General features: G+C 40.6%; 1 pseudogene; it reads left to right on the forward strand.

The window, feature by feature from the left end:
- Positions 1-126,050: 126,050 nt before the first annotated feature.
- Positions 126,051-126,864, forward strand: LOC147457787 (uncharacterized; annotated as a pseudogene).
- The last annotated feature ends 17,315 nt before the right edge of the window (positions 126,865-144,179 follow it).

Raw genomic sequence — 144,179 nt, forward strand, 5'->3', positions numbered from 1 at the left:
AGGATGGTGTTTCTTGTATGGTGCACGCAAAGCAAGAAATCTTAAAAAAACACGGATTTAGCTCTAGCAAAAAATGAAGGGTGTGTGCATAAGAATTAGTGAATCCCAAGTAACCTCTGTTTATGAGATTTGTAATCTTTTTCTATAATATAATGACTCTAATTTCTACCATTTGGTGCAATTGCTACAATTGATTATATACATTGTGCTCTTTAATTATTTGAATTTCTCAAATTTTTATTACGTACATTGTGTAATTTTAGTATTTTAATTTCTCAAGTTGTTAAATTTAAACTCACCTCCACCAATCAAGCACCCGATGGCTGAGGGGATACCACCGGTAGTTTTTTGATGAAATTGGGCAACGGGAAGAGCGTGCACATATGGCGTGATGCCCATGTTGCATGCGGTGCCAAGCGGGGTCCCGTGGCTAAAAAAAAATCCATGTGCACCACGGTATATATGGGCAAGTTTTGACCAAGCTGGCGGGTCCCACGATGCCAAAAAATCCCCTATGTGCCACAGCATGCAGGGGCTAGTTTTGACTAGGGCTGGCGAGGTCCCAAAGTGCAAAAAAACCAATGTGTGCCATGACGTGCAGGGTCCAGTTCAGCCCTTGTGCATGACGTGCAAAGGACAGTTTTGAATTTTCCCCCCTATGCATCACAGTGTGCAGGGGCTAGTTTTGACCTGGTCAAAATTGGCCTCTACCAACGTGGCACACAGGGGGGAAACTAGCCCGTACACATCATCGTGCATAGGGTTTTCTTTTCACCATGGGACCCCGCAAATCATCTTTGTGCAACATGGGCATCCCGCCACCTCCGTACGCTCTTCCCATTGCCCGGTTTTGTCAAAAAAAACTTTGACGGTGTTCCTTGGCCATCGGGTACTAGATTGGTGGAGGTTTTGTGCATGTGTTGCGGCAATGAAATTTTTTGGACAACATGAACCAAAACAAGTACAAAATATTGACAAAAGAAAGAAGAAAAACCAAATTATTATCTATTGCTTTGGATATTACATCATGGTTGATTAGTTTTTTTGTGAATGATACGTGTGCGTATGGGGCAAATGGTTGACCTGACGCCAAGGGTTTTTATAAATTTTTTGGATTTGTCATTCCTTAACCTAAGCTTAAGGAAAAATGGGAGAGCATTGACTCAAGGTGCTTCCCTGTAGTGTGTAAGGTCCCTCCCTAAACCCTAAAGCCATTCAGAACTTTTTCAAAACTTTTTCAGCCTAGAAAATAATTTAGAAAAAGCAAGACCAACAAAGATGTCATGCGGACAACGAGACTTTACTTCAGAATGAAAAGACAAGATATTCCGGATAAGAAATTACATCATTTTTCCAAAAAGATTAAGATTATTTTTATACTTCTTCGTCAAAAGCCGCGTGGGAACTGATCTAGATCGAGAACTTGCAGAAAAAGGGACTAACTTGATTAGAAGATAAAGTTAAGAGAAGGACTTAATGAAAGCTCAACAAGTCTTTTCAGACCTCTACTATGATGCAACAAATGAGTGAGAAGAAAATGAACATATGAGAGAGAGAAAGAAGGTGTTCAAGGGCGTTGGAAAAAGAACATGTGAGAACTAAACTACTCATGAAAGGAAGGGAGGAAAAAAATTTTGACTTTCCAAATCAGAAAACCAAGAAGACAGAAATAATATAGAAGAAAAAGAGACACCAAAAACCTGAAATCTAAACCTATGTCATCAATTTCTAGTAGAGCATAGTTTTTGATACAGATAGATGCACATGATTGTGTCAAAGACAAAATCACGGGTAGATATCCTTGAGACAAAAATCAAGAAATATCAAAAACATTGAGACAAACAAGAAAGGGAACTCAAGAAAAACCTAAATACCAGGACAAGGATTCAACCATGACACGAGTTGAACGAAAAAAGAAATATCGAGTTGAAGAAAGCTCTAAAGAAGATGTATACAACGAATATGAAAACCACTGAGGAGGAAGGTAAAGATGTAATGAGTGTTCCATCCCATTACAATAAATATACTCTCCAAGACCGATCATAGCCAAACAACCCATCAGGGAACTAAGAAAACAGAGTGAGTCCTACGAAGGACCCGAAAACGCAAAAAAGATAGATCTGGCCGAAACAGAAGAAGAGCCTAAACCTACCTACATTGTAAACGACTTGACAAAAGAAGAAGATCTTTTATTAAGCTTACTGAAAGAATACCGAGATGTCTTTTTTTGGTCTTATAAGGATCTCAAGGGTGTTTGTTAGCAGCAACCTAACACGGATACCATTTTCCAGAGTTCTCATTGTAAAAACACTTATTATTTTGATAAATTAGGAATATTGTAACTCCTATTTTCTCAGATAAACTTTGTAATTGATGAGCCAAGGCTACAAGCTTCCAGATTGAATCAACCTATAAGACCAATTTAGGAAAAATGGGAATTATTCAAGTCTCATTTTTTGAAATGAGATTGTAAATTGAATCTTTTTCAAGGGAATTCGTGAGTCTTATTGAAATTGAGAACCATGAATTAAGTTGTTCACATTGGCTTCTTTGATACCACCTGAAAGAGCAAACAAGTGGACTATATAGAGACAACCACTATGATATTGAAATAAGCATTCAAAAAATTTAGCACATATTCAAGTGTCAATATTGTTGTCAGCTATCATTAAATGAGGAGGATTCTCTTTTGATACATATTGTTTATTCTTGATTTTTTGAAATGTTATGACTTATAAATGTAGGATGTACTTTGTGGTTTTGGCAAACTAAATTTCATGTTCTAAACAGTAAGCATTGGTGAGAAATTAGAAATTTGATACTAATTGTTCACTTGATTTCTTTCGATTTTTGCGATTTGTAAATATAGGATATATTCTTTGGATTTGGTGATCTAAATTTTCATGTTTTAAACAATGATTGGTGGTGGAAAGATTGCAAATTTGATACATATTATTTATTCTTAATTTCTTTAAATTGCTCAAACTTGTAAATATAGGATTTACTTTGTGGTTTTGATGGTCTAAATTCCATTGTTTAAATAATAAGCATTGGTGGAAAGATTAAAAAACTAAGAGAATAGATTATTATGCTAAAGAAAATTTGTAAAATGCAAGTTTCTTATGTCATTTATGACATATCTAGGATGACGCCTTATATTTTGGCTATAGAAGTTTGAGTCTCCTCCAAATGATGATTATGAACTTACAAATACCTTTGATAAGTATTTATCTAAGTGTTGGTTGTTTTTTGGTTGAGGCTATGTTATTCTAGCTATAGTGATAGACTCAGAACTCTATGGCAATGGAAAGCATTATGACCTAACTAACAATTCATAGAATAAAGTAGAGCTTAATGTTGGAGTGTGACCCATACTAATGATAAAACCCTTACCTTTAAAACAACTTAAATGAAAGTTAGAGACCCCATCTACTCCACTTGGAGGCTAAAATATTCCCAAATAGGAAGAGTCTCATGTTGTGCTACCTAGGAATTATAGCATCAAAGGAGTGGAGTCCCAAACACTCATGGTATTGCCCATGTAGGGTGGTTGGAGGCTTGAAATCAAGCTCAAGCATTATGATGGTTTCTTATCTAGTGTGGTTGGAACTTTGAGCCTTCACCCACCTTACATCACTAGGAGATTACACTATAAGAGTTTGAGCCTCCATGCCTCCACCTATGAGGACAGAGGTTTGAACTTAAGTTGGAGGATCAATCCTTATAAGTGACTTCGTGGCTTAAGTCGATCCCCCATCTGTAACTTACTTTCCTAGTGTGGCCAAAGGCTTAAACTTCAAGTCAATCCCCCAAGCATCCTTATAGGTTGTCTCTTTCCTACTGTCCTTATAAAGGATGGTTTGCATCGTGTGGCTAGAGGGTTCAAGCCATTATCCTTAAAAATAGTTTCTTGGCAAAGGTCCTTACAGGTGGTTCTCTTGTCTTCTGGAGGCTCGAACTTAAGTTTGAGCCTCCATCCTTGCAAACGGTTTCTTGCCCACTAGTATCCTTACAAGTGGTTTCTTGCCTAGTTTATTTGGAGGCTCGAACTTAAGTTCGAGCCTCTATTCTTATAGGTGGTTTTTTGTTTAGTATAGTTTGAGGCTCGAACTTATATTCGAGCCTCTACTCTTATAGGTGGTCTCTTGGCTAGTATAGTTAGAGGCTCGAACTTAAGTTCAAGCCTCTATTCTTATAGGTGGTCTCTTGGCTAGTATAGTCAGAGCTAACCGTTTTCCCCACCTTGGAGGCTCAAAATTAGGTGTAAGCTCCATGGTGATCTCCCCATGAATAGACTCCCCAACTAGAGTATGTTCCCCATTAATAGGTTCTCTCCACTAATAGGCTCCCCAACTAGAGGATGATTTAGACATTTAGAGCGACTTACTTCAAATACTCATGAAATTCTACCCTAATTAATGTCGCTTACACACCTCATTCTTGCCTATTGACAACCAAAAGCACTCAGCTCGCAACCTTTGATGAGCTTGCAGTTACATGCAACATGCTCAGTTGTAGCTACCATACAACTCCTACTCTATCCTTCTTCCACGGAATACAAATGCCTTCCACCCAACAAGGCATAGCCGATTAGTAGCGTCTATAAATTCTAGCCTTATCCAAACTTCAAAGGGCTAGACCCTCATAACACCAAAGCTTGTCTTTATATGCAGAGAATCAATTAGCCACTCCCAAGCTAGATCCCAAACCCATTTAGGAAAGACAAAAATATAGTGTGGTTGCCATACTCATAGACTTGGCAGTGATAAAGAGATCCCACCAAGATTCCAAGAAAGAAGACGACAGCGTGTTGGCAAAATCAAATTGTGTGGTTGAAGCTGAGAGATGCACTAGCAAATAGGAAATGCAAACCTAGCATACTGCTACTTTGCAAGATTGTGTTCAAGGTATGCTGCAGTCCGGTTCATGTTGCAAGATATAGGAATCTCTTGCTTGTGCAAATCCTATAGACATCTACAATACCTTCCTAGGTTATTACGAGCTTCACAAGTATCTTGAGCCTGCAAACCCACAGTTATCAGCAATATGGACATATCGGCCTGCAACCGCGTTCATACCTAGCTACGTTGCGAGCTTCAAAAATATCTCTAGAGAAAATGCCGACTCAAGGGGTTGAGGTCGTCTTTGAGATACTATTGCACCAACAGAAGCCCGAGGTTCAGAAATCTCTCGAGCTTGCAGACCCACGGACATCAGCAGTATTGAGATTCGGCCTCCTGCAGTCGGATTCATACCTAGCTAGGTTGCTAGCTTCAGAAATCTCCCTGGATCAAATGCTGACTCAAGGTGTCGAGCTGGTCTTCGAGATACTGCTGCACCAACAAAATCTAAGAATATGTCGAGTCTGCAGATATTTGAACAGACAATGAGTCAAAATCGACTTTTAACTTACCTCCGTCAGGACACCTGCGCCTTCTCCACCAATCCACCCTTAGTCTCCCTCAAGCCATGGAACCTGAGAAAGCTCGCTTCTTATTAAAAAATGATCTTGCTCCAAACCCCTGTGTGTAATAGTCATGCCATAACAACAGGGTCATAGGACCAAAGCAAGGTCATCAGGGCCCATTCCTCGTTGCAGATTCCTCCTCCTGTCTACATGGTACAGTTGACAATGACGTGCCATCAGTTTTGAATTTTTCTGTCAAATTCAAAATTCAAATTTTGCTTCTGCCCTCATGGCGGCGTGAAGTTTTGGATTTATCTAATCTAACAATTGTTTTTGGGTTTCTTTTTGGTGCCCTCATGGAGTTCTTTCTAGAGTCAGCTCTCAAGCTCACTCTTAAGTTCGAGGCAGCCTAGCTCAAGTAATACTCAATTACTTGGGCTAGGATCATGGAGTTCTTTCTAGAGTCAGCTCTCAAGCTCGCTCTTAAGTTCGAGGCAGCCTAGCCCAAGTAATACTCAATTACTTAAATGTCTTGCTCCAAATAAATAGTCTCAAATAATTTTGTAATGTCTTGCTCCAAATACATAGTCTCATACTCTTGTAATGTATTTGCGGCATGCTTAAACCCTTGCAATTCCCTTTGGCTTTCTTTTTCTAGAGTCCTCGTGACCAAACATGCACGTGCCACTCTACAAGACGAGAGCTTGGGTGCTCAATGTTCACTTTTAGCTAGCCTATTTGAAGCAAGACCAAGGCTACATTGTTTCTCAAGTCTCCCTTTCAAGTCAAGCCGATCCTTTTGTGTGGACATAGTGATTATGTGGTGCCTGTTTTTTTCTAGTAACCTTTAAACCATTGCAATTGGCTACTTGCTTCTACAACTAGAGCATGCCCTTGCAACTCTAGAGAAACTAGAGAGCTTGGGTGGTTAAGATTGATTTTGGGTTAGCCTTGCTCAAGGTTTAAAAACTTTTCTCAATATTTCCATTAGTGAAGGCCCCTGTCTGTGTCAAAGCACTTGTCATGTGCTAACAACCTTCTTCTTGTAGGTTGTCCTTTATTGAAATGGACTAGCTAGCTTGCTTTTAGAGCTCCAGCTTAGCATGAGGAGAGTATCAAAATCTATCAAGTTTGAGAGTCTCTTATGTTTTAGGTATGCTTGTGAGCTTCAATATCAGAATCACCTTCCAAATTTGTACGTTGTGACAATGGATTATCTTGCTTGCTTCTATAACTCAAGCTTAACATGAGGAGAGCATCAAACTCTATCAATTTGGAGTTTCTCTTAGATTTTGTAGGTGTTCTTGTGAGCTTCAATATCAAAACCACCTTCCAAATTTGTATGAAGCAAACACTTGACTTTTAACTCTTATTCATTTTGTAACATGTCCACACAAGCTCCAAGTTTGAGTTTCATAAGTTTGATCTCTTTGTTTACAAAAAGGTTCTAATCACATTAACAAGCCCACATAGTAAGTACTCTAAGAAGGATACCAGCATATCACTTCCTTTCAAGAATCCCCCACATTTTCTCTTCCCCTTTCTTTCTTCATTAGACTTTAAAACACCGCCATTATCCCGAAGAAAATTCATGTAGTGTGCTACTTGATAAAGTCATTTGTTGCTACATGAAGTAGCTTCAAGTTTGGTTGGTCTATCATCCACAATGTACATATTATGTGCATCGCAAATTTTGCTATCTTATGTGTCTTCTTCTATTGTAGAATGTAATCTTGACCCCTTAGCATACTTCATGATTAGAAGTTATATTTTGGTTTGACATGGAAGCACTTCTAGGGGATCTAGGATCAAATATGTCCCATAATTACACCATTTTCCCAAAACCTAAATAGGCATTCTGTCATTTTCTATCTTTGGTAGAACTCCCAGATTATTAGTTTTGACCACAAAACAACCTTGGCTAAGGTATAAAAGCCAATTTTTGTAAGTTATTATTAAGTTTTTGGTAAATGAAATACACAACCTGAGCTAACCGCGCTCACCTCTCTCCTTCTTGCACTTCCTATTCCCTCCTCGGCTGTCACATTGCAGTCACGTTTGTTGCATTGCAACCGCAAGTAAGAGCTCTACGCATCGACATAAGCACATCACAGTAATTCGTAGCTTTGGGCGTCGCTGACTTGTGGCCTAATTTCATCATAACTAGGAATTACACTTCAAAATAAAAAACTAAGCATAGGCGGGATATTGGGGCATCATTGCTAAGCATTTAGATGCATTCTAGGTCAAAAATGACTAGGTCAAAAATGCACAACTGTTAATAATCGCGATTTTGGTACTTGAACTAAAGTGGGTTTGAGACCATAAGCATGCCTACTTAGGTCTTATAAACATATCTTAGAAGTTTCATTATGTTTGGATGTCATTTGATGCTACAAGGGATGTGATTTATTTCCCGATGAGCGATTGGCTTTTAGTGATTTCAGTCGCTTGAGTGTAGCTTGAGTTACATGCGAGTTGTTAGTTGTTTTCCAAGAGATTGACAACCTCTTGTAGTCTCTTTGCAGTAGTCGAGCCAGCTTCATCCCATTGATTGACAATTTAATCGTGGTTCTTGCGAATACTGCAATAAGATAGGGTAGTGAGGTTAGACACATGTCCCACATTTGGCACCGTTTTTGGGGATCAAAGAGACCTAAACTAAGGGAAAAGACGAGCGTCTCCTTTAACTTCCACTAGCATCACCTAGAGTTCAGAACTTTCTTTTAGAAATCGCATAGCCTAAGATTGTCGTCTTTTACTGTGTAGAGGTAGCTTGGAAGTAATCGTACTTGTCAAGTACCTTTAGGACCGTAGGATTGTAGGATTAGAGTAGGATTTTGAGAATGATTGATAGAAAAGACAAGTCTTAAGATCAATGCTCAAAAAACCATAAAAAACAAGAAAACGAGTGTTTGTGGACACTTTCCACAACCCCATTGCATGAGAATCTAGGAGTAGGGTAAGTAGGATCGGAGGTGGATTTCAAAACATTGCTCTCTCTGAAAGAATCATTGTGAGTTGTTATTGGAAGTTGCAGAATTCAGGTCTATGGCTAGAAATAGCACAAAAAGACTCCAAACCACTCAATCCGATTGGACAGTAAGCCTAAAAGTTGTATGAACCAGTGGGTGGGTAAGCTCAAGAACACGTTGAGGTAAAAATTTCAAGAATTGGCCAAAACTCGGATTATTTACTTTTTCTTGACATTTTAGGCCAAAGTAAGTTTTGACTCGATTCATAGGCTTAAAATAGCTCATGAAAAGACTGTCCATTGAAAAATTGCAAAAAAGTGTTCATTTCACACCTCAAGTTAATAATCCTAGTTAATAACTTTCAGCTCAGATTTGACCAAGGTTCATATCATTGACTCATTGCATGTGTACAAACAACTTTTGTAAAGGCACAGAATATTTGGATCACCAAACTGGCAAAAAATTGGGTAAAAACTAAAGTTTGTACTGACTTTCTAAATCTTGAGTGTAAATTGGAAAACATTTTGACCAAACTTGATGAAATTTGATTTATAGGCTTATATTGATGTGATAAACATGTGTACATGCTCAGTTGACCAAAAAGATGCAAAAACGCCAGAAGTAAATAATCGTGATTAATCACATCTACCCCATTTTTAAACCTTTTGTACCAAGTTGGCATACCACTAGTTTTACCATGTTGTAATAAGCTCACAAACCAAATTTGGTAAGATTTGGATCATTGGATTGAAAATTGTGACCAAATTTGCAAAGTTAGTCTACGGCCAGAAAACTGGTGACCATTTGACCAAAACTTATCCAAATTTGTTCAAACTTGGCTAGGGACCTTAAGTTGAAGTGCTTAACAGATCTGTGTCAAAGTTGTGACATAAATTTACAAAAATATAGTTGGAGTAAATAATTGTGATTATTTACATCTGCTTCAAAACTTGCAAATTTTGCAAATTTGAGTATACCACAAGGTCAAGCATATCAGGTAGACCCCACAAATCAATTTTGGTGAAATTTGGATCACAAAAGTGAGACTTAAGCAAGATTCTTGAAATCAGAGTCTCTGGACACAAAACAATTGATAAACTTGAACAGAATTTGTCCAAACTTGTTGAAACTTGTCCAGAGACTTTAACAGGTTGTATACTTGGAAAACCAAGGCGCAAAGTACAAAAAACTGACAAAAGTAAATAATTGCAATTATTTACATCTGCTACATAGGGACACCAAATTTGAGTTTTGAACTTGTAGAGTGTTAGACCAACATAATACAAAGCCACTAGGCAATTTAGTGTTCAATCGGATCCAAATTGGTACATGTTCACTTAGTTTCCAAGTTGCAGATTAATCCTTTGATTTTTTACCAAAGTCAAATCTGAAAGTCATTTGCTAACTCCCATAGCTTGATTTGAAGTGATACACACAGACCAATCACAATAGTTAGCAAAATTTATACAGTCTTTGTGAAAGAATAGCTAACTTTATCAGATTTATACAGGAATCAGGTTGCAGAAAAGGAATCGGTAGCTTGACAGAAAGTTGCAATCGAATCAAGTAGAAATTGATGACAAGTCAATCCAAAGCTAAGTACTCTATCCAGGGCTTCATAACTATATATGAACCTTAGATCTGGTTGTGTACTAGGAAATCAGGGCATACTCGGAGAAACCTCTAGTAGAGTATCCACTGAAGAAAGTGTGAATCAAGGCGATTCCTTGCACACTATTCTTGAAGAAGTCTCAGACACTTTTTCAGATTCAACATCTCAAATTTCTTCTTACTCGACTCACTCGGAAGTCGAAACAACAATGTGCTATAAACATATACTCTGTTTTTATAAGATCAACCACCATGGAGCTCAAGTTTACCCGAATCCTAACGAAGAGTATGCTATTCGCGTTGATGACCATGGTATTGAGTTTGAAGAAGAGATTAGAGAAAACAAACATGGAAAAATGTACATGGATAGTAACGAAACTCAGTATTTACAAGTTGAAAACCCTGACGTGATAGACAAATGGGGTTAGAAGTAAACACCATATTCCTAGATATGTCAGCAAAAAAAGGACCACCAAGTTTAGATTTCGAGGGATACGATCAAGTAGATTTTAAGCCTTTGAAATGGCTTAGTACGGATACTCCTAGGATCGGAGTCTATTGCTGGGAGGATAGAAACGTAAAAGATATTCTGTGGACTTTGCATGCCAAATCAGGACAAATAACGGCCATGAAGATCATCTGTATCTTAAAGATCAAAGATAAGGGATCAACAGACCTACCAACCTACCTGTTTAGGGATTGTTATAACAACAACTTTGTTATGATGACTTCTGAGGAGGTAGAACAAAACAAATATCTTCGGGAGCTTAAAACGATAAGAATGTATCTTAGAAAGGGATTGCATAGACAAAGCCTATGTACCTGAACCCTTTCCAAGACATTTGTTTGAGCTATTTGAGTGAACTCGGGTTTTAGCGACAATGGATGTATGTGTGAATATATCTATGTCTACTCAATTTTGCAATGAGGACGGCTATAATATAATTCCCATCCAAATGATTTCAACCCTCAACATTGAAGATGAAAGTGAGGAGCACAAGGACTTGATGAAATCTTAACCAGTCTTTTCAGACCTCTACTACGATGCAATAGATGAGTTAGATGAACATTCAGCTACCTCAGAAGATTCGGGGTCAGCAAAAGAACATGTGAGAGAAAAGCTACTCTTGAAAAGAGGAGAAAAAAGTTTTTTAACTTTACTAACCAGAAACCTAGAAGACAAAAATGGTTTAGACGTAAAGGGACACCAGAAACGTGAAAACAAGACCTATGCCATCAGTCTCCAGTAGATCACAATTCCTGATACAGATAGATGCACATGATTGTGTCAAGAACAAAATCACTGGCAGATATCCTTCAAACAAAAATCCAGAAATGTCAAAAACGTTGAGAAAAACAAGAAAGAATACTCAAGAAAAACCAAAAAAACAGGACAAGGAGCCAATCATGACACGAGTTGAGCGGAAAAAGAAATATCAAGAGTTGAAAAAAGCTCTAAACGAGATATATACGACCAAAATGGAAACCACAGAAGAATGTGGTAAGGATGTAATGAGTGTTCCATCCCCTTACAACAAGTATACTCTCCAAGATCCAAAAATCATTGTCGAGCAACCTGTTAGAGAACTACGAAAACAGGGCGAGTCCTACGAAGGGCTCGAGAATGCAAAAAAGATAGGGTTGGCTAAACCAGGGGAAGAACTTAGGCCTCCCTAAATTGCAAATGACCTAACAGAGGAAGAAGAAGAGCTTTTTCTAAGCTTGCTAAAAGAATACCAAGATATCTTTGCTTGGTCTTACAAGGATCTCAAGGGTGTTGATCCATAAATTTGTCAACATACCATACCCATGAGAGATGATGCAAAACCAAGTAGACAAAGGCCATACACATATAATGAAACATTTTCCAGGAAAGTCAAAGAAGAGATTGAGAAACTAAAGGAAGCCGAATTCATTTATGAAATTGAACACACAGATTGGGTATCCCCAATTGTGGTAGTACCCAAGAAGAATGAAAAATTACGAGTGTGTGTCAATCGCAAAAAAGTGACTGCAGCTACCATTAGAGACAACTTTCCTCTTCTAAACACTAAGCATTTTTTAGAATGAGTTACAAGAAAAGAAGCATAAAGTTTCTTAGATGGATTTTCGGGATACAATCAACTTTTGGTTGACCCAAAAGATCAGCATAAAATTGCTTTTGCAACAAAATGGGGTATTTTTGCCTATTGGGTTATGCCTTTGGGTTAACTAATGCTCCTGTCACCTTTCAAAGATTGATGAGACATGCTTTTAAAGAATATCTGAGGAAATTCTTGAAATTATATATGGATGATCTATGCGTACATTCATCAATCGGGGCTGATCATTTTGAACACCTGAAAAAGGTATTCAAAAAATGTAGACTTTATAGGATTTTCTTAAATCCTGAAAAATGCACATTCATGGGTAGACAAGGAAAAATTCTTGGACATATAGTATCCAAAAATGGCATAGCTACTGATATGGAGAAAATTCACGTCATTGCTAATTTGCCTAGACTAACAACGGTCAACGGGGTACAAGCTTTCATGGGACATTGTAGATATTAAGACGGTTCATCTACATGTACGCAATAATTGCAAAACCCATGTATATCTTGATTACACACTTTAAATGGACCTAGGCATGTGAAGAATCCATCATGAAGCTTAAGCAAGCTCTCACCTCAGCTCCAATATTGAAAACACCAGATTGGAATAAGATATTTCACATACATGTAGATGCTTCCAGTTTTGCTATCGGTTGTATACTAGCTCAACCAGGAGACGAAAAAAATGATTTTTCTATTTCTTATGCTAGCCGACAATTGAACATGGCAGAAAATAATTACACTACCACGGAAAGGGAAGGATTAGGAATGATCTATGCCGTTAAAAAATATAGAAATTACCTATTAGCCAACAAGTTTGTGTTCTTTGTAGATCACCAAGCTTTGTTGTATTTGGTCAACAAGCCATGCAGCACAGGAAGAATAGTGAGATGATTCATCATTCTTCTAGAATTTGATTTCACTATGGTTGTAATAAAGAGAACTACATATCAAAGAGCGGATAATTTGTTAAGGATTGTCTTAGGAGAATCACCTAAAGAGGTAGACAACGATCTACCAGATGCCTATTTGTTCTCCGTGGAAATGATACCTCGATGGTCAGAAAACATGGTATCATTGATGACAATAGCTAAAGTGGATTCACAAATACCACTTCCTATTACAATTGGATTAATCGAGCAATAGGCTATGTATCAGTTAATAGCTGGTAGGCTATACAAAAGAAATCGAGATGGAATATTTCTCTTATACATTAATATACTGAAGAGAAAAACCAGTACCTAAGTCAAGCACATATTACCATAGTAGGACTTCACTTTGCGGAAGACCAAAGTATGTGATGAATTTTGAGACTTGGAGTATTTTGGCCAACTACGAGGAGTGATGTTTGATTTTTTGTAAAGTATTGTCCTCAATGTCAAAAACAAACACCCATACCTCATGTAACATTGTTTCAAATGTCACCTGTTCCTAATTGGAGTAATTATTTAGTCACTTACTTATCGAGGCGAACATTTCGTGAGGATATGAGTAAACGTCGTCCATGATCAATTGAAATTGAAGCAAGAGACTATGCTCTTATTGGGAACCAATTGTATTGGAGAGATAAAGATAACCATTTGCGTCTTTGTGCAAATGAAGACGAGTATATTCCGATTAGAGAACAAGCACATACTGGATTAGCTGGAGGTCACTTTTCTCGTGAGACCACCATAAGAGAAATCTTAATGGTAGGCATATGGTGGCCAACACTTTTTACAGATGCCAAAGAATATGTTCAAAGGTTTGATGCTTGTCCAACGAGCAAAAATGCCAACACGTGTAGATAGCATGTCCTTAAGGGGGCATTGATGGGGGCTAGAGCTTTCGCGAAATGGGGTATAGATTTTGTTGGGCCGATACAACCACCTGCTTATAGAACCCAAGCTCAATATATCATTGTAGCTATGGACTATTTGACCAAGTGGGCCAAGTCTAAAGCAAGTCAAAAGAATGATGCAAGAACCACTGCATTCTTATATGAGTATGTATTCAGGAGATATGGACTGCCAATAGAAATTGTCAGTGATCGGGGAACTCGTTTCCTCAATGAGGTAATCAAGTATTTGCTTAATGAGTTTATGGTCATCCACAACAAATCAGCTCCCTATCATGCACCCACGAAAAAACAGACAAGTTGAGCATACAAATAAAATTCTTAGCTCGGTATTGACTAAAGTGTCTAGTTCAGGAAGGACAGACTAGGAAATGAATCTCCATGCAACTCTATGGGCTTATCAAGCTTCATTTAAAACAGCTTTAAATGCTACACCCTTTAACCTTGTATATGGTCTTGATGTCATACTGCCAATAGAATTTCTATTGTCGACATTAAGGGTAGCTAAAAATCTTGAGTGGACTGGACATGAATTTTCAGAAAGACTTGAAGATTTAGAAAAGCTAGATGAGCAAAAGCTCACTGCCGTAGCTCACATCTATGCACAAAAGCGGAAACAAAAATAGTTTTTGGATTACCATCTCATCACAAAAATCTTCAAGAAAGGGGACTTAGTTTTAGTCTATTCCCTTAAGCAACATATTTCCAAGTTTAATAAAAAGGAAAACGGACCATTTATCATTGAAGATATATCTCCAAGTGGAGCAGTTAAGCTATCTACCCTAGATGGTGAACCAATGGCTAATTGGATTAGTGAATGCCGTTTAAAGAAATACAATTTGCCGCTAACCAATGAATTACTAGAAAGAATGCATGCAGCCAAGCAAATCTATCCTCTCAAAAAGCAAATCTACAAGTATCATGCAAGGAGTCAGGAAAATTTGGGTACCAAAAGCACAGCTTAAGGAAAAAGCGATTCAAATCTGCGTGCCCAAAACATCACCGACTAAACCAAAGAAGGTTCCAAGGGTCAAAACACAAAGACGAGCTTCTCCGAGCAAGGAACCTAACTTGAAATGGAATTGGAAAAAAAAGGAGCGCATATCTTATCCACAAACAGTAAAACCAATCAAGCAATGGAGAGTTAAGTCAGAGAAGACTCCACCACAGCATTCTGCACCAAGAAAACCAAGCTACCAATGGCGAGAAAAAGCTTGAAAACAACCATTACTCGTACCTAAAGCCCAGGCAATTAGCATGCTGACGCATCCTGATGGTACAATTAAACAGAGAGCACACAAGCTACAAGATTTGCTCTTTGGAAGACAACATCAGAAAACCTCGACATCAGACACCCTTGAGTTAATTACTCAAGACCCAGCTCTTGCACAGCATATTGGTTTGAATTGCATTGATCTTCAAAGCATGGTAGAGCCAACCACGACTATGCATAAGACACGATTGTTCAACCCATGCGCACAATCGTCCCCGAGTACGCTATCTAGGAGGGGTGGAAGGACACTAAGTAATTAAGGGCAATATTTGACGAGGGAGAAAAAATTTCGATGCTAACGTGTGATTTTTTGCAAAATTTCCTAGTAATGCCCTTATAATTCATCATCAAGGAAAAATTCACTGATAATATCTTCCCGATGAGTGTAAATAGTGTATATACTATCAGAAAATCATAAAAAAATAGTCCTTTTTAATTTGGTTATGTTTAATCATTTTTCTTGATAATGAGATTTAAAAATGGAGAAATCCAGCAGAAAAAAATAAAGTTGTGTTTTTCAATGGATTTTCTTAATTATTGGATTTTCACTTTGCTTTTATAGCGCATTTTGTTATTTTCTTTGATTTTTCAATAAACAGGTCAATTTTTTTTTCAATAAACAGGTCAAAAATTAATAATAAATAGCAAAGGAGCTCAGATGGAAAAATGGAAGACACACTGGTGATCAGAAAGACAAGGTGGACAAGTGCAAAAATTTTCAATGGAATTGGAAGATGGAAGCGGGAAGCTTAAATTAGGCAGCCAAATTTACTTTTGCAAAATTCTTGCAGAATTAGCTACAGGAATCCAATTGGGAAAATTTTTGAGTCTAACATAGATTTCACGGACTAGTACGACTAATAGGGGAATCTGGGGAAAAATGGTTCAAGAAGTCCGGGTATAGATATCCCAGGTAGGCTAATACAACCTCATTTCCACACTTGTTACCTTTGCAGAGAGAGCTTTTTGACCTCTTTCGCGCGTACTTTCCGGAGTCTACAATTGCCCGTTTTCAACGCCCTCTCACACGAGACATGAGGGGTAAGTTGTCTACTCATCAATGATCCATTTTGTACGGCCGGTAGCTTGTCTAAACCCCCTTGAAAAAACCCTAGAATCCGAGCAGTGCATGAAGACCTATGACCAAAAACTAACCATAGCGGCCTGTCAGCTTGACCAAATTGGATGAGATTTGAATTGTAGCATGCCCTAACATACACTACAAAAAATAAGGGACCTTCGATGCAGGTTTTGACGCATCCCGTTGAAAAAATCATCGATATACTCGTCCCTAAAAAAACGTGGCTATATGCGTCGATATACGCGTCGAAAGGTAATATTATCGACGCATATTTTGACGGGCTTAGCCACGCATATAGTGACGACTAGAATAGAATTTTTGCTTGTCCTCTTCCCAAGAAAGAAAGCAGCACCAAAATCAACCGTACTCTCGCAAAAATTTTGGCAGAGTTCCCTTCGTTTTTCCATAAACTTTAAAAAAAAAACCATATCATGTATACGCCTCCTACATGCTATCCATTTAGGATCTCACATGAGATTTAAGGCCAATGAAAGAAATGAAATGAACTTTGTGCAAAACCATAACCATACCAACTTAAAACCATAACCATAATGAACTTAATTTGTGCAAAACCATAACCAAATTAAAACCATAACCGGCCATAACCACTTTGATCAAAACCATAATGCAGATAACCATAACCATAAACAAAACAATAACCATAAGCATAACCAGAAAGTTAAACATAACCATAAACAAAACAAGAACCATAACCATGTCTATACAATGACAATGACAATAACCATAACCATAAGGAAAACAATAACTGTCTGAACAATAACCATAACCATATATGTCTATACAAAAAAGAGACACAGAAGCGTGTCTGTGTCTCACAAAGCATATATATGAAATCCACTGATGACTAGGCATCAAAAACCTGCACATAGGACAAGTCACAAAATTAGTATTGATATTACTTCACATATACTTATTTAATTAAATCAACTCACACATATTAACGTCTCACCTCAAGCGATCAGCGAAACTCTAAGGCCTCCTAGTCTACAGGCTCTCCTGAAGCATCAAGATCATTCAATACTTCATAGATATCTCTGTGATATCCATCTCTCTCCTCCTGGCGGGTCGAGGCTCGATGCATCACAACATTCTACGTTTATACAAAAATTAAAGTAATAAGAATACATGATCCATCACGTTTTAAAAATCACCATAGCTAGGATTGGATTAGAAACTCAAAAACTCATAGCAAAAGGTGTTGAAACCTCCGATACTCTATCCATGTCAACAGAACCATCTGCCCGTACAGTATAGAGATTGGAGGCACTAGGATCCTGTGTCCCCCAAGGTGTCCAAGATAGGACGGGGGTAATGAGCGAGGAGGGGTGGAAGCATCTGTGTACCCTCCTCCATAGCAACCACCACCTCCACCTCACGATCTCCGAGATCGGCGAGTGCGCATGTGCTGCAGAGATGAGGACGTACCCGCCTCTGCCGCACCCCTAGGTGTCGAAGAAGGCTGTGATGGGAGACCTCGCAGACGTCGTACTGGTAGGAGTCTCCCCCAATAGGCGTCCCCCCCATACGCGTCGGACCCTCGGGTGTGAAGCCCGGAGGCATAGTACCCGTGCCTCTGGCTACTCAGTACTGAGAAGCCTCTGCCATCTGACTAGGCGTCATCCGTGTGACGAAGCCCATAAATGCATTTGCACTCATAGAAGCGAGATCTGGAAACTGGTCTGCCATACTAAAATCCTGCACAAAGAAAGTAGAATAAAGCATCAAAACACCTTTGTTTAAATTAACTTTAAGCTTAATTTTAAATCAACGTCTTCACACAAACACTTACAGGCCTAGGCCTTGACGAGAGAGGCATCATCCGATAAGATCTTGCACCGTATCATCGTCTATCTCTAATTGCAGACATAACTCTTCCCCAACTTGTTCTGGCAGATTTTCTTCATCCATTGCATCTTCATCTACAAGTGTCAATTATGCCTCGTCTGCATTATCCGTCGTATATCTATCAGCTTCCTCTACCATACCTTCGTCCATCTCATCTAATGTCACAGTAGTATGGACGTCGTCTGACCGAATTTCCTCCAAGAGCTCTTGCCCTTCAAATACTTGTTTATTTCTCGGAGCAACCTGAACCACAAACCACCATTGTCGCTCTTGAGGGTCCGATACAAAGACCACTTGCTCGCAATGTTCGGGGAGAGAAAATGTGTCGCTCGCATCTGTCCAAACCTTTGTAGAATCTATTTGCACAAGCTTGTTTCCATCTTTACGTACCGTTGCATTGCGACCAGAAGTAATCACCTTGAACCACTTCACATCCAACAAAAACATCTCAAACCGCCTGAAGCTGACTTTCAGGATATATGACACTAGACCACAGTAATCCAGGTTGCTAGTGCTCTCATTCGTGTCTCTAGCACTAGCCCTGCTCTTTTGCATGAAACTAACCATTACCCCACTATGAAACGTGTTTCTTCTACTGTCAAATTGTTGTGTTCTAAAATGCTTTCCATGCGACCACAGTGCCATGTATGTATGATACTTCCAGTCACATCCAATAGCCATCTCTTCCTCTTCTAGAGACACGACAGACAATCTTCGAATTCATTGCGAAAAATAATGCAATCATTTGGACATGCATGAATCTTGTTGTAGTCCAAGCCAACTGAGGTCAATAGTTGCTTTGTGTCTAGCCTAGAGGGGGACGTTTCATTGCCAGCCGGGAGAAGTTGCTCCCGCAACAACCTGTTTAAGCCACATTAAACTAAAAAGCTCTCCAAGCATGTCACCGTTGCAATCGGAAAATCTCTTTTGTAAATTATGTACCTAAACAAAGCAGTGACGCTTGCATCTAACCACCCGTACATTGACTGAAGATTCAAAAACGCCAGACAAGTACGAAGCACAGATATTTTGGCACCTTTATAGATTGGTTGATGTGCCAACTTCCTCAACATGTCTTCAGGAGATAGGCGCACGGCTTCTGGTGCTGTTTCGTTAGCGTTCTCCTCCCTTGTCTGGAAGAAGGAATACACCATCTCCTCCATGCCCTCGTCTTCTGTCTGTAAGCCCTTTTCTGCTTCCATCCTTGGCTCTATATTGGTTGGACCTTCACGCATAATCCTTTTTCACTCTCTCTCTCTCAGATGTAGGTGCTATGTCGCGACAATCAATGCCCATTCCGTAGGAGTCGTATCGTAGATTCTGTACGGTTTCTCTAGCAAACTCTCCGTACTTGTGCACATGCTCATTACATATCCTACGCTTGCGTTGGATTTGATACTTGTAGAGCGTGCACGAGCATGCAATCTTTTCCTCCATGTTAGTTGATGAGGTTTCCATCTACAATGATTATGAATGTTGTTTTAATATATATACTCCTCACAATGTAAACTACCTCGCATTCTCTAGTCTTGGCCAATCTCCGTACACCTCAGTCCAGAGGTGTACGAAGATCAGGACCACTGGGTCAAAATCTCGTCTTTATTGGTCAAATCCTATATGGGTAGACACATACGTGTACTCCCAGGTGTACATGGCAATACATGTGGCGGGAAAAACCCCTTTGCCTCTTTTAGTTCCTCTGTAGCTCTCTCTACCTCTGTAGCGATCTCTAGCTAATTCTCTCTCTCTCTCTCTCTCTCTCTCTCTCTCTATATATATATATATATATATATATATATATATATATATATATATATATATCACTCTCTATCTCTTTATTTCTCTCTCTCTCTTTGTCTACGTACCCTATCTCTCGATCTCACTCTCGCTATATCCCTTTCTCTCTCTCTCTCTCTCTCTCTCTCTCTCTCTCAATCTCGCTATCTCTCTTTCTCTCTCTATTTCCCTATTTCCCTATCTCTCTCTTTGTCTAGCTCTCCACTTCCCCCCACCTCTCTCTCTCTCTCTCTCTCTACTTCCCTATCTCTCTACTGATTGAACGAGTGACTGAGCTAGGGAGATCTAGACGCCCACGACTGCGGAGGCCAGACTACACAACATCGACAGAGGCTGTATCAGAGGATCCAGGTCACTTTGGCTCGACATGCACAACGACTGGTTAGACTACTGACCATGGACGAGATTGATGAGGTTCGCCAGCGACAAATGCTCGATCTTATATGATCTACCTATCCCAGCTAGCTGTTTTAGCTGCTTAGTCCACACCCAACAATTTAGGATTCCATAATATTTTATTTTGTCATTCTGTCATCTTGTTATTCTGACTTTGTATTAGATCCACCACATTGCAACTTTCTAGTCTCATAGGTCACTTTGGCCTTTTGAAGACGTTAATATAACATTTCATTTCATTTCTCTCTTTAATTTCTCTTTCTTTAATTTTAATTTCCTACGCATACATTAATTCTCTCTCTCTCTCTCTCTCTAGTTTTAATTTCCTACGCATATATTTTTCTCTCTCTCTCTCTCTTTAATTTCCTACACACACACACACTTCTCTCTCTCTCTCTCTCTTTCCTACACACACACACACACACACACTTCTCTCTCTCTCTCTCCCCCTCTCCTACGCACACACACACCGCTCTCTCTCTCTCTCTCTTTCCTACACACACACACCTCTCTCTCTCTCTCTCTCTCTCTCTCTCTCTCTCTCTCTCTCTCTCTCTCTCTCTTTCCTACATACACACACACCACTCTCTCTCTCTCTCTCTCTTTCCTACACACACACACACACACTCCGCTCTCTCTCTCTCTTTCCTACACACACACACCGCTCTCTCTCTCTCTCTCTCTCTCTCTCTCTCTCTCTCTCTCTCTCTCTCTCTCTCTCTCTTTCCTACACACACACGCGGGGTTGGGGGGGGGAAGAGTTCCATCATAATACCTGCGCAGCAGGTTTCCTAGGATCTGAGCGCGTGCATTGAAGGAGAAAATGGCCCTTGCACGCGGGTTCCCCTTTTTTGTCCCAATTTTTTAGCGTCGAAATGTGCATTGATATAGGCGTGGTAATGTCCGTCCATATACGCGTGGAAAAGCATGCCTTGCCACACGTATTTCCACGTGCATATCGACAACTATTCCAACGCGTATATCGACGGGATAAAAGAACGTCGATATCCACGTGGAAAGGTACGGCGGTCGATATATAGTGCGTTGATAAATTTGGGTTATGTTGTAGTGATAATATAACTTTTCTATATCATCAGTTGACCATTCGATAGGGGCTAGGGGGTCCCCAGTAGAAAAGCTAGGTTTTTGGCAGACGCTAGAATTTGGTTCTGACTCCATAGACAGCTTTCCTACGAGGTTTATATACAATGTATATGATTTGTTTCATGAAATCAATCAAGCAAATCCCTCGAAAAGAAAAAAACGGCTCAAGGGCTACAAAGCGTCAAATTCGACATACGACATCCAACTGACTCCAAATGAGACAGAATTGGATGATTTGCTTCACAACTATGTTGTAAGATCCCCAAATTTTGGGTCTCTTTTAAACATAAGAAAAATAACTTTCAATATGTATTTCGTCGAATTTTGATTCACAATATTGGAAAGTCATAATTATGTCGGATGTTACGGTGTGGCGTAGTTTAGCTACGGTTTTAATTAGTTGGTTAGATACTATTTGGACGGTCAAATTTAATGTAAAAATTGAATGGTAAGTTGGAGAGTTGACCACCAAAAAGCAAATGCTTGTTTTTAGGAAAGAAAGAGTCTTTTTAGAAAAGAGAGGAGGAGCTTAGTTTAGAACTCTTTTCTTGGAAGCCAAGCTTCTTCTTAGAGTCTTTAAATCGTGCATCAAAATTTGTGTCCTCAAATTTTTTATTTTTTTATTTTATATATAATAATAGTAAGACACGAATGTGCGCGAACTTGTCTCTCCTTGCCTCACTCTATTCTTAGCTAGTGCTTTTGGCCTTGAGAGCCTATATAAAGACCTCTCTTCTTTCACTTTGAGAAGGATAGATACACTCTAAGAATGTGCGCAAACTTGTCTCTCCCTGCCTCACTCTATTCTTAGCTGGTGCTTTTGGTCTTGAGAGCCTATATAAAGACCTCTCTTCTTTCACTTTGAGAAGAATAGATACACTCTCAGACGTGGAAGCTCTCTTGCCTTGACGTCAAAATTACTTATCTATTATACGGAGTGGTGAAATCTCTTCATCACCATCTCCATAAACTCTTCTCTCTCGTGAAGAAGAAGAAGAAGGATACTCTCTCTCCATTTTCTTATTATCTTCTCTCTTGTTTCACGGTGTACGCGCTCTCCGGAAGTTTTTGTGGCGAATACCTCTACGTAGTTCTCATCACCACTCTCTTCCGGCAAACCAAAAAGCCTTTTGACAAACCCAAATCAATTCGAAATCACGGTGAGAAACCATAAACTCCATAGTCATCATCTCTCTCTCTCTATGCCGTTTTTCTACATAGTCACCCTCTCGGTGATTGTTCTTCGTGTACGAGTGCATGTATGGATTAACCAAGAATATATGAGTTTGACTCACGATTGTTTCATCATGTTTTACACGTTGATTTATGCACATGATGCGTTATGGTCACGCACATGCATAAAGAAGCGCTTTTCGTTTCACGTCATAAAAGTTGTATGAATAGTGTTTTGGTCATAAATCACAAACCGTTGTGACTCAGCCCAAACCCTTGATACCATAGATAAAAAAAATCATTTAGAACATTTTCTCTTTTATGTGTCATGTGAAAAACATGCAAGAGTTAAGTGATTGCTGCCCACTATACAGATTGAAATTTTTGACTTTAGGCTCCTTGGAGAACTACTATATAGATGCACCGGATGGACAAACCCACCCACTCAACCAATTGAAAATCTTGATAAAACTTGATGATAAATGAATTTAGGTCTCCGTTATCACTTTGGAAATCCGAGTTATTAATCACTCTATTAGCAGTTTTTACCTACACGCATAGGAGTGCTATGAAAGGGGGATACCATATGACATCGTGAGTTAACCGAGAAGTTTTGATATGTTATATGGTTTATTTTGATGATTTGATTTCAATTATTATATGGCCCTAAACTTACCTGAGAGTATATGGTTAAACATTCCAACCGCATAGGCAGATATGAATAAAGTGACTTTCTTTGGGGCTTATCGTTTGTTATGTGAGTATCATATGGTGAAAGTGACGCAATGGAGTGATAGTCTATATTATGGAGCTGAACTTGATGCATTTGTTTGAGGTCAACTAGTTTCGTTTGCATGTTTTGCATGCTCCCGAGAATGTCAGAAAATTATTTTTGCATATGTGTAAAGTTATGGTTTATGGTTGACCAAAAGGTCGGAGTTGTTTGGCATCATGTTTATGGTGTTGGAATGTTATCATATGATGTATGGGAACTCATGGATTGATTTGGATGCCTCATATGCATGGTTATGATTGCTTTCCACCTTTCTAAGTCAAAACTAGCTCTATGTGCTAGAGCGGTGAAGTGCAGATGTGATGCATCAACTTTGCATGGTTGGATGTTGCAAAAAATTGGATTTTTGTATTATTATTAGTCACTGGTTGGACTCTTTTTATGCATGAAAGAAACACATCTTAAGCATCACATGTGTGTAGACTCCGATTGATTGCAGGGGATATGTCAAACTCCAAGTGTGGGAGTTGGTTTAGTGTGATTATAATTTATGGTTAAGGCCTGACATTCCCTCATGGATTATGGTTCATATTTTATGGTGGAATCCGTTGTTGCTTATGGGTTTTTCTGAGTTATGCTGCTGAAATTTTTGCAACAATGTTATGTTCTAAGGTGGTTATGTAGGACTGGTCGTGCCTCACCCAAGTAGGGTGGCGAGCTCACACGTGTGATGTGATTGGATTATGGTTTATGGTTTATGGTTTTTGGATTGGATCATGAAGTGATCAAGATGGGTTATGGTAGACATGTAAGGGTAGAGACCCTGTACAGTCTAATTGTAGACATGTAAGGGTAGAGACCCTGTACAGTCTAATTGTTTGGGAAAGAAACTCTTTGTGCATTTGGGAACTGCTATTGTGATTGGACTCATGTGTTATGTTTCTCATTGCAGTGTTGCTACAAGACTAGGATCACCTACATTGCTTAGCCTTAGACTAAAGGGTCGTTGACCTGTGGCTTTGCTGGATCGGGGGTGTTGCCTAGGTCTTCTTCTTTTTGTTAGGCTCATCTACACGGTTAGTGCATCGGGGATTGAATGACCGACACGACTAACGCATCGGGGATCTTTCCTTGTCTTGGCCTAAACACTCAATGCTGGGCATCGAAGATGCGTGGTGCCTAAACTTGTATAGTTGGTGTTGATACCCTACCACTTGCTGGTATTTGGGATCCGTTGATAGCTCGGGTTCATGAAGGGAGGTGAAGCGGCCTCACCTATGTCTGGCTTAGGGAGGATGGAGGTATTCTAGCTTGCTCCCGGTGAAGTGAAATTCTCTCTGTATGTAGTAGAGCAGAAGTGGATGGGTGGACTGATGGATCCCTACACAGGGTCCGGTGCTCTGCTAGTTGTTTTGTCATAAACGTTTTTTTGATGTTATGGTATACCGAGATTTTGTCATTGCATTAATACATGGTTACCTGTTCAATTTAGATGGGCATTTAAAGATTCTCTGTTGTCAATTTCTCATGTCTCTGTGCACTCTATTTCACCCTCCACTATATTCTCTCTCTCTCTCTCTCTCTCTCTCTCTCTCTCTCTCTCTCTCTCTCTCTCTCTCTTCCCGCAACGCGGTGTACACATATATTCACCCTCCACAATGTTATATTTTTTCTTCAGTATGCTTTCATTCATAACACCCATTCAAGGGTAACACTAGTTGTTAGGTACCTCTGGATGCAGTCTGGCTCATGGCTTAAACTCTATGCTTGGTCGGGTTTGAGAACTCCTCTTGTATACAAATGCTTTCGCAACTCTGGTGTATATTGAAAATTATGTAAATGTGTAAATTGTATATTCTATGCATAGACCCCTAGGGAGGGGTATCTCTCATATGTTGCGGACAAGTCCAATGCCTCACAAGTGACAAACCAAATCAGCAAGCAATGTAATCACTAAAATCAGAGATTTCAGAGTCGACAAAGCACAAACTAATGCCGACAAGACCAAACTTGACAAAATTCAATTTAGGACTTGTTTTAGGTGTATAGAATGTGTTTAGGTCAAAATTGTAAGTTTTGCATGAAAATTGTGACTGCTGTAAATAATCGTGAGAGATACCCCTCCCAAGGGGTATAGGAGAGGAGTTGTGGAAGCATTTGTATAGGGGAGGAGTTCTCAGCGCCCGCCGACCAAGCATGGAGTTTAGGCCATGAGCCGGACTGCATCGAGAGGTACCTAGTGACTAGTGCTACCCTGAATGGGTGCTATGAATGAAAGCGTACCTAAGAAAAAATATAACACTGTGGAGGGTGAATATATGTGTACACCACATTGCAGGAAGAGAGAGAGAGAGAGTATAGTGGAGGGTGAAATAGAGTGCACAGAGACATGAGAAATTGACAACAAAGAATCTTTAAATGCTCATCTAAATGGAACAGGCAACCATGTATTAATGCAATGTCAAAATCTGGGTATACCATAACATCAAAAAGTTTATGACAAAATAACTAGCAGAGCACCAGACCCTGTGTAGCGATCGAGCGGTCCACCCATCCACTTTCACTCTACTACGGACAGAGATAATTTCTCTTCGTCGAGAGCGAGACAGAACACCTCCATCCTACCTGAGACATAAATAGGTGAGGCCGCTTCACCTCCCTCCATGAACCCGAGCTCTGAAAGGATCCCAAATACCAGCAGGTGGTAGGGTATAAACATCAACCATACCAACTTAGGCACCACACCTCTTTGATTCCCATCATCGGGTGTTTAGGCGAAGCCAAGGCAAGATCCCCGACGTGTTAGCCATGTAGGTCATTTAACCCCCGACGCACTAACTGTGTAGATGAGCCTAACAAAAAGAAGAAGACCTAGGGAACACCCCCGATCCAGCAAAGCCCCAGGTTAGCGACCCTTTAGTATAAGGCTAAGTGACGTAGGTGATCCTAGTCTTGTAGCGACGCTGTCATGAGAAACATAACACGTGAGTCCAATCACAATAGCACTTCCCAGATGCACAAACAATTCCTTTTCCAAACAGTTAGACTCTACAGGGTCTCTACCCTTACACGTCTATCATAAACCATCTTAACACTAGAATGGTAACCTAACAGGACATAAAAGTGTCCTTTCAGGGTTTTGGGAAAAAATTCCAAAACCATAGTAGATCCACTCATTTTGAAAAATCCTTTCATGAGCTTATAGTTCAATAACTACTACATATGGAAAAAATGAGAAACTTGTAATTTTTCTTATCCCTTGGTCACTACAAGCCTCCAAAGTTGATGGACCAGTGCATTTTGCCCAAAACAGTAATTTCTTACGATTGATTGCATATAAATAAGAGTGGATATTTTTGTAGGACATGAGATAAAATGCCCCGTTAACTTCAATGGGTTGGTGACCAAAACATATGCTTGCTTTTACCTCTCTAATTTTTTTTTGGGCAAAAAAAATAGGTACCAAAAGGTTGCATTTTTGCCATTCTATGGACCTATCATCAAAGTTTCTATAGTCACGCTCAATACAGATACTATATACATGTTTTCTTAGTTCCCTTTGGGCCTCTGGATTCAAAAGGATCCATAGAGCATGTCAAAAGGATAATGAATCTCTTACAATTGGAACCTTGGGGGAAATGATAAATTGCTAAATACAGCAAACATGAAAAAACTGGGTTTAGCATTATGACCTCTAGAAACCCATAGAAACTACTCAATATCTAGCCAAGTTTGTAGTCTATGATTAGATATGGTCACTACCTACAAAATACACACAATTGGACTAAGAAACTAGCAATATTGAGAAAGTTATACTTGCTACTCTAAAATGTATCATATTCTTCAGCAATCAAAAAACTCAACCATCATCATATACTATGCTATATAGCATATTAGGTCCCCCAAAACTCAAGGAAGATTAGCTTTATGTTATACATTACACTTACACAATCAAAATTGAATTTGGATATCAAGAAAGCCACCAAAAAAATCATAAAAGTGCTAATTTTGGCCAAAAAAACAGGATTATGCAATTCTTATAAATTGGTCATAACTTTCAATTTTAACACTTAGGTCTCCCTACAAGCATCAAAACATGTTGAGAACTATGAAGGCCTAACCTCTGGCCATCTAAACCTCACAAACATGAAGTTTAGAGTGGTATAGTTGCCAAAAATTGAAAAAAAGCCAAAAACAGGACCCGTTTTTTCACACAGTTTAGGTTCAAAAATGTTGTGCAAGAGTAAGGTTAATGGTGAGATCGATACTCAAAAAGAAATGCTAAGTTTTTTTCAGCTCATAAGGCAACTTTGTGGATATATAGCACCTAGAAATTCATTTTCATACTCTTCAAATAATTCAAGCAAAATGGTCACTTAACAGGACACAAAAGTGTCCAAGGACATAAAAGTGTCTTGTTACCATTCTAGTGTTAATCACTTCATGATCCAATCCAAAAACCATAAACCATAAACCATAATACAATCACATCACATGGGTGAGCTCTCAACCCTAGTTGGGTGAGGCACGACCAATCCTGCATAACCACTTTAGAACATAACATGGTTGCAAAAATTTCGACAGCATAACTCAATCCCAAAAACAAATTATAATCCATAGCGGCTTCCACAGTAAAATATCAACCATAATCAATGAGGGAATCTCAGCCAGTAACCATAAATCATAATCACACTGAACCAACTCCCACACTTGGAGTTTGACATATTCCCTGCAATCAATCGGAGTCTACACACATGTAACCCTTAAGATGTGATTCTTTCATGCATAAGAAGAGTCCAACCAGTGACTAATCATGATATAAAAATCCAATTTTTGACAACATCAAACCATGCAAAGTTGATGCATCACATGTGCTCTTCACCACTCTAGCACATGGAGCTAGTTTTGACCTAGAAAGGTGGGACGCAATGATAACCATGCATATGAGGCATCCACATCAATCCATGAGTTCCCATAAATCATATGATAACATTCCAACACCATAATCATGATGAAACACAACTCCGACCTATAGGTCAACCATAAACCATACCTTCACACATATGCAAAACACAGTTTTCTCGCATTTTCGGGAGCATGCAAATGAAAGTGTTTGACCTCAACCCAATGAATCAAGTTCAGATCTATGATGTACTCCATCATGTCACTTTGACCATATGATACTCACACAACAAACGGTAACCCCCAAAGAAAGTCACTTTATTCATATCTGCCTATGCGGTTCGAAATGTTTAACCCTGTACTCTCATGTAAGTTTAGGGCCATCTAATAATTGAAATCAAATCACCAAAAAAAACCATAGAACATATGAAAACGGCTAGGTTAACTCATAACTTCATATGGTATCCCCCTTTGATAGCACTCCTACATGTGTAGGTAAAACTGATAATAGAGTGATTAATAACTCGCATTCCCGAAGTGATAACAGAGACCTAAATTAATTTACCATCAATTTTTATCAAGATTTTCAATTGGTTAAGTGGGTTTTTCCATCCGCTGAATCTATATAGTAGTTCTCCAAGGAGCATGGAGTCAAAAATTTTGGTTGTGTAGTGGGCAACAATTTGTTTTTTTTACCATATCTCTTAACTCGTACATGTTTTCCATATGACGCATAAAAAAGAAAAAGTTATAAATGATGTGTTTTATCTATGGTATAAAGGTTTCGGATTGATTCATAGAGGTTTCTGATTTATGACCAAAACCGTATTCCTACCGCTTCTATGACGTGAAACGAAAAGCGCTTTTTTATGCACGTGCGTGACTGTAACGCATCATGTGAATAAACCAACGTATAAAACATAATGAAACAATCATGAGGCAACCTTGTATGTACTTGGTTAATCCATACATGCACTCATATACGAAAAAACAATCACGGAGAGGGTGACTACGCAGAAAAAATGACATAGAGAGAGAGAGATGATGGCTATGGAGTTTATGGTTTCTCACCGTAACACCATTTTAGATAATTTGGGAAAATCCCGTTTCCCAAATTCTAAATGTGTATGCTAGGATTGTGTTATTTAATGATTTCTAAGCTCTAGTTGTCTTTAATTTAGATAAATTATCATGATTGTATGAGTCTATTTTAATTTCTCTACTATAAAATTTCAGAATAAACCTCCAATATAGTTTTTGGAAAGAGGATTTGTATGACATCAGTGCTTTTCAAAATTCAACAAATGTTTCTAGAAGTAGCTTCTCAAAAAATGAGGTGTCAAAAAAACCAATTGATATGATTTTAAAGCAGCATATAGATTGATTACAACAATTAAAAAAGATAATATGTAAAGGCAAATACTATTAAACGCTCTTGTCATAATTTGGTGACCTTAATCCATGTATAACAAAATACTTGGTCATGGTTTTGTAGCATGCTATCAAGTTTTAAATACACGATAATTTAAACAACATTCAAACTAATATTTCACACTTAAAAAGTCAAAACAATACTATATAGTATCCTATGGCTATAAGACCATGAGATGCCATCTATTGCATGTATGGCCTTAAGGCCATATGGTGCTCTTTGTAGACATGTCTATGACTTTAATATGTCTCTTTATGACCTCAAGGCCATAGGGTTAGGATTGTTAGTTGGTCCCAACGTACAAAGAGGTCCAGTCCTTCAAAGCCATATGGGACTTTATTTATGTTCCACCCTATGTCCCTAAGGATGTAGGTTGTCATAGGGCCACAAGATGTTGTTTATGCCAATAAGAAACCCTTATATGCTCTATGTTGGCACACTATGTCCCCAGGCGCACAAGGTGTGACTCGTATACTAGTTAGAAACCCTTTATTCTATATGTTGTCACCATATGGCCTTAGACCATAGGGTGCCCTCTGTGCTAGTAAGAAATCCTCTATACTCTGTGTTTGCACCCTATGGACCTAGGGCCACAAGGTACCCTCTATGCTAGTAAGAAATCCTCTATGCTCAATATTGAGACCATGTGGCCCCAAAGCCATAGGATATCATCTATGGTAGTGAGAAAAACCCTCTCTGATCTATGTTCACAAACAATTAAAAAATATAAACAATACTATAGAGTATCCTATGGCCCTAAGACCATAAGATGTCATCTATTGCACCTATAATTCCATTTGGTATTTTATTTAACTATACAAAGTTAGATGAGACACTTACTTAAATAAACTATCATAATTCTAACTTTGAAATTATTTCTTAACATAAAACTACAATATAAAAAATCCTAATATAATTTTGTGCCAAAGAATCAATGTTAAGATGAAGATTTTTTACATCAAGTACATGCTTTAAAACTTCACTCAAAGGTTTTAGAGATGGTGTCTCAAAAAAAGGAGGTGTTTAAAAACACCATTTGATGTGAATAATATGCATTGTATACATTGATTATGTCAAAATAGTATAAAGTATAAACATAAAGATTACCACCAACTTGACAGTTTCATAAAAATGATGGTCTTCATCGCATATACAATAAAAGACTAACTAGAAAGAGTATGATATCTCCAAGATTGAGGGTGTTCAAAAAACACCGTTTTGTAACACTACTAAATGTCAAGAAATTTTGATTGTTTGGATCACTTAATAAAGACAATTAATAAGAATAAAAAGTTAACAATACCATAGAAGCATCAAACAATGAAACCAAAGAACTTGAATGAGAGAAGTCTCCTGACAATAGGATGCACTTCATTAAAAAAATAGCTTAAAGATGTTTCAAGATATCCCACAACATTCCATCAAGTTTAAATTTTGAAAAGTACACATTGCCAAATACTTGGTAGATGCTATTTAGAATACTTAACTAGTACACTTAAAATGGCCTCCTTCTCTTGAGATTTTGAGTCTTTTGAGACATATAACATTGCATTACATAGTGAGTCTCAGGATCAGGATGTAACATTACAAAATTTCTTATGGTATAGTCTCTCTTGTCTTTAGCATACAACCATCCACATAACCATGGAACAATTTCATTTTTTAACACTAGAATGGTAACCTAACAGGACATAAAAGTGTCCTTTCAGGGTTTTGGAAAAAAATTCCAAAACCATAGTAGATCCACTCATTTTGGAAAATCATTTCATGAGCTTCTAGTTCAATAACTACTACATATGGAAAAAAAGAGAAACTTGTAATTTTTCTCATTCCTTGGTCACTACAAGCCTCCGAAGTTGATGGACCACTGCATTTTTCCCAAAACAGCAATTTCTTATGGTTGATTGCATATAAATAAGAGTGGGGATTTTTGTAGTACATGAGATAAAATGCCCTGTCAACTTCAATGGGTTGGTGACCAAAACATATGGTTGCTTTTACCTCACTAATTGTTTTTTGGGCAAAAAAAAGGTACAAAAAAGTTGCATTTTTGCCATTCTGCAGACCTGTCATCAAAGTTTCTATAGTCACGCTTAATACAGATACTATATACATGTTTTATTAGTTCCCTTTGGGCCTCTGGATTCAAAAGGAGCCATGGAGCATGTCAAAAGGATAATGGATCTCTTACAATTGGAACCTTGGGGGAAATGATAAATTGCTAAATACAGCAAACATGAAAAAACTGGGTTTAGCATTATGACCTCTAGAAACCTATAGAAACTACTCAATATCTAGCCAAGTTTGTAGTCTATGATTAGATATGGTTACTACCTAAAAAATACACACAATTGGCCTAAGAAACTAGCAATATTGAGAAAGTTATACTTGCTACTCTAAAATGTATCGTATTCTTGAGCAATCAAAAAACTCAACCATCATCATATACTATGCTATATAGCATATTAGGTCCCCCAAAACTCAAGGAAGATTAGCTTTATGTTATACATTACACTTACACAATTAAAATTGAATTTGGATATCAAGAAAGCCACCAAAAAAATCATAAAAGTGCTAATTTTGGCAAAAAAACAGGATTATGCAATTCTTGTAAATTGGTCATAACTTTCAATTTTAACACTTAGCTCTCCCTACAAGCATCAAAACATGTTGAGAACTATGAAGGCCTAACCTCTAGCCATCTAAACCTCACAAACATGAAGTTTAGAGTGGTATAGTTGCCAAAAATTGGAAAAAAACCAAAAACAGGACCCGTTTTTTCACACAGTTTAGGTTCTAAAATGTTGTGCAAGAGTAAGGGTAATGGTGAGATCGATACTCAAAAAAAAATGCTATGTTTTTTTCAGATCATAAGGCAAATTTGTGGATATATAGCACCTAGAAATTCATTTTCATACTCTTCAAATAATTCAAGCAAAATGGTCACTTAGCAGGACACAAAAGTGTCCAAGGACATAAAAGTGTCCTGTTACCATTCTAGTGTTAAAAAACTTTGAAGCAATTGAGTAGGTTGGTTCCAAAACTTTGGAAAAATCATATAAGTTCCTTGCATAGTCCACATCACTCGATATGGACTATCATCAAATATTATAGTTTTGCCCCCATCTAAATAATCAAATAGCTTCCATATGGTCGAAAGATTTTTGTGATAGGCTCTTTTGTAACCGATCATGAAATTTGAATTTTGGCATCGCCGGTTATCCATAATCATCTTGAATTTGTGACTTTGTGTAGGAAAACAGGTCGTGATTATGTGTTGAGCTTTTTGTAAACGATGGCAGCTCCAAATCCAAACCTCAAAGAACTCAAAGCAAAATCTTAAGAAAAACTCTGCATCTGGATGCACCGCATACATCTCATTGTTATCTTCTACAATGCACATGTACTTGGTCCAAGTTGGCCTTGATTGAAGCTCAAATGTTGCAAGAAGCACACCCTCTAAATCCAAGATAAGCGTTCTTTTGTCCTGTTTGAAAGATGTTGGTAGATAATGAAACCATTGCTCTTGGTTTGAATGTGATATTTGATGTAATATGAAAGGGAGCTCCTCTATTTTGTGATAATCTAATAGCAAAACATTTTTTCTTAGAAGCCCTGAAATGATAAAAAAAAAAGTTAATATAGAGATCTTAAGTGTGTTGAAGACCTTAGGGACATAGGGTGCTAATTTGTGGTTACACTTAGTAAGTCCTATGCAAGAACACATGCTAAACTATGACCCTATGGACTTAGATTCATAGGGTGTTGAGACCATAAAGTGAAATTCCCCCAAGGACATATAGGGTGAGATTTGACCTTATGAGCATGTAGATTGTCCTTGATGGCATAGTGAACTCAAATTTCAAAGCAAACAACTATAAAAGCTTTTAAAAAAAAGAGCATTTGGCACATGAAACTCAGAAGTTACTTATAGTATTGAAAGACAATTTAAAAAACTATTAATCATTTACCTCTTCATATATCTTGAAACCCTAAGCACTCTAACAAAGTCTGTGAGTATATCAAGATCTTTGTAAATGACAAAATGTTACAAAACATTGCTCCATCATTTCTTGATATAGGGCTATTTGAGATCATACTGAATTTTAAGATGCTTTATATAATTCCTGGCTTCATGTACTTTGATCACAGGCTCCTTGTATCCCAATTTTTGGGCAAGCATGATTGCTTCTGTACCTTTCAAGGCTGATAATGATTTGATATTCTTTAAGACCCTTACTTTTTCTCGATCACGTGCTGAAAGTTTCTTGTCTTGACTTCGAGTGGACATTCCACTAGTGCTAGATGTTGTAACTTTCTCATCGTGAAGAGGATGAGAAACTTCTCGTAGTCTTCCCGTGGAGTAGGTTTTTCCTAGAAAAATTAGATTTCTCTCCTCCCACTCTGCAACAACCTTGTGTATACGGTTATAAAGCTCATGACCTTGAGCAATGGGTGCTTGTCCATATAAATGAGACCCTGTAACTGTACGTGCGAATGCCATTAACATGATTGAGAGCTTTGATATACGGTAGCAGCTCCCCAAGGAGGATATTATCCTCCTCATCATCAACATTAAATGATGGTGGAAAAATACAATTCAATGCAGGATTCACACATCCCTTTAATGGTTCATCATCTACAAGAAGCAGTCTTCTTGTATGAAGCCCAAATTTTGATGATGCAATAGCCAGCGGTTTGAAAAGTTCTTCTACTCCTGGATTATCTAAGCGAGTGATCCTTGATTCTACGCATGGTTGACATTGGCTTTGCCCCCAGATCATAAAGAATGGAAATTTTTCTTTAGCTTCCTTTTCTAAAATCTTGATGATGTCCACAACATGCATGTCATTAGCAGCTGACCATATCCCTACATTGAAATTGCTAAATAGAGCCTTGAAAAACTCAATGCATCCTGGACGAAGAAAAATATGCTCATGTCCAAACTTTAAGCTCTTCATTTTCTTGGACTTTTACCAGCATCTCCTCAGGAACAATCCACACAAGCTCACTATTATAGTCAGCATTGGTTTGTTGGTGGATGGAAGGTCTGACTCACTATGCACTTCGATTTCCAAATCCTGGGGTGCTAAAATATTTTTGTTGGATTCTCCTTCTGGTGTTGCACATGTTCTGGAACTTCCATTGCCTTCTACTTCCATTGTGGTGTCATGCAATCCAATTCCCAACTCTTGGGCTACTAGAATATTTTCATTGGATTCTTCTTCTTCCCTTGCACATGTTCTGGAACTTTCACTGTCTTCTTCCATTGGATTACTCTTTAAATTTATCTCCAGTTGTTGTAGCAGTTGACCTTCAAAGACTTGTAGATTGTTGTCATCTTCGTCAGAAACTCTTTGGTTGACATGGAGATTGATAGAATCTTTCTCAGTAGGGTCAATGGAATTAGCATCCTCTATACCAACAATCTCGAGTAAAACTTTGTCAGGCGCAATATCTTGTTGAAGGACTGCAAGTTTAAAGAACACCTAATTTTAGATTCCAAAGTATCTACATTTTGATAACTCTTTTTTGTCACACTCTTAGAAAAAACTAATCGCAAATAGCAAATTTACTAACTGACAACACATCTACAATGAATTTATTTTTATGCTCCTTATTGTCTAGAGATTCCTAATCTTTATCTAGCTACATTAGTTCTTTGTCCATGATGGTGGCGCCTATAAGTATACTTGGAGAAACATTTATGCCTTTAAGCTCTAGAGCAGAAGTCTCATTTTCTATTGCCATGATCTTATTGCATTGGATGATTTCCTTGACTAAGTTTCTTATGGCCTTCAGGCCATATGGTTCTCTTTGTAGATATCTCTATGACTTTAAGATAATCCAAAATATGTATGTTTATGGCCTCAAGGCCATAGGGTTAGGATTGTTGGGAGGTCTCAACATATAAATAGATATATGGCTTCAAATCAATATGATACTTTATTTATGTGTCACCCTATGGCCCTAAGGCCATGGGTTGTCATAGGGCCACAAGATGCCCTCTATGAGCACTAGTAAGAAACCATATATGCTTTATGTTGGCACCCTATGACCCGAGGGCCACAACGTCTTCCTCTTATCCTAGTAAGAAACCCTTTATGCTACATGTTGTCACTCTATGGCCTTTGGGCCAAAGGGTGCCCTCTGTGCTAGTAACAAATCCTCTATGCTCTATGTTTGCAGCCTATGGACCTAGGGCCACAAGGTACCTTGTATGATAGTAAGAAATCCTCTATTCTCTATGTTTGCACCCTATGGACTTAGGGCCACAAGGTACCCTCTATGCTAGTAAGAAATACTCTATGCTCAATATTGAAACACTATGACCCCAAGGCCATAGGATGTCCTCTATGCTAGTAAGAAAAACCCTCTACGCTCTATGTTGGCACCCTATGGAGATTTGAAACCCTACGGCCCCAAGGCCATAGGATGTCCTCTATGCTAGTAAGAAAAACCCTCTACGCTCTATGTTGGCACCCTATGGAGATTTGAGGGCCACAAGGTACCCTTTATAATGCTACTAAGAAACCTTGTCTACATTGGCAACCTACAGCCCTCGAGCCATAGGGTGCATCAAATGGCTCCTAGGCCACATGGTGCCCTCTATTCTAGAAAGGAAACCTCTGCGCTCTACATTGACACTCTATGGCCCCAAGGCCATAGGGTGCCCCTTACGCCTAGTATAAAACCATTGAAACTCTATATTAGAATCTAAAGACCGTAGGCCACAAGGTGAGCTCTATGTTAGTAAGAAACCATCTAAACTCTATGTTGGTAGCCTATGGCCCAAAGGCCATAGGATATCCAAGAAACCCTTTAGGAGCATTCCCCACAAAGACCACCTTATGGCCCCATGGTGATTTAGTGGCCTAGGTTCCCTTCTTAAGACTCTTTTATTTTTGTATCATATGGCCCCAGGTAAATAAGCTATCCTCTATGCTATCAAAAAACCGTTTATGCTCTTTTTTGGAATCATATGGACCCAAGGCCATAGGGTGCTCTCTATGCTAGCAAAAAACCCTCCATGCTATATGTTTACACCCTATGACACCAAGGACACAGGGTGTCCTCCATGATAGTAAGAAACCCTCTATGCTCTAAGTTTACACCCTATTTGACTATGTTGACACCCTATGGCCCTGGGGCCATAGGGTGCTCCCTAGGGCCACAAGGTGCCCTTCAACTTAGGAAGAGACCCTTTATGCCCTAAATTGGTACTCTTTGGCGTGAGGGTCATAGGGTGCCTTCTATGCTAGTAGGATACATTATATGGTCTAGGTTTCCACTTTATAGTGTAGGACTAAAAGGTTTGCTCTATGAAGAAACCATGTATACCATATGTTGGCAGTGTATGGCCCTGGGGATAGAAGGAAACCCTAGGGCTATAGGGTTTCCTCTATGCTACTATCATATGGTCCAAGGGATAGATAGTGACCAAGGTATCATGTGGGTGATAATTCTCTACTATATATAAAAAAACCACTTTATGGCACTATGGTGTCCCAAGGGCAATAAGGTGCTATAAAAAGCCCTCTATGCTCTATGTTGGCACCCTAGGTCCCAAGGCCATAGGGCGGTCTTTATGCTAGTAAAATTCCCTCTATGCACTGTGTTTACATGTATACTTATAAGAAGCCATTTATGCACTATGTTGGCGTCTTATGACCCTAGATCCATAAGATGTCCTCTATGATAAAAGAGAAATTGTACATGGGATATGATGGCATCCTATGGTCCTAGGGCCATAGGGTGTCCTCTATGCTAGCAAAATGTGTAAGCTAAAAAATGCGATAAATATGCAACACGATATACAAAATTGAATCATTATCATACATCATACATTTTTTGTTGGATCATTATTTGTGTTGGATTCTCCTTATGGCATTGCACATGTTTTGGAACTTGCATTTCCTTCTACTTCCAATTTACAAACGTAAACAATGGTTATACATTATACAATCATTTCTTTGCAATAAACCTTAATACAATGTTCCGATTGCTACATTCCTAAGGGGCAAAAGTATTTGTGCTGGATTCTCCTTATGGCATTGCACATGTTTTGGAACGTGCATTGCCTTCTACTTCCAATTTACAAACTTAAACAATGGTTATACATTATAAAATCATTTCTTTGCAATAAACCTTGATACAATGTTCTGATTGCTACATGACAAGCTAAAAAATTCTACTAGTCTTAGCTTCTCTCTATTGAAAAAAATTCAAGATATAAATTCCAATTCTCTGCATCATCTAGAAGAGAAACAAAATCATAGTTTGGAACAAAATACTCGCACTTTATATCTTTGAATAATATCTTGTTACAATCAAAGAACTAGATCTTCACATAATCCAAAGGACAAATGCTTCAATAACCATTTATACTCGATGTTTACTATCTAAGCAAATAATTGGCATTTACAACAAATGTTGAATATATGTTTAATCTAGTTAGTTGCAATGCAAAGATAATTATTTCAAACGCTTACACCATCAATTCACAATAGAAGAACTTACACCCAACAAAAAATGATCATACATCAATTGTTCAAACTCTCTCTGCATCATCTAGAAGAGAAACAAAATCAGAGTTTGGAACAAAATACTTGCACTTTATATCTTTGAATAAAATCTTGTTACAATCAAAGAACTAGATCTTCTCATTATCCAAAGGACAAATGCTTCAATAACCATTTATACTCGATGTTTACTATCTAAGAAAATAATTGGCATTTACAACAAATGTTGAATATATGTTTAATCTAGTTAGTTGCAATGCAAAGATAATTATTTCAAACGCTTACACCATCAATTCACAATAGAAGAACTTACACCCAACAAAAAATGATCATACATCAATTTTTCAAACTCTCATTTTGGAATTTTGAGGACTAAATACTTTTTAATTTTTTCTAGCTTATTTCATTCTCAATAGAATATTAAACCTTAATCACAAGATAAGAAATATATGTCCCTAATGTATATGGACACAAGATATAAGTCCATTGAAAAATGTTCTTGAAACACTTAAAGAGTCTTTAGGTGACCTAGAATAACCAACCTATGGTCTAAAGGCCATAGGGTGTCATGTGATGTTTTATAAGATGTGTCCATAAGAGCTAGGTGATTTGCATCCATGGGGTGATTTAAGTGTCCCTGTGGAGATTCTATGTCACCACCCTATGGCCCTAAGGCCTTAGGGTATCCCAAATGCTCTTGGATAACTTATGTTTCCTTCAAGAATAGCCCAAATACTCATTTCCCCGTTTAGAGACTTTATGTAATCTCTCTATATACATAAGATTGTAGGATAGCTGTGTTGACACCCTATGGCCTTAAAGCTGTAGACTAGCCCAAATGCTTATGTGACCTTTTAAAGACTCTATGTAATCACCCTATATCCGTAAGATTGTAGGGTAGTCAAATGCTTTTGGGGGATTCTATGTTGACACCCTATGGGCCTAAGGCTATTTTGTAACCCAGATGCTTATGTGCCCTTTTAGAGACTCGGTGTAATCACCCTACATCTGTAAAGCTGTTGGGTATGCCATTTTCTTTTGGGGGATTCTATGACCCTAGGGCCATAGGGTGTCATGTCTACAAAGAACTCTATGATCCTCAAGTCATAGTGTATTCTTCCCACACCTCATATGATCAATTAACTTTAAAGTATTACATAATATATATCTTATGACCATATATAAATGTAGAATTCTATTTACCAAAACATGTCCAGATAATATCATACACTTAAGTCTAATTCATTTATTGTGAAAAAACTGAAACTCACGAGTTCACATTTTTTCAAAGAAAATAAATTGAGAACAATAACGAGCCAAACATCAATGTTTTTAACATCATGGGCAGATTTGAGACGAAACAAATAAAATAAAATGACAACAATAATAATCTAAATATCAGTAATGTAATATCATGGGTGGCTAGCTTAACATGTTTCCTGTAGACTTTGTAGAATGGCCTCAGCACTTGCATCCAATGGTTCTTCAATTTCTTCTTCCTCTGAATCCTTGGCATTGACTTTGTCTGTGTTATCCACACCTGCCCACCTTCTAAGATCAAGGTCATCTTCCACTATGGAATGGCAAAGAGATTCCAATTGCGTCATTTGATCACTACTACATGCAACTGATATCACCTTTCTCTGTTGTTCTAGTGCCTCTTTAGTCCCATAGCCTAATGAGAAGATGTCTATCACTTGATCATATTCTTTGAGACAGATGCATTTGATTGCACGACGTACAAAAAAGGATTTGGCCGTGGTCACAGCATCATACTCGCCGTCATTGATGCAGAGAGTATGCATTGGCTCCAACAATGACTCTTTAACACTAGAGTAGTTGGTGTACTTCTCTCCTTGACTGAAAAATGTCCAAACCCCAAAAACTACTTTGCGAAGAGCACATGTTTGGATGGTCTCTGATCCCATTAAGGAGCTCAAAGGTAGAACGTGCATTTCATACCATTTAGCTTTTTCAGAAATTGCTTTCTCTAGGGAAGCAGCATGCTGATACTTGACTAAGCCGGCAATTAAAAACTCTGATGGTTGATGTGCTAGCCCACATACTTCATCAATTACTTTACCAAATTGGGCAGCACTCCAACCACTAGATGTAATACTTTTGTGTGTTGTGCCTATGATGCAAACACCAACACGAATTTTAGAGCTATTCTCACTGCAGAGAAACTCAATGCCTTCCAAATTCTTTCCAACACACTTGATTGTCCATGGTAAAATGAATTGCAAACTCGTGAAGAGCCATTGCGTACAACTCGTGAAGAGAGATTTGTAAATCTCATCTGTAATGTTATAATGAGACTTACATTTATCCCATTAAGTAACTGATATTGCTGATGGATCTATCTCTTTAAATGCCATCAACATTTGAGGCTCAAAAACCCTGGTCTTCTTTAAGACCGTTGTACGTGCAGTGAGGTCGAGCATGCCCGCTTGTTGACGTGGTTGCTTCACTAAGCAAATCTTCTCATCTGCCAGCTCTTGTTGTAGTAGCTTGACATCATTATCTTCTAAACCAGCTAGGCATCTAAAGGTTGTTATACTTGGTTGTCGCCCACGAGAAATTTTTGTCTGATGCTTCTCCAAGATGTGTATCCACTCATCATAGATTTCATCATCGTACATGACCATGTGTGCTTCTTTGTTGGCAAATGATTTATGGTTGAACACGATGTTCGCCACATTTACAAAGGACTTCAACATAAAGAAAAGAAAATTAACTTTATTTCAAGACATATTTCTAACAAAACCAAGCATAGGGAAGTGGAACTTACATCCCAACCTGCTCGGCTTGGATGACCGACAGGAACACCTTCCTTGGGTTTTGTTGGTTTAGAATATGCAAGCCATTGACTACGGCCATGCTTCAAGACCTCCATATAAGGTTGGTGTTTCATTGCTGTTATTCTCTCCATGTTCTCCATTCTGGAAATTTGAACAGCAACCTCTTTCGGAGCGTCTACCACTATCCTTGCAGTTCTAAACTTGTAGAACGCTTTTCTCAAAGCATACTTAGTGCTGTTGTTACACAAAAAATCTCTAGCCGCTATGATGGAATGCTGACCAGCTAGAATCCAGTAGTGGTATGTTGATAGCTTGTCTCCATACACTTCAGCTGTTTGTAAAGGCATTTTTGTAATTGGGTTATACGGCATCAAGTCTGCTGCACTGGAGACTGGCCTAGAGTGCCCTGCAAATTGCTTCAAGAGATATTTCACATATACATCTGACAATGGTCTGCATCTATAGCTTTCTGGTGAAAGGTTGCATTGCTCAACTGGGATCAATTGGGTAAATTGTACACCAAATTTAAAATAGTGGTCAATTCCGACGTATCCATCTAGACCACTCTTAGAAGTTTTGGCAACTTCTTTATCAAGATCTTTTTCTTTGGGGTGTATAATAGAGTCCAACACAGCTAAGGATGTTGAGTCCACAACCACTGTCACTAAGGGGGTTCCAACTGTTAGGGTTGCAAGTCCACTAGAATCTCTTGCTTCTTGAGTCTGTAAGGGTATAACTGAAAGATTTTCTTCGGCCACATTTCCACTATTTTCTCCAAGTGAGGGAGTCCGACTCTCCTTGAGCGTCTTAGATTGATTTGCTGTACTTGTGTCTTCATTCTTTTGCTTCTTATTCTTCTTTGTGCTGCTCAATTTACCTAAATATTGATTGAATTTCTTAAAGCCCTCAATATATAAGTCTATAAAGTTCTCACTTGGAGTGTCGTCTTGAAGCTCCACCCATCCATCTTTTGTCATTGTCACTCCTTCATAATCAACCTTCACCAATTTTTGAGCAAAGGCCACAGGCTCCAACAAGTAGGAGTCACCATTGAGTAGTTTTACTCCAAGGCATGGAGACATTTCAAGATCGGAACAATCTTTCTTTATCTCCTTGACAATACCACAGTCCTTGAAGGGAAATTTCTCTTTATCTTGAAAGAACAAGTGGACTTTCTCATCACTTTCACCATTTGGTAAGTGAAAATCTAGATACCAAGAACTTGGTGTTGAGCCTGTTGCATCAACTGACTTTGACTTTCTCTTCTGAGACATTTTTTGTTAAAAGAATGACATATATTTAGACAAGATGGATATTATTTAGACAAGATGGATATTACTACATCCATATGGACCTAGGGCCATAGAGTCACCTCTATGTTAAACCATGTGGTCCTAGGTCCAAAGGGTGCTAACAAAATGGTTCTACAAGTGTACCTAGGCCACTCTATGGTAGTGTGATCACATGTTCCCTTATGACATTAGAGGACCCTCAAAGAATTATCCATTGAATGGCCTAAATACCCCTTTAGAGCCTCTACACCAACACCATATGGAAATCCGTGGCTTGAAGGCCATAGGGTCCCGTGCATGCTAGTAAGAACCTCTCTATGCTCTACATTGGCATCCTATGGCCCCAAGGCCACAAGGTGGCCACAATGTTTTAAAGAAACACTTCATGAGGGTTTTCTGGTAGCCTATGACCCTAGGGCCATATGGTGCTCTCCATGCAATTAAAAACCACTATTTGCTCTATATTGAGGAGACCTTGTGGGATGAAGTCCATAGGGTTCCCTCTATGCTACTAAGAATCTCTTTGTGCTCTATGCTCTATCGTCTATTCTCTATGATATATAGTGACTTCCTATGGCCCCAAGACCACAAGGTGCCCTCATCGTTTCCAAAAACACCTCATTGTTTTGCTATGGCCCTAGGGCCATAGCTCTCTATGCCGATATAAAGCACCATGCTCTATATTAGCTCCCTAAGGCCTGAAGGTCATAGGGTTGGCCTCAAGCGCCCCAAGGGTGCTCTATATGCCATAGGAACCCTTCTATGATGGATTTTTGACAACCAATCCCCCTAGGTCAGGATGTTCTTTATGCTAGTAAAAACACTATTTTCTCTATATTGGCACCATGTGACTTGAAAGCCATATGGTCCCCTATATTCTAGTAAGAGTCTCTCCATGCTCTATGTTGGCACCCTTTGGCCTGAAGGCCATAGGGTCCGATATTTGCTAGTAAGAACCGATCTATGCTCTATATTGGCACCCTATGGCCTTCAGGCCATAGGGTCCCTTGTATGCTAGTAAGAACCTCTCTATGCTCTACACATCCGATGACCCCAAGGCCACAAGTTGCCATCTATGTTTTGAAGAAACCCTTCAAGAGGGTTTTTTGGCAACCTATGGACCCAGGGCCAAATGGTGCTCTCTATGCCATTGAACAACCCTCATTGTTTTGGTACCCTATTGCCCCAGGTATAAAGCACTATTTGGTCTCTCTATGCTAGTAAGAACTGATCTTTGTTCTATATTGGCACCCTTTGGCCTGAAGACCATAGGGTCCGCTCTGTGCTAGTAAGAACCGATCTATTCTCTATATTCTCTATATTCAAGCCATAGGGGCCCCTGTATGTTAGTAAGAACCTCTTTGTGCTCTACACATACTATGACCCCAAGGGCACAAGGTGCCCTCTATGTTTTGAAGAAACCCTTCATGATGGTTTTTTGGTAACCTATGGACCCAGGGCCATAGGGTTCTCTCTATGCTACTAAAAACACTATTTTCTCTATATCCTGGAGACTTTGTGGGCTGAAGGCCATAGGTTCCCCTCTATGCTAGTGAGAACCTCTATTTTCTCTACGTTGACACCCTGTGGCCTGAAGGAGATAGGGTTCGTTGTATGCTAGTAAGAAGCTCTTTATGCTCTATGCTCTATGCTCTATGCTCTATATTGACATCCTATGGCCCCATGTATAAAGCACTATTTGGTCTCTCTATGTTAGTAAGAACTAATCTATGCTCTATATTGGCACCCTATGGCCTTCAGGCCATAGGGTCCCCCCTATGCTAGTAAGTAACTCTCTATGTTATACACATCCTATATGTTTTGAAGAAACCCTTCATGAGGGTTTTTTGGCAACCCATAGACCCAAGGCCATAGGATTCTCTCTATGCCATTGAGGAGACGTTGTGGGCTGAAGGCCATAGGGTCCCCTCTATGCTAGTAAGAACCTCTGTTTTCTCTATGTTGACACCCTATGGCCTGAAGCCCATAGGGTTCCCTCTATGATAGTAAGAAGCTCTCTATGCTCTATGCTCTATATTGACATCCTATGGCCCCAAGGCCACAAGGTGCCCTCATCGTTTTGTAAAAACCCTCATTGTTTTGGCACATTATGCTCCCAAGTATAAAGCACTATTTGGTCTCTCTATGCTAGCAAGAACCAATCTATGCTCTATATTGGGACCCTATGGCATTCAGGCCATAGGGTTCTATGTATGCTAGTAAGAACCTCTCTATGATCTACACATCTTATGACCCTAAGGGCACAAGGTGCCTTGTATGTTTTAAAGAGACACTTCATGAGGGTTTTTTTGGCAACCTATGGACCCAGGGACATAGGGTGCTCTATATGCCAGTAAAAAACACTATTGCTCTATATTGATGAGACCTTGTGGGCTGAAGGCCATAGGGTCCCCTCTATGCTAGAACCTTTGTTTTCTCTATATTGAGACCCTGTGGCTTGAAGGCCAAGGGTTCCCTCTATGGGAGTAAGAAGCTCTCTATGCTCTATGCTCTATGCTCTATGCTCTAAATTGACATCCTATGGCCCCAAGGCCACAAGGTGCCCTCATTGTTTTGAAAAAACCCTCATTGTTTTGACACCTTAAGGCCCCATGTATAAAGCACTATTTAGTCTCTCTATGCTAGTAAGAACCGATCTATGCTCCATATTGGGAGCCTGTGGCCTTCAAGCCATAGAGTCCCCTGTATTCCTGTAAGAACCTCTCTATGCTCTACACATCTTAAAGAAACCATTCATGACAGTTTTTTGGCAACCTATGGACCCAGGTCCATAGGGTGCTCTCTATGCCAGTAAAAAACACTATTTTCTCTATATTGAGGAGACCTTGTGGGCTGAAGGCCATAGGGTCCCCTCTATGCTAGTAAGAATCTCTGTTATCTCTATATTGACACCCTGTGGCCTGAAGGCCATAGGGTTCCCTCTATGGTAGTAAGAAGCTCTCTATGCTCTTTGCTCTATGCTCTACATAGAGATCATATGCCCCGAAGGCCACAAGGTGCCCTCATTGTTTCAGATGGAAAGTAGGGCACCTTGTGCCCCTGGGGAACATAGGGAATCCTATGGCCCTTGAGATTGTAGATTGTCACCCTATGGCCCTTGGACCATAAGGTCTTTAGATGGGAAAGAGGGCATCCAAGGGCCCGAGGGTGGCCTATGTACATAGGGTACACCAGGGTGCATATTAACGGGCACCATGGCAGCCCCATGCACCTAGGGCTCTAGGGCCATAGGATCTCCAAAAGGAACATAGGGAATCATATGGCCCTTGAGATTGTACATTGCCACCTTATGGCACTTGGGCCATAGGGTCTTCAGATGGAACGTAGGGCACCTTGTGACCCTAGGGAACATAGGGAATCCTATGGCCCTTCAGATTGTAGGTTGTCACCCTATGGCCCTTGGGCCAGAAGGTCTCTAGATGGGACGTAGGGCACCCTCTGATCCTATGGATATAGGGCCATAGGATCTCCAAAAAAAACATATGGAACCCTATGGCCCTTGAGATTGTACAAATACACCTTATGGCCCTTGGGCCAGAAGGTCTCAAGATGGATCATAGGGCACCTTTTGATCCTATGGCCATAGGTTCCTTATGTTCCTTTTGGAGATTTTATGGCACTAGGGCCATAGGATCTTCAGAAGTAGCATAGAGGGAACCATATGGCCCTTGAGATTGTACATTGCCATCCTATGGCCCTTGGGCCACACTGTATCTTGATGGGACATAGGGCACCTTGTGATCCTATGTCCGTAAGGCCCTATGTTCCTTTTGGAGATCCTATGGCCCGAGGACCATAGGATCTCCAAAAGGAACATAGGGAATCCTGTGATCCTATGTCTGTAGGGCCATATGTTCATTTTGGAGATCCTATGGCTCAAGAACCATAGGATCTCCAAAAGGAAAATAGGGAACCCTATGGCCCTCGAGATTGTACATTCCCACACTATGGCCCTTGGGCCACAAGGTCTCCAATAGGTCACCGTTTGATCCTATGGCCCTAGGTTCTTCATGTTGCTTTTGGAGATTCTATGGCCCTAGTGCCACCCTATCTCCAAAAGGAACATTGGGAACCCTATGGCCCTTGAGATTGTACATTGCAAGCCTAAGGCCCTTGGGCCACAAGGTCTCTAGATCGGACATAGAGCACCATGTGATCCTATGGCCATAGTGCCATATATATGTTTTGGAGATCCTATGGACCTGTGGCCATAGGATCTTCAATAGGAACATAGGGAACCCTATGACCCTTGAGATTATACATTGGCAGCCTATGGCCAGATGGGACATTGGTCACCCTATAGTACGATGTGAGACCACCCTATGGCCTTATGGTCATAGGGTGCTTTAGGGCCATATGTTACTCTTTAGTATGAGGTGAAACCCTATGTAGCCACACCCTGTCTGCCCTTCTAAAGATTCAATGTCTAGTTTTATTTTAGTGACTACAAATGAATTTAAAGAAACTATATTACACCATATCTTACAAGCACATATAGTGTACACTTTCTTTCCCACCTTCTTGCCTCTTTTTTTTCCCATCCTCTTACAACTGAACCCTAATCCATCCTCATACAACAACGTGCTCTACTCGTCCTCTTACAACGTGTGCCCAACTCCACACAACCCAATTACAGGTATCCATAATTTCAGCATTTTCTGGAGTTGTTGTCTTTTGGATTTGCAGGTTTATAATTTTTTGTTGTAATTAGAGATGTTTGCCGTTAGAGTTTTACAATTTTACAGCATTAGGTCACTTATGAGGAGTTTTCTGTTTTACAGATTTAGGTCCCTAATAAGAGTTTTTGGTTTCACAAATTTAGGTCCCTAATTAGTGTCTTCTGTTTTATATTTTTAGGTTTCTAATTAGAGTATTCTATATTACAGTTTTAGATCTCTAATTAGAGATTTTTCTGTTTTATAGTTCTACAGTCTACAGTTTTAGAGATGTAATTAATGATTTTTGTTTATTGTTCTAGAGATCCCAATGCTACAATTGGTTCCCTTGCATTATGCTTACAGAATCTGGAAAGAACAGAAAACCATGGACAAGGAGATTTATGCCATGATGGTATGCCACGTAGCAATGTAACGTTATTCAATGCATTGAACTCAAGGCTATAATCACAGAGGATTTAGCCAAGAAGCTGCAAGAGCAGCCGAAAAGTTTTGAAGCTCGAGTCATTTAGAAGATACCAACCTAATCTACTAAGAAAGATCAGTCGATACCTTGCATACCTGAGACCATGTTGGCTGTGGTACAAGGAATGATTGGAGAACTGGGAGTGGATAGCAGAACTGGACTCCCCGCAAGGGAGGAATGAGAGTGTGGAGATACGACTAATTCTTTGAGCTCCGACAACCAGTCTGATCAGGAGAAAGAAGAAATCCATGTTGAAGTACCGCTCATTCAGGTAGATGACAAGGTTCGGAAGCAATGGGAACCACTTTCAAGCGTTATCTTGGATGGAGGAGCAGGAGTCAATATAATGGGAGTCCATCTCCAGCAGAGGATGGGCATCACAAATCTAAAGCCAGCACCATTTAAAGTGAGAATGGCAGACCACAGAGTAGTACAAGCTACTGGCATGATTGAAAACATGTAGATAAGAGTAGGCATGGAAAAATTTAAAACCAGCTTCTTAGTTTTGGATGTGCAAGGGGCATATGGGATGTGCTAGGGCGCCCATGGTTGAGAACAACGCATGTTGTTAATGACTATGTAAATCAAACCTTAACCATAGAAGGGGCTAGCGGCAGAATTCAGATCCAGATGAACAATACTAGGAGCTGGAGAAAAGAGCTGAGGCCAAAGGAATTATGCTATAAATACAAGGCAAAGAAGATTGAACGAATGTTAGCAGCTCTGAACATATTTCCTCTAGCAGAGATTGACTTAAATGAGGTTTTACTGAATAAAGAGCAGGCTGACAAGCAGAAAAAGCAATTCCCAAATCAATACAGGGGAAAAATCAGTCCAGTTAATTGGGAGGCTGGAGGAATCAGCTGAAACTGGCATGGCAGAGGAGCCAGTGCATTCTGGAGAGCACACAGGGAATCAGAATGCTGATTCAGAACTGAACAAGCCATCTTGGGATTATGCGGAGGAATCGACCAAGACAAAAGGAGGTGGGCCTAATTGGTTGGTTCCAGACAACCAAGAAGTTGAAGAATGGAACCTAGGCTCTGAGGATAGTCCTAGGATGATCAAGGTTAATAAGCATCTCAATCCTATAATGAAGTAAAAGGCACGCAAGATGTTCCAGAACTACAAAGACGTATTTGCCTGGGAACACATAGACCTGAAAGGGGTGGATCCCGAAGTATGCCAACATAGGATACCATTGAAGCCAGATGCTCGGCCAGTACAGCTCTAAAGATACCGAATGAACCCCAACTATGCTAAGAAATTCAAGGAGGAGATTGACAATCTTCTCAAGGCTGGTTTCATCACAGAAGTGGCCAGTAGCAACTGGCAGTTTCCCATAGTCATAGTTCCCAAGAAGAATGGGAAATTGAGAGTTTGTGTTGACTATAGGAAGGTCAATGCCCAAACTATCAAAGATCCATTCCCATTGCCTTTTACTGACATGCTGCTTGATGAGATTGTAGGATACGAAATGTATAGCTTTATGGACGGTTACAGTGTCTATAACCAGTTACAGATCACTCCTGAGGATAGAGCGAAGACCACTTTCATCACAGAGTGGGGAGATTTCATGTATCTGGTGATGCCTTTCGGCCTGTGCAATGCACCAGCTACTTTTCAGCGGTGTATGATGGAAATGTTTAATGAGTTCCTTCATCGGTTCCTCGCCATTTTTATGGATGATTTTACTGTATATTCAGATGAGGAACAACACTTACTATTTCTAGAAATTGTTTTCAAACGCTGTCAGGAGAAGTGGATTTGTCTGAATCCATTTAAATCCATTCTCCTAGTCTAGAAGGAACAGCAACTCGGACATGTGGTATCCCGTGATGGAATAGAAATGGCCAACAATAAAATCCAGTGTGTTCAGCAAGCTAAAGCACCCAGAAATGCATCTGAGTTAAGCTCTTTCCTGGGTTATATTAACTTCTATAGAAGGTTTGTGCATAAGTTCGCCTCTCAAGCAGTACCATTATATGAGCTCACAAAGAAGACCAGTAAGTTCAATTGGACTGCTGAGTGTGAGGAAAGATTTCAAAACCTGAAAAAGGCCATTATCAGTAGACCAGCCCTCAGGCAACCAAACTGGGATGTTATTTTCCATGTACATGTAGACGCTTTGGGACTCGCAATGGGGGCGATATTGGCTCATCCAGATGGAAGTACTGATTATCCTGTTTATTTTGCCAGCAGATTCAGTCAGGCTGAACAAGGTTATACGACCACTGAACGAGAAGCCCTTGGAATGGTTTTCAGCGCTACAAAGGTCAAGAATTACCTACTAGGAAAACTATTTCATTTCTATGTGGATCATCAGGCTCTTCTGTTCTTGATTAATACAGTCATTATTCAAGGCAGGCTAATACGGTGGATGATGTTCCTCATGGAGTTTGAACTCAGAATTTTTCATAAGACTGGCAAGAATCACTGTGGAGCTGATTTTCTATCCAGAAGTATAGAGGGTTATTTAGAAGCATCCTTTAGGGAGGAACCAGTGGATGCCGACTTATTCCAGCTAGAAGCAGGAGAATCATTTGACCCTAAATGGTATGATGTTTATCAATTTCTTTCTCAAGGTGCTTTCCCGGATGACTGGAAGCAGAACCAAAAGAAGTCTTTGGTCATCAAGAGCTTGAATTTTACCATTATCCGAGGTTCACTTTATCGATTAGGTGTCGATGGTATTCTTCGGTGTTGTGTGCCTATGGAAGGGAGAATGCAAGTCATCTCAGAGGCACATAATGGTGAATCTGGTGGACATTTTTCCAATGAAGTTACCTACTAGAAGATTTTGCAAGCTGGTCTATGGTGGCAAACATTAATTGCTGATGTTAGAAGTTTTTGTAAAACTTGTGACATATGCCCAAGAATGGGTAGACCTACAGCTGCAGATATGACTCTTTAACACTAGGTTGGTAACCTAACAAGACATAAAAGTGTCCTTTCAAGATTTTGAAGAAAACCTCCAAAACCATAGTAGATCCACTCATTTTGTAAAATCCTTTCATGAAGTTATATTTCAAGGCCTACTACACATGGAAAAAATAAGAAACTTGTAAAATTTCTCATCTTTTGGTCACACCAAGCCTCCAAAGTTGATGGACCAGTACATTTTCATCAAAACAGTCATTTCTTACATTTTGTTGCATAAAAATAAGATTAGGGATTTTTGTAGGACTTGAGATAAATTCCCTAGTTAACTTCACAGGGGTGGTGATCTGAACATATGATTGCTTATCACTCACTATTTTTTGTTTTGCCAAAAGAAATAGGTACAAAAAGTTGAATGTTTACCTTTCTGTAAACCTATCATCAAAGTTTCTATAGCCACGCTCAATACAAATAATATATGCATGTTTTCTTAGTTCCCTATTGTCCTTTAGGTTTATAAGGAGCCATGGGCATGTCAAAAGAATAATACATCTCTTACCAAGGGGAATCTTGGGGACAAAGATGAAGTGCTAAATGCAGATGAAGTGCTAAATGCAGCAAACATGAAAAAATTGGGTTCAACATTATGAGTTGTAGAATCCCATAGAAACTATTCAATATCTATCCAAATTTGATCCTTATGACTAGATATGGTTACTACCTACAAAATGCATGTAGTTGTCACAAGAACTAACAATATTGAAAAAACTATACTTGATATACTAGAATGTTTTGTTTTCTTCTATAATTGAAAAAATCAACCATCGTTGTCTACTATGCAAAATAGGGTATTAGGTGCCCCAAACTCAAGTAATATTAGCTTTATGTTACAATATGCGACATAGAAAATCAAAAATACATTTCGATATCATGAAGGCCACCAAAAAAATCATAGAAGAGCTAAAATTGGCTAAAAAACAGGATTTGACAATTTTTGTAATTTGGTCATAACTTTCAACTTTAACATTTATTTCTCCCTAGAAGCATCAAGACATATTGAGGACTACTAAAGATAGTTCTCTAGCATTAAATACCTCACAAACATGAATTCTAGAGTGGTATAGTTGCGAAAAGTTGAAAAAAGGCAAAAACAAGACCCGTTTTTTCACACAGTTTAGGTTGTGAAATGTTGTGCAAGGACAAGGTTAAAGATGGAATTGATATTCCAAAAAAATGTCGAGTTTTTTTCAGCTCATGAGACGACTTTCTAGACAGATAACATCTCAAAATCTATTTTGAAACTCTTGACATAATTCAAGGAAAATGGTCACTTAATAGGACATAAAAGTGTCCCATTACCAGCCTAGTGTTAATGCTAGTAAAGCCACTGGGTGTTTTCATGAAATGGGGCTTAGATTTTATGGGACCTTTTAAGAAGGTTCTGGGGACAAGTACATAGTAATGGCTACTTGTTATGTCACTAAGTGGGTTGAAGCTAAAGCTCTTCCTGACAACAGCCAAGTCAACTGCAAGGTTTCTATTTGAGAATATTGTCTGTCGATATGGATGTCCGGTAGAGATTTTGTCAGACTAAGGGACACATTTTATCAATAACACCATGGAGATTCTACTAGATATGCTTTCAATCAAGCATCGGAAATCTACCCCTTATAATCCCAGATGCAATGGACAGGCTGAAAGTAGTAACAAGACAATCAAGACTATTCTCACTAAGGTTGTGCAGAAGAAGACAAACCAATGGGATCTGAAACTTCAGACTGCTTTGTGGGCGTATAGGACAGCTTACAAGGTCACTACTAGGTTGACACCATTCAGAATGGTGTATGGCACTGAAGTTGTGGTTCCTATTGAGTTTGTTATCCCAAGTATGAGAATGGCTGTGAAGTATGGTTTAGACTTCAACCACAATCTAAAAAAGCACCTGGATGAGCTTATGCAGTTAGATGAACTCAGGCAACGGGCTATGCTGGAACAAGAGATTGTTCACCAACGAAGGAAGCACTGGCATGATCGCCGAATTAAAACCTGGGAATTTCAGAAAGGAGATCTGGTGCTTATCTATCAGTCTAGATTAGGTCCTAAGAAGCCAAACCTGAAGATTGCCTAGGCAGGACCATTTGAGGTAGACAGAGTTTTCTCCAATGGCATAGTAAGGTTGAAAGATTTATCTGCATTACTGTTGCCAGGAGTTTATAATGGTGCGAAGATCAAGCTCTACTATTCAGAAGCTAGAGAGCCTAGCCAGGAACAAGGTACTACGGAGCTGGGAACTGAAGATCAAGAGATACCAAAATCAGATATTTTTGGGCTTTTTCATGTGCAACCAGTTCCAGTTTCACAACCAGTGCCAGTGTGATCAAGCCAGACTGGGCCCTAGCCCAATATTGGTGGTAACACAGTTTTCAAATTTTAAGCACCCAACAGTCAGATGGCACGCCAGTAGTAATCATTTCAAGGATGGATAGAAGTCTTGTCCAATGCATGTCTGCCATGATAGCAGCAACACACAAAAGTCTAGGAACGACGAGTGGTGGAGCTTTTATAGCGTGAACGCGTATAACAATAAGGAGAGTCGGCATTTTTCCTCACAAATCTCCTACGCGACGATTCCCTCGTGTTGTTCATTCGCCATCGCCAAGCTCTGAGGTATCTTCGCTACAACCGGAGACTTCGTCTTCTCAACAGACAGGCGACTATCGTCTAGCTTTGCCAACAACACCTGGGTATGGCTTTGAAGCATCAAGTAAGTCTTCCTCTTCCTCACATGTTTTGTCATCTTCATAGTGTATGGGTAGGAGGAACCGTTCAGACAAGATGCAGGAATCTCTCGATGAATCCCAAGCCATTGTCACTGCTGCAAAGGCAAGCCTTCCCATCATCCTACACAGCAAGATTCATTGTTACGTGTCACTGACCAAGCTATGGCTTTGCTGCAACTTTGGGATTTACGGGTGGTTATTCAAGCTAGAAGAATTTCTTTTGACGCAGCCATCATCAAGCAGGTTCTCGACTCTTTCGATGTTGAAGATGGTTGTGCTATGGTGTATGGTAAAAAGGTGTCTACCACACCAAACGACATAGCCTTTTCATTTCGGATGCCAAATGAGCCTAAGCCGTTTGTGGCCACTCCATAGCAGATCAGTATAGTCTTGAAGGAGGATGAGGCTGCCAAGCGGAAACGAAAAGCTAGTGGTCAAGGGATTCTAGTGGCCATACTGGAAGCTTCTCCTGCTTACAGGTTTGTAGCCAAAGTTGTCATTCTTAAAAATAATCCAACATGTGTGTCAGAGAAGGTTTTTGCCATGCTGGTAGCAAAGACCTTGGATTCAAAGGTTTCTATCAACCTTTGTCAGATCTTTTCACACAACATGCTTCAACAAATTGCCAAGTTGAAATCCCAGAGGGTATTTAAAGCTTGGTATGTTTGGCAATTTTTATGTTGGGCAACTGCTCCAAATGCTCATAGTCAGGTAAGAATGGCTTGGAGTGAGAAGCCAGTTCTAGAATAAAAGAATATTGATTTGTCTTCGGATGAAGAAGCCACGGACAGTCAGACCACTCAGACTGGTCTGAAAAGGAAAGCTACCCAAGATGAGTCTGGCAGCTTGAAGAAACCGAAGACAACACTGACGAAGAGCAGTGGTTTTTTGAAGCAGATAGAGAGTCAAGTCAAGACAGTGACTACTAAAAAGACTCTATTTAGCCACAGGCTGACAAAAAATCTGCTCAGACCACTAGAGTCAACCACTTAGTAGGACAGATTACAGTCACTACTCGTACTGGAAAAGACCAGGCAAAAGCAATGACCTCTAAAAAGGCAGTAGAAGTACAGTTGGATAAGGGCAAAGGTCAGTTGGATAAGGGCAAAGGACCAGCATCTCCAACCCTATTGGGTGGCATCACTATCCCAAATAATGAAGAAGCTATGCACGTGATGAAGAGGGACAGGTTGCAGCAGCTGCAGACCCATCCACTTAAAGGGCGTCTCTTCCTACAGAAATCTGATTATGCAGCCTTAGCCTATATGGCTCCTGTTATAGTGTATGAGCCCACTGATTCTGACCCAACAATAGTCAATGATGGATGTTCAGTCCTCATCCAGTCCTCATGGAACACTATTCTCAACTGTATGGGACAGATGCTGGATGCTACAGGGTCAGAAGAAGAAGTGAATAAGGTGAAAGCTGAGTTGAAGGGAGATGAAGACCAGATTCAGAAGTTGAAGCAAGCACGAGACAGCCAGAATCTGCATCATAAGCTACTTGAAGCTCATTTAGAGAGTTCTATTAAGATACTGGAAAGCAAGTTAGCTAGGGTGGAGTCTAATATGCAGATTGTGAAGGAAGAAAGGGATGAAGCATAGAGAGCTGCACATCGGACTGAAAAAATACTGAAAATGAAGAGAGTTGACTAAAACTCCTTATTGCTTCATCATACAGCTCTAAAGACTTCCCTCACCGATAGATATATTTATAACAACTTGGCTGAAATTTTAAATCTAGCAGGCAACGCTGTCTTTAATCCTGAGAACTTGAAGTCTCTATGGAGACTATGCAGAGTGACTTGGAGGACAAAGTGGCTAGATATAATAATGCTCTGTCAAATCAAGCAATCCTGGATTATATTGAACATCAGAATTCCATTGAAGAAGCAGATGAAGATAAGGAAGAAGAAGAGGATAAGGAAGAAGAAGTTGATAAGGAGGAGGATGACCAAGACAAAGGGCATACTAATGATGATGATGATGCCTCGCCTCCATCTCCACCTCCAGGACCTGGTACTGGTGGCACAGGGCCAACTGAAGGAAGTCAGTCACAACCAGACTAGCCAAATTAGAATGAAGGGCAGAAGTCAGGCAATCAGCAGTCAGAAGAACAACGACCCATTCACACTGGGAATCAGCCAGCAAACTAGTCCTAACACAATAGGGAGGATAAAGGGAAGAGTAAAGTTATGGTTGAAGGACCAACAGCGGATGAGCAGAATTCATTACCGCTTATTGCACTAAACAAGAGATTGAGACATTAGCAGGCTTCCATAACAAGGCAATATCTAGAGGATGATGATCTCTTATCTGATCTAGAACGCTTTCAGCGACGACTGTATGTCGGAGCCAGGGAAATGGTGGAGCACTGAAAATAAGTTGCTTTTCATGATCAAGAGACTTTCCATTTATCTGTGCATCCAGCACAGTCCAGCTTCTGCTGGAACGGGTACCTGAATGGATAATCAATGCTAAAGAGAGAGTGACACAACCCACATTTGCAAAGACAGTCTACTATAGATTGTCGCTCTCTAGCTCTCGAATTAGAACTTCTGCTGGGAAACAAGCCAACCTACAAATGTATGAAGAATGTTAGGGACAGTTGAAAGAGGTTTTGGTGCAGATGCAAATCGCCAGAGGAGTCTTGGATCAAATATTGTGGGCCATTCTTGAAGATCAAAAAGCCACCAGTAAAGGACCTCAAACTAGAATGTCAGTCGGAGAACAGGCAACTGCTCTCCGCAAACTGTTTCAGCTAGTGAGAATTACCAGAAAATTGATGCAGTAAGAGAACCAAGCTGTTCTCAATTTCATAGAATTTGTTCCTGATTCCCCAGTTCTTTTTTATGCCTTACCAGTAAGAGAGACAAAATTGCCAATATTTTTTCCAGCACTTTACCCTCAACTTCTAGAACCGCTCAAATGCCTTACATATTTCAAGATTATTGATGAGCTCTAGGATTGGTATGAGCGATCGACTGTGGAATGGAAAACTTGTAAAACACTCTTTGATGATACTCTCCAACTCAATGATATTCAGGAGCTGAAACAGGAGATGCAGAGGATCAGATTGTGTATGGGTCAGTGGAAGATTCAGATCAGAGGCCTCACCAAGATCACCAATCAATTGCTGCAACTTACTGTTGAGTCCTCTAAATTGCCTGAAAAGGATATTGCAGCTAAGTCAGGCCTAGCACCACAGTATAGAGAGATGGTTGATATTCTTTTTGAAGCTTGGGTCAAACCAATCAGCCTCTCCCAGAAGGATGGATCCATACCGCTTCGCATTGTCACAAGCTGGCCAGAACTAGGATCCCCAAAGGCAAACGCACGCTCTATGATCCTGACACCAAAACCTATCATTCTCCTACACCTTATGAAGTGGAGATGACCACGAAAAGGTGGGATCAGCTTGAGCAGGAGGCCATTTACAGACTCATTCAAAAGGAGAATGCTAGCACTGGGACTTCTCAAATGCCATCCAGGCCAAAGGGTAAACGAAAGTTGGTTCAGTGGAAGGATACTAGGTAGTTCCATCTCAGAATTCAGTCGGAGGCTTTTCCTTCTCAGCTGGAAGGTTGACATCAGTCTGTGTAGATGACAAGAGCTCTACACTGACCTTTCCAGCTGGCTCTCTATCATTGGTCAAGTCCGGTCCCCAGAATCAGAATCAGATGGTGGATTTTTTAGCTTCAAACCAGAATCAAATAGGGGAATTTTTCAAAAAAATTGGAATCTTGCTAATATTCAAGAAAGGAGGGAAGGATGTAGACAGCTGAGACAATTTCACTAGGTGGGAACGCTCACCTGTGAGACGGGTAGTGAATCAGCCAATAATTACTACGGTAATTACCATGGTAAACCCAAGGCATATAAATAGGGCCCATTACATTGTAATCGGGTTAGCATTATCGGGTTAGCGTTTTGGTAGCATTTGTTGGCAATTGTACTTGAGTTGTCAATCATTGGCAGTTGTTGTCGAATGTACTCTGTTTATCTAAGACACATCATATTCATTGTAATCCTTCATCTGTAATTCCAATTATAGCAGTATATTCCAGTTATACTTACTCTGTACTCAGTACTCTGAATCTGAAATATCATTCTCAGTACTTAGTTTGGTTCTTATTCTAGTAGAGATGTATTCCAGTTCAGTTTCTGTTCCTTTGTCCAGTCTACTGTCTGAACTAATACATCACCAGTGCTAAAATCTTCTAACACTGGAATTAGCTATCTCAAGAGATCCACTCCAGTTCGAGAGAGTCTAATCATTAGGGGATGGATGGAGTCTAGAAACCTACTTCTTGGAATTTATGAAACTCTTATAAATTAATCAAGGCATGCTGAAGTTATACCTAGCAAGCCAAGGGCCAGGTCCAAGGGCAAGGATGGACATCCGGTCAAGGGGTGCTATATTTAGATGACTACAAGCCTATGTCTGGCATGGTTGGGTTGAGAGTTGCATGGTCCAAACCCTTGAGGTCTTGTATTTGTATTTAAGCTCAGGGACTGAGGGTAGTCATGGCACGGAAGGCAAAGGTTCATGGTGTTTGTGCATGAAGTGGCATGCTTGTTTCAGTTCCTCTCTCTCTCTCTCTCTCTCTCTCTCTCTCTCTCTCTCTCTCTCTCTCTCTCTCTCTCTCTCTCTCTCTCTCTCTCTCTCTCTCTCTCTCTCTCTCTCTCTCTCTCTCTCTCTCTCTCTCTCTCTCTCTCTCTCTCTCTCTCACACACACACACACACACACACACACAGGCACTCTCTCTCTCACTCTCACTCACACACACACACACACACACACACACCAAGAAAGGGAGCTCCGTCTTGACTCAACAACGGGAGGTCTTGGAGGTTTTCTCTCTGTGACTCTCTTTGGGTCTCTCCCTCAAGCTTGCATGAAGCGGTATATAATAGGGTAGGCAGGGTCCCTTGGATGCAAAGAGGCCGACAACCGAGAGGAGGCAAGAATGGCCTTTGGCACACACAAGATTGCTGGTTGACCTACATATAGCACAAGAACGCCTACACCAAAGGTTTTTTGTTGCCCCATGGAGCAGCTTTTGACATAGGGTGGCCCTCCAATTTGGTATGCATCGGGTGCCCTCTTTCATTTCTCTTCCATGAGAAATATGTAGACGTCGCCATAGCTTGGATACCCAAATCCATTGAATTGGCCAATTTTATTTTTCTTAAGAGGGCATGCACACCTATGCATACCCATACGGGCTTGGCGGTTCTTCTACGGCTAAGGATTGAGGGCGATTGGTTCCACGACAAGGGTCAATTGTAAGACCTACAAATTATTCAAGACAAGGGCAAACAGGCAACGGACTTGCAAATAACCTCCATTGGCAAGCTTGTTCATAACTTTGAGATGGTCTTTGGGTTCTTTGGATGGTTTTCTTGCATCTCTAGACCAAGGTAAGACTAAGGAAACTGATAGCAAGGCCATGCACCAAGGAAAAACCTTGTAGTAATTAGCAAAGTTGTGGTAAACCATAAGCATATTTTATAGTTTTGGCAAGGCTACAATCAACAAGGCTACAATCAACAAGGCTACAATCAGCAAGGCTATGAGCCAATATGGTCGGACCATGGTTGAGATTTTGATCAAGTTTTTACAAGGATTTCAATACAAGAAGCTTGGCAATGTTGGAATTAGGGTTGCAGAGAAACACACACAGCTTGGAGAAGACGAAGGAAGCTCAAGGCACACAATAGAGAGTGTGTTACTTTGTGTGTAATGGAAAGATAGATAGCCCTAGAGTGATGGGCGTATATACAATGCACGGGGGAAAAAACCTCCTAAAGAGGGAAAAAATGCCCCGGCGGTCCTAGTGTGTTCACACACATCACTACCACATGTATATGGTAACAAATCCCCCCTGGAGTGATGCGGTGAACGAGAGCTGGCACATGAGTAAAGGGAAGTGCCATGCCCTGAGGACAGGATCAGTCCACAAAGGGGAGTAAGCCCAAAGCTTTGCGGAAAGCTTCAAGCTTCTCACGAGACAATGCCTTTGTGAAAAGATCTGCAAGGTTGTCCTGTGTTGGCACATAAGCCAAGCTGATCTCTCCTGCTGAGAGCCTCTCCCTGACATAGTGGTAATGCACCTCAATGTGCTTTGTGCGAGCATGAAAAACTGGGTTCCTCGCAACTGCCAATGCGCTCTGACTATCAGTGTAGATAGTGTTGGCAGTGTCCTGTCCAACACCCAAGTCAGCCATAAGGCGTCTGAGCCATACACACTCAACCGTAGCTGTGAAGACTGCCCTGTACTCAGCCTCACAACTCGAAGTGGCCACAGTAGGTTGCTTCTTGCTCAACCATGATATACATGAACTGCCAAGCATGAAACAAAAACCACTTGTGGACACTCGCGTGTCAAAACAACCAGCCCAATCTGAGTCCGAAAAAGCATGTAAGTCTGGCGGCAATGATCCCCCCTTGGGATAAAACAAGCCAAGATGTAAAGTGCCACTAAGGTAGCGGAAAATCCTCTTGACAGCCTGCCAATGCTTAGACCCTGGGCTATGCATAAATCTGCTGACCTGCGAGACTGCAAACTGAATATCTGGCCTCGTGTTGCATACATAAATGAGGCAGCCAACAGCAGTTTGGTAAAGAGTGACATCAGCAGGATCGCCAGCATCATGTAGACTCAACTTCAAACCTGTTTCCATGGGAGTGGCAATAGGTTTGCAATCCTCAAGTCCAAACTTACATAGCAATGTCTCTATGTAACTTTTCTGACACAAGGCAATACCACCATCACACTGCTTAAACTGTATACCCAAGTAATGATGCAACAGCCCCAAATCTTTCATCTTGAAAGTAGCATTCAAATCAGCCTTAAATTCAGCAATATGTCTCTCATTTGGTCCAGTGATCAGCAAATCATCAACATAAAGAACCACAATGAGAAATACATCATCCTCACGCTTTACATACAATGTGCTTTCTGTTGGAATGTTACGAAAGCCTCGTTTAACCAAATGAGTGTCAGCTTTCTCATACCAAGCACGAGGAGATTGCTTCAACCCATACAAAGCCTTCTTACATTTGCACACTTTGTCCTCTTGTCCTTTTATGACAAAACCGCGAGGCTGCGTTACATAAACTTCCTCAAATATGTCACCATTCAAGAAAGCAGTAACAATGTCTGATTGATGTACATCCCAACCAAAATGAGCTGCCAATGCACATAGAAAACGCACAGTAGTCATACGACAAGTGGGAGCAAAAGTCTCTTCATAATCTATGCCTTTTTGTTGTGCATAACCCTTTGCAACAAGTCGAGCCTTATGGCGATCGATCTCACCATCCGGCTTGCGTTTCAACTTGTAAACCCACTTCGTACCAATGGCCTTTTTGCCAGGAGGCAAATCACATAAAGTCCATGTGTCATTCTCTATAAGTGCATCATATTCTGATTTCATGGCAGCAATCCAATTTTCTGAATTCTGTGCTTCATCAAAAGACAGAGGCTCCTCAACATCATGTAAACTAGACACAGCCAAAGCATAACAATCTGATGCATAAGATGCATGGCGAGAGCCTGAACGAGTACGACTAGATAAAGGTGCATCCAATTTACTGTCACGCAAAGTGTGCACCAGCCATTTTGGCATACCTCTAGCCTGCTCATTTTCAGCCCTTTCCTCATCAAGTACATCATGTACATCTGCATCAGTAATAGGCTGTTCTAAAACATTTTCAGAAACCCCCATAGGCTGTACATTTGCCTCATTGGAACTTACATTCGTATTTCCACCACTGAAAAGAGGCAACAAAGTGTCATAAATGTCCTGTGAGCTTACATTACTGTCTCTAGTACATGACAGCAAGGGTTGAGCAGAATCTTCCACAAACACTACATCCCGTGAAACCAAAATACGTTTTTTTTGCGGATGATACAACCTGTAACCTTTGCTTTCAGCACTATAACCAACAAAAATACATTTGACAGCCTTATCATCCAATTTTCTGCGCTGCACTTGTGGCACCAAAGCATATGCCAAACAGCCAAAAACACGCATGTGCTCAATAGAAGGTTTTCTATCATGCCATGCTTCATATCGAGTAATAGACTGCAAAGCTTTCGTAGGACACCTGTTAAGTACATAAGTGGCACACATGATGGCCTCAAGCCAAAAAGAATGCGGCAAAGCTTGACTTTTGACCATACATCGTGCCATTTCCGTTAGTGACCTGTTTTTCCTCTCAGCAACACCATTTTGCTGAGGTGTATAAGGCACTGTACATTGGTGTTTTATCCCACGACTAGCCAAAAATGCATTAAATTCATGAGACATATACTCCCCCCCTCGATCGGAACGGAGGGTGCCCATAGTACATTTTGAGACATTTTCAGCCATAGCCAGAAATTGTTTGAAGCACATAAAAACTTCGGACTTCGCTTTAAGCGGAAATACCCACGCATGCCTGGAGTAATCATCAATGAAAGTCACGAAGTACAGGTAATTGCCCAAGGACGGAGTTTGCATGGGCCCACAAACGTCACTATGCACAAGCTGCAACCTGCATGTGGCCCTAACTGAACCATCCTTTGGAAACTTAGAACGCTGCATTTTACCCAGAATACAGCCTTCACAAACATGTTTGATAGGTGCTTCAAGAGGTGGCAAAGAAGCAACCATATCAGATTTCTGCAAACGCAGCAAACTGGCAAAATTCAGATGACCAAAACGTGCATGCCAAAGTTTTGCATCTGAAATAGCCCTTGAATCTGCAACAGCATTTGCAAAATTTTGTCCACACTTGTCATACAAAGTGAGCTTATACAGCCCACGGCACAAAAGCCCAGATGCAACAATTTCATCACCAAAACTGAGATCATGAACTGTACATCTGTCATCCACAAATTTGACTACAAGTCCAAGTCTAGCAAGTGCGGATACAGACAAGAGATTCTTCTTGATCCCAGGTACATAAAGTGCATCAACAAGTGTGAAGGAACTGCCATTAGCAGTAGTGAGCACAATCTTTCCAACTCCCTGAACTGGATAAGAGGCGTTGTTGGCACAAGTGACTGAATTCCCATGAGGGACAGACTCGAGAGAGGTAAACAATTCACGATGTGAGGTAATGTGCTTTGTAGCACCACTGTCGAAATACCACACATGTGAATCTGCAGCAACTGACAAGCATGCATCATGGACAGCAGGATTGTAAGTGCACTCTGCGCTAAAAGCCCATTCTGCATCAACATCAGCATCACAATCTCCTTTCACAGAAGACTCAACAATGGCTGCATTTGTAGTGGAACCAGCATTTGCAGTGGAACCACCCTCTTTCTTCTTAGCCTCTTTGGCCTTCAACTTAGGACACGACTTGATCAAGTGATCATTGGCTTTACAATAATGGCAACGCATCTTCTTTTTGCCCTTATCACCAGAATTGCCAGACGAAGTGCTGCCAGCAGAAGCATTAGGAACAGAATTTTTGCCACTCGCGGCAGAACCATAAGAAGTGGCTGCATTACTGTTACCACCCTTTCTTTGAGAAGCAATAAAAGCCTGTTCAACTGCACGCTGCCTAGTCCTGTTTTTTCTAGAAAGTGACTCTTGCAACAGCAATGTGCATAATGCATCAAACTTGACAACTTCAGGATTTCCTTGGGTCATCAGTCTCCAAGTACTAGCAAAAGTCTGGTAGGAATCTGGTAAGGCATCAAGAACAGTCTGCACAAGGGAACTGTCAGAAATGACTTCACCTGCAGAAATGAGTTGCTCATTGATATCCTTGACACTAGCAAGGAAAGTGTCCATATCATCTTCCTCATGCATAATCTTCGACTCTAGCTCTTTACGCAGCAAAGCAATTTTAGCCTCATTGCGGCTTGCATAAAGACCTGCTAGAATATCCCAAGCCTGTTTTGCAGATTTTGCTGAACGGATGTGAGGAATAATGGTGCGCTTCACAGACAACGCAATCAATGCATGAGCCTGCGCATCCTTAACATCCCAACGAGCTTGTTCTGTTGTAGGCAAAACAACTCTAACAGCTGCAATCCTTGCAGCAAGACCTGCAACATCCTCAATATCGCCTACATCTTCAGAACCAGGACGTACATCAATGCCCTGCACAATGTTCCAGACACCTTTTGACACAAGAACGTGTTGCATCATATAAGCCCACATAGGGTAGTTGTCCCCATCCAACCTGTCCTCAGCAGCAAACATCTTGAACACATCTGTGTTGTTGTTGTCAGCCATGGTAAATGCTGCACCTGACGTGAAAACTGCCCGAAAATAGGAGAAAATGGAGCGGGAACAACTTGTGCTATATAGCACAAACCGTAGAAGACTATAAGGCACCTGTTATGCAGAAAACGGCACTGACAGAAAATCTGCACAAAATGACGAAATAACTTGTGCAGTACTGCCCGTAGTGGAGACGGAGGCCGAAATGAGCCCAAATCAAAATTCTGAGCAGACCAAGCTCTTTGAGCTCTCCCAAAATATTTGTCGACCTGCGAACGCTTGCCAAAGCTCACTGAAATCGGAGAAAGTGAGCAGGCGTGTGCTGGAGCAGCTGGCGACTAAGCCCGGGAGGACGTGACCTGCTCTGATACCAATTGTTGGAATTAGGGTTGCAGAGAAACACACACAGCTTGGAGAAGACGAAGGAAGCTCAAGGCACACAATAGAGAGTGTGTTACTTTGTGTGTAATGGAAAGATAGATAGCCCTAGAGTGATGGGCGTATATACAATGCACGGGGGAAAAAACCTCCTAAAGAGGGAAAAAATGCCCCGGCGGTCCTAGTGTGTTCACACACATCACTACCACATGTATATGGTAACAGGCAAGTATAGCCATGCAGCATGCAAGATGCTCATGCAACTGCTCGCTCGATGTCACATAGTTCTGCAAGTCCTCCAACTACTTGAAGCAGGCTTGTAAGGGTCGTTAAGCTAATTTACTTGAAGCAAGCTTGTAAGGGTCAGTAAGCTAATTTACTTTAATGTTTTCCATTATAACTTCCTTCATTATTGGAGATCTGTGAGACCCAAGGATTGGAGCATGTCACTAACCACCCAACCGTGCCCTATATAGGCCTTGCCTAGCTAATTATAGGGACCCCCCTATACTGCATGTCTATCAGAGCCCTTGGCCTGCTGCCTGCTCTTACCCTTACCTGACATTACTCCTCCCTTGGAGAAAAGTTTTCATCCTAAAAAACAAAAGTGGTTGTATCATCCTAAGAGCACTAATATTTTCCAAAGTGGAATCCTTCCATCTGTTTTTTGATCGGAATAAGGTTCAGTAGGAGGCTCAATGAAATCAAGAATTGCGTCTTGATTTTCCTCATTGTTGTCCTTTTGTAAGCATCTTGTGTAACCATCCCATAACCATCATAGTGTGTAAACTTTGCTTAGAGCCCACATGAGTATGCTAAAAAAGTCATCGCAACTAAGATGTTCCCGAAAGAGTACCTCATTTCACTTCCACAAAATTAACTAGGTGATGTAACTCATCATCAATCTATAAGTCCTTAGCTTGTTATCAAGTTTCACTAGCGTTCAAGGTTGAGAACCTGACTTAAACATGAAGAGACTAGACCGAGTCACAAACATGCTTTACCTTATGGTAAACAAACTCCAACTAGAGCGATACATGCTTGCTAATGTTCTTGGTGCTAATGTATGCTCTTCGCATATCCTTGAGCACAAGATTACGCTTGCAATCCACCTATCCTCTTTGGATAACTGATAGTAATGAGGTGTGTTTCCCCATGGTTTATAGACAATCGCCCAAAATGACTGGTAAATGGGGATCACAATGTCATAAAACATTGTTGAGGAATCAACGATGTCCTAAATAACCATCTTGGTTAATGTGAAAGATCCACAAGCACCCAAACAGAGCCCTCTATTGGTGATTGGTAGATCCAAAAGTAATATCATATAGATATTGTACATAGTGTGAAAAATGCTTCATAAGCAACTAATGTGATGAATATTCACGCCGCTCTAAATCAGCCTTTGCTAAACACTAGGGGCCATACCTCCTAGTGTGCATGCATGTAACAAAAATATACACAAACCTACATATCCATGATCATACTTGCCAATACTTATGGCAGATGTGATTCTCTTAGCACACATGGAAGGGGAGTGTAAATAGTTCCAAAAAGATATTAAATACTTTCTACTGAAATCATTTGAAAGCCTTGTTGAAACGTTTGAACCATAATACAAGGTGAAACAGAAGTCACTTTTAGGTACAAACAATGAAACTTTTTCATTAACAACATATAGCCTTTCCATATGTATAAACAACCATACGTTAATGTTGTTTAAGAGCACTTTGTAACCTTAGCAAGTTGTTATGAGTATTCAACAATTTCTGGCCACTAGAATTATTTGTGATATGACCTATTGAAAATGGTCTATAAAACAAATTTGACCAGCACCTAGGGACTTTGTTTTGACATAATTGTAATAGTGGTATCAATTCTAGAGACGCATATTCTCTATATGTGGGATATGTCTCAACTAAGTCAGTGCTGGAATTTGAAATTGTCCCATTACCCCTTGGTTACTTGTGGACTTGTTTCCTTAAAAGTGCAAGTGTGAAGGTTCCAAGAATTGACCATCAACACTTAATAAGTGATTTAATAATCAGGATCTACGTCTTGCCCCACAATTGTACTTGTATAGACACAATCAGTGCTATAGATAAACTAGGAGATCCACTTAAGTTTGAATCGTATTCACAACTAGATCTTTTCTATACCCAAAAATCCGTAATCATGGGTTTTTTGTGGACAGTCGTACTATCTACATTTGTTGCTTCAACTATACACCTTGGTAGAGATAAGCATTTACGAGTTTGATACTTTCAAAAACTCAACTTGATCTTCTAAAGTATGTAGTGCTAAAGTAACACCCAAGAAATCAATAATGTCAAGACACTTGCTTATCCATTAAAATCAATGGGTACTCAATTGGATAGAATTGTTCAATCTTGAAAGCAATCACTAATGGATTACAAACAAATGGATCTTTGCCACTCCAAAAAATATAGATCTTAGCCCTTCAAAAATAGATGGTTCTTAGTCCTTTCTATTACCATATCGACATAAAACGATTTTAGGAAAATCGTGCCTAATTTCACCTTTCTCGTAGAAAATTAGGGGGGAGAGAGAGAGAGAGAGAGAGAGAGAGAGAGAGAGAGAGAGAGAGAGAGAGAGAGAGAGAGAGAGAGAGAGAGAGAGAGAGAGAGAGAGAGAGAGAGAGAGAGAGAGAGAGAGAGAAATCCCTTATTCTACTATGAGGAAAAATCCCTTATTCTACTATGTTGTATGCCCCTTACAAATGCTCTGTGCAAACAATATCAGAGTTGTAGCTTATCTTATAATCATACAACAATGTGCTTGTACAATGCTCTTGTACAGAGAGGTAACATAAGTCACATCTTGACCCACCTACGTTGTATGTGATTGTGATTGTACCGGAGTGACTTAGGTATGGCACTTTGTCTGTGAATAAAAATGTTTTAAGATATGAATAACTTACCTTGTACTTGACAGAGTGGCTAGTATTATAACAAAATCTTATACAATGATGGGGTGTTATGAGATGTCCATGGTACTAGTATGCCATGCATACATATCAAAAAATAGGATAATAATCCCTTGGCTTCAATGAAAATCTCAACATGTGAGCCCCCGGTATACGTGCCTTGCACAATTACACTGGCATGGATACATCACAGTGCGTCGTTGCATAAATTGTAAGCTTAGCATACTCCAAACTTTGGAATTTGCGGTGCCAAATGTTGAAAGGAAAGCCTTGCTTCACATAAGTACTCATGGATTTCTGGTGCTTGTAGCCAACATATACTCTTGCCAGCCTACAATGTTATAGCAAAAGAAAGTCAACCTTGTCACACATTCCCATATAATTGACACATAAAAATACGTGCTAGAGATGTATCTCACACCTACTTGTCTTGATTACTGTGACCTTGAGGATTTGTAGATGGAGTCTTGCTCCCATGGAGGAATTCCAATCCATCCTCAAAACGCCCTTAGTTAAGGATGTGTCACACCCACCTAGCCTTGAGCATGAAGCCAATTTTATTGCCAAGAATCATTATCGCCAGATGGAGGCAAAGAATCCATGCCAAACTATCGACTGTCCAGCAAGATCATGAAGCACCATGAATCAAGGGGGGAGAGACATATCGCAGTAATCAGATGCTATATCTTTGCATTGGGGAGGAAACAAGATATCTGCCGTTAATAAATAAAAGGGGTTAACCTTTCAATCATGCACCCTTTAACACTAGAATGGTAACAGGACACTTTTATGTCCTTGGACACTTTTGTGTCGTGTTAAGTGACCATTTTGCTTGAATTATTTGAAGAGTATGAGAATGGATTTCTAGGTACTATATATCCACAAAGTTTCCTTATGAGTTGAAAAAAACTTAGCATTGTTTTTGGAGTATCGATCTCACCATTAACCTTACTCTTGCACAACATTTTTGAACCTAAACTGTGTGAAAAAACGGGTCCTGTTTTTGGCTTTTTTTTCAATTTTTGGCAACTATACCACTCTAAACTTCATGTTTGTGAGGTTTAGATGGCTAGAGGTTACGCCTTCATAGTTCTCAACATGTTTTTATGCTTGTAGGGAGAGCTAAGTGTTAAAATTGAAAGTTATGACCAATTTACAAGAATTGCATAATCTTGTTTTTTGGCCAAAATTAGCACTTTTATGATTTTTTTGGGGGGCTTTCTTGATATCCAAATTCAATTTTGATTGTGTAAGTGTAATATATAACATAAATATAATCTTCCTTGAGTTTTGGGGGACCTAATATGCTATATAGCATAGTATATGATGATGGTTGAGTTTTTTGATTGTTGAAGAATACGATACATTTTAGAGTACGTAGCAAGTATAACTTTGTCAATATTGCTAGTTTCTTAGCTCAATTGTGTGTATTTTGTAGGTAGTAACCATATCTAATCATAGACTACAAACTTGGCTAGATATTGAGAAGTTTCTATGGGTTTCTAGAGGTCATAATGCTAAACCCAGTTTTTTCATGTTTGCTATATTTAGCACTTTATCATTGCCCCCAAGGTTCCAATTGTAAGAGATCCATTATCCTTTTGACATGCTCCATGGCTCCTTTTGAATCCAAAGGCCCAAAGGGAACTAATAAAACATGTATATAGTATCTGTATTGAGCGTGACAATAGAAACTTTGATGATAGGTCCGCAGAATGGCAAAAATGCAACTTTTTTGTACCTTTTTTTTTTGCCAAAAAAAAAATTAGTGAGGTAAAAGCAACCATATGTTTTGGTCACCAACCCATTGAAGTTAACGGGGCATTTTATCTCATGTCCTACAAAAATCCCCACTCTTATTTATATGCAATCAACCGTAAGAAATTGTTGTTTTGGGCAAAATGCATTGGTGCATCAACTTTGGAGGCTTGTAGTGACCAAGGGATGAGAAAAATTACAAGTTTCTCATTTTTTCCATATATAGTAGTTATTGAACTATAAGCTCATGAAAGGATTTTTCAAAATGAGTGGATCTAATATGGTTTTGGAATTTTTTCCCAAAACTCTGAAAGGACACTTTTATGTCCTGTTAGGTTACCATTCTAGTGTTAAGGGTTAAGTCGTTAAGGGAATGCTCCCACTAAGCCCTATTCTCTGAAAGTGGTATATCAAACCATGCTTAACAGGATAACATAATCCTGAGCTATGGCGATATCTAAAGAATATTGTTAGTGTAGCTAGATGTCTCAAACATACTTATATAAATCTAATCAAGTGTGTGTGTGTGTGTGTGTAGCTTGATGAATCCATCTTAGTCAAATGCAATGACCCTGTGTGTGTGTGCGTGTGTGTGATTCAAATCAGAATCAAAACCCCTCTAGATGCAATCATGGTCAGATGATGTGACCAAAAGTGTGTGTGTGTGTGTGTGTGTGTGTGTGTGTGTGTGTGTGTACCCGCCTATGACAAGTGCCATACACAATGGGTTACGGCAGTAGGCCCATTGTGTATGGGCCTACTGCTTCATCAGAAAGATGATTTTTAAAAGGTCTTTTGCATAGAAGTGCCAATTTGGAGTTTCCTTGAAGAGGTTTGAATTGTTTGTACTAATATAGTATTAGATATCGTCTTCAAGGAAGACGTTACTCATGTTGGAATTTTAAGGCTTTGTCAGCCAATTTTGAAAAAAAGTATGGTTGTCATTGAGTAGTCTTTAGACGATATATGCCAAGCTCTTCCTCTTGTTTCAGAAAGTCTTCTATGTGTAGTAGGTCTCAAGTTCCTGTAATCGTCAAAATATTATTTACTTAACCATGGGTGATCCAAGACCAAGAAAGCCAGTTAATAATCAGTAAACAGGTTGTAGGTAAATCAAAGCAAACAAGCACCCCCACCTCAGTAGAGAGATTAAGCCAAATGCCAATAGATAGCCATGGTAATTATCTGCATGTCAAGGCTAGATGTAAACCAGACATCCGAGCCACTATCTGTAGGCTAGATGTTTTATTTAGTCAAAGCAATTAGTTTCATCTATAACACTATCCTACCATACTCAGGTAGTACAAACTAGATTTTGTTAAAAAACAGCCAAAAGAAGTATTAGCTAGAGCCAAAGATGTACTAGAGCTAGACCAGATTATGTATAAGGCCAAACCAAAAAAAGCCAAATCATACTCCTAGTCAATGGCAGCAAGTTACATGTCAGATTTCTTGTATGTCAAGGTTAGTATGACAAGGTCCAGCAAAGGTCAGCAAGGAGAAAAAAGATCTTGCTATAAAACAGCGTAGAGCAGTATAAGCCAGAGCCAAGGATGTACCAATCAGAACCAGAGCCACGGATGTACCAGTCAGCACACTCCAAGTGAATGTTTTGTTAAGCTAGCATGACAATGAATAAAGCCAAAATAACCTAGGACTAGCCAAATTCAACTCCAAATTAAAAAACACCTAGTATTACAAGTCCAAAACCCAGTGGATACATAATAGGGTGGTGTTTGAGCAAGCTAAAAATAATCTTCCTAAGCAGTGATCAAAACCAGCTAGAACCACATCATAAGAAACGAAAGCCCAAGTGCGCTCAAAATTAAGCCGTAAACACACATTCAAAACAACTCGTAAAGATTGCAAGACATCAGGTCTCTTGGCAGTTGAGGACACACTTGTAGGCACACCCGCTTAAGGGAGGAGGAAGACCGACACCGACCTGCACAAAACTCAGCACAGCCGGGCTTGATGGATGCGTAACGGGGAGAGCACTATTTCTCGCCTCTGCCCCGCGAATGGATTCAGCCACTGCAAACGACGATATCTTCATCCTCTTGCTCTCGCTCACTACGCTGCCGCCATGGCTGCTTCTCACCCTTTATTTTTTTTAAGGTGGGCGCCCTAATTTTGGGCATTCCCCAATTAAGGGCTTTGGCCCATAGTTCCAGTCAAAAAAGAACAGCAGTTTTCGACCTCAAACCCTCACACGACGTGACTTGCATGATGGTTTGCTAACAAGTTTCAACTAAAAGAACAGACCAGCAATAGCCAGAGACCAGGATTAGAAGTCCAGCAAAAATAAGTTCATATGTAGAGACCAGGATTAAAAGAACAAAAAAAATGAGCTATAGATCAGATCTCTCAGCAATACATAGCCAGTCGAGGCAATCTCCTATTGAAGCACAAATATAGATTAAATCACAGTGAGCATGATGATACCTTAAGCCCCTTGAGACCCCTAGCAAAGGAGAATATGACTAGGTCAGTTTAACCACTATCCAAGCTTAGATTAGTAAACAATATCCCTTAAAAAAGCCACTTAACACAAAATAGGACTAGAGTCTATGCCAATTTTCAATAGAGCATCAAATTTGGAATAAGAATGTGTGTGTTATTTATGGCAGTACCCCCAAGATCTGGCTGTAGTAAAAAACCAGATACCCAAGACTCAAAAACGGCAACCAGTAATCATCAACAATTTGTAGGTAAATCATATCCTAATAATCAACTTCACCTCAATATAAAGATTAAGCCAGATATCCATCATGGTTTTATCTGTAAGTATTATCACCAAATTTAGAACGTGTAATTTCTAAACTGATCTTTCAGCAGTAAATCACTTCATGTGGTTTTGTACAACAAACCTTTTAAGCCAAAGTCATTTCTCAAGAAAACCCCAACTAATTCTCTAAAGGAGTTTGAATCCACTCATGACATTCCAAAATATAAACCAGTGTTCAGCATGTTACCCACCTCAATAAAAGTGGTTAGCCAGAAAATAATTATGGTATCATCTGTCACATATATGTATTATAACCAAATCTTGCAAATTAACCATTTGAGTGAATGTCAAAAATCAGCTATTTCACACAAAATCTCAGTAATAGAAACAATTTTAACCATTTGTTATGCTCAAGTTATCCCAGTAAAGGTATATAACAAGTTTAGAGTTTTAAGTTTTTTGAAAGAGTAGGAATGTATGTTATAATTATCCCTGCAACAACATATTTTCAGTTACCATTAGTGACAGGTTAGCCTAAAACAGAAGCTAATTAGGAAAAAGCCAATGTGGTAAAAATCACAGTATTCACAAATGTCTGATGAATAAAACCTTTTGATGTGGAAGCAGCAAATATGGTTTATTATAGAGACAAGCAATAATATGGTTTATTATAGAGACAAGAAAGAATCCACCCTATCTCGCACATTCCTCTCCTATACCAAGTCTAAGTTAGGGAGGAGAAACAAACCCTCACCTTATATAGTGGAAGAGGGCGGGGAAATCCTCAAAACTCCCTTAGTTATGGATGTGTTGCACCCACCTAGCCTTGAGCATGAAGCCAATTTTATTGCCAAGAATCATTTTCACGAGATGGAGGCAAAAGAATCCATGCCAAACTACCCACTATCCAGTGAGATCGTGAAGCACCATGAGTCAAGGGGGAGAGAGACATGTCACGATAATCAGATGCAATATCTTTGCATTGGGGAGGAAACGAGATATCCGCCTCTAAGAAATAAAAGGGGTTAACCTTTCAATCATGCACCCTTTAAGGGTTAAGGCATTAAGGGAATGCTCCCACTAAGCCCTATTCTCTGAAAAGTGGTAAATCAAACCATGCTTACCAGGATAACACAGCCCTGAGTTATGACAATATTTAAAGAAATAATGTTAGTGTAGCTAGATGCCTCAAAAATAATTATATAAAGCTAATCAAGTGTTTGTATAGCTTGATGAATCCATCTTAGTCAAATGCAATGACCATGTGTGTGTGGGTCTGTGTGTGCGTGTGTGTGTGTGATTCAGAGCACAATCAAAACCCCTCTAGATGCAATCATGGTTAGATGTTGTGATGAAGTGTGTGTGTTGCTGTTTTAAATACATATATACGCAAACGAACACAAGTGTTCACGGATAGCCAGATCCTAGACAAGTATAAGGGTTATGCACAAAAAAGTTTATTTTCATGTTTGAAAATAAATTCTGTACATGGTATCAATAACCGAGAACACATCATAGGAAAATACAATCCCAAAGAATGGTAGTAGAGCTGCTCCCCATTCAAACGAGCATCAAATTCAAGACATAAAGAATAGCCTGTTTTAATCAAAGAAGGTAGCCCTCACCTGCACCCATCATAAACAAGAAAACGCTCAGTTATCACTTTTTTATCGTTATACAGGTGATGCATGGGCATCCCATTTGTTATCCATGTTACAATGATAAAACAAATCATCCTTTATGTGTTTCCATATAATCCTTTGAAAATAATGTGTCATGATACTATACTTCTTCTTTTTATTCCTCACAGCACCATATATATACAAAAAGTATCTCATACAGATTTTATGTAGTAAAATACTCGGTATTTTTTCCTCTATAAGTGATAGAGGAAGGGTTCTTTTACATATAAACGGTGCAAGTCCTGATTCTTTAAACCTAAAAAATCTTCATAAAGGTGTCACTTTTTTTTCTTTATGTCCTGTACAACACACAGTCAGCAAAATAGGCTTCGCCCTGGATTAAGATATTTATTGAAGTTTTCTAGAAGCCAATCAACAAACCAGACAAAATCCAACAGTGGTAGAGATAGTCCTCTTAAACCCGGATTTTTTTCAACAGATCTCTGACATAGTGCAATACAGTCAGTTCTCGAATCCACAACCCCCCGGTATGTAACAAAAAGATGCCCCTAATCATAGAAACAAAGCATCATTTTACAGTTGTCTATAGTTACGAACTAGTCATGAGCAAGGAGAAACACCCACAGCAACCCTATGTCCCATAGGGTGTCATCTTTAGTATGTGAGCTTCATTAAGTTTTGTACGTTAGAAACCAACAAAATGTATGGAAAGATTATCTCCGCATCAGACTCAAAACATAATACCAAAATAAATACACAGTATTCTCCACGCAGACAAAGCTACATGCTATTTGACTGTGAACTCAGGGTAGTAGGCAGTCCAGCCCCCACGATGATTTCCTTCCCACTTGTCATCCGAGTGCAGAAAAGTTATCACCCCTCAATGTAAAAACATTTACAAATTCCCTTACCATAAACAGTAAACAAATTCCAAGTGAGTATAAAGACTCACAAGTTTATACAGCCATGGTGTCAATATAGAGCGTACTGTACAAGATCAGATTCGACAGCCCGTAATCCCAGAAGATCTGCATACTGTCATACTGCTATGAGAGGATGACACAGGTGCAAAAATCCAAGCAGAAGCAGATGAACGAGCACAATCGGCGCTGAGCATGGCGTGTAAAGAAAACAACCGTGCAGGGTGTGGGTTATTAGTACTAAGTAACTCGAAGGCAGAAGATAATGACCCCCCTTAGTCCATTTTAAACTTTTATGAGAGGTAATAGTTACCAATTCTTCTTAAGAAGGAAATACCATGTTTTAAGCTAGCATTCCCATGCACCATAGAAGCTCTGAGTAGTAGACAAGAGGTAATATACCCTGGTAGGCTGCAGCCCAATTTTGAAGATGGTATTATGAAACAGTTATTCCAATCCTACTGTAGACAACCAGTTAGCAATTCAAAGGGTACTCCATATTTTACAAAATTCTCCTTATATAAAGACCACAACACCTATACAATACAAGTTAGGTGGGCTTCTCTTCTTTTTTTTTAAAGGGAACTAGGCCAAAAAAGTTTATAGAATTTTTTCGTACTGTATAGAGCAGGCCTGGAGTAGCATTAGTACATACATACTAGATGAAGGGTTCTTTTGATAATAGATTATATGCAAAAAAACATAAGCAACAATATGCTCGGTTTTCAGAGGAAAAAACAAACAGTATTCTATATATCTATCAAGGCTAAGTCATATCTACTAGATATCTACAGCTTTGGTAGGCTAAAGGCCCCATACCCAATGATGTTTTTAGGTACTACGAACCAATTAGTCCCTGCCTATTAGTATTTCAAGAGGTAATGCATATTTTCCCAAGTCCTTTTATATAAAAAACCTTTCCTACACCCAAGTTAGGTGTTTTTAAGGTATTTCCTTGTTTTGTAAAAAGCCCAGCCTAGAGTGGCATCAGCACATATGTACCAGATGAAGGGTTTTTAACACTAGGTTATATCACTTCATAAGCAACACCATGCAAGGTATTCAGAAGATCTTTAAACAATATTCCCTATACCTATCAAGGATAGGTCATATATTCCATATACCTATTGTTTGGTGTTTTAACCCGAGTAAGGACAAAGCAGAGTTATACCCTATTTAGTATAAGATAAAGGAAGCCATTAGAGTGGCATCAGACACTAGTACAGGAAGTTAGTAAGCTTTTTTACACTTATCCCTCATGGTAACAAACACTGATCCGATATTAGCTTTTGCATTCCAACACTTGCAGCAGACTAATGAGTTAGCCCGTAGATCATCTGTCAAAAAATATGCCAGCCTTCTCTGTCTGAACCAGGGAACATCGTAGCCCAAACACAGTGGTGACATATCAAGATAAACTCACCAGAGTAACATTATGGGGTCGAGAGCATTTCAAGAAGAACATTAGTCTGGCAATGGTAAAAGAGGCCATGGGTTTAGGTCCGAAGTACTATTACGTTGAGCAGTCTATGAAGTGCGGGTTCTCAGAGCGATTATTCCTACTGGCACAATTTATTCTTCATCACAAGATCTTCCTATATCCTTGTTTTGGACCTTACTTACGAGGATACTTTGATTATTCTCCCTGAACCAGAGGTTTAATCATGGTATTAGCTAATCGTATCCTGCCGCATATTGAAAGACCACCCATATGTTTCTATTGCGATAGTTGTTTGTGTGATCATGTAATGGATGGCTTAACCGTGATGTAAGAGGAACCTAGGCGGTTTTATGTGCTCTTATCTATGATAGACTCTCTCTTTTTTTAAGCAACACTTTTGAACAAGTATGTGTGTGTGTGTGTGTGTGTGTGTGTGTGTGTGTGTGTGTGTGTGTGTGTGTGTGTGTGTGTGTGTGTGTGTGTGTGTGTGTGTGTGTGTGTGTGTGTGTGTGTGTGTGTGTGTGTGTGTGTGTGTGTGTGTGTGTGTGTTAGGCAAGCAAGAAGTGGATCACAGCCTTCGATCTGGCCAAAGAAAGTGTAGGAAAGCATGCATGTGTGTGTGTGTGTTTGTGTGTGTGTGTGTGTGTGTGTGTGTGTGTGTGTGTGTGTGTGTGTGTGTGTGTGTGTGTGTGTGTGTGTGTGTGTGTGTGTGTGATAGAGAAAGAGAGATAATGCCTCATGTATAAGCAAGGCTTGGCGTAGGTCACGGCCGCCATGTGTGAGTGTTTTTTTTTGTGAGCCAAAACCGGGATTCAAAACCTACACAATGAGATAAAGCAATAAGGTTTCAGCATGTGAGATAAGACAGATAACGATCAGTGTTGTGTGCATGGTATTCATGAGACTGTGATGCCCTGATCAATAATTGGGAGTAGGATGTGTGGGTGAGGAAAAAAAGTCGGCACTTCATGAGAGCTTGGAACATGCAAGCAGTTATGATCACTAACAAGGGATTTTTTAATGAGTGTGAAAGCACATAATTGGTTATCGTGTGCCCTTCATTCATCACAACCACCAACATTAATGTTGTGAATAGAGTAAGTAAAACCATGATGATACTTTGATTCAAAAGCTACCAAACCACCAAAAAATGGGTCCCTTAAATATGTGGTCAAGATAACCATGGGAACATATGTATACGGGACACCATGCCCTTGCTCTGGGTACTCGAAAAGCCATAAAGGTACAACAATATCTAGGTGAGATCTGGGTATGAAGTTGCAAAAGAGAGTAAAAAAAGTCATTATGTCTATGGGCCACCAGTACATATCCATGTGTGTGTGTGTGTGTGTGTGTGTGTGTGTGTGTGTGTGTGTGTGTGTGTGTGTGTGTGTGTGTGTGTGTGTGTGTGTGTGTGTGTGTGTGTGTGTGTGTGTGTGTGTGTGTGTGTGTTTTTGTGTGTGTGTGTGTGTGTGTGTGTTCTCTCTCATCCGCCTAGCTTTAGGGCTCGCCCCCTCCTTTGTAGGGATGTTGTTGACTTTTGGAACACAAGCACCTTAGCCAGCAAGCATGACAAAGCACCTCAAGCTTGGGTAGTGTTCCCACAATCACCTCAAGCTCCCAGTCGGCAAGCACGACAAGAACCTCAATCATCCTAGTCAAAGCACGACAAGCACCTCAAGCTTGGGCCGGGTTCCCACCTCAAGCACAGCCCTAGCTTACCTAAGGTCAAATTACTTTTAACAATAACCTTTGGAGGTCTTCAATGAAGCTAACCCTAAGGTGTTTAATCTCCATTGGCTAGCCTTGCTCTTTGATAGACCATCTCTCATTTGGACCCCTTTACCTTTGGCCCCGAGTTGAGATAGATCTGAAAGCACATGGCTATATTCTAACCCTTGTTCCCATTTACTCTCCCACATTAAATGATCAGTTTAATATGAGAAAATCATTTGGGTTGGTTAGATATTATATTTTATGATATTACCTCTCTCTTGAAATCATAGTCATCCTCGACTATGAGGTAGAAGAGATAAAGCCTTAATCATTAGTCAATCTTTGTTAGCGGGTAGAGGATCCCTTTTTACCCTACAATATCAATCGAAGATGGATGAATAATCCATTTGGTGCTTGGGAGACATAGTTTCCGCAAGTATGTCTGCTCTTTAGTCCATTTCATTCTCCCAAGTAGAGTGACAAATTCTACTTGGTGTTTGAGAGATGTCGTCATCACAAACATGATTCTATGCATGCATACTATTAAATTTGTGCACAATGAAAATATAATTAGTCTTATAAGACAAAAACATTGTTCATTTGAAAGAAATTTGTACATTTTCTTACTCTAATGTAGCTTGTAAGCATTGACAAGGTTCATATTTTCCTTTAGTTGTATTCCTTTCATCCATCTAGCATCTGCAAAAGGATAATTTCTGAACTTAATAAGATACAATCATATAATCTTACCATGTCATAGTACCTTGTTCTTTATGTCAAAGGATAGCTTCGGGCTATAGCACCTCTTCTTGGTCTTCGATTTTGGGAGGGTCTTCAATAATTGGTTCTCTTGGGGGCTCTCCTTTTCGTAGGGCTTAAGTAGACTCACATGAAAAGCATTGTGTATGAGCCAATGGTTGTGCAACTTGAGTTGATAAGCCATCTTATTGATTGGCTTCAAGATTTGAAAAGGACCATAGCTCGGGGGATTCACCATGGAAAACTTATCGCAACACATAAGTGCAGGGGAGGGGGGGTTTTTTTACAAATTACATAAGCGTATAATTTAGGGGCAGGCCCCCAATCATTTATATCCCAATGTTAAAAATAAAGAAGGGGTATCATATTTATGGGGTCGGGGGGAGGGGAGAAGTGAGAAAAAGGGAAAATGAGATTAAATTATTTTGTTTCAAAATCATGGCTTCCCAAAAGACTGCCCTCAAACTTGTGAGTCAATAACTACAAAGATACATGGAAGAACTAACATTGCTTTGTATCAATTGCTTATTTTGTGATTATAGTTCATCTGTTGAGGGATGAAGGCTATAAAGTGTTTGTATAGATGCAAATTTACATGCAAAACCTAGCACAACTTTATAACCATGTTTTTAAAGTAATTTAGATGGGTCAAAATTGGATCAACAGAAGGGTTTCTTAGTACGTTGCCAGTCCCTATCTATAAGACCTAGGGTAACTGAACATAGGATCCTCCTCCCTACCGCCCCTTATATAGGCTAGCTCCTAGCACTTTCCCTAAGCGGATCCCCAATCCCCATTGGTCCAGTCCAGGCCCTTGGCCTAGGTCCCTGACCCCCTAGGTTGGGCCTTGCCCCGTAGGACCCTTGTCCTGACATTACTCCCCCCTTAAGGAAGAGTTTTCGTCCTCAAAAACACAAGTAGTATTATCTTCTTAAAACTACTAATGTTTTCTTTATTGACATCCCATAAGTGAGCCAGTTGTCTGTATGATCGATAATTGGTGCAGTGAGGAGGTTCAATGAAACCAAGAGCAACATCTTGATTTTCAACATTGTTGTCCGTTTGCAACCACTTGGGTCTAAATGGTAACTCCATTTATAACTCACTTGAGTACTGTAAAGGAGTAACCACAACTAAGAGTTGTCCAAAGGCATAACCAGTTTTCAGATCTTCTGAAGGTACTGGAATAATGCAAGGAAACCTTGGTGTAACTTTCCATGCAGTTGTGAGCCAGATTTCCTACTCGCCTGAGTATCTTGAAAAGTCCGTAGATAGGGAGTGTCCTCGTGTTAGAATTCTGAATAGTCTAGAACACAAAGAACTACATGTTCATCCCTAATGAAGGTTACTTGCCAACATACTTTGTCAGCACACTTGGTAAGTCCTTGACGTATGAAAGTATTGACACAATCTCCAACCCCACCCCAAGAGGTGTTCAAAGTCGAAAGTCGTACTTAAGCAAATTCTAGAATAGGGAGAAAATCATCTATTTAGAAATGCATTATGCTAGCGTATGCTCTTAGAAGATCCTTTAGCACAAGATTACTCTTTGTAATATGCCTAACCCCTTGGATAACTGATAGTATTGAGGTGTGTTTTCCTCACGGTTTACAGACAGTCGTCCCAAATGACTGGTAAACGGGGAATCACAGTAGTGTATAACATTTGTGAGGAATCAACAATGTCCGAAATAACCATCGTGGTTAACTTGAAAAAATCCACAAACGCCCAGACCGAGCCATGACCTCTATTGGTGATTAGTAGACCCAAAAGTAATCTCATAGAGATAGTGCACATAGAGTGCAAAATGCTTCATAAGCAACAACCTGAGGAATATGCATGCCGTTCCAAATCAGCCTTTTCTAAACACTAGGGCCCATAACACCTAGTGTGCATGCATTTAGCAAAAACTAACCCAAACTTGTATATCCATAATGATCCTTGCCAATACTTATGGCAAATGTGATGCGCCTAGGAGGCATTAAAAGGAATGTAAATAGTTCTAAAAAGAAACTAAATACTTTGAGTTGCAATCATTTGCAAACCTTGCTGAAATTTCTGAATCACAATAGAAGGTGAAACATTGATCACTTCTAGGTACAGACAATGAAACTTTTTCATTAACAACTTATAGCCTTGCTATATGTATAAACAACCATCTGTAATGTTGTTTAGCAATACTTATATCTTAACAAGTCATTCTAAGTATCCGACAATTTTTGGCCACGAAATTTCTCATGATACGTCGTGCTAAAAAAGTTCTAGAAAATAGATGTGACCAGCACCTAGGGACTTTGTCGTGACACATAATTGAAATAATGGTGCCAGTGTCAGTCCAGAGACTCATATAAGGATGTGTAAAAAAGAACATCCTTCAAGTACAAGATGTGCTTGTGTGTGGAGGTAACTACAAACACTCTACGACGGGAGTGAGAGGGCCCTCATTAGCCTTGCTCCACATTGGCTAAACCGAACGCCTTGAGTTCCGAGACCATGTTGTATCCCATGTGACAACATGTGCCAAATTGAACTCTACAAGTAGGTTCATAATAGCATAAGGCAGAAAGATAGATTGGACTTGGCCCAAAATACTTTGTGCCGACATGCCCTTGGCATGGCTCTGTAACATTCAAGCGTACTTAGACGTCTTGAAAAAACCAAGAAAAGCATACTGAAGATGGAATAACACCAAATCAATAAATGCGTACCTGGAGATTTGAACATAATGTTCACTTACCGGTATGCAAATGGAGAGGAGCACGTCCCCTACCTGAAAAAAACAAACAGCATTGCAATGGGAACCTGGCATTTTGCCCTTGCAAACCAAGCCCTTGGATTAGAATCTACGTAGTCAAACCCCTTGATAAGACTCTTTGTAGAAACTGATCAACTAGCAGATAACAATAACCAACCTAGTTAACCGTGTACAGATTGAGTGGAATCAACTTGAAAAGTGTGTTCGTCTGCTACCGCGTGGTAGATTACGGAATTATTTCCTTGAAAGCATAACTGGGAGAGATCAACTATGATCCTCAATGCATATCAAATTGTGATCCTTAATGCCAATGGGGTGATGTAGCAATCACCTGCCCCCAAAATAGTATGTCCATAGACACTCCGTAGTGCTATAGAGAGAGTAGGAGACCCACACAAGTGAACTACCCATCCCTGACAACCATGTTGTCAACTAATTGTTGCGTCTATACTCCGTGGTAGAGATCAGCCAGTGCGAGTTTAAGATTATCAAAAACTCACTTGAGCGTTGCACTAAAAACATGTAGTGCAAAAATGACACCCTAAACATCCGTGATGACATTAAGTACACCTGCCAAAAAACTTTGTACCCTTGAGCAGTAAGAATTATCGGCCATGCCTATCCCTGTAAGTATCAGTTCCTTTTGCATGGATTGAATATTGTGTAGTCAAGCCCTGCTCTCTGTTGATCTCTCAACCAAACAGTGGTTCTTTGCAAACAAAACAGTGGAAAAAAATTGACTGCGTACGGAACTTGTCACAAGCTGTGCTTGTGCCTACATGCAAGAGCTACATAGCATGTTTGAAAGCATAATCAAACCAAAACAAAATCTATTGCATGCCTTGGCGATGATTTCTGTGGACTCTCAAGTCGTGCCTGTCAATTGCCGCCTCAAGCAACGTGCCTTGAATCAACCAATAACCATCATCCATGTTGTACTCTCCTTGTCGGGATTGCTCCATGCTGGAAGACATGGCCTTGCCTTTGCATGATAGCTTAGTAGCCTGACTTTGGATGCTACCCATGGTATTAAGTACATGTGCCAGTGTTCAAGGTGAAAATATATCAAAAGAATGAATTGTGGTACTTTGCCCTTGTTGAACTAAGGCAACCTTTACTTGCCATGCTTGAAGTACGGGGAGACCTGCAAAATTCCATAAATTTAGGACATAAAACCTTTAACTTAACTTTCTTACCGGCTTGTATGATAATGCATGTCGTAGCATCCACAAATCCAATGTAGTAGCTCATAGTTGTCGTATGCATGAGGCCATAGTCTTGGATTAATACCCTGCTTTGAAGGCATAATCCTCGTAGGCACCACCAGGCACCGATAATTCGACATGCTAATTATACTTGCAACCTCAAATTCGGAAGATAACCAAAATCTTAGTGCATCTGGAAGTGTTGGCGTGATTCAGAAAGGATCTGAAATGTGATTCCGCTGCTACTTGCAACACTCTGGCGTGTCGAGCACTGAGGTTGACTGACAACACTCCATGAGAGGGGCGGACCTTGGGCGTGGGTATCCTCCCTTGTACAAACATATTGCCCTAAGGCCGGATGGCCTTGGGCAAGGCCTTGGGCAAGCTAGTTTGAAAGGAAGCAAACAATAATTTTTTTATATTAAAAAAATACCATGTAATTGGCCATGGCGATGGCGCAGGGCACAGCGAGCAAAAACCCGAGGACAGATTCGTGTCCTTGGCGAACCGGGGCCCTACCTTGTGTCGTGTTTTACTGGCAGAGGCACTGCGATCATGAAGAGCCCAACCCTGTGGGGTTTCATGCACCTTGAGCTTTCCCGCTTCCTCGGCACAAGCCCCCTTGCACGCGGGTCTTCGACCTTGGCTCCTTCAGATTGTCAAGCATGGCTGCACATGCCATGACGGCTTTGACAACCAGAGAGAGAGAAAGAGAGAGAGAGAGAGAGAGAGAGAGAGAGAGAGAGAGAGAGAGAGAGGACATGAAATCCTGCAAGCAGCCAATCGACCCTTCTCCTTCCCTCCTTGATAGCTTTCCTCTACCCTAGCTCTGATACCAATATAAGACCTAGGGTAACTGAACATAGGATCCTCCTCTCTACCGCCCCTTATATAGGCTAGCTCCTAGCACTTGCCCTAAGCGGATCCCCAATCCGCACTGGTCCAGTCCAGGCCCTTGGCCTAGGTCCCTAACCCCCTAGGTTGGGCCTTGCCCCGTAGGACCCTTGTCCTGACACTATGCTACATGGTCTTTGAATAGTTTTACTCAATGAGATCATGTGAGACCTAAATTTTATATGTAAGATAGGGGTATGATATTTTTTTGCATTGATTGTCGTATAAGCATAGAAAGGGGGGTCATATTCCCTAATATGAGTTGTATATAGGGGTTTTATCAAAGTTTTTCGCTCGCAGGTGGCGTCTCGTTTTGTATATAGAGTGAATCCCCCGGGGACCATAGTATCTTTTTGCTAATTTAGCATAATCTTTTGATGGCCCGTAGGATTTTTGCCCATGTTTGCCTCAATCAAGCCTTGGGAAGCTTAAGTAGGACCCAATCATTTTCTTTGAATGTTAAGGCCCTTTTATGATTGTCAGCAGTAGCTTTTTGCCTTTGTTGAGAGATGGATATAACCTCCTTAATCTTTTAAAAAGGTTCTTGTTGGTCACTTCTATACTCATTGCGGCAAAAAAGATTTTCCCATGTACTTCAAGTAGCAAGGGACTTTTAGGTCTTCCCTTTATGATATCAAAACATACTTTTCCCGTAGAAATATGGACAGTGTTATTGTACACATACTCTAGAAGAGGTAATTACTTTTCCCATACTAAGCGTTGTCATGCAGCTCTGCTACCATGAAGAGAAAAGAGCAGAGAAATGCAAGCTAAGCTTCTTTGAAGCCTACCGTTAGGTGAAATTTGGACTCACAAAGGGGCCCTTTCAGGAGTTTGACTTTACCTCTCTCTACCAAAACGGGTGCATGGATAAATTTTTGCAAACAAACTCCAAAGTTGACGGAGGCTTGACAATTAGAATGTCCTCTTCAAGCTCTATGTATTGATATATAGCATGCCATGAGATTCCTTATATTTTAGAAGATTCTTTTTTTGATTCACCTATGATGTGACAACTCTATCGGAATCTAAGTGAATAAAAAAAGAATCTTCTAAAATATGAGGAATCTCATGGCGTGATATATATCAGTAGAGATAGAGCTTAAAGAGGACATTCTAATTGTCAAACCTCTGCCAACTTTGGAGTTTGTTTACAAAAATTTATCCATGCGCCTGTTTTGGTAGAGAGAGGTAAAGTCAAACTGCTTAAAGGGCCCCTTTGTGAGTCCAAATTTCACCTAATGACAGTTATTGAGCAGTGATCAGGGCTTGATATAACAGGCCAAGCTTAATGATTAATGTATGCCAGATGTGGCTTAAAAGGGCCAACAGATGCCTCAATGATTCAGAGGGGGTGCATGCCTTCTTCTGTTTTCTTCTCTTGATGTTGAATATGATTGGTTTCATTGTGTCGATGATACAGACAGGACAGTAGATGAAATTTTTAATGTGCATGTTGAACTTTGTGCTACAGAAGTGCGAAGATATTTGGATGAGAATGAAAGACTTGAAGAGCAGTTTACTGCAGATGTGTGCATGTCATATATGGAAATCTTAGTTTACTGCAGCAACCTGAGATGTGCAGGATGGAGGAACCTTCTGAAGCGATGGACCTAGATCTTATGTGCTTATTGGACGAAGCTTTGGAAGGGTTCTCAAATACAGATGTTAAGGATATCAATCAATCTAGATTCATGCATGAGCAAGTTTGTTTAGATGCATCTGATGATGAACTTATGCAGTTGTTGGATGATGCTCTACTTGAATTTAAGCCTCTACGAGAATCTTTTGAGCCTAATCAAGAAAGTTTCAACAGGGACTTGATGTATTCAGGTATGCATGATTGGGATTCCAATACTAGTGAGAGTGAAGGTGCACTGCCAATGATTTTACCTGTGATTGATGACCAACAATTGGATGAGCCAGTTGCACAAGGGATATGGCAGTATCTGATGCTATATGGGATCTGATGTTACCCTATGATGTAGGGAATTTTGAGATAGCTTTTGACCTAGGAGGTGATAGATATATGCATGGTCCTGGGCAATTTCCTTATATGTCATATGACCCGGGCGGTTTGTATGAAGATTTGTGGGTTAATGTATGTTTATGCTGTAATGATTGGAAATTCTTGTATTTTCCCTATGATCCTGGAGGATGGTGCAAAATTTTTAAAGGAATGCTCACAATGGGACAAATGATTGAGTTCTCCTTTGATCCCGGGGGATACTAAAGTGCCAGTTGTAGATTTGAAGAGTACCAGCTATCTGTTGTAGAAGGTTTCATGGTACAAAGTTTTGTTTTCTAGATTTATGTTAAGTCAGAAGAGTTTTTCGTTATGCGTTCAATAAGCTTACATGGCTGGCTTCCAATTGACTTCTTTGGACAATTGATGAAGTATATTCACATCTTTTGAGTTGGTTCTACTACCAGAACTTGAGGTAAAGGACTTGACGGCCATTCCGTGTACAGACAAAGTAAGGCATATTTGAGCTTGATAGGGTTCCTTAAAGAGAGCTTAATGGTCAAGCCGTGTTCACCATTAACTGGAGCACTTGAGTCTGGCGGGGTTCACTAAATAAGTTATCCATGATTGAATGCTTTGAAGATACGAAGATACAGTTCAGAGATTTTTGATGGACAGCTACCTAATGATTAAGCTAGAAAATTGATGGTAGGGTATAAACCTTATTTCATTCTTCATATGTTTACTAGTTACATGAGTCTGATGATGGGAAAGAGCTTAAGGTATCCATAGCAGATGCAGATTGAAGTGCTGTTGGCACAGACCGGAGGTTGTGCAGGTTCAGAGGGGGTGGATGCCATGCAGTTCTGTTGCCATGAAGAGAAAAGAGAAGAGAAATGCAAGCTAAGCTTCTTTGAAGCCTACACAATTAGTGAGCAGTGATCAGGGCTTGATAACAAGCCAAGCTTAATGATTAATGTATGCCAGATGCAGCTTAAAAGGGCCAACAGATGCCTCAATGATGCCAAAAATGAGTATGCTTGTAGTGACCATAGATGAGAGATTATGATCTAGAACTGCAGTGCTTGAAGTGCTCTACCGGCTTGTCTTTACGGCTCGTCGATTTGAGCTACGATGAAGAAGTTATGGCAGTTTGAAGTTTAAGTCGATTGCAGATCCATACCAGATTGGGCAACTATAGATGAGGTGACAAAAATGAAATGAATGCACGTGCCTGAAGTGCTCACTTTGTGGAGCGTGTCGGTCTTTTCAGATCAGCGACGATCGGAGTTCCAGTTGACACGATACTTGCCGTTTAAGTTTTCCCGAGGGCCAGTTCCGTTCTAGTCTGATCCGCTCGATCACTATTCAAGACTTTTACGACATCAAAATTTATGAAGATATTATTAGCCGAGGACTACTTGGAGAAATAAGTTGTGCTTGGCAATGCTTTGGTTGCTATGAATGTCAAATGCGGTGCCCTTGAAGATTGCTAGGCCGCCCAAAAGCAACCATGTGGCATGGCGCCCATAAGCCCATAACCTAAAGGCACCCACCCATGACCTAGAGAGCGGTGTCCACGTAATTAAAAGGGGATTTTGAATGTGAAAGAGGGGAAGAAAAAGCATGGCGTGTGGCGAGAGACAGCGACCTGAGCGCAAGCAGGAGAAGAAGTGCTCATGGCAGCCAGGGGGAAACTCTTTTGAGCGCGCGAAAGAAGCGAACTTTTCTCAACACGCCATGGTGTAGCCTTTCGGCCCCAACCCGAGTGGTTTTCACGTTGCTCATCCAATCACCTGCCACGTCATTAAGTATAGCTTCCCACGCCACGTCGTCACGGCGCTGTGACTGTGTGGGGGGGGCATATTTTTTAGGTAATTTTTTTTGGAGCAAGGGAAGTGAAGTGTTCGGGGAGGCAAACTAGAAGAGCAGAGGATTAAAAGCAAGGGAGGGAGGAGGTAAGAAGAAGGTCACTAAGGAAGATTTTAGGGAGGGCTTGCTGCTCTCGACCTCAAGAAGGGGTTGGCCATCTCTCTTGCTCTCAGCATCGAGGGGAGCTAAGCAAAGAAGCAAGGACGGGGTCTCTCTCTCTCTCTTGGAAGCTTCCTCTCGTTCTCGGCAAGCAAGGAGTGAAGAAGCAAGAAGAAGAGCTTGGAATCAACTCAAAGAGAACGATGTTCTCTCTCTCTCTTGAGCTAGTTCTCGGTGAGCAAGAAACTTATCGAGGCTTGAGCAAGCCAAGGTGAGAAGTGTTGGGGTTAAGGCCTATGTGCCTTGACCGGTCGCCAAGGTCATGGGCGCCCGTCCACTGTTTACTTATAGTGAGTATACTGTATAGGGGAAGCTGCCACTTCACAGTCTCCCCATCCACATCATGTGTGTGTCTCCTTCTCTCTCTCTCACTCTCCATCTGTGGTGCTCCCCGATCCCCTTCAATTGGTATCAGAGCTATGGTGACCGCGGAGAGCACGACGGCTTTGACAGCTTCGAGACGATAGCTCGCTCGCTCTCGGCGGTGGAGAGATTAAGAAAGCTTGGAAGATTTTTGAGAATGCAATGGGAGCTTGTGAGCTCAGTTGGGAGTGATGTATGCTCTTGTGGAAGCTCAGAAAGAAGTGTGGAAGACTGTGTAAGTGAAGGTGCTGCCCTAAAAACTGTGTGCGCAGCAGCACTATTTTCAGATTCGTTTTTCTCCTTGTAGAATGCAGATCTGAGAATTCTGTCGGGGGCCCATCCGTTTCGACGTGGTCTACAACTTTGCAGAAGAAACTTTTTGCAAATTCCTCACCGTTTTGCTGATATTTAGCTCAGACTGACTGTATACAAAAATTCCAGATTTTCTGTTGTCGCATTGTGTGCGAGTTTGATGCACTTTTGGAAGCACGGGAGATGCTTGAAGTTGAGTGCATAAATTCTGAGCTGAAGATGCAATTGCAGCTTGTGTTAAGCTTGTGGTTTGAGGGTTTTTTGGTAAACTTGGGCAACGAAGTACGGAGGCGTTTACAGACCACCGAGGCGGTCTCTTGAGAGACGTAGTTTTTTGGAGCACACAAGTGGAGCTTTTTTCATTGGTTTTCACAAGATACTTTGGCAGTGATTTTGTGCTTGGATTCATGGTCTTTGTGGATGGTTTGCATATGGTTATGGCGCATGGTTGATGCCCATTATACATGCATTTTGGCGAGCACTTTCAAGTGCCGGTGAGCTCTGTTGAGAGCATTGTTTTTGCATTGATCAAGTTTTCGGATTGTAAATCTTTTGGCGCTTGCTTATGCACGGTCACTCCGTTGATGTACGTTGAGTGAGGATTGCCATTGTATGTGAAAATGTGGAGCCATTTTGGCATTTCTACTCATTGGCATTGAGTAGTGTTATGGTTTATGGTAGAGATTGTACTTGAGTTTTTGCTCAGTTTTCAAGGGAAACTCTGTCCGATTTTTCCCAGATTCTCGCCATAGTTTGTGATTGAGTGTTTACTCTCACTTTGATAGGTTTTGACAATTTGGACACAGTTTTTTGTTTTTGTATCCACTCTCGCAAGAGTGAGGAGTTGTGTATCTTTCTTTGCTTGAGACAGTGGTTTGCTCTCGGGTGGAAGAGTCTTGTGATCTCGCGCATTGTTTGCCATAGTTTTGCAGAGCTTATGCATGTATGTTGAGTGTAGTTTGATGCGCATTGATTGCTCATTGTATTGAGCTTGCAGAACAATGGTTATTTTGTGTTGATAGCCATTGTGCGTTGAAACTTTGGCGAAATTTTCCCAGGAGTTTTATGCGTATCATTTATGCGATCTAGGGTAGAGATTGCGGGTTGCACTTAGCATTTGTGTGCGGTGTTCTCTGCAGGTGGGAGATTTGTGAGTGTGTATGCATCGATACCACACAGTGTGGGCTGGTGATAAGCTCACAGGTTGTAGTGTGTTACTAGAGCAGGCGAGGCTTGTATTGACATTGCGGGAGCTCTATTTTGGAGTGTGTCTCACAGGTTTTACATTGTGTTTCTGGCCATATTTGTAGACAGTTTCCAAGTGTTGTTGGTGAGGTGGTTTTGCTTTCTAGTTTGCTACATTGTGCTCATGGAAGAGATAGGTGATCGCTCAGATTATGATCTCTCCGAAATGTGCATGTCTGATGGGTCAGACTTTGCAGCATGGAGAGAGTGTATGATTGATGCATTGACACAGCGAGGGTTTCATCGACCATTGAGTGGTGATGCAGGTAGACCTTCTAACATGTCTGATGATCAATGGTAGGAGCTAGAAGAGATGGCACTATCTACACTCTCTTTGCACCTTGCAGAATCTGTATATGCTCTTGTTATGTATGAGACTACTTCGAGAGTACTTTGGCGCAGATTACATGATATGTATGATAGATCTGAGTCATCACGGACTCGTGTGAGACATGATTCACGAGTACGCCGACAGGTGATATGTTCGTATTGTGGTCATTCTGGACACGTTAGACAGTGCAATTTTCATCGTATGCGACATCGTAGGAGACATGGCAGTCTCAAAGATGTATGTAGTGATGCCATGGACTCAGTTTCTTTGACATTTGAGGCACATGTAGTAACGGAGTATACTAGTGATGGGGATGTCACTTTTACCTCGAGCTATGCACGAGATGCTATACATGTGGATAGTTCACTCCCTTTGCAGTGGTTGCTAGATGCAGATGCTATGTTTCATGTCACGCCGCATCGTGAATGGTTTTGTAGATATTCTAGTGGGATGCTTGGAAGTGTACGTTTGACCGATGGATTGGTGCATGCGATAGAAGGTGCAGGAGGTGTGAGACTGTCATTACCGAGTGGTGCATCTTACTTGTTATGACATGTGCGCTATGTACCAGATTTGACAGTGAGTTTGATCTCGATTGGTCAGCTTAGAGATTGTGGATGTCAGATATCGCTATGAGAGCGAGATTTTGTGATGCATTTGGGTTCACTAGTGATTGCGAGAGGTGCCAAGAGTGGTACAGGTTACCCATTGCATGTGGATCACGGGAGAGACGGTGTTGTCTCTATGATCATGCATCCAAGTAGAGAGCGAGAGAGCAGGCGAGTCTCTTTTGCTTGTGGGTTGCAGGATGCTTTGCATGGAGTGCAGAGCAGTGACCTTGTTGTGCAGGTTGCGTCTACGAATGCACAGGTAGAGCGGGACAGCTCTAGTGAGTCACAGTAGGATGAGTCATCAGAGGTGATGACAGAGATGACTCACATGGATGATGAGATGTCGGCTATTGTGGAGTCATTTCTTGATATGCTTATGCGAGAGCTTGATGCAGATTTAGGACAGATGGATACTCTTGGTACACATGTGATATGTGGTGGGCACAAGGAGTCACTCCAGAGCTCGGAGTCAGAGTGCCATGGTCTCTATGATAGGGGACAGAATTGCCATGATTTGAGTTCTGAGTTGGAGGTGGTAGAGGTTGCCAGGGTTGCATCAACGTTCGGTGTCCTCATGTACGAGATGCTGATCTTGAGGCCCGACATAGCAGCTGCAGTGGGAGCATTGCTGTTGTATTGTGCGATGCGATAATTTTTCACTCTCAATTTTTCCACAGCCAACAGCCCGCGCTGACCTGGCTCAAGTTTCAAACACATATCCCCCGACACCTGGTGAGCCGGGCAGGCACCGGGCCTCTGGATATGGGAGGAGTGAAAGAGAGAGAACAAGAACAACTGATGCAACTAACTCTGGCAATGGCCGTAATCATCAATTAATCAATTAATATGTTTGAGTACAACTTAACCTTTAGCCAAGGCGGGTTGTTAACAGTACCGTCACTTGGATCATCTGCTAACTAGGAGTTTAAGCTCCCATTTACACGATTATCCGGGCTGTTAAACGACACCGGACTTAACAAAATGCTAATTCAATCTCTAATGGATGACGGTGATAGAAATTACCTCATGTCGCTTCATCTGCTTCCATTGCCCCGTGGATCCTGCAGGCTTCAATTCAGTTCACTACCTCGATCATCAATGCTTTGGACCGGCTTAATTTCCATTCTCTAGTTGTAACTTTCTCCTGCATCTTACCTTGCTTTATTTATCATGCATGCCTTCTTCTGTTTTCTTCTCTTGCTTTGATGCAAGGCCAAGAGTGCTTCTCCTGCTTCAACTGAGCTTCTTCTCAAGCTTTGACCAAGCTCCTCCTGTGAATCTCCTTCGTCCCCTTTGCCAAGCTTGCTCTTGCTTACTTCAAGCTTTCCGTTTGCTTGTAAATCTCCTTCTTGAAGGGGATCGGGGAGCACCACAGATGGAGAGTGTGAGAGAGAGAAGGAGACACACACACGATGTGGATGGGGAGACTGTGAAGTGGCAGCTCCCCCTATATAGATTACTTGGTATGCTATGGACGCACAAAACTTGCTTGAAAATTGGTAACACCGACAAAATTGATACGCAATCAAGAAGAAGTGTGGTTAACGACACCATTAAATGATGCTAATGACAATTTAGGAGCTTAAACTCCTATTACAGATCACTCCGGGCCGTTAACGGCTCCGCAATTCATCAAAAAGAGATAATTAAACTAAGTTTCCTGCTGACGAGGAAAATCATATTGTGTCGATTTCATCTGTTTGATTTGTCTTCAATCACTGTCTATGCCAAAGATTATTTCTTCTCCTATGACTACTTACAATCCTTTGTTGATCCCTCTTTGCCTAAGCCAATGAGAAAGAGTCTCCTTGGTTGCCTTGGTTGCTAAGCCCTTGCTTAAGCCTAAGAGGATGTATCCCCTTTGTTATCAAAGTCCGAGAGGAAGAGAATCTCCTTGTTTGCTAAACCGAAAGAGAGAGAGTCGTGCTTTCTCCAAGCTTCTCTCGCCCTCTCTACCTTCTGCTCCAAGTTCGATGGCTTTCCCTTGCTCTCCTCTCTCACTTGCCTTCACTTTCAATCACCTGCTTTCCCTTGCTTCTTGCCTTGCCAAGACCTATCTCCAAAGAGAGAGAGAGAGAGAGAAAAAAAAAATCCCTCCTTGACCTCCTCACACTCTCCTCCTCTCTTCCTTTTGCCCCTCGTTGATTCCCTATATGTCGCTTCCTCCAAACTTTTACACTATATTTGTCTTTCCCATCAGTTACGGTGCCGTGATTGATGTGGTGTGTGAATGTCTTTGATGACATGGCAAGGCTAATGTTCACTTTCATAAAAATGTGCGAAACCATGCCGAACAACGGCGCCTTGAGCTCCTCAGCACAACTCGTTACTGCCGCGAGCTCGTCCGAAGCCTGCAACGCGCGCTATGAGCCCATCTTCTCCTGCCTGCCCGCCATGTCCACGGTTTTTCTTCCCTTTTCACACACTAAAGCCCTTTAGTGGGTAGCCCTTAATTGTTTGCATTGGCCGGCCTTTGCCTTGGATTTTGGTCTTGACATTGTCGATCACCTCAAGGGTGATGGTCTTGCCTTGTTCGGGCAGTCAATGCATTCCAGGGGATCATATTCCGACTGGGTATATCCCGCACGGTTTTTCTTCCCTTTTCACACACTAAAGCCCTTTAGTGGGTAGCCCTTAATTGTTTTCATTGGCCAAACTTTGCCTTGGATTTTGGTCTTGACATTGCCGATCACCTCAAGGGTGATGGTCTTGCCTTGTTGGGGCAGTCAATGCATTCCAGGGGATCATATTCCGACTCGGTGTATCCCGCACTCAATGCATTCCAAGGGATCACATTCCAATTGGGTATATCCCGCAATCAATCCTTCCATGAGATCACATGAAGCTCTTCAAGAAACTTTTGTACTTAATGAGACGTACACCACATTTGACGTACATATAGCTGCTATCAATGCACTGCCCGAGATAATATTTCGGACAAGATTCTCCTCGAGCACTTACTTTGTTGCACTCCAAAATCCGAGCGAGAGACAAAATCTCCCAGATGGCACTCCGGTCGAGTCGACTGGTCTGGTACGAAGCCGGCCCCCGGTGAATCTTTAACAGCTAATAACTTGGCAACCGGAACTTCGATCCCTGATTTGATAAGACCAATGCACCCCACAAAGTGAGCACCTTAGGCCCGTGCATTCATTTCATTTTTTTCACCTCAGCTACAGTTCCCAATCCGGTACAAATCTGCAATTGACTCAAACTTCAATATGCCATAACTTCTTCATTGTAGCTCCTATCGATGAGCCGTAAAGACAGGCCGGTAGAGCACTTCAAGCACTGCAGTTCTAGATCATAATATCCCATCCATGCCCACTTCAAGCATAGCACTTTTTAGCATCATTAAGGCATCTGTTGGCCCTTTTAACTGCATTTGACATACATTCAGCATTGAACTTGTCCTGTTACCAGGCCTTAACCACTATTCATTAATGATGTAAGCTTCAAACAACTTGATGTGCATTTTTCTAACATCTTTCTTAGCATGGGAGCGGAGTTGCATGACATCTATGCGTGAATGCGTCTTAAAAGGGCCAACTGATGCCTTAATGATGCCAAAAATGAATATTCTTGAAGTGAGCACAGATGGGATATTATGATCTAGAACTGTAGTGCTTGAAGCGCTCTACCAGTCTATCTTTACGGCTCATCGATTGTGGCTACGGTGAAGAAGTTATGGCAGTTTGAAGTTTAAGTCGTACCGGACTGGGCAACTACAGTTGAGGTGACAAAGATTAAATAAATGCACATGCCTGAAGTGCTCACTTTGTGGAGAGAGTCGGTCTTTTCAGATCACCGATCGGAGTTCTGGTTGCCAAGTTATTGGCCATTAAAGATTCACCGGGGGTCGGTTTCATACCAGCCTGGTTGGCTTGGTCGAAGTGCCATCTAGGAATTTTATAGCCTCAGCAGGATTTGTATGCGTTTTAGGCAGTTTAAGAAGTCTAATGGGATTTACGACTGGTCAGGCAGAGTCTGGCTTAATGAGATAATATGGCTTGAGGTCGGTGTCAGTTTGACGGCACTACTGAGCTGGATAATTTTGGCATTATTTGAGAAGATGATACAAGTAATAAACAACTGAGTGCGAAGGGAATGTCTTTCACCAAAGCAATCACTTATACTTGCATCTTGGGGGCATGTGCCACTATTAAGGACCTTGTTATGGGCAAGTAAATTCACGATGATATTGTTAGCTGAGAGCTGATGAGAGTAAATGTCGTGCTTAACACTGAGTTGATCGGAATGTATACCAAATGTTGTGCTTAGCTATGCTTTGGGCGATGCGAATGCCAAATGTGATGCCTTCTACTATGAAGCCATGGCTTGCACAAAGAATCCATTCCAACAATACCTAATGTGGTGTGGCCCCCCAATAGAGTAACGCCGCCCAAGGGGGGGGTAATTGAGTGTGAAATAATAAGAAAGAAAGGAGAAAAGCGTGCAGGCAATGTAGAAGGACGCAAGGGGAGAGAAACGCGCTTAACACGCACAGTAGAGACCTCTAATGGGCATCGTACCGAGGGAAAACAGTCCTAGCTCGCCATGGCGCTCAGTTGCGGCACTAGCAGAGTTGAATTTCACACACTCGACTCCCGCAACTGCCACGTCATTGATCTCACTCCCACGCCACGTCAGTCATCATGGCGCCGTGACTGCATGGTGGGGCGAAAAACTTGGTTTTTTGTTTTGGGCATGCGGAAAGATAACGAGGAGGAAAAGCTTAGCAAAGGGAAACGAAGGGAGGTTTTTTTTTGTGGGCAAGCAGGAAAAGAAGGAGAGGAGGAAAAGGAAGCTCGAGGCTCGTCCTCGAAAAACAAGGAAAGCCTCTCTCTTTTGTCCTCGATATGAAAAGGGAAGAAGCGAGGAGGTTATGAGGCAAGGGCTTCTCCCGCTCTCTCTTCCTCTTTTGTGTTGAAGAGGGAAAGCAAGGAATTGGAGGGCAAAGCATCGAAGGCAATAAGGGAGGAAGAAGAACAAGGAGGAACGGGTTTTCTCTGGCTTGTAGAGACAAGGCAAAAGCACTCCCTCTCTTGTCCTTCGGGAGCATAGAAGCAAGGTCTCTCGCTCTCGGCTCATCTTTGGCTACTACAAAGCATCGAGAGGCAAGGCAAAGGCTATCTCTCTCGCTCTCGACCTCGGCTAGCAAGCCGACAAGGGAAGATTTGAAGAAGGATACGACTATCTCGCTCTCGTGCTGTGACGCAAAATCGACCTAATTAAAGAATCAAAACGAAAGCACAAGGCAGGCCCAGCAAGGGTTAAGGAAATCGGAGCATTTGAAGAGCAGGAGGAAGTTAAAGCATGTGAGCGGAAATTAAGCCAGTGCAAAGCATAAGGAGTAGGAACCTGCGGAATAACTAACAAAGTTGAAGCTTGCTGAATCTAAGGGCAACCAAAGCAGATGAAGCAACATGAGGGAATTTCCATCACCGTCATCCATTAGAGATTGAATTAGCATTTTGTTAAGTCCGGTGTTGTTAACGACCGGGTTAATCATGTAAACGGGAGCTTAAACTCCTAGTTAGCAGCTGATCCAAGTGACGGTGCTCTTAACAGCCTGTTTTGGCTAAGTACTAAGTTGTACTCAAAGTAATATTCAATTAACTGATTATTGCGGTGATTGCAGAGCTATCAATTGTTCTTGTTCTCTCTCTTTTACACCTCCCACAGCCAGAGGCCCAACGCCTACCCGGCTCACGTAGCGAACACATATCCCCCGATAGCATTGATCTACTTCTATAACATAAGTCTTTAGTAGATCGAGTATTGTAAGATTGGCTATCTCACTTTGGCCATTCGTTTGTGGGTGATAGGCCGAAAAGAAATTGAATCTTGTACCTAGATTTTCAAAGAGACCATTCCGAAAATTATTGGTCATTCTAGGATCTCTATTTGACATGATGGATGTTGGCAATCCATGGTGTTTGAAAATCTGAGATATGAAGAAAGTTGCCATTTGGTGTGCCTTAATTGTCTTTTTGACAGAAATAAAGTGTGCTTGCTTGCTAAACCTGTCAACTATTCTCCATATTCCCGTATTCCCATGGATAGACTTAGGTAATCCAAAGATAAAATCCATGGATATACTCTCCCATGGTGAATTGGGGATTGGAAATGTCTAGAGTAATCTAGGTCGCTTCCCTCTATCATTCCTAGTCTTTTGTCATACTACACATTGTGAAACATACTCTTGTATGTCCACTTTCATGGTAGGCCAATAGAAGTACATCTCTACTCATCGAAGAGTAGGTTGAATGCCTCAGTCTATGCCCCGCATAGGGAGGATCATGGGATTCATACATGACTTTCTCATGAAGGGAGTGGGTAACACATAGCCTATTGCTATGGAGAAGATAACCATCTTGCAAGGTGGATAGTTCCTCTCTCTTCCCCAAAGCAAGGGCTGACATTATGTCTCTAAAGTGAAGGCTAGTAGAATACTCACCTATCATAGAAGATAGATCATTGTGAGTTGTTTTAGACACCACATTAACTTTTGGTCATCAAGAAACTGCATCGGCCACTTGATTGTACTTACAAAAATGTGAGCAATATGAAATTAAATTGCGAAAGAAAATTTTTCCACCTCATTTGTTTGTTGAAAAGCTTGGTTTGCATCATGAAGTACTTGAGACTTTGGTGGTCTATTTGTAAAATAAATGGAGTCCCCAATAGATAGTGCTTCCATGTGTCTAGGGCATGTAGAATAGCTAAAGGCTCTTTCTCATAAATTCCTAAGACCCGTTCATCCATACTGAGCTCGGCTCTCATATGCTATGGCGTGCCCTTCTTGAAGCAAGATTGCTCCAAGGAAATCACCGCAAGCATCACATTGGACCTCAGCTCGCTTTGAGAGATCTGGAAGCATAAGGACTGGTTGGGAGGTAATCTTCTCTTTGAGCTTGTCAAAAGAATTTTTCTCCTTAGCAATCCATGAATACTTAACGTTCTTCTTTGGTAAGTCATGCAATGGTCCTGTTATTTGAGAGAATTGTTCTATGAAGCATGTATAGTATGCACACACACCAATAAAGCTTCTTAGCTCATGTAGAATCCTTGGATTAGGCCATGCTTTTATAAACTCTAACTTTGATGGATCCATGCGGATACCATCTTGAGAGACAATATAACCTAAGTATTGAATCTCTTGAAGGAAAATTTCACTTTTCTTTTGGTTGAAAAAAAGTTTGTTCTCCCTCAATGCTTGAAAAATCACTTGGAGATGTTGCTTGTGTTCCTCCAAGGACTTGCGGTAGATAATGATATCATCAAAGAAGACTCCAATGAATTTTTGATAGGATATAAATATTTTCTTAATTAAATGATTGAATGTGCGGGTGCATTGGTAAAGCCAAAGGCATGACTAGATATTCATAAAGACCAAACGTTGTACAAAACACGGTCTTTAGGATATCTTCATCCACTATCCTTATTTGATGATAGCCACTTTTAAGGTCAATCCTACTGAAGTAGGTAGAGCCTTGTAGCTTATCAAACAGATCTTCTACCCAAGGCACGAGAAAAAAAAATGATAGTGATATGGTTTAGTGCTCGATAGTCCCCACATACATACGGTATGTACCATCTTTCTTTTGCACTAAAAGGACTAGAGAACAAAAGGGAGAGGACATAGGCCTCACCATCCCTTTGTCTACCAATTCTTGTACTTGCCTCATGGTCTCCTCTTATTGAGCTTGGGAAATTGGTTAAGAAGGCTATTAGGCGGTGAGCTTCCTCGTAGGAGCTCAATTCGATGGTCATCATCCCCTCGTAAGTCCATAGGGATATCATTGATGAACACATATTGCAATCCTTTTAGAAAATTAGACAAGTCTAACTCTTCTTGATTCCTACCATTTACATTTGATAAAACATTTGAATCTTTTCTTTGACAAAAACCATGTATGAAGAAACTGAGCTCTTCATTGATTTATCAAAAGCAGCAGGATTTACAAGTGGTATAGTACGACAAGACTCACTAGCATCTATATACATGTTCTTCCCCCTGTAGGTGAAGTAGACTCTCCTTTTAGGGAACTTTATGTTGGAAGCTATGCGGCTGAACCATGGTGCCCCTAGGATAGCATCCTCATGCTGGAGAAGAGAGATGAAAATGTCCTCTTTATTGACATAGCTTTGGACATGAAGCCTCAACTTCCCAATCAAGGGAGTAACGGAGGCTTGTTGTCCCTTGAAAGCTGTGTCATCCAGTACAGTATCTCCCATCTCGAAAGCTTGAATACCCAACTTGGTGGCCAACACCATTGATATGAAGTTAAGAGTAGAGCCAGGGTCAAACACAATGAAGGCATCATGTTCCCTTGCCTTTCCCCAATTATAGGAGAGAGGTGATCCTTTGAAATGAGAATCCTCTTTTCGAGCTTCGATGGTGGAAGCTGTAGGAGTCTCATTGCAGGAATTTCTCTTTGGGCAAGAATGATAGCCATGACCTTGCTCCCCACACTTCAAACATTTGTGGTCCTTGCGAAAAGCTTCAAGCTCTTTAGGAGAGAGTTGAGTTTTACCTTTGTAAACTCCCTTCTCCTTGGACCAATTGTTGTTGTTGTTGTTGTTGTTGCTAGAATTTCCTTGGTAAGAATTTTTGGCATTCATTTTCCCCTTTGCATCACTTTTGTCTTTTCTTTCCATGGGTTTGACATTTCATGTAGCCCCTTGTTCAAAGTTGATACACAAATCAACCATAGTGTGGTGGATTACTTTGGTGATATATCCAAGCCATTGAGAGTTGACATACTCTTCAGGTATCCCACACAGAAGTGTTGTTTTTGCTCGGTGAAGTCTATCTTTTGAAAGACAATACACCTTGAGATGTAAATCCCGAAACTTGTCTACATATTTGTGGATAGACTCATGAGAGAGAAGCTTTAAACTATGCCATTCAGTAAGCACTTTTTCCTTTGCATCGCTTGCAAGAAATTTCTTCATGATGGAAACTCTACGAGTTTCCATCTCTTTGGGGCTTTTCTGTTGCCATAAATCCAGCCCACCATTGATGAGCCAATTTTTGGAATTGCATAGCCACATGGTTTAACTTGGAGGACTCCTTGAAGCCCTCATCTCCAAAGGCTGCATCAAGCTATTGGATGAAGGCCAATAATTTATCGATAGCACCAAAGGTGCCATCGTAGGAGGTGAGAAAAGAGATACTCTTTCCTCCCTCTTTGAACTTCTTGAGTTTTTGTGACCTTCTCCATGCAGGGTAAGATTTGTGATGTCCTCCCCTCTTGTATATTCTCTATGAGAATAGACATAGATTTTGTCGAAAGAGGAGGAAGATGAAGAAGAAGGAGAAGAGGGTAACCTCTTTCTTGCCCTTTTCTTCCATTGTTTCCTCTCTTCCCTTTCAGAGTGACGAGGAGAAGGACTCTAGGTTGACCGTTTCCTCTTGGGAGGAGTTGGCGACCGTCTAGACCGTCGTCTTTGTGGAGCCACATCTTTAGAGGAACTTAGCGATTCATTACTTTCTTGTTCTTTAGATTCCTCCTCTCATATGGGAGAGAGTCGTCTTTTGGGGTTCTCATCAAGAGGCCTCCTATGATCTCTCTCCTCTTGGAGAGGAAGGGAAATCCCATAAGGGCGAAGTTGTTGAGTAAATTCGGCTTGCAAATCACGGTTGCCCATAGCTTGCTGCAACCTAGTAGCAAGATAATCGACAACCATGGGGGTATCATCATTAGCACCTTCATGTGCAAAATCAAAGTTATCCATTTTCATTCTAATCTCACGGTTGCCCATAGCTTGCTGCAACCTAGTAGCAAGATAATCGACAACCATGGGGGTATCATCATTAGCACCTTCATGTGCAAAATCAAAGTTATCCATTTTCATTCTAATCTCTTGGTTATTGTCATCCATGCTAATTATACTTGTGTAGAGAATTACTTTGTGTGTTTACTTAGTGGCAAGTCTAAAAAGACCCCATTATTAAGACCAAAGCTCCCGAGATGTGCACCATATCACACATAGTGGGCTCAAAAAAACCAATAATAGATCCCAGTCCCACTTACCCTAGTATAATTAACGAAACCAACCATTAATAGGCTACTTAAGGACATCTCTTATTAAGCAAGAAAAGAGAAACCAAATGCTCTAATACTAATGTAATGGAAGTGGCCTATGAACTTTGAGAATAGCGGAAGTAGGAAAATTAAAGAGAGCATTTCTATGAGATTACTTTGAGAACATAGAGGGTGAACTTAATTGATGGTAGCAACATAATCATAGTACTTAATTAACTTGGCATGAAAAATACTTTTGCAAGAGAGAGAGTTTAGAGAACTTGACAACAATTGAGGGCCGGATTTATGTGGATCCGGTCCCCCCTCCAATAGACATTAGTATTATAGATTCTCCATCAAGAGAGACTAGGTACAATACAATCTTTGTGTTTCTTGTGACCTAGGTGATGCAATGAAGATGGAAAGCTTCATGCATCATGATCAGAACATAGACTTTGCAAAAGGCATTAACTATCCCAAGCCTCGATCTGAAGGGCTCAAGCACCTTCAAAGGTGTAGAGAGCTAGCGAGGAATGAGGGTAGGGAGGAGGAAGAAAAAAATTCATAGGAGAAAGAAATAGATCCTCACTTATCATCACTCTTCTTGCTAGCATAGTAATGAGGATGGAGAAGTTGGAAAGCTTAAGCATTGAAGCATGGCTCTTGGTTGGATTTTCATTCCATAGCCATGAGTGTTGGTGTAGGCTCTCAACTTCTCTACTAGCTTGGAGAAGGAGATGGAGCTCTTTCACTTTGCACTTCAAGTATACCCCCCAAGCTAGCCCCCTTATTGCTTTGGTAGACCCCCTGTTCTAGCTCATGAAAGAAGCTTATTGGACCCTTGCAAGCCTAGCCAATCACATGCATAATGCATAACAAGCAACAAGGGTAGCCTTGGGACAAGTTTGCCCCTTTCCCTTTTGAGAGAGAGGACATGATAAATGCAAAAACAATTAATCAAATTAGCCAATTTATCATTGGACCCCTTGGGAGGCCAACCAATAGGCTTTAGGCACACTATGAGGGCAACATGAGGAGGAGCTTGACATGTGTCCTTGTTGCCTCTTGAGGCTTGGGCTTACCTTGTGTGTATGTGTGTGTGTGTGTGTGCGCGCGTGTTCTCTCTCATCCCCCTAGCTTTAGGGCTCGCCCCCTCCTTTGTAGGGATGTGGTTGACTTTTGAAACACAAGCACCTTAGTCAGCAAGCACGACAAAGCACCTCAAGCTAGAGTAGTGTTCCCACAAGCACCTCAAGCATCTTAGTCATCAAGCATGACAAGCACCTCAAGCTTGGGTTCCCACCTCAAGCAGAGCCCTAGCTTACCTAAGGTCAAAGGACTTTTAACACTAACCTTTGGAGGTCTTCAATGAAGCCAACCCTAAGGTCTTTAATCTCCATGTTGGATAGCCTTGCTCTTTGACAGACCATCTCTCATTTGAACCCCTTTACCATTGGCCCCGTGCAGAGTTGGATCTATAAGCACATGTCTATATCCAATCCTTGTTCCCGTTTATTCTCCCACATTAAATGATCAGTTTCATATGAGAAAATCATTTGGGTTGGTTAGATATTAGATTTTATGACATGGTACCTATGGAAGAGCCTTTCGTGAAGTCAAAACTTAGCCTATTATATATAGACCCTCCTAGCCCTTGATGAAAGAGTCATTTGAGCTTGTGGAATGGTTCTACATACCTATGCTATATCTCCCTTCAATTTTGTTTCAATTTGGTGCACCGATTTAGTCATTACATTCAAATTTTCTTTCTTTCTCTTCCGAAAAGGCTTTACTAAACCTAGGGTTTTTTTGGACTACCCGACCTTGAAAGTACAACCAAAGGGTTCATTAGTAGATTCTAGGAACTTACACTTTATGTCTCGTGCAAGACTGTATCTTGTGGTGGTCGCTAGAGATTGCACGAAGCGCGTGCAAAGAGGCCTCCAAGAGCTCTCTCTAAAAGAATCAAGAACAAATGAGATTATTTCTAGCCAAATAGGACTATACATATATGGGCTTCCCAACTCATTTTTTCTTTAACCCCCTGGTTAGTCCTATTAGATCCTGAAGTATACTTCCCTTTCAAAAATTTCTCCATTGGAACTTTGATTGCCCGTTTCTAAAAATCCCACCAAATGAGACTTCGTGGACCCAATTTAGGCCTCCCATCATTGTCATTAGAATTGGATAAGATTTGACATGCTCATTTGTCTCTTCTTCTTGATCACCGGGGTAATTTGCATTTCTCCATTTAAACACATTTACTATTTATTTTCTATTTTGACTTTTTATTAGGAAAACTAAAAGAAAATCTTAAACTAGTCTAAAAAATAGAAAACCAATCCAAAATTTTCTTAAACACATATAAACACTACTTTTGGTCATATTTTTGTGGATTTTTCTATTTTGGTCACTTTTTGGCCAAAAAACACGCAAAAAGAGTAAAAATTGTAATCTTTTTGGCTTTTTTGATGATTTTTACACTATGTCACACACCTAGGGGTTGATAGTATGTTCTCCCCATTTTCTTTACTCAATTTCTCATGGATTTAGCAAAAATATCACACATTAACATACAATCACTGCCCTTTTTCTAGCCGATTTCATTTTTTGGGGTCCGCATTCAAAATGTCTCCCCCCCTTCTGATTGAAGTCCTCCAAGACGATAGTTTATAGCCCAAGTAGTGCAGTGCATGGGTAGATAAGTCAGGTCTATACATATCCATGATTGGCTCTACCATGCTAGTGAGGTCAATGCAATTCCAAACACGATGCCGTGCAAGAGAAGGGTCTTGAGGAGATTGCTCAAGGGTTTTGGGGGCCAAAGCTTCCAGCTGTTAACTCTCTTGAAGAGTAGACCTTGGAGAAATTGTGCTTGTTCTTTGATAGCCCTTTGAGAACAACCAATGATTTTTGTGTGATCATTTTGTAGATATATTGGTTGTCATTGTTGTGATTGTTGAAGATTTGGCGCCCAATGATAAACTAGTGTGGTTGGTTTTTGTAGCTTTGGCCTACCACTAGTGTTCAAGAAGCAATAGTCTTCTAGTACTGGTCATGGTAGCTGTCAATTTGGTGGCTACTAGTCTGCCATGATGGCCCCAGTGCATTGGTAGCTTTTGTTATCAACCTTCTAGCTAACATGCTAGTCCCCATAAAGGTAGCCACCAGTCTAATATTTGTAGCTACCAGTTTTCCATGGTAGGCTAGGTGGACTGGTAGCTACCACTATCATCGTGGTAGCTATTTGTCTCATAATGCTAGCTATCATGCTAGTCCTAGAAAAGGTAGCTACCACTATCAGGGTGGTAAATACCAGTATAATAATGGTATAATGGTAGCTCAGGGGATGCACTATGTAATCATAATGCATAACATGAGTTCAAAAGGAGGGGTTTTAACACTAGGTTGGTAATGGGACACTATTATGTCCTGGGACACTTTTATGTCCTGTTAAGTGACCATTTTTCTTGAATTATGTCAAGAGTTTCAAAATGGATTTTGAGGTGCTATCTTTCTAGAAAGTTGGCTCATAAGCTGAAAAAAACTTGACATTTTTTGGAATATCAATTTCATCTTTAACCTTGTCCTTGGACAACAGTTTGCAACCTAAACTGTGTGAAAAAACGGGGCCTATTTTTGGCCTTTTTCAACTTTTTGTAACTATACCACTCTAGGACTCATGTTTTGTGAGGTCTATAATGCTAGAGAACTATCTTTAGTAGTCCTCAACATGTCCTGATGCTTCTAGGGAGACAGATATGTTAATGTTGTAAGTTATGACCAAATTACAAAAATTGTCAAATCCTGTTTTTTAGCCAATTTTAGCTTTTTTATGATTTTTTTGGTGGCTTTCATGATATCCAAATGCAGTTTTGATTTTCTATGTGGCATATTGTAACATAAAGCTAATATTCCTTGAGTTTTGGGGCACCTAATACCCTATTTTTCATAGTACACAATGATGGTTGATTTTTTCAATTATACAAGAAAACAAAAAATTCGAGTATATCAAGTATAGCTTTCTCAATATTGCTATTTTCTTGTGACAAATATATGAATTTTGTAGGTAGTAACTATATCTAGTCATAAGGGTCAAATTTGGGTAGATATTGAATAATTTCTATGGGATTCTACATCTGATAATGTTGAACCCAGTTTTTTCATGTTTGCTGTATTTAGCACTTCATCTTTGTCCCCAAGATTCCCCTTGGTAAAGATGTATCATGCTTTTGATATGTTCCATGGATCCTTATGAACCTAAAGGCCAATAGGGAACTAAGAAAACATGCATATATTATTTGTATTGAGCGTAGCTATAGAAACTTTGATGATAGGTTCGCAGAATGGTAAAAATTCAACTTTTTTGTACCTATTTCTTTTGGCCAAACAAAAAATAGTGAGTGAAAAGAAATCATATTTTTAGATCACCAACCCATTGAAGTTAACTAGGGAATTTATCTCAAGTCCTACAAAAATCCCTAATCATATTTTTATGCAACAAAACGTAAGAAATGACTGTTTTGATGAAAATGTACTGGTTCATCAACTTTGGAGGCTTGGTGTGACCAAAAGATGAGAAATTTTACAAGTTTCTTAACTTTTTCCATGTGTAGTAGGCCTTGAACTATAACCTCATGAAAGGAATTTACAAAATGAGTGGATCTACTATGGTTTTGGAGGTTTTTTTCAAAACCCTGAAAGGACACTTTTATGTCCTGTTAGGTTACCAACCTAGTGTTAAAATACAAAAATATTAGGTAATTTAACAGAGATACATTAAAATGAGGGGGTTTTATATTCAATTTGACAAAAAACACATAAAATAAGAGATCATGTTATTCATTTAGACATGTTGAAAGAGGGGGGGTTTTAATACCCCACGAATGCACGTTATATAGGGGGGTACTCATAATCTGCTACCACTAGTATATTGAAAGTCATCAATCTTACAAAACTAGTCTTGGTAGCTCTGCCAATCTTATAGTGGTAGCTATCTGTCTAAAAGAATCTTCCATTGTCAGGATGGTAGATACCTAGTCCTGTAGTACTAGTCCTGGTAGCCACCAATCTTATATTGCTTGCTAATATTAGACTCGGGTTCTTGTCCTTCCACCGACCACAAAATTGTCACTTACCAGCCTCATACTAACTCCCACCAAATTGATCTCAATTTTGCATGTTGACAATAAGTTTGGATTTTGCCAATATCTGTATTGATTATCATTATTTAATGCACGTAGAATTATTTCTTACCTTCAAACAGAGTCACCTAGATGTACAATTCACCAAAGGACATATGAAAAATTGAAGCCTTATCTTGTAGGCAAGCTTCAAGATCAATATAGTTGTTGTTGCATCACGCATGTTCAAATGTCATTCTTGACAGATTCCTTGAACCATATAAGGCAAGTTTGTTCTGGTGTGAATGGGAAAGATTGTAGTTTTAAATTTGACATTTGTGGTGCAGATGTGAAATGCAATGCTCATACAAATAATTTCCCAAGCCTTACAAAACTTTGGGAATCAATTTTATGCGCAAAGGTTAATAGTTCAAGTTTCTTTGCACTGAAGTGTCTAATGGGTGAATGCTCCTCATGTGAGCCTTCAAAGAAGCTACCCATTTTCCCAATTGAGGATTCCAATAGTGCACATATGGTAGCAATGAAGATATTTGAAGACCTCAAAGTTAGCAAAACAAGTACCAGGTAAAAGAAGAAAATGTAAGTTCGGTCTCACAAGGAGATGCAGTTACGTCAACTTTTTGTATTGTTCAGGGATCATTTGAGAAAGTCTATAAAGCACAATTTTGTTTACATATGCTAGGCTGAGCAATTTAAAGTGTATCTACATATCTTTCCTGATGTGGTAGTGTCACTTGTGGATTTTGCTAAAAATTTCACATTCAAAAAACAAAATGAGATTCAATCCATGCATTGTTTTTCTAGCCAGGTCACAATCTTTGTCCACATCACATAGTGTGTCCAATAATACTATCATTTCTATCTATTTGATGATAAAATCCATTATTTTCTTTTTGTCCCAACATTGCTTTATGGTCTATTACAGATGGTTGAAAGAGCTAGGCATATCTCTCAAAGAACATTCGGTGTGGTTAGACGGTGCAGCCTCACAGTTCAAAGCAAAGAGGACTTTCTATTTTATTGCTCGATATGGAACTCTAAAAAATTTGAAAATGACACCTCAATTTTCAAGTTTAGATCATGGGAAGGGAAAATATGATGGTGCAGATGATGTGATTAAGAGGCATCTCACTCAAGAGGAGCCACACTGTCAAAAATTACAATGTGCAGCAAATATGGTGTAATCTTTTAGAGAAACCATGTCCAATGGGGCTATATCCACATATTCTTCTCAAGTACGACTAGTTAAGTGTTCTGGAAGGTCAAGGAAGGTGAAGTGGAATGAATCCAATGTTGGGATTGTAAACCTATGCCTAATGCACATGGGTTACATTGTGTAGTGGGTACTCCTTAACAAATAGAAAATCTCTTAGGTGTAGGCAATTCTCCATGCTTCTGTACACTGCTTGTATTCAAGGCAACTAGAGGAGGTGTTCTAATAAAATCACATGTTCTTGCATGGCATTTATGTTACCCTTGAACCTACAGATGATGTCAAAGATGATGATGAGATTGAAGAGTTTGCATATGAAGGAAACCATGATGTGTCGAGTGATGCACTTCATGTTGGTGACAATGTTATAGCTTCTCATGACAATGTGGAGATTGTGGATTTCTATGTCTTTAATTGCACAGTGAAAAAGACTCTAACTAAAAGTTTGCTAAACGATGCATGGGGGAATGTTTTCAATCCCGACTCATTTGTTGTCAAGGTATTATTTTGGTATGAATAAGCAAAAGAAAATCCCTACTAGTTCAAGCTATTGAATTTTAAGCATGAAGCTACCTTGCAATCCAGCCTTATATGAACTATTGAGTTCCCAATGCAGAAAGTGTGATGTCAACGAAAATTCTTAATTTTCTTATAAGTGTATGAGTCTATTTACAATAGCACCCCTTTTGATGTATAGCATTCCTAGTTCTTATCCAAGCTTGTTTTGATTTCCGTTCAGCATCTTTCTTTTCCTTGAATGTAGAGTTTTTGAAAGAATATTTGGTCAAGGCTTTTGTATATCTTGCGTGTATACTAAGTTACATAAGATGTTTTTTGCAAATTTGGGAGAGTAGATTCAAGTAGGACAAGGGTAGCTACCATGCATAATGGGAGCTACCGATGATATCTTGGTAGCTACAATCATTATCCTGCTAGCTGGCTAACTAAGAGCTACGAAGATGACACTAGTAGCTATCATTGCTACTAGCGAGACTATGCAGCTACTATGCATATTGGTAACTACCAATGCATTAAATACTAGTGGCTACCAATATTAAGCATTGGTACATACTATTGCTTCCTAATAGTAGAGTCAATAGAAGGGCTGCTACCAAATTGATTGGTAGCTACCAATAAATACATTGGTAGCTACCACTCAATACATGGACTCAAGGCTTTCAATGTATGCAAACTTCAGACACATAAATACTTTGGAATCTATTGGTGGTGCTCAATATATAGACTCAGGTCTTTCAATGTATGAAAATATTAGACCAATAAATAGCCTAAAGTTTAAATCTTAATAGCTTGTCAGACAAGTGAATATACAATGCGTGCAAACCTTGCGCATTAAGTTGACCGTGCGGAAAAAATAGAGTCACAAGACTTATTGTTTATGATAAGTAAAAGAAAGTGGTTTTTATCCACTCTTCCAAAAAAAGCAATAGGAAACACATTTCTCGCTTCTAAAAATAGAAATAAATACTCGTAACCTTTCTTAGTATAGCAAAAACCTTGCGAAGCAAGTCAACTGTGCAACAAAAATAGATGCAGAAGACTTAACATTAAAGATAAGAAAAAAAAAAAGGAGTTTCTATAGAATCTTTCAAAAAAAGCAGCAGGATACATGTTTCCTACTTCTAAAAATAGGAGGAACGCCCATACCCTTTCCTGGTATGTCAAAAACGCCATGTAAGTGTGTCGTTGTGTAGGTGCAGTAAAAAATACAAAAACATAAACAAGTGTACCAGTAAACAGAAATCACTTTACGACATTAAGCACTTAACATTTTACCTCTTGGTTCATTACAAAAAAAGATACTTCACCATTCCTAGTGAGTAAACTACTCCTTTAATAAATTAAGTACTTAATTGTTTTCACCCGGGGGATTCACTCTATATACAAAACGGGATGCCACCTGCAAGCAGACAACTTTGATAAAACCCCTATATACGACTCATATTAGGGAATATGACCCTCCTTTCTACGCTTATATAACAATCAATGAGGAAAACTATCATACCCGTATCTTACATAAAATTAAGGTCTCAAATGATCTAACTGAATAAAACTAGTCAAAGAGAGTATGGCATGGTGTTTGGCAATGTACTAAGGAACCACTTCTATTGATAACTAGAGGTACCCTCAATGTGTCTTAGTTTGACTTTCAAACTATGTCCCGCTCAACCTGCACTTTGACTACTTGTCCAATTCTGACCCATCCAAAGCTGGTGTAAATCAAGCCTTGGCCTGCTCAAAATGAGCCCTTATCTATGACCAGCTTGATGCAAAATTTGATGTGTAACCTGATAAAAAACTTCCCTAAATTTATCTGAATTCTAGTGCACATCCAATGACCAATCGTTACAAGTAATCAACCCAAGTCAAGTCCCCCCCCCCCCCCCCCCCCTCCCCCATAAATATGATACCCCCCTTCCTTATTTTTAATCTTGGGAGATAAATTATTGGGGGCCTTCCCCTAACTTATACTCTTATGTAACTTGTCAAAAAAACCTCCTCCCCTACACTTACGTGGTGCGGTAAGTTTTCCATGGTGAATCCCTTGGGTGTTTACATCACTTATCATGATTGCATGTTATAATATAATGTCTAGTTATCATATTCTCTGTGCCATTTTCTTGCTCCTTCTACGCTCATATTATTGATTCAATTAGTGACAACAGTGTGAGTGGATGGCAAATTAAAGGCAATCTTTAGCATAAAGCAAAGATATGAGCCAAGATCTGGCACTTGTAGTAAGATATTCTTGAATCTCACTGGGATTTTCATCTTCCATTTTCTTCACTGTACATGCAGCTCCTTTAGGCTTCTACAACAGCTTGTACTCTGAGTCATCCACTACAATTGTGGATGTGGGAGTGTACCAATAATGTGTCTCCGAGAAGTTAGATAGCTTCTTGTAAAATACAAGCTTTTCACCTTGCAATTCAAAACTCTTATCTCTTGTGCAATTCTCTTGTGAAAACAATGTCTTCAACCTGGGAAAGTGCAAAGGGAAGTAGCTTTTCAAAAGTTTTTTTTCTTTCGTCCTTATACAGCATATCCACACAACCACATCAAAGTGCTCAAGGCACAAGTTCAAGAAGGAAAGTGCATCCCTTTTCAACCCAACAAACTCCCCTACTGCCACATCCACAATTGTGAGTTGATTCCAGTAGGATCATGCATCTTTACAATTCTTTCTATTAATCGAAGGCAAAAGCACACCATTAATATTGAAGAGGCTTTTCAAATTCCTCTCATGTTCTCCCAAGTTTATTCTGATCCATGACTCCCTATTACTAGTGGCATGGCCTTCAAGGAGTAATTGGAATTTGTGATCCAATATCTTTTGGGCACTCTACAGCTGCACCAACATAAACTTTATTGCAAACCAATGTTCTTCATGCATTTATAGATTGGCTTGTCTCTCGGAAGCATTTCCAATTCCATGCCAAGACTCTTGACGTTTACAATGGAGGGATTCTTTATATGAGGATTAACCCTAATTTCCTCCTGTGTAATGAACCATTCAATTATTCTTTCTAACATTTGAACACAGTTAGGATGAGGTGGTAGCTGATAGAGTTGTTGATTGTGGTGGCTGAGTGACTTCCAATCATGGACCACGTGTTTGTTGGCTCCCAGAAAGAGCATCTGAAAGTGCTCTAGATCATAATAAGCTATTTCATCATGAAGTAATTCTTGAATTTGGATAGATTTGTCCTTGTTGAGATTCTTGCTCACTGCTAACAGCTCAATGGAGTAATTTTGATCTAAATCCAAGTCTAAGCTGGATTCCATTTGTATGCTCTTACCTTTGTCTTGATTTACTAAATGTATATACAACAATGACCCGTTGTGTAGCCAACTCTTGGAAACAAGATGTGCCCTACTCTTTTGAGCATGTTTGATATTGTCCTTGTTGCTGACTCCAAGGATACTGATTCTAATCTGACTGTTGAGTCTCGTGATAAGGCTGGTTAGTCTAGCAGTGGAACCAATACCTTGAGTAGACTGGTTGCCCTATGTTGCAAAGTGAGGATGTGGTTGATCCTCTTTATGATCATCGTTGTCGTCATTTTGGTCAGCTCCTCTATCCTCCCCTTGGTCTTGGTTCTTCTTTTTCATCCTTAACATCCCAAATTTTTATATATTCAACCAATACTTGATTGACCAAAGCTCCTATGTACTTCTCAAATTTGTCCTTGTGATCAAATCTCATAGATTTGTGTAGATTTTGGAGATCCTCCATATCCAATGTTAAGTTTCCCTCAAGATCTACAATATTCACCAAAGATTGATGAATATATTTTTTAGTAACAACCTGTTTAAGGGCATGATGATTTGACCTTAATGACTTCAGAGCGGCTTTCTTGTCCTCCAAACAACCCTTAACCTCTATGATATCTTCCTTAGCAAACCGCTTTTATTCAAATAACCTTTGATTTTCATTCTTTAGGGTTTTTATATCCTTTTGTTGAGTGGCCATGATTCTGGCATAATTGTTGTGGCCAATGGACAGTTTGAGCATCTTGGTCATGACTTCGGCCCTTTCCCTCTTGGATTTCTCTAGCTCGATCTTAGTCTCTTGAAGTTTTTGTCGAGCTTGGAGTCTTTTGTTGGGCTTCAATCAATTCTCCATGGCATTGACAATTGTTTTCCACCCAACATCATGGTGGAAACACATCCATCGGTTATGGCATCAATGTCTGTTTTGGAAGTCTCATATGCAATGAGAGGTGTGGAGTAAGGTACCAATGCCACTCGTTGGTAGTGTCCTCTTTAGTTTGCTGGCCAGCAGAATCCTATTGCTTAGTAAGTTGACTAGTACCAGCCCTAGTGCTCGCTGCATTATCCCCACACCTTATGGGCATTAGGGTGTGTTGCGATACATGTCACCTAGTAAAAGAACTACCATGTGTACCATACCTTGAACACATGTTGGTTCTGGGTCTTGACTTTAGCAGTTTGTTGAATGAGGCTCTAGTGAAAAAAAGTAGCTAAGTTGATTTTGGCCTTCAATTTCTTCAGTTTGTGTAGCAGCATATCAGATAATTTTTCAACAATGTAAGTGGGGATGTTTTTTAGCCTTAAGGCCTCATCAATGAGCTTGTATATTGGCCCAAATTCTAGAGTTGCTATTGGTACTCCCTATGCTCCCCGTTTCCATCTCTTTGTGGCCTTCACATCTTCTTGTGGATATGCTGACTTTTTGAGCTGAGCAAGATTTATTTTATGTGGTATGGCATTTTGAGCACATGTCCCATAGCTGTTGTTGTGGCTTGGAACTCTTTACCATTGATTTCTACAGTTCCACGCTCAAGATCAAAAGTTTCTACCGCTTGTTGAATGAGCTCTACATCAAAGCCCATTTTGGGGGCCTAGAGTAGCACCACCTCTACATTACAAAGCTTCAATAATGCACCATCATTTAGATAAAACACATATTTCTCAGTCTTGATATGGGGCACCAAGAAATCCGATTGTCTATTCTCTATCTAATCTTCAATGAACTATGTGGCATGCTCCACATTGTCCTGCATCTATTGTGACACTTTCTTTTTCTTTTCCATAGGTGCATTTTTGGAGTACTCCTATGAAGATGACAATGCACTTGTAGTGGTGGAGAAAGAGAAGCTAGAAATCTTTGGAGTGCCAGGTTTGAAGTGAAAAGGTGTAGCCATTGACAGTGAATATGGTGAAGGTATGGAGCTGGGTGTATGTCTTGTAGATGATGAAGGTGTAGAAGCTTCTATAGGAGTAGTAAGTTGCATGATAGCTTGAGATAGAAGATTCTAGCCTTGATTGTTGATTGCATGTGACCATTACATCTGTTAAACTTTATTGGTTCTTGTTGTGTCTGATTTAGAACTGAACTAAACTTTTCAACTCGTTTAGTTAGCTCCTAGCACACCTATTGAATTGGTCTGATGTGGAACAAGTCCAATGGCTTTATTTCTGATTTAGAATGGTTTTCTAGTTCTAGTGCTACTCAGATTACCCCTGGTTTGGCATAATATAGTTTGATCTTAGTCCCATTGTAAACTCCAGGAGGCAATAGTAATCCAGATAAGTCCCTTAATCTTATTGTTCCCATTAGTCAACCTCATACGGTCCAGACCAGGCTATCTTCAAATTAGGTTTCTTTGGTCCCAGCTTTGGCTGATATAATAGTACTAGATCACCTATCTTGAACTCCCTAACCTTGATTTTACTATCATGCCAATGTTTCCTTCTTTTTTGGACAACTTGCTATTCTAACATGGCTCATTGTCTCAATTCATCCAGCTATAACCACTCATCCACCAACCTCTATTTCAGATTCTAATTGAAATCCATTTCATGTTCTACTACCAGTCTGAGACTGGGAATTTCAAACTCCATTGGAACTACTACCTCTATTCCATACACCATTCTAAAGGGTTCCATACTAGTGGTAACCTTGTAGGCAATCCTATAGGCCCATAATGATGTATAGAGTTTGTCATCCCCACTTATGTGGCTCTTTTGGAATGATCTTTGTGAGAATAGTCTTAATGGTCTTGTTGCTACATTTTGCCTGACCATTGTACATTGAAAATATGGTGTTGATTTCTTGTGCTTAACTGAGAAGATATCAGTCAATGTCTAAGTTGTTTCATTTATGAAATGTGTTCCCTAACACTACAAGAGGTTGTGTACACTTGTGGCGCTGTTAGCGACGAAAATACATTGGGTTTTTATACTCCCCGACATCGCTAAGACTCTCGCTAATAGTATCGATACGGGAACGTCTCTATGAGCGTTGCTATAACCGTCGCTATAGCCGTCTCTATATAGCGACGATCATAGCGATGTTTAGAGGCCACCTATAGCAACGCTGCAGAGCCTTATATAGCGACGGTCATAGCGACGCCAGAGAGAAAAAACATTTGGTGGTAGGGCATCCATCAACCATATTGAATGTTTCAATAATTGAGTAAACCTAAATGAATCCAAGATAAGCCTAGATTCACCTTTGAAAGAAAGTGCAAGCTTAGATATAGATCCAAAGTAGTCACCCACAAGACAACATAACCATTAACTCCATCATCCATAGTATTGTTTGTAGAATAAAGATACGAAACTGACAAAAGTAAATTGATGAAAGTAAATCAATGACAATTTTACACATCATAGGAAAAATCACTTGATTGTTAAACTCTGCAAATGTAATAGTTGCAACACCATTGTCATTATTGAAAAAATATACATTTTTTTCCAATAGTTACAAAAAGACGTATAAACCATCTCATGATACATATGCTATAACAAAAGGAAACTAATGCTATCTAGCTATGACTAGAGTGACGTCATCTAATCAGACGTCTCATCGCGTCCAATCGGCGTATCTGTCGATTTCTACAAAAAAAAACAATAAGACAGCTTTCTGTAAGTATAAACATATAATTTATAAAACAATACAACAAATAGAAAAGAGTAAACCCTAACACTACCCATGCCACCGCGAGAACTCAGTATGTCCATCAAGGCGTTTAAGCCCTTTTTGCCTGCGTACTCACGCTCGTATGGTGTGGGGTCACGTCTTGTCACCACTCTCAAAACATACAAAGAATCCATTATGTTAGAATTTAAAAACCCCTAAACCCTAAACTATCAAACCTAAAGAGAAATGCGAAAACACTTACAAAATCGGCCTCAAATGATGCCCACCCGCTGCTCCCCAAGTGGTGCGAGCTCCTTGCCTCTACTCGCGCTTTAGCTGCCTCCTTTTGTTGCTTCCAATTGTCAGGATTCTCTCATGCTACTTTCTTTGCATTCTTCCAGTCTTCTTTGGCCAACCAATCTGGTCTGTTCCACCCATGCTTAATTTCTTTTTGCACTTTGGAACGCTTGTGCTTGCAATATTCGCGCATTCAAACCTAGTCTTCATTGAAGCGATCATCCCGTGTTGAAATGGGAAACTCGTCATGCAGCATGCTGATGACTCTATGTTTTAAATCACTTGGTACTTCACTCCAGGTGTTTAGTATGTAGTGTCTAAACACCTCTGAGCAAATACCGCGCATACGCGAGATCACCTTCTTGCCCTAATCATCCAAGATGATTCCACCGTTGAAGTTGACGGAGTAAGGCAAGCCCTCTCGCCGGTGACGAGTGAACCTGAGTGTCCCGGCAAGGGTCTCCGGCAGGGGTCTCTAGCGGCATGCCGATGGGGGTACGGACGTCAGGTGTCTCCACTAGAGTCTGGGCCCCGAAGCGAGGAGTGTCGACTGGAGTGACTCCTAGAGGAGTAGCTAGTGGTGTGTAGCTGCTAGGAGCCGCCGTCAACCGTGCAAAACCTGGTGTAGATGGTGATGCCGTGGTTGGTGTGGGGGCACGCAAAGAAGGGGAGCATAAAGAGCCTTGTCAAACACGAGTGGTGTCGAGGCATCAGCAGTGGCATCCCCACAACAACTACGGCTGCCACCACTAGAGTGTCGCTGCCTAGACGAGTGTGAAGATCGTCTTGTTGACACTGAAGCTTTGGAGCTTGCTGAATGCTCCAAAATAGAGGGGGATGCTAAAGTAGTAGGAACGCATGATGGTGCTCCAAAGCGTGCTCTACATATTTGAGGATTATGGTGAAAGATATGCACAAAGCTTTCATTCCTAAGGAAAATTCAAGCGCACACACTCTCTGTGGAAATAGCGGATAGCATATCATTTTACACATTCACATTCACATGCACTTCACAATCATATCTAGGTATACACATACATATAGAGAAGGAGAGCCATATATTCTACCTGCCCCACAAGAGCAATGGATGCGGTTGTGTACTAGTTTTTGTCTTATTTTGGAAGGATGTGCACTCCCCAAAGAGATAATCTCATAAGCTCAACCGCTAGCTTGAGGGAGTCTGATGCAGAAAATCAATATATTCAAACGAATGTTGAAAAGTCTAAAAGGGGTATGCAAATGAGCTCTCTCTCTCTCTCTCTCTCTCTCTCTCTCTCTCTCTCTCTCTCTCTCTCTCTCTCTCTCTCTCTCTCTCTCTCTCTCTCTCTCTCTCTCTCTCTGAGCCGTTTTTTGACCTAGTAGACAACAATTCATTCTTTTGACCATAACTCGCTCATTTGAACTCCAATTTAGGTGATCTATAGACTCAATTGAAGAGCACGAAGCCCTTTACGCATTGATGTAAAGATAGAATTTTTCTGTGTAATGGAAGGCTTTGCTGTAATAGCATCTCAAAACTGAAAAAACTATCAAAACTTTTTGTTTTTGTTGCCGACTTGAAGGCAATGTCAGACAAAACTCACAAGGGTGGAAAATCCACACTCGCCATGGAGAATTATGCAAAATCTCCAAGGAGTTTGGATGCTAATCCAACCACATTGTCTACAAAAACGGAAGCAATGATCATGGCTTACTTGATCTCATTACAAGAAATCCTCAACAAGCAAAATGAAGAGTTACGTGCACTTGCAATGGAGAATAGCACTTTAAGAGTTCTCATTGTGGAGAATGAGCACCTCAAGAAGGTTCTTGAAATGCAAACAACACGCTTGATGCATCTTGAGAATGAAGTTCAAGAATGTAAACGCTCTCTTGTTGACATGAATGTTTTGAAAGAGCACTTGAGCAAAGTTGAAAGTGATCATGTATTGAAAGACAAAACGATAGATACAATATGACATGATGTATGTGAGATGAGAAATGCATCCAAATCATGGGCTGATATATGTAAGGATAATGTGGTTTCTAAATCTCCTATCACGCAAGCCTTTGTCCAAGCAAAGAATGTAGAGAATGTGGACACTCAAGAATTGCAAGAACAACAAAAATGCTCAAAGAACATCGCCATTCATGGAGTCACGGAGGAAAGCATGGAAACACCCCAATCTCTTGCGGTTGCTATTGAAGAGTTTTTTGCTATACACTTTGGCATGTCAGGAATCATGGCTTATGGTGCACATCGAGTTGGAAAACACGGAGTCCCTCGCTTGAGAGAAAGGCCTATTGTATGTACCATGGTTGATGAGGTAAAGAGAAAGAACATCCTTGACAATAGTTGGATCTACCTCAAAGGAACGGGTTGTAATGTATATGAGGATCACACTCTTATGCAACAAAATGTATGGCACAAAGCATATGAGGAAAGAATCAAGAAGTTTAAGGTGTCATCTCAAGAAGAAAAGCCACTTGAGGAGGATGCAAGTCCACCCAACAAATAGGGACACATGATCTATGAGACCAGCTCACACTTGCAAATAAGCTTTTTGAATTGTAACGGGTATCCATGGAATGCGGGATTTGGCATTGATGAGCTTACCAATGACTCCAATGTGATACTTCTTGTCGAAACATGGGAGCATGATGCGCAACGAACTCTTGGATTTTACAAATACGATGTACATTCTTTGATGTGGGTCAAAAATGAAAAGCAACGAAGAGGCCAAGGAGGTGCAGCATGTATGACCAAGAAGGGTTTGAAAGATGTTTCCATTGTCAAAGAAGATAAGTATAAATGCTATTATGGCTGAAAATGAGTTCACCAAATGGTCAAGTCATGTTTGTGGCTGGTTGCTACATTCTTCACTATGACTCCAACTTTTATGCTCTCTTGGATATGGATAGAGATCAGTCCTTTGCTGAACTAGAGGAAGACATTGGTCATTACAAGGATCAAGGTGAAGTCATTGTTTTTGGAGACATGAATTCTCGCACAAATATGTTACAACACGACACACAACAAGTCGACATGCTGCATGTCTCAAGAAGAATGGATGACTCAAACATGTATAATCGAAGTTCTAATCATGCAAAAAAACTCGATCACTATGGAAAGTCACTTCTACATATGTCCAATAGTACCGGAATGCTCATTGCAAATGGTGTATCACTATGGAAAGGCACCAATGACTTTACATGCAGAAAGCACAATGGTGATAGCATGATTGACTATATTTTGTTCTCGAAAGCCACTCTAGAATGCATACAAAGCTTTACACTTGGTGAATGGAATCCGGAATCGAATCATAGGATGTTATGTATTGACCTCAAGTGTGGTAAATGGCCCGAGCATGTAGCCTCCAATTATAATGTGAATCATTTGTACCTATGTCTAGACTTCAAACGAGCACTTATATATGCTGATATGGTGGACCAAATGTTAAGCATGATAGAGCATCAAGAGAGCCCAACATTAGAATGCAAGTGGAAAGTTTTCAAAGAAGTAATTTTCTCTTGTGCGAAGGAATTCTTTTCTGCGTTGCATTTATACGCCCGTATAACAAAAATTATACGTATAAAACGTCAATATACGCCGTATCTCCGAATAATTACCGAATAGCCATATAAAACATTTTTCGATCGATATATTTTTCGATCGAAAAAAAGTATATATATACAATCGTCGCCGTATTCGATCGAAAAGCATTGTGGACTTTCTTGGGGTTTGGAGAGCTTGGAGCTTCTGAGAGTTTGCCAGATAGAGACAGCAACTTTGATTTACAATGGTTTTCAGGTATATTTTTTAAATTTTCAATAAATATTAACTTTTTTTTTTTGTTGTGCCAGACTTGTGTGGTGCAGTAGTTTCGGCTCTCACCACAAAGTTGCTTGCAGGTCGTAGACCACTTCGTGGTGTGTAGCGATAGGCCCATATGGCTCACTCTAGAGGTGTATAGAATATAGTTTTCTTTCCCGTGGTGTGTAGTTATATAACTCACTCCAGGGAAGGCTTAGGGTAAATTTAGATTCTCACTCGTATGGTGTAGTAGTATATCTCTCACCATAGAGATGAGTTAGGATTAGAGGTTGACTTGTGGAGTGTAGTAGGCATGATGCTACACCTCTCACTTCAGAGTGGCCTATAAAATTTACAATCTTAAAGTAAATCATTATTGATTATTCTACATAGAAGCACAAAAATTAACGTTCGTCATTTTAAGAGTGTAGAGATGCATACTTTATGCCTTTAGTAAACATGGTCAAACAAACCATTGGACAGATCATGAAAACCTTTCAAGAACTGAAAAATCGTGCAATTACTTCCTTGCCAAACATAGCTGAGCGCATACATCTTGTGCAACAGCTTTACACGGAGTTCAAGAGCAAGGAAAAGTTAGAAAGAGCAGCAAAGCGTGCAAGAGTGGAAGCTAGCTCTTCTGAAGCTGCTGTTGAACCAGAAATCATTCTTAGAACAGAGCCTGCAATGTCATCCGTTGCTAAATTAGACCTCTCTCAACTACCACCTATTTTACACCTTTTACCCGACACAGCCATCTTCAATATCCAAGCTCCATAGCTAGGAGAGGGAAGATGGGCACATGTGAAGCGTGTGGGTGTCACACATCCCGCTTTCAAAGATCAAGTGTATGCTGCAAAAGTGTTCAAAGTACACTTACATGGGCCCACCATGGAGCAACAGGTCAAAGACGAAGCAACAATTTTGGATATTTCACATCGAGGTATTATCTACCCTCTTGCCATGGTGCGCCACGTGGAGCGACCAATGCTCATTTCACGATTTTGGAATGGCGGCCATGTGGAGCAATGGATCAAAGAATGCACTGCAGACGGCAGCCAACCTGTCATCCGCGATTATGTACTCACTGCAGGAACAGTAGAGCTATTCCAGGAGAATATTTTGCAGATCATCAATGCTCTCCTCCAAACTCTAAAGTATATACATTCGCATAACTACCTCCACAATGATCTACACTCTCGGAACATGATGCTGTATTTTGGCAAAAAAGGTGTTTATGCCGGCATTGTGGATTGGGGTTCATGAACCAAAACAAATACCACAGCCGGTTTTCCTCCTCTACACGATATGCAGATAGAAACTAGAAAACAATATGAGAGAGATTATCCATGGGCAGCCCCCGAATGTATATCTAGTAATCCTCCCTCCTGGACCAAATCTATGGATATTTATTCCATGTGTCATACATGTAAACGCATTTTGAAGTGCTTACGAGAGCCCCAAGAACAAAGCAAGAGACATTTTTTGAGTAATGTACTTGCTCATCTTGAAACCGGCAAGCACCTAAACCCCAAAACCCGGCCTAACGCTTTTGACCTCTCCTTATGTCTAAATGGTGCCCATAGAGTGGGTTACAACATTGTAATGACATCTGGCTTATGAGCAGCTGATGATTAATGAAAACACAAGTCTCATGATTTCATCATTGTTTTACTTTTGGTGTCAGATTTAATTGTATGTTTAATTGAACAAAATATCTATGTTTGTCATTTGATATACTGTCCAATGTCAAATTAATTGAATGGGTATTTAAAAGTAATGACATTTTCACCTAATATGCAGATATGGAAGAAGAACTCAACCACGCTAAAGCTCAGGCAATTTTTAAAGAAGAACAAGTTAGATGTGGACAAGCAGATCTTTCTACTATTGCGAACATTGAAGAATCTAGCTGCAGGGTGAACCACTAACCCTTAAAGAGTGCAAAAAGCTTTGCCCTAATCACTTTGTACGCCATCAACTATTTCAAATAAGTGGCAATGCAAAAGAAACAGCTCCGTTAAAGCTCTTTGATTTGCAACATAAAGGACTGGCACATGTATTGCTGCAAAGGTTTATACGACAAGAGAGATGCCTACCAAACAACAACCAAGTAGCAATTTACTTTATCCAACAATGCTATGTTCGATATGTTTTGCTGAAGAGAGTGGATTGGTCAGATCGTCCAGGCACCACTAGCGTTGGACGTGGATGCATTGCAGAAAAGGTGGCAGCACGCAATGCAAATAATCCAATGCCTCCTCGCAAGCGTCCTATTGTTTTACTTCCTGAAGAGTCAGAAACACTGACTGAATTAGCCATCCAAGGACAAGACCTTGCCAGCCAAGGAGAAATACCGGACATGCTTCGTGGCCGTATTCTTGAGCTTGAAATAGATTTAAGTGATGCACAAGCAAAGCTTCAACGATATGAATCATTGTATGGACCTTTTCCAGATGATACTACCACTTCACATAAAGATGGTGCTCAACCATCCCCTGAGCTAGGAATTACAGATTTTACCATAGACCAGCTTATAGCAAATCTATCAAACTCATAAGTCACTCACAAGCTTTTTGTAATCTCAAAATTATATCAAACTCTTTTCGATTGAGTAATTTCCCAAAACCTTGTTGTAATTTCAAACCTACATCGACTTTATGTAATTGTTATTCGACAAGATATTATCGGCAATTTATATTTGTGTGTGAGTAAATATGTGCGTATGAGAGAGAGAAAGAGAGGTTTTGATGTGAACGACAACGAGATACCACTTTCTTTCATCATATGCAAAAACTTGTTAAGTATTACAATGGTACTCTCACAAATCATCTCCATCTTAAAAAACTGCAACCATATCATCTACTTCGTCCATATCTGAGCATTCTGAATCTATCTCCCATTCCATATCATCTTCATCATCAACTTCTGCAGAAATAGCTTCATGCGTTTGAAAGACTCCATATTGCTTTTGAGCGGCTCTAGTTGCAATGTTTTGAGGCTTATAAATAAGTCTCATATTGCAAAAAACATACACCAAATCAGCAGCCCGTTTAGTATGAAGTCTATTTCGCTTTTTCGTGTGCACAAAGTCGAATGCTGACGAATTTCGTTCACAACTTCTACTTGATGCAGCTACTGATAAAACTCTAACTGCAATGTGTTGCAACTCCACTTTCTCTCCACCATACTCCTTCCACCATAAAGGTGCACTTGTTTTGCCAATGGAATCTATATGCCACAGATCCTGAAACATACCAGTTCTGTTGGCATAATCTACTCGTTGATGAAAAGCTGTTTTTCCATCTTCGTGCCCTAAGAGTTGGGAGCACACTGTTTTGAAGTCGGACATAACTTCTTTGTTGGTAGATTGGTGATGCATTTGAAACTTAGGATCCAATACAAAAGCCGCACCATGCAATGGCGTATGCAACTGCACCCAACGCTTGTTAACAATTGTAATCATGGTAGCCTTATCCTTTGCACCAAAACTGACATTTTCTCTTAGCTTGCGTATAGCCTCTGACATATACCAATAGACCCGACCAAAAATAAAAGAATTTGTGTCAACTGCTCTCAAAAGATCTACAAATGGCTTAGACACAGTTACTATTCTTTCTACATTACGCCAAAAGACTGGCGAGTTTACTATTTGTGCACATCGACCAGCTGCTTCCTGATAACTTGGATACTTGCTGAGCCATCCATCCCATCTTCTGTCTGCTAAGGTTTCCATCAATGCAGGCTTCAACTCTTCCAAAGCAGAAAGAACATAGTATGCCGTAGCAAACCTTGTTGCGCAAAATATTTGCAAAGCTTTATTTGGTGACTTGGTTCGAAAAAGAGCATACGAAAATTGATGCTCTCTAATGAATTTCACCACATGATTTTCATCCAATAAAGTTTGCTTCACACATGCCATTTTACCAATATCTTTTAAAATCAAATTTAAAGTGTGAGCTGCACATGGTACCCAAGAAATCTCCGGATACTTGACTTGAATAGCTCTTCCTGCTCCTTTGTAGTTGGCCGCATTATCTGCGACAATAGAAGTCACATTCTTTGGTCCACCTGCCTTTGCAATTGCACGCTCATACACCCCTTCTAGGTAGGTGATAATCTTCTCTTTCAATGAGCTGTCAATTGCTTCCACCAACATAGCCCCTCTAGGGTTAATAAGCATTACATTGATTAAAGGTTTTTTCTGACAGTTAGTCCATCCATCCAATGCTATGGTGCATCCATATGCTGGAACAAACTCTAGGACTGTGCGTTTGAGAATGGCTTCAATACTGTCTTTGACTTTATCAAGATATTCAGTTCGCATCTTGTTATAGTCAGGAAGCACAAATCCTTTTTTGGTTGTACTCATCAAAGCATCTTGAAATATTGGATTGCGCATAACATTGAACAATATGCCACACGCAAAAAATGCTTGTGTCCATTTTAAATGCAACTCAAGCAACCATTGTTTACCTAATGCTTCAGGCATTGTCTGTCCATTGGATGACGCTCTGCCAGATTTGCTTGTTCTAGGAACTCCTCCTGATGTAGAAGCATGTCCATGAAGAGGGTTCAATTGAGAACTTTGATCATTTACTTGAGTGGTACACACCTCTTCTGTTGCCTCATTGCATACAGATGGTTCAATATTCGCATGAATATCTTTAGAAACATCACCTTTATGTTTAGCTGTAAGAATCAACTTTACTTTGCGAGAATACATGGCAAATTTTTCATGAATATCTTTTGGTGGTGCCCCGCACTTTTCAACATTGCCAGGGACTTTAAACAAATGCTCTTTAATTCTGGTTGCATTACCACTAAACTCGTGGCCACAAGATTTACATTTAAGTCGAGATGTATTTCTCCCAGCTTTCAACTCATGCACATAACCCCACTCTTGTCCTCTCACCATGATGCACAAAAATAGTTTGCTAGTAAAAACAAAGTCAATGATCATTTTCATTTTCATAAGTGACATTTTTTAATGTCAAAACGATAATCACTTACAAAACTTGATAATTATCATATCTATGTAAAGTGCGAACAAAAAGTTCTTACACTTTACCATAGATTTTTAAGCAATTATCTATCTACAATGCGAGCATATGTATGCTCTCACACAGTACGGTAGATTTTGCAGTCCAAATAAAGATAAGAGAATATCATTATTTTTGGACATGTTTTTCCTAAATTTTTACTCTAGTGAGAGCATAGCAGTGTGAATAGCTCTACACAAAACGTAAAAATATAATTTTGTTTCATTATATTCATTTTGAAGTGAGAGAAAATCTCTACACATCAAAATCGAACTTTAAATTACATAAAATTAATTTTTATGTAATTATATTTTTAAACTAATTATCTCATGTGAGAGTACACTCTACACACAACGATAATATCTTACTTTTTTTTTATTAGTCACTTTCAAGTGTCAATTAATTGAACACATTTACAAGTGATTCTTATAATTATAGTTTGTATCAGGTGAGAGATTTAACTCATCACAAAATACAAACTTTCAACTATTTACTAAGTTTTTCAAAACATATTCATATATTTGAATCACAAAACTTAAAATTCTATTGAATTTTAATTTTTATTGCATTCAAATTGTTTTATTTTTTTACAAATTACATTTTTTGATCGTTTGGTGAGAGTACTCACATGGAAAACACTGACTTTGAAAGCTGGAATGAGACCTTTCGCGTGTTGTTATATATACTAACATATTCGATCGTTATAATTTTAGATCGAAAATACTTTCGTTCGAAAATAATTTCGATCGAAAAATTAAGAAGTTATACGATTGGCCGTTTCTGCTGATGTGGCACCGTATAATACGGCCATATAATTTAGATAAACGAATAATACGCCCATTATTCGTGTATTATACGTCTCCCAAATAACGAATAATGCAACTTAGATGCTTTTTGATGAAACACATGTCTTGCAAAAGGTCTAAGAAGGATAGCACCAAGAAGGAATGGTTTGACATGGAATTTAGTCAAGCCCGAAAACACTTGCTCAGATTGGATGGAAGCAAAGACAAGGAAGTTTACTTGGAATGTTCACACACATACAAAGCACTTGTTCAAAAGAAGAGAAGAAGGTGGGAATTCAAAAAACAACTTCTTTTAGCACAAGAGAAAGCACATGCATGTGGCAAGTTTTGGCAAAATCTAAAAGGCAAGCGCATTGAGAGCTTTGGTGAGTTGACTCTTGAGGATATGTATATGCATTGCAAGAACCTCTACGAGCAACCCAATGTTGATAAGATGGAGTGTTGTAGCTCCCTTCTTTACCATTAAAGATGTATGCCGTGCGCTTGAGAAACTTGCTACTCGCAAGGCAGGGGACCTTCAAGGTGTCAAGGCTGAAATGATTAAATGGACAAGCAAGAACACACAATATTGGATATGCGATATGTTTAACCTTGCACTTTAGCATGGCATGCCTCATGATTGGAGTGCAAATTGGATCAAACCTTTGCACAAAAGAGGAGATGTAAAAAATGTGAACAACTATTGCACTATAATGGTTGGTTCTTTGATGGCGAAGTTATTTGGATGTATCATGGAGATGAAGATAAGTGAATGGGCTGAAAATAATGGCAAACGTGCGCTTGGCCAATCAGGTTTTTGAAAGCATCATAGCACTATTGATCACCTTGTCACTCTTCGAGTTCTTATGGAAGCGTCTCGATTGAAAGGAAAAAAGTTGTATTGTTTCTTTGTGGATTTCAAGAAAGCTTTTGACATAGTACCGTGAGGAAATCTTTGGAGATGTATGCAAAGCCTTCAAGTGCCGAGAGAATTTATGCATGGAGTCTTTCGCATCTACCAAAAAGTGATATGTCGATTACGTATGGGAGATGGAATTTCAGAATTTTTTGCAAGCACCATTGGTGTCAAACAAGGATGCCCACTTTCCCCAACCCTCTTTGGGCTACTCATTGATGAATTGGAATGCATGGTTCTTGATTTTATGCAGCAAGAAGGCATAGAAGAAGTTAAGATCAGAAATGCGGTGATCATACTTTTGCTTTATGCCGATGATGTAGTGCTCGTGGCACATACCTTAGAAGATGCACAAAAGCTTATGAGTGTCTTGGAACGCTTTTGCCTACATAGAGGGTTGATCATGAATGGATCCAAAACCAAGGTTATGCTTGTAAAGACCCTCAATGACAAAAATCCATGCATTGTATACAACAATGAGCAACTTGAAGTGGTAGATCACTTCAAGTACCTTGGCCTTGAGGTTCCATCCAATCATAAATGGAAGGATTGTGCAATGCGTCGCTTGGAAGCTAGAAAGAGGTCTTATTATGCATTTGAGAACATGTGCAATGCTAGAGAGATCAAGTGTTGGGCTCTCAAAAAGTACCTCTTTGACACATTGGTGACACCGGTGCTTCTTTATGAGGTAGAAGCATCGGGAAGTCTACTTGGAAAGAGTTTGAGAATGTCCAAAAGCGTTTTCTCACCAGCTTTCTCCAAGTCAAGACACAAACACCCTACATGCTCTTACTTCTTGAGTCCGGATCGCTTCCCATTGAGGTCTTGGGCATGCAAAGGATTGTGGAGTACATGCTTAAGACACAACGTAGCCCTTTGCATCGACTTCCTACAATCGCATATGAAGCAAGACAAAAGGTCCAAAAGACATGCAAGAGCAAAATACTAAGTTCGGGGTGGATACTTGACATCAAGAAATGGTTTGGAAGATGGGATGCATGTCACTTGGTCAAGGATGCGTCAATTGACTCCCAAGTTAATGAGGCCTTCTTACAACGCCAATGTATCACGGCTGGGGAGAAATCCGGAGGTTCTTGCTTCAATCATTACACCACACACGCTGCCCCAAAGTACAAATCTCTTTTCTTCTCTGAACGAGGTAACCGAACCAATCCCTACATCCTTGAGCCCATCCCGTTGAGTGTGATCCGCACCATTGCCTCCATTCGCGGCTTAGCTCCCATTCTCTACGCTGCGAGACAGGACGTTGGGGCGTTGGCAAGGAGTCTCATCGACTTTCCACTTTATGCCCTCGTCAAGTGTGAGAGAGTGAGTACCACACACTACTTGAGTGCTCAGCTTTTGACCACATTAGGCCCTCTTTTCCCCATATATTGAGCCATGAGCTCTCCCTGCATACCTTCCTCTCCCAGCCACGATGTGGACTCTCTATTGCGACGCTCATTTCAGCCATTTTTGAGCATCGAGAGTCACTTATGACCTCCACTCACACCATGTGACATGTTCATTTGGTCCCATAGGTCATATTTGACCTCCAAGGATGATAATAGAACTATCTCTCTCTCTCTCTCTCTCTCTCTCTCTCTCTCTCTCTCTCTCTCTCTCTCTCTCTCTCTCTCTCTCTCTCTCTCTCTCTCTCTCTCTCTCTCTCTCTCTCTCTCTCTCTCTCTCTCTAGACCCAACCCTAGCCCCGAAAAATCTCCACCTTCCCCTCCTTCTTGTTGGCCTCCCTAGGGTGAGGGGAAGCACTACGGGTAAGCCCGTCCATTGTTTTGCCCCCCCACCTTCCTTCTCCCAAGCAACCCCAAAGCTAGTCAAGGCTCATCTGCAGCTCTCCAATTGCGGATCGTCTACATTTTCTAGTTTCGGCTCGCGACCACTGCTATGTCTCTTTAATCCGACTAGTCGCCTTTTGTGCCTCATTAACCCATTTCGCGGCCTTTGTGCTCTATCAAATCAACACAGTCAACATTAACCTGATATATGGAAGAGTCTTCCCACGGGGGAAAGCAGAACCTCAAGTGAGAGGGGACTTCTCCAAGGAGCAATGCAACGTGGGGGCTCTCTCTCCCCCATTAGGCAAACACATCTATTCGTGCCCACCCCACGGGTGAACCCGATAGACCGTCTTCACTCTCAAATAAGAGAGCTCAAGGACAAGAACACAGAGCTCAAAGCGCGTCTTGTATCCCTTGAGAGACGTGTCTCCTCCTTGGAGTCTCAAAAGCAAGATGATAGCGAGCACCTTCTTGCAAAAGCAAAGGAGGTCAAGCACACCCTCACCGCAAGCATGGTCAACCTTGCCACCTAAGTTCAAGAAGCAACCATCGCGGTCTCCTCCAAAGTAGAAGAGTGCATGCAAGAACATCACCGACCGGAAGGACTAGCATTATTGGTTCGAATCGGCGGCTTGCCCTCTACTTGGTGGGGAGAGAGTGATGACTACATCTCAACACTAACAAAGCTCAACCAAACCATCCACCCAGCCGAGTTCGACCCCAACACAATTGAGAAAGTTCATCGCCGTGACAACTACACCAACCAAGGTATCTTGGTCTTCAAGACTAAAGAGGCACATATAGCACTTCTACAACAAGCACAACTTCTCAAGGGCACCAAAGTATGGATAAGTGAAGCCTTGATGCCCACCCAACTCATATTAAAGAAACAAGAGCTCAAAAAAGTTTAAGAAGCATGAGCTGCCAGTAAATGGGCCATCTATCGAGGCGGCAAGGCCATCATTAAGGAATTTCAGGCCCCAAAAACTCCCAAACCACTTCCCCTTCTCTCCCCACCTAAGCGACATCTGTCACAATTTTGTTGTATCCACATTAGTCATGATTCTTCATGTATCCCTTTAGTAAGAGGCCCATCCATGTATGCCGTGTACTCCATGTATCCCTCTAGTAAGAGGCCCATCCATGTATGTTTTCTTGGTCCCATAGGTCATATTTGACCTCCGAGGACAATAATGAATCTATCTCTCTCTCTCTCTCTCTCTCTCTCTCTCTCTCTCTCTCTCTCTCTCTCTCTCTCTCTCTCTCTCTCTCTCTCTCTCTCTCTCTCTCTCTCTCTCTCTGTGCACACAATCAGAGCAAAGAATTCGTCATCATGCAAAATGTCATCCTTTACACTATACTGACACCTAAAGCATGTCTCATTTTTGGCAAACATGGCATTTCAAATTGCTTTGAGATGAAGGAGTATCTACAGCGAGGCATGGAGAGCTAAGTTTGGCCAACCATACATTGAAAGTCATTATCTCAATCCCCTATATGATCTCTAGGAAGCGTTTGCATGGAAAATGCACACATGGAACAAGAAGACACACCTTGAAAAGTTGAGCCTATGCCATGGCCACTTAGCAAACCCTCAGTTTCTCGGATCCAGGCATATGACTTATAAGTCTATGGTCAGGTGAGGCTAAGTTATTGAAAACTTCTGACATGAGGAAATCTCTCTCTCTCTCTCTCTCTCTCTCTCTCTCTCTCTCTAGACCCAACCCTAGCCCCGAAAAATCTCCACCTTCCCCTCCTTCTTGTTGGCCTCCCTAGGGTGAGGGGAAGCACTACGGGTAAGCCCGTCCATTGTTTTGCCCCCCCCACCTTCCTTCTCCCAAGCAACCCCAAAGCTAGTCAAGGCTCATCTGCAGCTCTCCAATTGCGCATCGTCTACATTTTCTAGTTTCGGCTCGCGACCACTGCTATGTCTCTTTAATCCGACTAGTCGCCTTTTGTGCCTCATTAACCCATTTCGCGGCCTTTGTGCTCTATCAAATCAACACAGTCAACATTAACCTGATATATGGAAGAGTCTTCCCACGGGGGAAAGCAGAACCTCAAGTGAGAGGGGACTTCTCCAAGGAGCAATGCAACGTGGGGGCTCTCTCTCCCCCATTAGGCAAACACATCTATTCGTGCCCACCCCACGGGTGAACCCGATAGACCGTCTTCACTCTCAAATAAGAGAGCTCAAGGACAAGAACCCAGAGCTCAAAGCGCGTCTTGTATCCCTTGAGAGACGTGTCTCCTCCTTGGAGTCTCAAAAGCAAGATGATAGCGAGCACCTTCTTGCAAAAGCAAAGGAGGTCAAGCACACCCTCACCGCAAGCGTGGTCAACCTTGCCACCTAAGTTCAAGAAGCAACCATCGCGGTCTCCTCCAAAGTAGAAGAGTGCATGCAAGAACATCACCGACCGGAAGGACTAGCATTATTGGTTCGAATCGGCGGCTTGCCCTCTACTTGGTGGGGAGAGAGTGATGACTACATCTCAACACTAACAAAGCTCAACCAAACCATCCACCCAGCCGAGTTTGACCCCAACACAATTGAGAAAGTTCATCACCGTGACAACTACACCAACCAAGGTATCTTGGTCTTCAAGACTAAAGAGGCACATATAGCACTTCTACAACAAGCACAACTTCTCAAGGGCACCAAAGTATGGATAAGTGAAGCCTTGATGCCCACCCAACTCATATTAAAGAAACAAGAGCTCAAAAAAGTTTAAGAAGCATGAGCTGCCAGTAAATGGGCCATCTATCGAGGCGGCAAGGCCATCATTAAGGAATTTCAGGCCCCAAAAACTCCCAAACCACTTCCCCTTCTCTCCCCACCTAAGCGACATCTGTCACAATTTTGTTGTATCCACATTAGTCATGATTCTTCATGTATCCCTTTAGTAAGAGGCCCATCCATGTATGCCGTGTACTCCATGTATCCCTCTAGTAAGAGGCCCATCCATGTATGTTTTCTTGGTCCCATAGGTCATATTTGACCTCCGAGGACAATAATGAATCTATCTCTCTCTCTCTCTCTCTCTCTCTCTCTCTCTCTCTCTCTCTCTCTCTCTCTCTCTCTCTCTCTCTCTCTCTCTCTCTCTCTCTCTCTCTCTCTCTCTCTCTCTCTCTCTCTCTCTCTGTGTGTGTGCACACAATCAGAGCAAAGAATTCGTCATCATGCAAAATGTCATCCTTTACACTATACTGACACCTAAAGCATGTCTCATTTTTGGCAAACATGGCATTTCAAATTGCTTTGAGATGAAGGAGTATCTACAGCGAGGCATGGAGAGCTAAGTTCGGCCAACCATACATTGAAAGTCATTATCTCAATCCCCTATATGATCTCTAGGAAGCGTTTGCATGGAAAATGCACACATGGAACAAGAAGACACACCTTGAAAAGTTGAGCCTATGCCATGGCCACTTAGCAAACCCTCAATTTCTCGGATCCAGGCATATGACTTATAAGTCTATGGTCACGTGAGGCTAAGTTATTGAAAACTTCTGACATGAGGAAATCTCTCTCTCTCTCTCTCTCTCTCTCTCTCTCTCTCTCTCTCTCTCTCTCTCTCTCTCTCTCTCTCTCTCTCTCTCTCTCTCTCTCTCTCTCTCTCTCTCTCTCTCTATCTATCTATCTATCTATCTATCTATCTATCTATGTATGTGTGTGTGTGTGTGTGTATATATATATATATATAGAGAGAGAGAGAGAGAGAGAGGTTATGGAATAGCTATGTACAAGCTGGTGGCCCAGTGGAGTGTGTGAAGATGTGCGGTTGTGTACACGGCTTTGCCCTTATGATAACCAAGTCATCTCGTGAACAACAGGAAGACAGAGAGAGAGAGAGAGAGAGAGAGAGAGAGAGAGAGAGAGAGAGAGAGAGAGAGAGAGAGAGAGAGAGAGAGGCGATTTGATAGCTGTTGGAAAGAGTCCATGTAAGCATGGACTCTTTCAGAGGGTTTTTTATAAGTGTTTTGTTCATATCTAGTGAAATGATGATGACTGAACTTGAGGACCCTTATTCCTTAGATAGTGTGTCTCGAAATGTCTTATAGACTTCCTTGTCCAACCCTTCAAAACCAAATTTGTCAATGAATAGGGACCCTGATATTTGCCTTTCACAAAGTGGCACAATGCTGCTGGTTGTAGAAACTAACAACCCAGTCACCCCTTAGAGGAAGGTACCTTGTGGGTGTTAAGGCAGGTACACACTGGGATTTCACTTGGTTCAGATTCTGCAAAATAGAGCATCGCTTATTAGGGTGGGTGGACAAAACCACATGGTAGTGAAGAGGCTCCAACATGAGGACAATGGAGAAGTCAAAGGGAGCCACGTAAGCGGAGCCAAGCTATTGCATACTTGGGGGTCGCGATCTTGTAAGAGTCTCAAAAGAAGGGAGTGGAAGATGTTGAATCCCTTTGTGCATGGTAGATTATCCTCCAATTGAGGAGGTAAAGATAATAATGATGGTGAATCTATTGATCAAGTTAGTGTTGTTTGCACGCGTTGCATCTACCATTCACAGCAAATGTTGTGCTCTTTCATTTTTTTTCACGTTGGGCCGTTGAAGACTATGCACATTGGTAGATGGAATGATGTGGTAGTCACCTAGAGTAGCGTAGACAATAATAGTCAAAGCTTGATTGAGACAAAGAGAGAGAGAGAGAGAGAGAGAGAGAGAGAGAGAGCCTAGAGAGAGAAGGGGAGAAGATGAAAAGTTTAAAGGTTTTAAGTACAAACCATGGAGAGCTCAAAAATGTAACCAACACCGTGAAACTTTGCATCTGCTCACTAGTACATTCCATTTTGGCTATATAGGAGAAAATTTCATTACCTATGTGCACTTAGATTTGTGAGGTTCTTTGCAAAATTGTATACGCATTTTGGCTACTGTGTCATCTGTTCAAAAGGGGTTTGATTACAACTAAGTGTCCAACAAAAAATTCTTTCTTAAAAATACGAAGTTCCTTTCAATGAAATCTATAAAAGATGTAAGAACTAGGGAAACTAGCCCTGAGATCCTCCTCCCAACCTCCCTTTATATAGGTGGGCTCCTAGCCCCTTGCCCTAGACGGATCCCCTCTCCACCCTAGCCCGACCCTTGGCCATAGTCCATGACTATCCTAGTTCTTAGGGTACAGGACCCTTGTCCTGACAAAAGACTTGAAATTTAAGAGTTTCTTTAATGCTTTCACACTATTCTTTTCAAGTATATGGATGACATTTTCCTTTTCCTCTTGGTTTCTCAAGTGTCATGATTGTAAGCTGCAACATAGTTTTTGGGAGCTAGACAAAATGGAGTCACCCATGAAAAAAAAACTATCTCCAGTTTCAATAAGATACAATCTAGAATTACAAAAGACTACAAACACATATTGCTCATATTAATTCCAACCTACCAAATAATCTCTACCAATTCTACCTCTTCTATAACTTCCCTAAACTAGGCATTTCTTGACAACAATTCTCTTTTGGATTCTCTTTCCCTAGAATAAATTACCATAATTTTATATATTGAAAACCCCCTTCCACAACAAAAAGGCGGACACATGCATGCACACACACTTGGCCAAGCAACTACCATGGCTTGGCTGAAAATGCACAAAATTCACCTTAGGTAGCCTTTGTGATCACATGCAGCATCCGTTTTTTGCAACCTCCCCTAGTGGATGGTGCATAAGACGGATCTGTTGACCTTGAAACATTTAGTCTCTTTAATAAAATTACCTTTTATGAGGGCTCTCGACCCTCTCTCTCTCTCTCTCTCTCTCTCTCTCTCTCTCTCTCTCTCTCTCTCTCTCTCTCTCTCTCTCTCTCTCTCTCTCTCTCTACAAGAGGTTGTGTGCTCTTGTGACGCTGTTAGCGACGGAAATACATTGGGTTTTTATAACCCCCGGCATCGCTAAAACCGTCGCTACGAGAGCGTCGCTATAGGCGTCGCTATAGGCGTCGCTATAGGCGTCGCTATATGCGTCGCTATGAGCGTCGCTATATAGCGACGCATATAGCGACGCCTATAGCGACGCTTATAGCGACTATAGCGACGCCTATAGCGACGCTTATAGCGACGTTTACACTGCAGACTATAGCGACGCTCATAGCGACGCTACAGAGCCATAAATAGCGACGCTTATAGCGACGCCCGAGAGAATATTTTTTTGGTGGCAGGGCATTGAATGCCCTGCCACCCATCAACCATATTGTACTTGATTCACTTTTTAAAAAAAGTGCAAAGGTAGATAATAGACCCAAAATAGTCACCCACAAGACGCATTGTTTGCAAAATTGACAATTGTACACATCATAGGCAAAATGAATTGATTGGCAAATGTAATAATGACAATTGTACAACATCATAGGCATAAAGAATTGATTGGCAAAAGGAACTGCGGTGACAAATGTAATAATATACATGGTTCAAAAAGACGTATAAAATCCGTCTCATGATACATAAGCTATGAGAAACCCTAAACTAATGCTATCTAGCTACGGCTAAACTGACGTCGTTTAGTCAGACGTCTCATCGCGTCCAAGCGGCGTATCTGTCGGATTCTGCAAAAAAAGACAATAAGACAGCTTTCAGTAAGTATAAACATATAACGACATTTATAAAACAATACAAAAAATAAAAAAGAGTAAACCCTAATACTAACCATGCCGCCGCGAGAACTGAGAATGTCCATCAGAGCGTTTAAGCCCTTCCTGCCTGCGTACTCGCGCTCGTACGGTGTGGGATCACGTCCTGTCATCGACCACTGTCAAAACATACAAAGATTTCATTATGTTAGAACTAAAAAACTCATAAACCCTAAACTATCGAACATGCATAAAGAGCAATGTGAAAAGACTTACAAAATCGGCCTCAAATGATGCCCATCCACCGCTCCCCAAGTGGTGCGAGCTCCCTGCCTCTACTCGCGCTCTGGCTGCATCCTTTTGTTGCTTCCACTTGTCGGGATTCTCGCGCGCTGCTTTCTTCGCATTCTTCCAATCTTCTTTGGCCAACCAATCTGGCCTATTCCACCCATTCTTGATTGCTTTTTGCACTTCGGAACGCTTGTGTTTGCAGTATTCGCGCATTCGAATCTTCATCAGGTCTTCATTGAAGCGTTGATCCCGTGTTGGAACGGGAAACTCATCATGAAGTATGCTGATGACTCTGTTTTTTAAATCACTTGGTACTTCACTCCATTTGTTTAGTATATAGTGTCTAAACAGCTGAGAGCAAAGACCACGCATGCGCGAGATCACCTTCTTGCCGTCATCATCCATGATGATGCCGCCGCTGATGTCGACGGAGTAAGGCAAGCCCTCTGGCCGGTGACGCGTGAACCTGGGTGTCCCGGCAGGGGTCTCTAGCGGCGTGTCGATGGGGGTACGGACGTCAGGTGTCTCCACCGGCGTCTAGGCCCCGAAGCGAGGAGTGTCGAGTGGGGTGGCTCCTGGCGGAGTAGGTAGAGGTGTGTAGCTTCTAGGAACAGTCAGCCGTGCAAAACCTGGCGTAGATGGCGATGCTGTGGCTGGTGTGGGGGCGGGCAAAGAAGGGGAGGGTAAAGAGCCTCGTCGAACACGAGGCGGTGTGGAGGCATCGGTGGCGGAATCCCCACAACAACCGCCACCGCCACCACTAGAGCGCCGGTGTCTAGACAAGTGTGAAGCTCGTCTCGTCGACGCCGAAGCTTCGGAGCGCGCCGAATGCTCCGAAAGAGAGGGAGATGCGGATGGTGTAGGAATGCGCGATGATGCGCCAGAGCGATGACGCTCCACGTACCACTGTCTCTGCTGCGGTGACAAAGAAGAAAGAAACTCCTCATCATCCATACCTGCATTAAACACACGAATATTTAAACTTAATATTGAAGGAATAGAGTAGACAATGACGCAAAGACCATTAAATACAATGACGTAATGACGCATATAAATACAATGACGCAATGAATCGAGTGATAGAAGAGGCAAGTCGAAAACTCAGAATTTTCAATCAAAAGATGTGAGCGCGAGTAGAAAAGAGCGTTATACACCATGGAAGGTACTTAGAGAGCCAGAGCTTTTACAACACGGAGCAAAATTGTTCAAATACAATATTTGTGGCTTTAAGAGATCTCTCTCTCATCCTCGCATAACTCAGCATAACTTCCTATATCTATATAGAGCTCTCCGTTTAAACACATATCCTCTGTTTCATTTTGTAGCTCCTCTGCATGCACCCCATATAGAGTAGTAGCATCTTGATGCTCGTCTGGCACCACCGCAGCGGCTTCTGATTGAGCATCTTCTCTGATCTCCTCCATTGATGTCGTTGTGATTGGCACATGGTAGCCTTCATACGTCCTTGCACTACGAGGGGCTACCTCTATGACGTACCACCAGTTTGATGTAGACTTTGTAGGATGAAATACTACCTGCCAGAGCCACATAACTTACATGAGAGCTTTCAAGCACATAACTTGTAAAAGGGGGATGTTAACTATTTACATACTTACTTGTTCACAATGCTCGGGTAGTACGAAAGTGTCTCTTAGGTCAGTCCATTTCTTAGTAGAATCCACCTCAAGAAAACCAGACTCTCCTCTACGCACAGTAGCGTTGCGACCCTCCATGATTATCTTGAACCATTGCACGTCGAACAAGTCGACAAAAAATCCTCTGTAATAGATCCTCAAAATCTCTTGCAGCGTGCCGAAGTAAGTGAGTTCCGCCACCACAGGATCTGCACCAGAGGAACGTCGTCGACTAGACTGTTCAAATTTTGCCATGATTCCACAATCTTGAGTAAAACGCTTTTTGTCGATTCGTTCCACCCTAAAATGTCGACCTTTACACCATGCTGCTGTGTATGACTTATACTACAACGAACAAAGATTATGAGTGGCCGTTCAAACGTTTATAAATAAAGTCACTTGCTAGTCGTACATTGCAAACTTACCTTGGTCGCGCAACCCCGAGAGTACTCCCACTCTTCTTCAGTCACTTCGTCACCGCATTGTTGTGCGCTTTTCAATTGGTTGTGCAACCATCTTAATCTCATGAAGGTTGGTAGGCTCTCCAGAACCGCTGGATAGTGCATCGGTGGTCGTCTTCCCCGTCTCCACTCGATTCGTGCCCTTTGTCGCTCTTGCTTTGCATCCTCATATTGTGAAATCCACTTTTGCATCACTGGATTGTGAAGCATGCAAAATCGGCTGATTTTAGCCTCTAGATCTTCCGTCATCTTCTTCTCAACACCGAGATTGCACCTGACAATCCCAGATATGCGCTCATCATCTATGGTTTGCCATAGCGTGTCCCGGGATTTATCAAATCCGTCTAGCCACTCTCCAATGTACACTAGGGACTCTGATACCAACCAACCTTCTGCCATGCTACCCTCCGGACGTGCCTTTTGACGCACATATCCCTTAAGCGTTTTCATGAAACGCTCTAAGAAGAACATCCATCTGGAATGAACTGTGCCAGCTATTTCCACCTCATCAACTATGTGAACAAGAAGATGCACCTGAATGGTTAGCATTGTAGTAGGAAAATGTTTCTCAAACATGCACACAAGCTCCGCAGCATTTAGTTTGGCGAATGGTATGGAGTCTACGTTGATCTCCTTTTGTGAGATCCATTGCACCAGCTTTGCAAGTTTGTAGATTGTGTTACGAATGTCGAGAGACAAACATCCCTCAATGGCAACCGGTAAAATAAACTGTAAAGTATGTGCAGCAATGATATTAAAGTCCACATTTTATGCAATGATATTAAAGTCCACTATGAACGTACCTGACACATTTTATGCCAATCGTGTGACTTCAAACCGGTAAGCTTTCCTTCTTTAGTAAAACACGTTCGGAGCGAGTGCATTACGCCAGTGGGGGTCCGCAAAGATCGAATGGCCTCTTTTACTTTGCGTTCTTGGGCTCCTGTGAAAATCCATGGTGCTTTAGGGAGTTTTATCGATCCATCAGACGCTGTTTGCGGCCAATATTGCTCCATACGATCCACATTTCTAAGGTCAACTCTGGCTCCCAAAGTATCTTTCTTGCCGGTCAAATGGTCCCATAGTAGATTACCCACATTCTTGAATATGTGCATTGGATCGAGCAAGTGATTGATCATGAGTCGGGGCCAGTATGGTAACTCGTACCATAGAGATAGTCTCTTCATCCCTGGAGGCAATCCGTCATCGCACATCTCCTTCTGCTCTAACCATGCTTGTGCAGACATCCTTGGTGGCTCTCTTCCCAAAAAGCCGTCGCGTAACACATGATTCTCTGGAAGATACGCTTTGATGACCTTCGTAGATTTGCTTCTTCAGTGAGGGTGCCCTACGTGCATTCAGTCTAGGTCCACATGTGACACATGCTCTATATCCGCTTGTTTGAAGCCCTGCATGTATACACATGATAATAGATCAACTATGGGAAAAAACAATATTTACAGTGTCTGAGTGAGGAGTGTCAATAGATCACCTGAGCATTCTGTTAGCCCGGGATAGTCATGCATGGTCCACATTAGAATGCCTCTGATCAAAGCATTCCGTCGTCCTGTGTGTCGGCTCATATCCACCACCTCTATGCCAATCCACAATTGTTGTAGCTCTTCCAATAGTGGACGAAGATACACATCCATATTCCCCACTTTATATCGCCCTGGCACAATCAAGCTTAGCCATAGGTGCCCCTTCTTCGTAGTCAACCACGGGGAATGTTGTAGTTGACGATGACAACGGGCCATACACTGTAAGATGTTGATCTTTGACCAAATGGATTTACGCCATCCATAGCCAGGCCTAAGCGCAAATTTCGAGCTTCCCTGGCAAAATCCGACCATGTTCCATCTATATGTTTCCAGGCTGCGCAATCTGCAAGAATTCGTAGCACACCATCCGAAGATTTATTCTCCTCATGCCATGATGCTAGGGCGGCCATGGACTTACATTCGAAGAAATGCTTGATGCGAGGAAGCAAAGGAAAATGTCCCAAAACCTTTTGTGGAATTTTTGTCCCGTGGAGATCTACTCGATATCTTTCGGAATCACATTTCGGACACTTCTCCATGTCTGTGTATTCCCCTCTGAAAAGAATGCAGTCATTAGGACAAGCGTGGATAGAATTGTAATCCATCCCCAAGTTTCGCAAAATCTTTCTTGCTTCATCTCGGGAATCTGGCATCACATTGTCAGCTGGTAGTATGTGCTCTTTCAGCAATCTACACAACATAAAAATATGATACAGTCGTGTAAAAATCTATCAGATCATTATACATTTAGATTTCTATTAAAGTAAACTAACTGTAATAGATCACCTGAAAAGCGTTGTGACGCTAGTGTCACTCCATCCAAACTTTGCCTGCATGTTGAGAAGAACCAGGAGTGCTTTCAATCTAGACATACGTGCTCCATTATACAATGACGTATCGGCTTCACTTTTCATATCATCATAGATAAGCCTTTCTGAATCCATGATTGTCTCGATCATTTCATCAATCTCGGGCTCAAACATTGCCTCGTTGGGAATGTGCTCTGCATGATCATCCCCCGAGCTGTCAGAGGCTACATCTTGTGGCCTCACATATGCTGCTTGACCAAAGCGCCTGCGAACACGTCTATCGGGTTGCAAGATTGCTGCTTGTTGGCCAGCGTCAGAGTCCGACGAGTTATAATTGGCAACAACTCGATCTATAATAGATGTATCGAACTCGCCAAATTCGCGAACGTGCTGCAAAGAAACACGTCTTGTCCGTCGCACAGCATGCTTGCATTGATTACAAGGACATAAGACCCTCGTTGAGAGATAGGTGTTTCGGTTGGACGGTCCCACATCCTCGTCGCTACTCATAATGAGAATAAAAAACTTATAACCTGGACAACAAATTTAATATTCTATTGGCATTCTTCGTCTTATCTCTCTCTCTCTCTCTCTCTCTCTCTCTCTCTCTCTCTCTCTCTCTCTCTCTCTCTCTCTCTCTTACCTCACATTCTCTAGTCATGTCCAATCCTTGCACACCTCGGTCTAGAGGTGCACGGAGATCAGAACCACCGGGTTATAATCTCGTCTTTATTGGTCAATACCTATATTTGTGGGTACAAGAAATCTACACACCACGTCTACATGATACTGCATGTAGTGGACAAAATCCCTTTGCCTCTTCTCTAGCTGTAGCACTTCACTTCATCTTAACATCTTTTCACAGTAGATCTTTTCACTGTTCGTCTAACTCTAAACCCTAAACCGTAAGTAATTCTTGCGTGGACTCGATCTAACGTAAATAAGCGTAAATCTAAATAAACGTAAATCTAACTAAAAATAAAGCTAAATCTAATTTAACGTAAGTCTAATGACTAGAGATTGTCTAGATGGTCATTGTGTCGGGGATGTAGTGACTCTTGCCGCCCTGAAGATCCACCTTCTTCCCTATCTTCTGAAGACATTTCACCAGTACTTTTGGATCGACGGAGCCCACCATGAGTGAAGGCAGCAATACCCTATATTCTATTGAGGGCTTTCTTCACCCGCTTCATGCAGGCATCGCAGTCTATGGAGACCTAAATCTAATCTAATATAACGTAAATCTAAATCTAGCTTAAATAAACGTAAATCTAGTTAAAAATAAACCTAAATCTAATTTAATGTAAGTCTACATATAACCTAATCTTTAACGTCTTTTAAGATAGTTTCCTACGACGTTATAACTCTCTTCTTCTTGTGTGTGTGCGCGTGTGTGGAAGTGTGTGCCAATAAAAAGAGATAAATGGTATAACCTTTCTATCACCCATGCCAAGTATGATAGATTGATTATGCCATTTCCCTCTTGAATAATAGGTCTTCAGTTCAACTCCTCGTCGGCTAGATCTCTAGGTCTTTTAATTTTAATTAGTTTCCTACGACGTTAAATTAGTTTCTCTCTCTTTCTCTCTCAATGTGTGTACGTTTTTTTGGATCGTATGCATGTTTTCTCTCTCTTTTCCTCTCTCAATGTGTGCGTTTTTTGTTTATGCATGTTCTCTCTCTCTTTTCCTCTCTCAATGCGTGCGTTTTTTTTTTATGCATGCTCTCTTTCTCTTTTTCTCTCTCAATGTGTGTGTGCATTCTTTGTTTATGTATGTGTGTGTGCGTTTTTGTTTTTGTTTGTACTCTCTCTCTCTCTCTCTCTCTCTCTCTCTCTCTCTCTCTCTCTCTCTCAAAAACACTATGTGTGTGTGTGTATGTGTGTGTGTGAGAGAGAGAGAGAGGGAGAGAGAAAGGGGGGAAGGGAACATGAGAATGAGGAGAGGGAAGGAGCATACCTGGCTCTCCTTCCTCTCCTCGTGTGTGTGTGTGTGTGTGTGTGTGTGTGTGTGTGTGTGTGTGTGTGTGTGTGTGTGGAGAAGAAAGAGAGAGAGAGAGAGAGAGAGAGTGAAGGAGAGCGTTACCTGCTCCTTGCTTGAGGGCGCCGAAAAACTCAGATCTGAGATCTGAGTTTTTGGGCGCGCTCGGTTATTTTTTTACCCCAGCCGGCGTCGCTATGAGCGTCGCAAATTTACAAAGAAATTTGCGACGCTCATAGCGACGCCGAGAAATTTTTTTTGAGCGTTGATGTGTGAGCGTCGCTAATATGAAGAGCCTCTTGTAGTGTCTCTCTCTCTCTCTCCAATGGCGAGAGCAATGCTTGATTTTTTTTCCAAAAAACTTGGCAAATCTACAAATGATAAATTTTAGAGGTAAATTGACTAAATTTGAAGGCTTCCACAAAAACTTCTTCGAATTTGGTAGGCTTTCTCACCTTCAAAGTGAAAAGTTGGAGGTCAGTCTGCAAATTTGTAGATTACACTAAACCTATTTTTTTCAAGCACAATGTGAGAGCTCTCTCTCTCTCTCTCTCTCTCTCTCTCTCTCTCTCTCTCTCTCGGCATAGCTTAGATACTCTCTCACACACACACACAATGTGGGTGCGACAATGGACGCCTAGAACTCTTTGGAAGCATGTTGAGAAAATGCACACACAAGGAAGGGCCTCCAAGTTGCACTCATGTTGGAGAGTTAGCTCCCAATTTGGTGAGTTCCGGCATATGTTAGTGCTTGTTAAGTTCCATATATAGTAGTGTGGAAGTTGAAAGTAAAAAGTGCATCCTTCAAAAAGAAAAGTTGAGGCACCCTTCAATTGGCTTTCAAAAGGGAAAGTGAAGTGTGCCCTCAAAAGGAAAAGTACAGTCAACCTATTTTTTTAACTTCAAAGGTTGAAAGTTGAAGTTGAAGGTTGAAACGATTTAAAAGTTCCAAACTTCACATAAATGAGACATGTGGAGGACTTATTTGCTTGCTATCACCGTGTTTGTGCGTGTGCGTGTGCGTGCGTGTGTGTGTGTGTGTGTGTGTGTGTGTGTGTGTGTGTGTGTGTGTGTGTGTGTGTGTGTGAGAGAGAGAGAGAGAGAGAGAGAGAGAGAGAGGTGTCACTATCACCATAAATGCGTGTGTGTGTGTGTGTGTGTGTGAGAGAGAGAGAGAGAGAGATTAGAGGAGCACGAATCAATAAGAAGAAGAGAGTAGAAAGAGGTTATATGTATATGTTTATTTACGAATGATTATCTAACAATAGTTTGATTTCACAAACTATTGAACCACACAATGGGACTAGAAACCAAATAAAGTGTATATAGTAACCAAGAACTATGTCTACATGAGATAAGAAGTAGTCTTTAAAATTGACAGAGATAAGACTACAATTGACAAATAGACTAGACATTTATATATACAATGTTATTTGTCAATATATGAGATTATCAAAGAAGCCTATACACTTGGGCTATCAATCAATTATACAAATAACTGGACAATGGGAGATCATTTGTTATTGTTGCAGTTGTCATCGTAATCCCAAGGAGGAAACCTTTACTTGTCACCATCCAAGAAACACAAGCCCGTCAGAAGTGGCATTAATTGAGAAGACAGGTGTAACAACTCCCTCCCCTTGTTATCATTGTCAAAAATTACAACAAAAATAAACAACATATCATAGATCAAATATTAAGTTTAGAGAATGAGCCATTTACGCTAATGTTTACATCATTTAATTCCAAAAAAAATTAGACAGCATCTCCTTTATAAAATGGATCAATTCTCAAAAGTACAATCTAATGCCATCTCATCCAAGACCCCCACTTGAGAATTAAGGCTCTTTTAACAATCATTGGACTAATTTCAAAGTAAATTATAGACATTTTTTCAAAAATTTGCATTTATCCATCAAGAAAGGATAGCATCAAAAAGCACTTTACACTTGTGAGTTCACCACTATATACTTACTTTCATCACAAGTGAGTTTCCACATATAAAGATAGAAGTACAGTTTAAGAGAGTTGGTTTTTACTAGTATCGGTAGCAAGTCGTATTGTATCCTTCATCCACTATGTTACGTCTATGCATATGGTCTTGGTAGCCTTGAACACAAGATAAATTAGTGCTAAGCTAATAAAGTTGGGTAAGGTAGCACTGAAATAAAGCTACAATATCCTCAAGTAAATCATATTGGGCATGGTTTCTCTGAATACAAGAACCTACCTTCATGAATTTATGACATGGTCAACAGCCATATATATTAGTCTATGTATGAAAATCAATGTGTAAAAATTTTGACGGCCATTCCTTGGTAACTGCTCATTATGTTAAAAAAACCACCCAATGTCATCACCCCTAAAGCCCTACAATATGTTTCATTCCAAAGTTACATTATGTATGTCTTTTCGATTTGTGTAGGAATTTTGATAGCATTTCCTTCGTATCTGCTCAATATTTTCAAAAAATCTAGTCCCCGCCATCATCTATGATACCCTCACATTCATTAGGAAAAATATGAACCCTCTAGGGGCCCTTTGGGGTTAAAGTTATTTAGAGGCCAGCCAATGAGAAGAGGGTGGTGGACACACTCTATGCCCTCAAAAATGTAGGGGGACAAAGTAGTCTTACACTTCTTAAATGGGCTCTTACCTAGTGAGAAGGTGGGGTGGGGGGGGGGGGGGGGGGGGGGGTGGGCCATATGGAACCTCCAACTTCCCTCCTTTTTGATCCGGTTTTGGAAAAATCCCAAAAATTTGAAATTTTTCAAAATTTTCAAAAGTCAAATTTCATCTTCTGAAAACCCCCCTAAAACTATTTTATAGTCAGAAAACATTTTTTGATCTCAAAAAGTCAAAACGTGCATCCAAAAACCCTAAAATTCAAATTTTTAAAAAAACTTTTGAAAAATCTTTTTTTGCTATCTAGAGCTCCCCCAAAAGTAGTTATTAGGCAAAAAGTGATTTTCTCTCTCTAGAACCCCTTTTCCACCTCCTTGGTTGCAACCATCACACTCGTCCTCTACTCCAACACTCTCTCTATCTACACCATCTCCATTGCTGCAGCAAGGAAGCTCCTCTCTCCTCCCCTACCACCTTCCATTGCCACACCAAGCAAGGGTTATCCACCTTCTCCTCCCATTGCCACAAGGGTTAACCACCTTCTCATATCACTTTATCCCACCTACATTGTAGCAACAAGCAAGGTCCTTCTCCTCCTCCAAGTTTTCTTTGCTCATCCATGGCCAACTCTACTTCGCAAAGGCGGCCAAAGGATGAGGTCACAGCAGTTGCATGCCACAACACTAGAGGTGTAGATGATGAGTGGGTGCCACAAGAGTTCACCAAAGGTGCTTGGGTATACATGCAACCATCTGCTATTGGCCCTCATCGTGTGCGGAATCGTGAAAACTTGGATCTTCATTGGAAAGGAAAGCTCCTTGGCTTCAAGAACCGCAAAGACAAGGGGACCGTAGCCATTGTGCAACATGTTTTCTCAATGTCAACCATGCACTTACAACAACCACCTCGATTTCCAACACATTGTAAGTACATGTTTTGAGAATACAAAGCTAGGTGTGAAATCACAGTGTAATGTTATTATGGATTCATACTTAACATTTGTCATGCATTTATAGTCATATTTCCATCCACGTTGGTGGAGGAGCAGCCACTACATAGTCTCTCCGGCACATTCAATGTTATACATGCGGATATTGGAGCAATAATGTTCCCACATCTTTGCCCAACCAAACTGGTTCAAAGAAGGATTTTCTTCTATTCTCACTCCTATATTGTCCCTACTTCTACACAAGCGTTTGGAACGCTTGAACCCATCAAAGTAACTTCCTTATTAAGTATGGAGTGGCTGGTCCCAGATTTGTGGTCGGTAGCATCTTTCAAGCAAAATATGATAATGGATGTCCAAAACTCTTTGAAATACTCTAAAGCTTCTAGGTCTGTGGGCTTGAGTTGGTGTTTGCCTATTCATTGTTTTGTGCACATTTTTAAAGAGTTTGGATTTGTGGAGACTACCACAATGCTTGTATGTAAAGATGCGCATTACGAGGAATTAGGAAGGCTTTTAGAAGAGGACTGGGGTTTTGTGGAGGGAATGCACAACGGGGACCGGTACCATTGTAAGGTTAGAGCTTCACGAATTGGAATGCGCTATTTGAAATCCCGCACCTCCTTATACATACGATTTCACTATGATCGTTTGATGTGCAAGCTTGGAGTGTGGACTCCCTTACGGATTGTAGACGGCGCTATTGCAAGCTTTGACATTGCAGTGAAGATGCCCAACGATGCTTTGGAGGCAGTCCAAGTGAACAAGCATTGGACTCTCAGTAATGTTCGAGAACATTTGGTTATTATGGGTTTTGAGGCCCTTCAACAAGCACAATTTCGTTTACAAGGTCACAAGGTGAGAATCCTTCCACCACATTTTCAATACATCATGGTTTGTCGATCATTGGATGCTTACTGTAATGAATGTCTGCAAATTGGGAAGAGAATGGAAGACAAATTGAAGGTCGAGGAGGACTGGGGGATAGATGAAACTATGCTATCGATCTTATAACTTTGTAACTCTTGCAATTTTCATATTGATCCCCGCTGTAATCAACATGATTTGCTTCGGCAAATCATGCCTTTGAATATAATTTTTTGCATTGGGATGAGAAATTATTTTTTGGTGAAATTTCCTTTTTTTTAATGTCTTAAAAAAAGGGTCCATTATAAAAGGGGGGCCACCTAACTCATTCACTATTTTCACTTTTGCAACTCTTGAGCTCCTCCGCTCTCTATCTACACCCCAGGCTAGACATGGATGCTGCCACAGCCTCTGCATCTGCACCCACATCCACCCCTTTGTCACGCTTCATCCTCTTCCTCGAGGACACCAAATACAAAGGGAAGTTGGACCTCCACACCTTTTTTACTCCTCTCCCTGACCTTGACGCCACAGTTTCCCTTCACATGGATGCATTTGAGGAGATTTTTGCGTTCATGGATGAGCACATCATAAAATATTCTGTATCTATCCCCCCACATGCAGGGATGTGAGTGCCTTGCAATTTTTTGCGCTATATACA

Source organism: Adiantum capillus-veneris, chromosome 5 (assembly GCF_014529385.1).
Source record: "Adiantum capillus-veneris isolate H3 chromosome 5, ASM1452938v2, whole genome shotgun sequence".
NCBI classification, from domain to species: Eukaryota; Viridiplantae; Streptophyta; class Polypodiopsida; order Polypodiales; family Pteridaceae; genus Adiantum; species Adiantum capillus-veneris.